General features: G+C 32.1%; 1 protein-coding gene across 1 annotated transcript; it reads right to left on the reverse strand.

Annotated features, from left to right (window-relative positions):
- Window positions 1–13325: 13325 nt before the first annotated feature.
- LOC143190216 (uncharacterized) lies at window positions 13326–15834 on the reverse strand. The gene is made up of 4 exons (XM_076394386.1): window positions 15204–15834; window positions 14649–14919; window positions 14424–14591; window positions 13326–14321 (listed from the first exon to the last, which is right to left on the reverse strand). Exons 1-4 carry the CDS (start codon window positions 15702–15704, stop codon window positions 13456–13458), a joined length of 1806 nt encoding a protein of 601 aa, XP_076250501.1. The 5' UTR covers window positions 15705–15834; the 3' UTR covers window positions 13326–13455.
- Window positions 15835–144179: the final 128345 nt, after the last annotated feature.

A 144179-nucleotide genomic window follows, 5' to 3' on the forward strand; every position in this document is an offset into this window, starting at 1 on the left:
CATGTATTATACATACAAACCTTCCTCTTGAATCACTCTATCTATTGAAAAAAACCGCATCAAAATTCGTTGCGTAGTTTTAAAGATTTAAGCGCACATAGGGATATAGGGACAGAAAAGGCGACTTTGTTTTATACTATGTAGTGAGGCAACTTCATGGTGGCGATCAGAATTCATGACATCAAATAACGTTAAGAATCGCTCTCATCTTCTCGAGTCCTAAAGTTAACCCGAATTGGTGAACTTGTGTTATTAGGTGCTTTATGTATTTTCCGCGATGAAAAGTAGATCTGCTACGTGAACCTTAAATATGTGCATTTTGTGGGATCAGTAAGGTATTGTATTAAGTGCTGCTGAACCAAACAAAACTATAATTTCAGAAACCATTGTCAAAAGATCAAATTGAACGACACACTGTTGCCAAAATGACCAGGAATGGCGACTAAAGTTATTCTTTTTAAAGCACTTGCATTTGCAAAAATGTAAGAGATAATAATTTTCGGTACTGGTTTTGCAAGACATTGAGTTACTATAGGCCAATAAAAACCGCATGCATGTATTTCATATTATATTGAATCAACTGATCAACAATTGTATCAACTGAAATTTGGGGGTGTTATAATTTGGTGATGTAATGACGATCTATCCATATTTTTTAAATGTCCATTTTAGAAAAAAAGTGAAATTATTTTTTTTCAATGTTGTACCGATTTATTCAAACTTTATGATGCACTATTGTGTGAGAAGAATATTTGGAAAATAATTTAAGTAGTAAATATGAAACCATTTACGAATCACTATTTTTTTCTTAAGAGTCCAGGTTAGAGTGATATATCCTCATACATCTCGAATTGGCTGCGATCCCGAAAAATACGTTAGCTAAACTATTTAATAACTGCTTAACTGTTTTAGGAATTTACAGGATATTAAATAGAAAAATATTAATAATGTACAAGAAAATCCGATGCTATTAATTAATGTTTGTGATCGATTTGTTTTCTCAAAATTGACAATAATGCTCCTATTTGATTTAACCAAGCTAGGCCAAATTAAGGCTTGAAATGAAGAAGGTAACAACGAATTTGCTCCATCATCTCATCTTTGAATCATTATTATAATCCTATATGAATACTCTCAGGTATTAAACAAATAAATTGAGAGCTCAGGGCTATACCCCTAAAACTAATCTCTGATAAAAATATACAATTAAAGGTTTTATATTTTGGTATAAAAACAGATTCATAAAAATTAACGCCACATTATATAAGTATTATTATAAGTTTACATTACAGAAGTCTAGTTCTCTTACGTGTTAATAAAATTCTTTATTCCCTATTAATATTTTTACCATGGATCACCTTTCAGTTGCACCAATATATTTTCTATTCTGAACTGACTACAGACTGAACTATTCTATTCTAACAAGATAATGTTATTCATTTCTTTTCAAAATTAGATAAAAACAATAGGTTGGTACACTAGGTACAATTTCAGTTTATCCCAAACCCTGATCAGTGATATATCTGACAATTTGATCAAAAACTTTTTGCCATTCCTTTGCTAATATAATAGTTCTATCACTGTGGAACATGCTTTAATGATTTTACAACCCTCTTGTGCTGGCCACATCGCATCAAAGTTTCCCAGCCAAATCTCAGTCAATTTGTCCAAATATAAAAATGTATGTGATTTAACATTATTCAAAATTGCATTCGTTTTTGACCCTAGACGGTGGAATTAATAGTTAATAAAAGTAGGAGCAGTTTATATTCAACTCTTAGATCATACAATTACTACATAGTATAAAACAAAGTCGCCTTTTCTGTCCCTATATCCCTATGTGCGCTTAAATCTTTAAAACTACGCAACGGATTTTGATGCGGTTTTTTTCAATAGATAGAGTGATTCAAGAGGAAGGTTTATATATATAATACATGCATAATATACTAAGGCAACATTGCTAATTTTAGAGGTTTCTAACGTGATGTCGTAAATTAACCTATTTTTTTAGGCTTATTTAGCAATTAGCAAAAACGCTGCCTAACCCTACGAGTTAGATCAAATTAATGTACTACAGTACTGTACACCATAAAAAGGTCTACAAAAAAGTCCCCGATGGTATATGTTTATCTTTTAGGGATAACCCACATTAACCATTTTTATTGTTTACTTTTTAGGTGAGAAAATGGCTTATTTACGAAGCTATTTTAAGCAATACGGCATTAATCCTTATCGAATTAAGTACCTTAAATACAGTGTGCAATTAATATAGATCAATATGGTTCCTTACAGCATGTAAATTAAACAAATATTTTCGGAGATATTACAAATTTAAAATTTGCGTTTAAAAATGTGTAATGTAATAAAAATTGTATGAATTTAGATATTCCAAAGATAGCAGGAAATCTTCATAGTAAGTATAGGGGAAGAGGAATTGTTTTACTCCAAATTTAATGCGTGCAGGCCAAGGGCAGTAATGAATGAACCAAAAATACTGGATCGATTTTAATCATGTTTTCATTGAGTGACATAGGCATATATATTTTATGCCCGTGCAAAGTCGGAGCGGGCCGCTATGTTTTTATATACAACGTTCATATTTTTTCTGTAGTGTATTTAATTTAGTATCAGCATTGCACCCGTGCGAAGCCGGGGCGGGTCGCTAGTGTTCGATAAATCTAAGTTGTCTTTTGTTTTTTCTAGATTCTAATAAAATCAAGGTAAAATAACTTCTGACAGAGAAAATATACAACATTACTTGTGTGTCCTGAATATTCTATAGTTCGTTAACTTTCAAACGCATGGCTTTGCTTAATAAGTATTACCAGAGGTATGCAACTTAAAGCCATACACACTAAAAATTAAATAGCTCACTCACACGTCATAAAATTTCTTCTGAGTTTATATTATAACATATGTAGCTCTTAGTTTGTTATTACGAGATATAGGATTTCCAGATGTGTTTCTCTCTCAAAAGTTCATCCAGAGAGACTCCAGAAGTACTAACTTTAGAAATCTTGTTATTTTTATGGTAGAAATAGTGTTGCATTGCATAAGACATGTTAATATTTATGATAACTATTTAATTGATCAAAATAAAGACTTCCGTTTTAACTAGACACAATGACTTTTACCACCACACATTGAGCTATCAAATGAGACAAAATGTACCCATGTGACATTTACCCTTTGTAGAAGAAAATGTTCCTCAGTAAAATTGAATAATAATGAACTTCCGCAATCAGAAAACAACATTAAATATCTGGGAATGCATTTCGATCGACGTTTAACAGGGAAAAAACATATAGTTTCAAAACGCAAGCAGCTTGGGCTTAAGATAAACCAAATGTCTTGGCGTAAATCTAAATTATCTTTAGTTAACAAGGTTTTGCTGTATAAATCAATACTTAGGCTCATTTTGGACCTATGGTATTGAACTGTAGGGTACTAATAGCAAATCTAAAATAGATAGCCTCCAGAGGTTCCAGAATAAAGTGTTGCGAGTCATCATCGATGCCCTATATTACCTGTCCAACTAACTGATTCAGCGCGATATCCCCATAGAACCCATAACGAGTGTGATTCGGAGTGTTAGTGCAAAGTACTCTGAAATGCTATTAGTGCATCCCAATGAAATCGCCAAATAGTTAAGTGGGCGCGATGACAGTGACAATAGACACATAGAGTGAGATTTATAGACACAAAGAGTGAGATTTAATAATCTCTAGAATAAGCAAGAATAGTTTTTAGAATAAGTTAGTATAGACTTTAAAATATGTCAGAATAGTAACTAGAATAAGATTTGGATTATAAGTTGTACACTAGATCACTTACTGGAGTGATCTACTACATGTCAGGATAGTTATATTATATAACTAAAATCATAAATAATACTTATTTCCCACGGGCAGATAGTTGACGTTCTAGGAGATTAATAAAAAAACCTTGAACTAAATATATAAAACTAATTCTATATTATATTAAATAAATAAATAGCAAAACAAATGTTATTAAAAGAGTTTACCTATAATTGATTGTTACTCCAATATAGATTTTTCGAATATTATTGTTCGGGTTTCAGAACATTCAAAATGGATATATATATTTCTTCACAAATATTTGAAAAAGGTCGTGTTCGGTGAGAATTTATAAAAGAACAAAAGGTTCAAATTAAATATACATAGGTCCATAAATTTCAATAAAAGGATATTTTATCAAAGATATCGAAAAGGTAGCGGCCGTAATATTTCTGTCGGACCCAACCTACCTTCTGAAAATAATATTCTTTATTTTTATAAGGGGAGAACATTTAAAAAGTAAATTATGTTATTCGTATATATGGTGAACAAACTCTTGCAAATAGGTTAAAAATATAGAATATATATTAACATGTCAAATAATATTTTCTTATTTTATCAACATTGAAATAGTTCTTTTTCGGTTTTGTCATTTCATATTTTTTTTATAAATGTTTATACATTTTATGTTAATGTATGTTTCTGTTAGTTAAGATTTATTTTCTTCATATAAATTTGAAGATAAAAATTTGATATGACGGTTTTCTTTTAGAATATGTTAAACAAGTTAAACTTAGTATAATTATTAGAGCCTTGTAAGTATCTATAATTTATAATATTATAAAAAAATAGATTTTTTGTAAGTATCAAAAATTAATATGCAAATGGAAATACAAAATTATCCTTGTAGAAATCTTAGATATGGCCTGTTCAAAGTTATTTTGTACATACATCATTTAATTTTGTGACATCAAAACGTCGCAATGTTGCCTCATCAACTCTGAGTTTTAGTCCAATTTGGCTTTGATATACAACACGATTCTAATCTAAATAAAATAATTGAACAAAAATATGATCAAATATAATTTATTTTAACATTATAGTGCAATTAAAAACTACAGTTAATTATACAGCCACAATAGTTTATAGGTTAGAGTTATAACCTCTTATCACTACTGCTTTCAAGAATCAGACAGTATTACGTCTCTTTTTAACTAGAATAAAATGAGAAGGAAAGTAATGTTTGATTTTTAAACGAATTTAAAATTTGTGGCAGGCAATACATTGAACATCTTGATGACGTATGTACAAAAAAACTTTGTTTACAGCCTAAAACAAAGTTTATTCTATTATAAGCATAAAAAATGCATACCCTAACTACTCATTATATATAATTTCGAACCTTCTGCATTAAACTGAAACTATTTCGTCACATCCCTTCTCCTTCCACTATCTCAATTTTCCCATTTAGATATCCACTGCACCCTTTATAGATATCACTGTATCAATTCTCTAAGAGAGAATATAGTCCCCCTCTCTTCTTCCGTCAAAGTTCTAGAAACTTCTCTTTACCTACTCTGGGATTTCACAGTGTTCTTAATAATGCACTTGGACAGCCAAGGATCCCTGTTTGAGTTACTGGGACATGACTCTATACTACCCTCATGGATAATGGCTAAACCCTTTGTGATACTCAAAGCCTTAACCCAAATTTCAACTGAATTTAAATAATGGCTCATCTCTACTGACTCCCGTAATTCCCTTGAATGTTTCCTGACCAGTCACTAGCCAAAAAAACCGAAGGCTATAAGTCCTCCGCATTTTTATCTGAAGGGCTAAAAGATTAGTCTATTGGGGATCACTTCTAAGAATGACCGGGAAACAAGAGCATAGTCAGCGTAGCTAAATCGGAAGCCTCCTCTTCCCTACTGGTCACGAGTATCAGTATCCACATTAATATTATCACCAGTGTTTTAAATTTCACTACTATAGCAATACCGTATAAGTTTCTAGTCACGAATTAACAACGTTCGTCAAAGCGACAAAAACATACTTACGTTATATTTCATCCTTTAAATATTGATCTAAATTGTCTAGTGACTCACCTGAAACAAAAAGAAAATATTATTTTTCAATTGTTAATTTTAAATTTAATATATTCATAGGTACGTTGAAAATCCATGTAAGCTGGATATGCCGTTTAGAATAAAATCAGACCTCGAATTCAGTTTTCCAGTTAATCCTGATAGTTATAAATTGGAAATTACTTATGTTAAAAATACCGGAATATCAGGAACTTTTTTAAGACCAAAATGGGGGTTTTTAAAATGACAGGTGGTATAGCTAGTAGAATAAATATGAAATATGTAAATGTTATACCGTAGCTATTGTACTATAGATCTTGTCAAGAAGGAAGAATATGCTGGCTGAGTACTAATGGAAAACAAGAAAATATACTAATGAATCACTAATCACTGAATAAATTATCTGCCCTAGCCATAAATATTAAAAGAATACATAGTTTGTGAGCAAATAAAACCGAACCTTCATTTATGTCCATTCTTTATTTATAGTCCTCAAGTTCAGACAGTGATAATAGACAGACACTTTGTAGAGCCTGTACCTGATTTTGAAAGCAAAGACTTAAGAAATGTTGTGTCTTTATTTTGTTTTATGAAGCACAAAATTATAAAAATATTATGCAAAAATATTCGTAGGTAACAAAGCTTTAAGAGCAAGAAAAAAACATAAAATTACTTACTTAAAGACATCATATGATTTTGAAATGCGATTGATGATAAAAAAAAATAAAAAGGAGAGATTATAAAAACAGTTCATCTGTTGTATAAACTGAAAATAAGTCTGGTTTTGTGAAAATAACTAGGATATATTTGTACTAGACCCACTGCTTAACAGTCCCCTGCAATAAATCTACTGATTGGCGAGTGACCAACTTAGAGACCATACCAAAAGATCATTCGGTCTTACCCAGCCTGGTTAATGGCTCGACTAGGATGTTATTATTCCTATCGGATTTTATTTTCTTGACATAAAGACAATCTTCAGCTGGAGTTCCACAGGATAGTGTCCACTACTATATATGCTCTATATTGCTGATATCCAAACAACAAAAGAAACAGTACTTTTACAGTACTCAGGCAATCACGATTATAAACAATTACAAACATATATTTACAGCCTTACCTCAACAAGATTTGCAGTCATTGTAATTTCAATTTTATTACATTTAGAATATTCATAAGCTCTGTGTGATTAATTTATTATATTAAATACTTCCCAAATTTGCTTTACCATACCGTACAGTTATATTTGGACCGTGTCTAATAATTGTATGGGTTAGTTGTGGCCCAATAGCTCTTTACTCTTTGGTATATTTAACATAACCTTCTACATAATAATGGGTTTATGGTAATATTCAATGTTATGAAGTCAATATGTCACATTATTTGGTGTACGCTGATCAATAATTAGGCAAAAATATTTTGTCAAGCTACTTGAATCATTGCTTAGTGAATTAACACTGGAACACACAAAACAAGAATTATCAATAAATGAAACTGGCACACTGGGGCGTTGATCAAGATTCATCTTTACTAAGTTTCTAATAAGAACTTTTCCAAGTGATACCCTGTATATATTTTGTTTAAATTCTAAGCCCTACACCTTAAAAAGACAAATATAATATTTCTTGGAGGTCTCCAACAATTCCTAATCTGAGTAGCATACAGAAAATCTTGTAAAAATACTGACTACCCTTACAATAGTCTTGATGAAACAACCGTATAACTAATCAAGTATTGTGCACCGAGTATATTTATTTTTCGCATTGAGAGCAAAAATTCTGAAAGTCTGAAAAAGGATTCATAGCGGACGGACAATGGTTATTGTGCAGTGACATAAAAGTCCGTGTAGCCAGCCATCCATACGGGCGCATTTCATCCATCCAGTAAATGTATATTTGTAGAGATTCGCTATATATTGCACTATAATTGAACGGAGAAGATTGAACTATAAATAGATAGATAGATAGTCCATTACTTACGAAATGAAATGCTCAGTGGATGATTATTACGGTATTCATCAGACATAAAAATTGTTCAGATTTTAGGTCATACCTAATATCAGAAATTCTTTTTTTTACTCTTTGTGATTCCACAATCTGCCCTATAGACAATAAGTATTTCTTATGTCTATATTATATTTACATGGCATGCAGAAAATCACTTCATTAAGCGATCTTCTGTATAAAATATTATCTTAATTAATTAGTCTTATTCTAAAGTTTATGTATGTCCAGTAATCAGATCAGGTGGTGTTAAACATTTTAGTCTACGCACTTCACTATCACGTCGTGTCATCTATCACTTTATTTTGGAACCGTTGAATGATGGATATATTAGATTTGTTAGCGGTACCCCATAGTTGGATTCCATATGAACAAATAGGCTTGAGTATAGACTCATACAGCAATACCTTGTTATTTAATGATAACTTGGATTTGCGCCCGATGAGCCAATACATTTGATATAATTTCAGACGAAGTTCTTTTCGTTTATAGAGAATGTGCTTCTTCCGGGTTAGGCGTCGATCTAAGTACAAACCAAGATATTTAACTTGCTCTGCTTGGAATATATGGAATTTAATTCGATAAGTTCATCGCCTTGATTTACAATAAAATGTCTATTAGTGATATACGACTTTAGTAACTGATAGTCCGGATGAGGAGAAATTTCTTTAGTTTAACCTGCAAGCCCGTATCCCATACTTTCTCAAAAGCCTGAGATATGTCTAGAAAAGCGGCCGAACAATATCTTTTGGCATTTAGGTCAGTGTTTGTTTTGTTTACAAGTCTGTGCACTTGTTCTATAGTCCCATGCTTGTTGCGAAACCCATATCAGAAATGTGTCAGATTTTCTATTATTCATATCGAAATTTTACAATCCGAAAACAGTTTTAGTCATAATACGTGCATCAATAATATTTCAAAGTGGTAGAAAATTTCGATAATATACATATGCATATTGTTTGATAATTATATGGTTATGTATTTACTGGTTTGTTAATTTGTCATATATACTTCTAAAGGTTTTATGAAATTCAGAAAGAAATAACAAAGCGTTCTTTATTTTATTGGTAAGAGAAGTAATGAAAAAGTTATAGCGCAGTGGCATCCAGTTTATGAATTTTCTTCCTTTATATAACAATTGAAAAGTCACCGGCCTGACAGATAGATGGCGCAATTAGAATTAAATCCGTAAGTTGTTTAGTTAGCCCTAACTCTGAAAAGATGCGTGTATAAATTTGACAGCCGTCGGATCATTAGTTTGTGAATTATGGCATTTTGAGTGAAGCAAATTTTGTCGTGAAAAAAAATTGATAAAATTGAATTTCTTATATCACTTGTTGATAAAATATTGCTTTTTGAAGTGCAAAAATACAGTTGAAGCAAAAACTTGGCTTGATGCCGAGTTTCCGGACAGGTCCTAGGAAAATCAAACATCAAGGATTGGTATGCTAAGTTTAGACGTGGTGAAATGAGCACCGAAGACGGTGAACGCAGTGGACGCCCAAAAGAGGTTGTTACTGACGAAAACATTTTAAAAATCCGCAAAATTATTTTCAATGACCGTAAATTGAAATTGAATGAAATAGCAGACACTCCAAAGATATCAACTGAACGTGTACATTATATCATTCACGAATATTTGGGCATGAGAAAGCTCTGTGCAACGTGGGTACCGCGCGAGCTCACTTTTACCAAAAACAACGACGAGTTGATAATTCGGAGCAGACATGAGATTCAAACAGATGATCAAGCATAATAATCCTGATTTTGCGTCGATATGTGATAATGGATGAAACATGGCTCCATCATTTCACTCCGAAATCCAAACGACAGTCATCCGAGTCGACTGCACACGATGAACCCGCTCCAAAGAGTGGGAAAACGCAACAGTCGGCTGTCAAAGTTATGGCGTCTGTATTTTGGGATGCGTATGGAATAATTTTCATTGACTACCTTGGAAAAGGAAGTACCATCAACAGCGATTATTACATAGCGTTATTGGACCGTTTGAAGGACGAAATTCCCGAAAAACTGCCGCATTTGAAGAAAAAGAAAGTGCTGCTCCACCAAGACAATGCACCGTGTCACAAGTCAGTGAAACCGATAGCAAAAATTCATGAATTGGGGTTCGAACTGCTTCCTCATCCACCGTATTCTCCAAATTTGGCCCCCAACGACTAGTTCCTGTTCTCAGATCTCAAAGGAATGCTCGCTGGGAAGAAATTTTCGTCGAATGAAGAGGTGATCGCCGAAACTGAGGCCTATTTTGAAGGAAAGGACAAATTGTACCACAAAAATGGCATCGAAAAGTTGGAGGGTCGCTATAATCAGTGTATCATATATTATGTTGAATAATAAGAACTAATTTTGCCAAAAAATGTGTTTTACTATGATAGGCCGGAGACTTTTCAATTGACCGGCTATTAAATCGCATTGGGTACATTTGACAGACTTTCCAATTCAATTCCATTTCCAATTTCACTGAATTCAACATGTGTATATTGGTTTCGACTTTTTAAAATTTGAGATTTTGACACCGAAGGCAAAGAGTATTTTATACAGTCAATAAAATGAAGGCGAAGATTTGAAGACACTACTCGATGAAACCATCAGTGTGGAATGCTATCGACTACAAATTGATGCGTTTGAATCAGCCAGTGTACGAAAAATGGCCGATATACGAAGAAAGACATAACAATGCAAACCGCTGAAATCAAATTTGGAACAACCCCAGGTGCCGTATTCTCCAGAGATTGCTCCCTCTGATTAGGCGAGTCATCGCCGGTCTGAGCATTTCAGCTATTACGAAGACACCAAAAGAAATGGATCAACATTTGGGTGGCTTCAAAAGATACATCGTTCTTCCGAGATGAAGTCCGTAAATTTGAATCCGTAATGGCTATCGATTGATAATATTTTGAAAAAAATACATTGTAACGATTTTTCACGATAATGTTCTAAATCTAATATCTAATAAAGCTAATATCTAACATTTGTTACAGTTTATACAGTATAGTGTTGTCAATATTAAGTAGCCAACAAAATTAATTTTATATGATATTGGATTACACTTTTTATTAAATATTTAACCTAAAAAATCAATATATCGGCATTAATTAAGTGAAACTGTGATCCGGTAAATAAAGACTTCCATGTTTTCTTACTTAACAGTATCGATTTGTTCGGTTTTTCCTTTCCGTCATGCATGATGTTGATGACTATGTGGAAATTTATCCGTGACGTGTCGATAAATCTACGTGACTAATCTGTATCAATCAATTATAGGGAAGTCTCTAATAATGGTCAATAACAACTGAATTCCTGGGGCAAGGATTTATCAGTCTGTCAGTTTAGATTTTCCTTTATCAAGATTAATTTCAACGGTTTGTCGTAAGGATGTATGTTGTCACTGTCTTTATATTTACACTAGCTGACCCGACAGACTTCGTCCTGTCAAAAAGATTTGTAATGTGGCAGTTTTTGTGCCTACGTATTTTAAAAAATTCTCCTGAACAGAACCATCACCCTGGTGATAGGGCGTTGTGAATAAAAAATAATTAAATAAAACATATATAAGGATTGAAAAGTAAGTAATCGCTTTATTGTTAATCATGTGAATCATAATTATTATTATTATTATCATTATATTGCTTTGTGGTATACGATGTTTTTTGTTTGATTACCTGGCGCATAGATAAACAAATCTGATGGTTTTCCAACACGGGAACAGGCAACATACAATTGACCATGTGAGAAACATGGGTTTTCTAGATTAATACCACAAACACTTAATGATTGCCCCTGGGACTTGTTTATAGTCATAGCAAAAGCAAGCCGTCAACATGTCTATAGGAAATTTGCCATTACCAATGTCAATGAGTTGTTTAGAGAATATGTTTCCAGACTCGACACGCATATTCTTGCTTAAATGAAGTACTTTAACATGTTTCCACAAATTGGAGGACTTTAGACATGCATTGAGTTCATCAGCTGGCGTTGATCGTGGAATCACTGGCAATGTTTGACGAAAATCTCCTGCTAATAAAATCATTGCACCACCAAATCGGTTATTATTGCTACGTAGATCTTTTAAGGTTCTGTCTAAAGCCTCCAAAGATTTTTTATGTGCCATCGTGCATTCATCCCAAACAATCAATTTACATTGCTGCAAAACCTTTGCCATTGCAGAGTTCTTCGAAACGTTGCAGGTTGGAGTTTCATTGCTTTGCATATTTAATGGCAATTTTAGTGCTGAATGGGCTGTTCGACCACCTTCAAGCAAAGTTGCTGCGATTCCCGACGAAGCGAGTGCAAGTGCAATTTTATTTTGTGAGCGAATTGTTGCTAATATTAATGAAATAAAAAAAGTTTTTCCTGTACCACCAGGTGCATCTAAGAAATAAATCCCTCCAGTTTCATCATTTGTTACTTTCATAAGAGTTTCAAATACATACTTCTGTTGTTCATTTAACAGTGGAAGATTTGTTTGAATTTATTCTTTCAAAGCGTTGAGATCATACAGTCTTTCTCGATGCAACTCTTGGATAAAAGCGTCATGCATTGGACGATTGGGCGCGGTCAGGCCTAATTGAATTAATAGTTTGTTTGACATTATCAAGCACATGTCCTCAATTGAAATCAATGCTTCATTGTAAATTTCTTCACTGATTTGTATATTTGGATTTCCCATTCTATTCCGTATTTGATACAAAATATCATCACACATATAATCTTTGTACTTCATCCACAAATCAATTGGGTTTGATGGGAAGCATGTAGATATGATTATAGAAAACAATGTTCGTATTTGATGAGTGTGTGATGATATTACAGCATCATTGAGAGTTTGATCCCAATGAGCGTCATTTTCAAGCAATTGCAAACGTTGACAGGCTTCTCTGTAGGATCCACACAATTCACCATCAACAGTTCGTAACTGTTGGAATGATGTTGGGCCACGTACATTGACTAATAGCAGTCGTAAATAAAAACATTCATCATTGCTTGGATGTACTGAATAAATCCGGCCAATCGCATCGGTGGAATATACATCTGTATATCCTGGAACTGGTTTTCCTTGTTTCCGTCGTATAAATCTCCTTGAGGATTGATTCCAGGTATAATATTTTGGCATTTCAGAATATAGCAATGTTTGTGCGAAATCATCGTTTTGGCATGTCTCAAAAAAACTGGTTAATGTAGTAGATGGTGGCTGAGCAGCTCTTTGTACTGCGTTCTGTGCTGTAAAATACACTCTTTGTCCATTTTCTAAATGCACAGCTAAGTGAACAACAGAAGGGTGTCTCTCGGGTGAATAGGAAAAGAAAATATTCGCCAAACTGCTTCATTACTACTGACATAGCGGCCCATTTGGTGTTGGGTAACTTCATCATTAGAATTCCCTGCACCAATTCCAATCACAGCCATATCACTCCCTTTGGTTACATATTTGCAAATGTATTTAATCGATTTCACTGAATGGCAAGATTCAACTTTGATGTGTGCTTTGAATGTCTTTGATAAAATGGGTGAATATGGAACAATCCAACGATTATCTATTTCAATATCTTGTTAATTTAATTTGACAATTGTTGATTTTCCATTGTCTGCTGTCGATCTGCGACGATACAATGGATAACCGTCATTACCAGTAATTGTTTCCGATATTAATGTCCGTGGATATCGTTTTGAACATTTACCATCCATCATACACGGTGAATTTTGATTAAGAGTTCCACAGGGACCATGTATCATGTTTTTGATAACTACCTCATGCAATCCAGGATCTACTTGTACATTAGGGATTTCAGCTGATATCACTGCATCAACTTCATTTGGCCTTATCTTTTCAACCAACCAAATCAAAATGTGTGCATGTGGCAATCCTCGTTTCTGCCACTCCACAGAATACATCCAGCAGCGTGTCTCACCAAACACATTATGTTTTACGATGAAATTCATTAAAGATTTCAACTTTTGTCTAAAGACTCTGGCTGTAATATCATGACGATCAATGGATGATTTCCCAGGTAATAACTCCTGCTTAATTTCTATCCATTGCGGATTGCATGTAAATGTGATGAACAAATCTGCTGTACCATAATGACGAACATACGACATGGCATCTTGAGCATATTCGTGCATATGCCGAGGGCTTCCGATGTATGTTGCTGGAAGAATAGTCATCCGACCGACATTCTGTGCATTTCCATCAGTATTAATCGCATCTCGAAGGTGAATATACTCTTCAGATCGGAGTTTGGTTTGATTCAACCTGATGAATGTTAATCTCTCCGTTTCAATTTTAACATACATGTCATCAACATATTTGTGATATAATCGCCGACATTTCAATATGTGATTATCTGCATTTTCCCGAATCATTAGGCGGTATGAATAATAGTTCATTGAACTGACTTTTTTGTTGGTTTCAGAACCTGTAAACAGATTTTGTTTTAATAACATTCAAATATAAAATTAAAATACATAATATAGTGACTGAGATATTATCGCCATAGCTAAACTAATATTTTAGTTACCTGTAATGGGATTTATCATTTTTATTGATAAATCGTAGCCATCTTCACCTTGCCAAAATATAATGGGATATTGCAGTGCATCATATGAGCGGTGTGTTTCCTTTATAGGTTGTAATTGAAAATTCCGACGATGTAAAACAATATCACGGGATTCCAAGTTTTCTCCAACTACAACGATAGCAACTTCATCAATAGTTGGTGCATTAAAACGTCTTGTATGTTGACCTGCAGGTGTTTTATCAGCTCTGATTACAATTTTGTGATTATCGGATGGCATCAGATCCAGGGCAGTTTTAAACAATATAATCAATTGATTGTGTTGATGAAATAAAGTTTGTAATTGTTCTACAATAGACCTTTTTACTAAATTGTTATGTGCACAACGCAGATCAATTTCTTGTGGTGAATTGCCCATAAAATAAATTTGCAGGAATTTGTTGTCGCTATCTGACACTGGTAACAGTGAACCTGCTCTGTGATATATTTGCCCTTGTATCTGTAAATAAAAAAAATATTATGGTGTGGTATAAATTAATGGATTGTCAATGATCAAACTTAAATAATATTTGATCTTAAAAAGTATATATTTAGTTTTAACTAATATCTATCAAATATAAAATATAATAAAAGTGTCACTGAAACTGAATCACCATATAATATGATGACTAAGTGATATATTTCGTAATTATTAAGAAATTGAAGATTAGTAACACATCTTAACTTTGGTGACAGAAAATTTTGTTCGCTAAAATAATTATGAGTAACTGCTATAATACATACCTTGAAAGTTGGCATAAAATTTTCCCGAACTGCATTTGTTGCCCCAAATGAAGTCATTTGAAAGCAATTGTTATATTGTTGAATATGTGTCAAAAAGTGTATAGAATCTGTTCCTATTCCTGAAACCAATGAGTACAATGGTTCTGGTGGTGGATCCAATTGTATCAATTTCACTTTACCATTTGCGCAACACAATCCATTGGCTTCGTTTTTGTATTTTAATGCCTTACAGTGTGAGCAAACCAAGTTCATAGAACCAATAACAACACATTGGTAGTTACTGTAGTCAATTGACACATCGTAACTGAAAGCAGCTGGATTCAAACTTGCGCGATTATTAGTTGAATGTCGCGCTCGCGCTTCACGCGTTTGTGATATCCGAATTCTTTCACGTTCATTTCCGTCGTCACGTTCTTGTGCAGTACGATTAGATCGGTAATTAGCTTGGTTTATAGCATTTCTGGTTCTTCTACCTAAATTGCTTCGTCTTATAGGAGGCATATCAAATATAAATTATTTTTTCACTAATCACGAACTAAACAAACACTAACTAACTAAACACTCTGCACAAAACACGATATACGAATTTGTTTCGTGTATCACTTGACAATTCATCTGTCATCTGTCAAAAGTCATCTGTAACAGACAACTTTTTTTTTTAAATTTGATATGACTTGAACTCAAATCCTTTTAAGCCGTACGAATTGTTTTATTTATTTAAAATTTGAATTAAATTTTAAACAAATAAAAAATTTTAAATAAATAAAACAATTCGTACGGATTAAAAGGATTTGAGTTCAAGTCATATCAAATTTAAAAAAAAAAGTTGTCTGTTACAGATGACTTTTGACAGATGACAGATGAATTGTCAACTGATACACGAAACAAATTCAAACAAAAAGGGCTATTTTTAGGGTTTTTCCAGCAATAATTCTAATTTTTCTCGCCGTAAAAACCATCCCTGAACTTCAACGAACATTTTAAAAAAAGATTTGGCCAAATTGGTCCAGGCGTTGTTGAGTTATGCGCTTAGGAACATATTTTGCGATTCATTTTTATATATAAGATGTGCTGACTAATGCTAATTTAAGCTATTCTTAAGGTTTTCTTCGGTTCTTGTCCTTAAGTTTTATTGGTAAATTCTGTCCTGTAAAATGAAATACCTATTTTTGTTAATATACCATTATTATTACATAGTTTTATTTGTATTATTAGCTCTTAAAATTGAAATATGTGCTTTTGGTCGGAATAATTTAGTTAGATGGAGTTATATCTAAAAAGTACGAGGAGTGAACAGAACTTTTTGAATTTGCAATTTTGATGAGCAGCAATCATTTTGCTTTTCTGCTTATCAATGAATAAAATTTCAATGAATTAAATAAACCATGAAGAGTTCAACCCGGGTTTTCATTGAATATAAAAACAAGGTTAAAGAAATAAAATGTAGGTAAATAAGATTTCATTATATTAGATTATATTTATGAGAGTATGTGAGTGATAAAACAAAAATATTAATCCATCCTTTATAGCAGGCGCTTATGTGCGTTTCTTCTAGGAGGGTCTACTGTTGATGACGAAGAACCTCGAACATTATTCATTAAATCTCGCTATTATTAGCGGTTGGCTGCAACTATTCCAATCTTGGACAATATTAGTCTCCTATTTTTCAGATGGCCTTTTGGGAGCTATTCCCTGTGTATTCTACATGTCGTACATGAATGTAACCATTGTAATCTACGTCTCTGAATTTGTTCTGCAATAATACACTGATCATCTCATCTCAAACGAAGGACATCATTTCTAATACAATCTCGGAGAGAAAAATGTAGAATATGTCTTAAGCGTCGCATTTAAAAGACCTCAAGCTTACAGATGTCAAATTGTAACAGTATGTAAGTCTTGAAGCCATACAGAAGGATTGGCAAGCTATGCGTTAAAACATATACCATTCAGGGATATCATAAACTATCTACTATCAATAGTACTGAAAGTGATATCAGTATACAAATATATTTAAACATATTTGCTGTATAGAGAGCAATAGCAAACATTTCTAAAACGAAATTGATAAATTATTTTAAAATAATTTTATAACTGTAAAAGCAACTTTTATTTGCTTATATTTTCTGGATATTTTTTGTCTTAAAACACAAAGACATGTACCATTCAGGGATATCATAAACTGTCTACTATCAATAGTACTGAAAGTGATATCAGTATACAAATATATTTAAACATATTTGCTGTATGATCCGGTAGCAATAATTTGATTTAAATTAAAAAGCAATAAAAAAAACTTTAAGGGGAAAACTGAGGGGTAAGTTATTCTTAAAAATTTATATAAATGCATTTTTATATATTTGCAATACAAGGTGGGTTCCAACGTATATATATTAAATTGTTCTAATACTCGGATATCGACAAGTCGAAATCCGTCACTGTTGCTGGATTCATGCATCGTTCTGTTTATGTTTCAAAAGGGCAACGACTTAATTACCACGTAAATGATATGTTTTAAATATATATTGGTTCGGGATTATGATTTGAATTAACATCTAATAAGCGTTAACTGAATAAAATAATTTAATATTTATATTTTTGTTACTAAAATTATTTATTAACTTTCATACTCTTACTTTCATAAGCATATTTGTTTCGAAGAAATCATAATGTAGAACCTTATTTTATAAAAATCCCATTCCGAATTATTAATTTAATTCTGTTATGTGATTGTAAATAGTTATCACTGACTTTTTTATATAACTTTTTAAAACAATTAAGAGGTTTTACATTATATTTATATAGTTCATATTTCTGTTATAATTAAAAACAAATTACACGACACGCTAATTTTCACCATTATAAAAAAAAGGAAAAGAAAACAGGAAACAAACATAATAACTATGCATTATAGGCACTTAATTTTTGTCTTAAAAAATTTGAAATGCTTTGAAAGAAGTCGTTGTTAAAAGAAATATATTGACAAACTTATTTATTATAAACAAAATCGATTTAACGAAGTTTCGGCAGAATTAATTCTTAGAATTTATAATAACATAAAATAAAATAGGATATATTTAGTAATAAAATATTATGGTACAGTTGGTGTAGTGTTACACAGTTACACAGTTGGTGTTGGTACAGTATAAATAATATATTTTGTATATTACATAGGCCTAATATATTACGGTAATAATGAATTGTACTACTGCAATAAGTGAACTAGTATATTAACTGTCAGTGCAGTTATATTTCAATGTTACCTGACATTATAAGTGTCTATCGTAATAACATATCCGTACATTTTATGTTTCATGTATATTTTTAATTTAATTCATTTTGAGGTCCGTTTTTAATTATTTAAGACGTTAAGATCATTTTATATTATTTTATTAAATATAATTTTTACTTTATGTCCTGGATTAAAAAATAACTTAGACCACAGACACTATTATATTTAATATATTAAATACTTAAATATCCAATATTTTTGACATAGTTTGGATCAATATTCCATACAAAATACAAGTATATATCTTCAATTTAAATCGGGATATCTCTATGAAATTCTATTATTAGATCACTGAAATGAACCAGTTAATAAATCTATCAAGCCATGATGTGCGCCATCGGCTACGTTACTTCAGTAATACGATGTAATAATTCAAGTTCACTGGCTAGGAAATTCTCCACATTATAGCAAATATTCAATATTAAATGAGGAGTGTTTGGTATGAATTACGAGAGTATGTTGACAAACTTTGACGTCAATTATTCCGTTATCACTAAATATTAAGTTATTTTAAAAATAAAATAGACTATGTTTTTGTATAATGGGTTGTTTTGATCTATGAACTTTGATCACTATTATAATAAAATAATTCTACTATAATATAAATTTTAATATTTCTGTACGAATCAAGTGATTTTTCACAAGCCTTTATTCAGTTAGTTGCCAGGATTAAACAACGCAATGTAATGTCATTCAGATAGGAATTGAATAATGTAATGCTTCACATTGAAGTTGTTTGTAAAGAACGAGAGTATGTGAACAACCGTTTTGTTCTGATTTAAAGCATACTATTCTTATTTGTGTTACCTGTTCTTTTGTCTACTTACTGCTTACATACAGGGCTTTTTAAATTATAAAGCTGCAGTAAAAATCTGCCAAAAATTGCAATATAGCATACAATTTACACAATGTGTGTATATAAATTGTTTTAATTTTGAAGAGAATTATTGCAAAACCATTTATATAATAGTCTTACTAAGCCATAACACTACTCAACGTTACATGCATTAAACTGATACAGTAAATAATACTAAATTTATATTGTTGAATATTCCAGTTTGGTATTAGCGAAGAACGAATGAAATGTTATGTAATACTTAATACCTACAGTGTACTGCATTTCAATGCAAATATTCGTAAAATGTATAAAGTATCTATTTAAATAGTAAAATATATCAAATCTTATTAATTTAGAGTCTAAATAAATTTAAGTATATTGAATATTTTGTTGTAATTAACTTTATAAAAACACTGAATAATGCAAAATTGGAGAATTATCTGAACAAGACTGACTATTTTTCGTCGCTACCTATTTTTTGGTAAAATAGTGTAGCGACCTTGAGGCATGTCGAATTTTACATAGTGGAATAACGGTCTACAAAATACCCAGAAATATAATCTCAGCACAATTCCAACTAGATAACGATAACGAATAGCTGGCAACCCCGAGACGTTTATCTGGGATGTTATTGAAGTGTATTTCCATTCAGCCACCATCGACTGCCCATGCCTCGTCTCCAGGTAACACCGCTGCCATCCGTTTTATCTATTTTGTATTTTTCACATTTTTATATTACTTCAATAAATAACAGTCCCATGATGTAAACACCACTGTTTCATTTCGTTTTACCTCTATTCACCGAGTCATATCAATTTACCCTAAAATAGTAATATTGAAGATTTGCAGTCTTTCCGAAAATACAATAACTAGAAATTTATAGAAAATTTTCTTTTTCCAACTAATTTCCCATGGCTTTATGTAATATAAAATTATGACAATTATTCTCGAGTTTGTTATATTTTAATTTCTGATATATTTCATGTGTTCTCTGTTTCTTGTCTTATGCTAGATGGAAGATAGAAGAAGATAAGAATTGCATAATTTCATTCGTCACATTGAAATTGTGCTTAAATAACGAGAGAATACGAACAATCGTTTTTGTTCTGATTTATAGTGTACTATTCTTGTTTAGTTTTTTAAAATACAACGGGTTAATAAAAATTTGCGAAAACTGCGATATAGCATAAAAATTATACGCTCTATATTTATAAATGGTTTTATTTTTAAAAACCAGCTTGGTTGGCGTAGTGGTAAAATATTTGTGACTGTCCTAGGCATAAGTGCAAAATCCGACGCGGAAAATTATCCCAGTCACGCCAGTAACCAGGTTGGGTAAAACTGAATGTCCTCTGGGATGATTTCTAAGTTGGTCATTCGCCAGTCCGAAGGCTTAATGCCGAGGACCGTAGTTCGTAGCCCACGTTAAACTGTAGCTCCGGTCCAGATAAACCCCTAGTTGGTAAAAGGAGACTGAGAAATACCGGAAAAAATATTTAAATTGATTATTGCAACACAATTTTCATAATAATCCTAATAAGCTTACGACTATAATTATACATATAAAACTGGTACAATAAATAATATCAAAATTATATTGTTTAATAATCCAGTATACAATTAATGAAATGCAAATTAAATGTTCTGTAATACTTAATATCTACATCGTATTGCATTTCAACACAAACATTCATAAAATTAATCAAGTATCTATATAAGCGGTAAAATATTTAAAATATAATTATTTTAGAGCATAAATAAATTTAAATATATTAAACATTTTGTTTATAGTAATGTAATTAACTTAATGAAAATGCTGAATATCGCAAAATTTTAAGTCAATGGAAGTAAAAATATATTAATGTTGAAGATATACAGTTTTCCAAAAATATAATTACTAGAAATTGAAATAAGGTTCTCTTGTTACAGCCCATTTCACATAACTGTATATAACCAATTTTTTAATATTCTTGAATGTGTTTTTATGTGCGTAATATCTTAATGTATAAAATTTTGTATAAAAATTTTATAAAATATCAAATATTCAAGTTTTAATTTTTTAGGTTGGCAAAAATTTATATCTGCTAAAGCACAGTTAGCGCAGTGGACACTAGTGAGCTGCAGAGAAAGATATTATATGTCTGTTGGAATTGTGCACTCCCTTTTCTTAATTCCGACTATGATGAATATGGACGCCAGATACGCTGTTACCAAGAGACAATAGCAATCACTCTTTGATAGCGTCTATGTAACAGGTCAATTGAAAAGTCCCCGGTTTGCCAGAGTAAAATAATTTTTTTAGCAAAATTAGTTGTTTTTTATTCAACATAATTCCCTTCAAGGGTGATACACTGGTTATAGCGACTCTCCAACTTTTCGATACCATTTTTGTAGTACGATTTGTTTTTTGCTCCAAAATGGGCCCCGGTTTCGGTTATCACCCCGGTTTCGGTTATTCATTCGACAAAAATTTCTTCGCAGCGAAAATTATTTTGAGGTCTGAGAACAAGAAATAGCCACTGGAGGCCAGATCTAGAGAATACGGTGGATCAGGAAGCAATTCAAAGCTCAATTCATGAATTTTTGCCATCGTTTTCACTGACTTGTGATACGGTGCATTGTCTTAGTGAAGCAGCATTTCCTTTTTCTTCAAATGTGGCAGTTTTTGGACGATTTCGTCCTTCAAATGGTCCAATAACGCTATGTAATAGTTGCTGTTGATGGTTCTTACTTTTTCAAGGTAGTTCATAAAAACTATTCCATCCATGCGCATTCCAAAATACAGAAGCCATAACCTTGCCAGCCGACAATTGCGTTTTCCCATGCTTTGGAGCGGGTTCATCGTGTGCAGTCCACGGATCCATCAAATGACTGTAGATTAGATTTCGGTTCGAAAAACTCTGGTTCATTACGCTTGATCATCTTCAAACACTGGTCCGAATCATCAACTCGTCGTTATTTCTGGTCAAAAGTGAGCTCGCGCGGTAACCACTTTGCACAAAATTTTCTCACACATTCAAAATCATTTTGTGGATTTTTTAAATGTTTTCGTTGGTAACAATCTCTTTTGGATGCCCACTGCGTTCACCGTCTTCGATGCTCATTTCACCACATCTAAACTTAGCACACCAATCTTTAATGGTTGATTTTCCTGGGGAAGTGTCCGGAAACTCGGCATCAGGCCGAGTTTTTACTTCAACTGTATTTTTTTCCTTTCAAAAAGCAATATGTTATCAAAACACGAAATTCTTGTTTATCCATTTTTTTCACAATAACAAAAGTTGCTTCACTCAAAATGCTATAATTCACAAACTAATGGTTCGACAGCTGTCAAATTTATTAACGCATCCCTTGAGGGTTAGGGCTAACTAAAAAACATATGGATTTAATTCTAGTAGCACCATCTATGTGTCAGGTAGGGAACTTTTCAATTGAACTTTTATTCTTCAAATTGTCAATAAACCATCATTGTAACATATAAATAACACATAATCGATAATAGTGATAACTGATGGCAATGAAAAATTATGCTAGGATGGCATGTGCAGACGGTACGAAGGTAAGGTAACGCACGACGTATCAGCATATACCCCAACACTAACAGTAGTGGTCGTGCAATGAGATCAAGGGAAGAAGACGTGCGAGATCCTGCCACTAAGGTTCCTGGTACTCGCCAGAGTCAAGTCCAGCTCCAGTTATGATGAACATGCAATGAGTATAAGGGAAAAACTCAGAGACAAATACAATAAATACGCTATCATCAAGAGCCGACACCACCTTTTGGTAGCGTTTATCTATACTTCAAATAATATTAATAACAACATATAATCAGTAATAGCGATAATTGATGGCAATTACTAAACTACGCATTACCAGTTTATACCGCAACACTAAAAATAAAGGACGTGCAATAAGAACAAGGGAGCCAACGCGCATGATTCTGCCTCTAACGTTAGTCGGCCTCGTTATAATTAAGCTAAATACTCAAATAGATAAATAAGCAACACTCTTGCTATTGTGCATTCATTTCACCAGCTCTAACTATGATGAACGTGTAGTGCATAAGCCAAAAGCCATGCGCCAGATACGCTGCCTCCAAGAGCTAGCACAAAACACTTGTTGGCTGGCGTATATGTATGCTCCAAGTTATCCATAGATCATAACTACACATCAGGGATTTTGGCCACTTTGGCGTTAGTTTCTGGTTTATTTAATAAAACTGTAACTTATATTTACAGCAACCATAAACTATTATTTTTAATTTACCGTAATTTAAGGACTATGGGCAAGATACGAAGAAACGGAAAATTTAGAAATTAGAGGAGTATTAAATAAATAACGGTAAATCGATAAATAAATAAATGAGTAGAGGATAACGAATAGAGATTAGCAAATAAAGAATAATAAATAGATAAAAATATATAGAGAATAATAACTGAAAAATAATATATATTGCCAAAAAATTAATATATGTTAAAGCACAGTTAGCACTGTAGACTCTAGTGAGCTGCAGAGAAAGATGTTTATATTTAACAATTCATATTAATAACTACTTCTATCATAAGTAAAAAGTTGGAAGTTTTACTATTATAAAATTACGTTGTGAAATCTGACGAGTAAACAAAATGAAGTTTACAGCAGCAGCGAGTCGATTTTCAAAGTTGCTGGAGTATGTAATAAGGGTGAACTTATCCATGTGGCAATATATTCTGAAAATGGGTCGAAATCAAACAGAACCTGGCGAGAAAACTGTAGGAAGCCTCGAAAATATTAAATTAATCAGCCCGTCCATCCCTTAAAAAGGAATGCTTATGTCACTAGAAGGATTTTGTTGGATTAGCGAATCCAATTGGAAATAATTCAATTAAAAAAGGAATGATTTTTGAAAAATTAGATTGCATAGGGGATTTTTTATTCAGGCGGTATTAGACAGACAGGAAAATATTTGACGTTATTCTCACAATTCTAGTCAACAAGTATTGAGAATTAATGTAAGAACAATCAAAGTATTGAAAACTGACGCTTACTACTCTGAATATCAACGGGACTCTGTTAGAGCCAGTGTAGGAGTTAACCCAGGGGATCAAATTGGGATCTATTGCCAAGGCTTATAAAAAATTTAAATAAAAAAAAATTAGATGATTCTCTTATCTAATCTGTATGAGTTGTATACTTGTTCGATACTGTTACAGTCTAACATCAATAAGCTTGAAGTCTTTTAACTGCGATGCTTAACCTTCTATGTACCAGGTGATTAAAAAACTTGACCCATACTAGGTGAGGTCTGGCACACCCCAGAGTGTAAAATGTCATAAAATTTGTTGGTCACGTTTAAAGAAAATCCGAAGGAGTGAAACAATTCTTCTCAGTTTTAATGATAATATTTAAATTAATATAAAACTATCTAAGTTTAAATTAATTATGTAATTATCACAATTGTTTTTATTTAGGAATCAACAAAGCATAAACTATAAATGAAACAGTAATTAAATATAATAGTCACTAATTTTGATTACGATAGCCGAGTTACATGTCAAATGTATTTTGTACATGTGTATTCAGGTTTTCTGTCCTTCTTTCTATAGCACTTAAGCATCTCTGCATCATGTTAGGCCTTTTTGCAGGCGGTTCTTTTATATTTTCAGAATAATATTGAAAATATTTACTGACACTGCTACCCAAGCCTTTTGGAAGCTATTAATTTTGTCTTCTTGTATAAAAATGGTCTTTCACTAAAAAAAAGTCCAATTCACAAATAAACTTTCCTATCAAATTTATTTTGTTTGTCTCTATCTTGTTACTAATTATAGGTATAATCATACTAATTATTCCTGCATGATTGAGTAATGCAAAAAATATTTTTATTGTTATTGTTACCGTTTGAAATTTCTGCCTAACGGTCAACTACATCAACACTACTTTTGTTTTGATTATAAAATATTATCAAGTTATATCAGATGGTTTTTTGCTTACTGCTCGTTGAAGAATCAATTTTTTTGTCATGATTCACTGCTTGTTTTGAAAACTGGCGAAATACAACATTTATTAGGGCGAAAATTAAGTTTGTGATTCTTTAATACATTTTCTGTAGTTTCGTAACTAGTAGAAAAGTTGTTTATGGTGACATTCCGAGATGACTATGATACACATTGCACTAATCGATCCACAGGATCATAAGTCTTGTCGCTTAAAGTAAAGGGACTATTTTCGGGCTGTTTTGCACAATCAATTTCCATATCTAAAGTGAAATTCTACCAAAGCATACATTTTTTAACACTGTACTTTGCTGGGTTTTAACGAATGTACTAGCAAGAGGCACATCGTTCACATCTTGATACTTTTTTTTTAATAAAGGTTCAAAAATGTTTCTTACTGAAGCTAAACTATCAGTCTCTATTCTCTCGCATCGTGTACTTGTACCATCGAATCTCAGGTTGAAAATCAACAAGTAAGAAAATGTATTTCTATTCATTGTATGGCGAAAAATGTCAATCTCCAGTGCCATCAGTGACCCATAAATCTAGTATAATTTGACGACTAAAGCACACCAAGCCTTATATAAAGAGTAATCCAAATAGTTATTTCATCTCGTGGTTTCAAGCGTATTTTCTCTTTGGTGCAATTAGTGCAATTCACATTCCCGCCAATCGTATCATCCGAAACAAATAAACCAATTCACTCAGGAGATGACTTCTTGTCTTTGGGCAATCGTCATCACACTTCACAAATACGTAATAATATTTGCAGCTCTGATAAGAATATAGTTGTTGGGTGGGTCTTTTTGTCTTTTTGTTGCTCCATATTTACTTATGAAGTGTTTGTTTGGTGCAGTACCGAAAGATGTATGTTGTCATCGCATTCCGACTCAAAACATAGCAATTCAAGATCTACTTCGATGTCTGTATTACTTTGGATGCTCAAGTGACCAAAATCAATGTCAGATTCGCATTTACTAACTATCAAATCATCTTCTTCGCCTAAAAGTGCTCTATATATCTCCGATTCCGTCAATTGCACCATAATTAGTAATAAAATAACCTCGCGAAGAAATGAAAACAAAACAAAAAATTTCAATTATGAGACATATGTGATACCCAGGCTACTAAGAACATCTACTACCAGGCTTTTTAAAATTTAAAATAGTTGTACATTTTTAGAGAATGGGGTGTGTCATACTCCATCATGTCATACTCCACCAAACCAAAGGTTAAGAAAAATTCCACTAAATTCTCTTCGGTATACAGTTCACAATCAGTGCATAATCGAGGAAGAAATTCAGAGACATCCTTTACGTACATGATAGCTTATTGGTTGAGAAGTAGACTCCTCTCAATCGAAGGGTACGAGTTGATGACGTTGGTGAAACAAAAGTCTACTAACGCGATGAAAGGGAAATAAGACCGTGGGGGAATGAGGCGACTTGGTTTTTTGATGGGAGGTCACGTTAACACTAATATTTTGTGAGACGAAGGTGTTAGCGTCTCATAACAGTTAAATATTCCGTGTTGACTTTTTGGAATGGAATGAATAATAGTAAACAATTCGGTAACAATATCTATACATCGGTACATATGTCTATACGTAATTTAAATTTTAAATTAATTTATTAACGCTTTCAATAATACTACAAATTAAATATTAAACATATTATTACTGTTTATTTGATCATATAACAATCAATGACATATAGACAATTTCAAGTTATGCAATATTAATACGGTATATGTTTAGTTAATTAACGCATAGATCGCCGTGACGAGATATCCTATCAATTTAGATATTCTAACCAATAACTGAATCAATATTTAGCCAGTTATAGTGAATGCGTTAAATTATTGTACTCTTGGACTGAGTGGCTGCTGACAACTTAAATACCTTTTTTGAAAGCCACTAGTGATGCAGGTAGTCTAGGAACTCATCAGCTGTCAGATATATGTCAATCTTTTTTATAATCACACGAAAAAAAATACAGTTAAGTCAAAACTTTGGCTTATAACTCTTACGTCGTATTTAAAATTTAAAAAAATCGATTTCAATTATTGGCTGATACCCTAAATATAAAGTGGTAGGTATTAACATGACGATCTTGACTAGTATCAAATAAAATCGTTCAATTATCAAATAAAAAAAGTAGTTAAATCAGTCGAACAAAAATAGCGACTGAAACAGTCGATAGTAAAAAGTAGTCAATTACTAAACAGTCGATAGTCAATTTCAGTCGATAGTTCCCAACACTAATATGAATTCAAAAATAATATATAAACAATCAAAATGGAAAAGCATTGTACCAAAGTGTGCGAATAAAAATATGTTATACCTATCGTATACATTCCTAATATACATAATTAATATATGCTATGATTTTAAAAATAAAACAACAAATCCTACAGCACCATTTCTTATTGTACGATAGACATTTTGATACAACTACATGATACTTTGTGCTTCATACTATGCAATTCCAAATATGATAATAATATTTTCCTATTAATAAGGCAAAACTATTTTGTTAATCTTGAAAGAATATGTGTGATTTTATTTAGAACGGGGACTTTTCAATCAATTTTTAACTTATGAGATTCGAGTTATTTGTTTTTTCTTTTTCTTTTTTCGGAGGGAAGCGAAGTGACATGGCGAGGAAAACTTTTATAAAGCCATTCCATTCCGTGTCTTATCAAGATGTCTACTATAGCCATAGCTAAGAGAAAGAAAAAGAAGTCTGAAATTGATTGCAATTTTGGGGGAGTAAAATACCTTTGTAAAAGATTTTCTTTCCTGAAAAGCTTTACGGCTTGAATTCATTTCATTATAGCTTTTTTCCAATGGGTTTCCGCATCTTTTTTCCTCCAGTTACTTTTAAAGCTTTCTTTGTTCGACAAGAATTTCAATATTACAGGAAAAATGTGGTTTGCAATTACTTGTCTTGTGTTTATATGGCTTACATTACTGTATTTATTTAATTTTAAAATATTTATGAATCATTATCCTAGAATATAACAGGTTAATAGAAAAGTCCCCGGCCTACTATAGTAAAACACATTTTTTGCCAAAATTAGTTTTTTTTTTCAACATAATTCCCTTCAGCATTCTTTTGAGATCTGAGAACAGGAAATAGTCGCTGGGGGACAGATCTGGAAAATACGGTGGAAGAGGAAGCAACTCGAAGCCCAATTCATGGATTTTTGCCATCGTTTTCACTGACTTGTGACACGGTGCATTGTCTTGGTGAAGCACCACTTTATTTTTCTTCAAATGCGGCCGTTTTTCAGCGATACCGTCCTTCAAACGGTCCAGAAATGCTATGCAATAGTCACTGTTGATGGTTCTTCATGTTTCAAGGTAGTCAATGTAAATTATTCTATGCGCATCCCAAAGTACATACGCCATAACCTTGCCAGCCCACTGTTGCGTTTTCCCAAGCATTCGAGAGGGTTCAACGTGTCGCAACAGCAGTCCACTCGGATGACTATCGGTTGGGCTTCGAAGTGAAATCATGGAGTCATGTTTCATCTATTGTCACATATCGAAGCAAAAACTCCGGTTTATTGCGCTTGATCATCTTCAAACAATGCTCCGAATCATCAACTCGCCGTTGTTTTTGGTCAAAAGTGAACTCGCGCGGCACCCACTTTGCACAGAGCTTTCTCGTACCCAAATATTCGTGAATGATATAATGTACACATTCAGTTGATATAGAGTGTCATTTTGTGGATTTTTGAAATGTTTTCGTCGGTAACAAGCTCTTTTGAGCTTGTCACTGCGTTCAACATCTTCGGTGGTCATTTCGCCACGTCTAAACTTAGCATACCAATCCTTGATAACTGATTTTCCTGGGGTAGTGTTCGGAAACTCGGCATCAAGCCAAGTTTTTGCTTCAACTGTATTTTTGCCGTTCAAAAAGCAATATTTTAACAACTCGTCAAATTCCTTTTTATCCATTTTTTCACAATAACACGCATCTTTTGAGGGTTAGGGCTACCTGAAAAATATATGGATTTAAATTTAGTAGCGCCATCTATGTGCTAGGCCGAGGAAAATTCCATTTCTTCTTCAGAATTTATAGATAACATTTTTTAAAATTGTGAAGTTGCTTATACATAAGTGTAATTATAAATAATCTTAAATTAGCTCATAATTTGTAATACAAGTTTTGTTGAGATATGGGAGAGAAAACAATATTGTAAAATAAACACAATTTATTTTCATGCTTTATACGAATATAAAAATGAATGAATCGGTGAATGGCTTTACTCAAGGGGCAAATATTTTTTTGCCGTGGCATCCATAAATGGCCCGTGGCATCCATAAATGGCCAGCAACTTGGGCAAGATGTACAGAAGCGAATTGTCAATACTTAGTAACTACCGTAATTAGCTCGGTAGTGACTTTCCGTTACACCTGGCTTTTCGAATAGAAATGATGAAACTATAAGTTTTCTCCCATCTGACAAGTAGTATTAAATTCTTTTGAATCTCGTGTCACTGTACAAAACTGTAGAAAACAAACTTTCTCTAGAATATAAGTATAAAAATATTGATTAAAAATATGCATGTTAAATAAATCGAAAGAAAACTTCCATAAGGCTTTCCTATCGCACAGCAAGATTATATACCGAATAAATCTCTAATCTGATTAACTTATCGGAAAGGTCAGCCTAAATCTATGGATTGCCCTATCAAAGGATTCATGCCTTCGCACACGTAAACGTGATTTACAGCTAACAAAATGGCACAAGTTAAAGCTATTATAAGCTCCCGGAAATTAAAGGTCGATCGTCCCGATAGCAAAAACTTGATGGCTAAAGCTGATAAACATATGTTTCAAGCGGTAGCAGAGCAGCTGGAAAGATATCTCTATGCATTTGTGTAATCCTGTAAATATTGGTACCTTCTATTCGTCCAAAGTCGTACGAATTAAAATATCATTAGAAGAGCGATGAAGCCCATTTTCTTCTCAATTAATTCAAACATCATTGCTTCCACTATCAACAACTGTGTAGTGTGGAAATGACATGCTGGGAACATCATTGGTCCCTATTTACTGAAAATGACCAAGGTGCTGCTACGATACCAAGACATCATTCGAATCTTTTTTGGCATATGAGAGCAAGGACTAGAGGAAATGTGGTTTCAGCAAGATGGGACCACAGCACACACAGCGCATTCAACAATTCAATTACTGAATGATGTTTTTCCAAAAAGACCAGACTTTTGCCTATGGGTTTTTTTCAAATCAAAAGATTATATGAATAATCTCCAAAGGATTTAACATCTTAATTTGTTACGAAATTGAAGAAATTCAGTCTCAGATGTTGCAGGATATCATGAAAAATGATTAAAAAGAGCCGAAAGGTGCATAGCAAATCGTGGTCACCATTAGCCGATATATTTTTTCAATAATAACAAAAAAAAGATCAAGTAACCTATTTCTGAAAACCAAACTTACCTATCTTTTCTTTGAGCAAAGTTACAGGCAATCAAAACGGTAGCGGGACTTTTGACGCTGTATAAAAATATAAAAAGAAAATAATCTTATTCATGACACTTCTGAGATAATACTCAGTGGTGTAGTAATTTAAATTTAATAATAAATATATTTCTGATGTTATATTGAAAACAATGTCAAAATAAATTTTATTGATATTAACAAAACTAATTACATTTTTGATTTTCGATTACAGGGCGATCACTAATACTTTTTAATATTCGTCGGTCTGTTAGTTAACGCTGGTGATATTTTAACATATTTTATATATGCTGTCATTTCGGTGGACAGAGTCGCTAGTGAAAAGTTAAACAACATCTGATATCACACAATCCACCGATAGCTTGTATGAACCGTCACAAAATAAATTGTATAATATACTGAAATATAACCAGCAAAACTTGGCATGTAAACTGAGCAATAGGTATACGTCGATTGTACATTCTTATTCTAATTAACATAATAATAAATGCTAACTGTTAGATGTTGGAGAGAAAACAACATTGTAAATTAAATACATTTTATTTTCTCTCGTATTTGTGTAAATTAATACCCAAAGACGAGTTTTTTATTTTAATTAATAATAAAAAATATATACACTTCAAGCTATTAATCAGTACGTTATGGTGAAAAGAATTATGAATTAGATGGAAACGATGGACTTACTAAATCGTATGCCTCGTTTTGGATAATACTGACATATAAAGATTCTATAGTTTTTCGCCATTCTACTGCTTCTGGTCTTCTGGTTCAATTCTCCTGTAATTCTTTCTTGTCAACTCTTCAGTAATTTTTTTGTCAACTCTTCGGTAATTCTTTCTTCTCAATTCTTGTAGTAATTATTTAGTAATTTTGATACATTTTCTTATCAATTATTTCTTCTCAATTCTGTCTAAATCTGATGTTCTTCGTTGCAAATCTTTAGTGAATTCTTCACTCACTACATTTTCTATCAAAAATCACTCTCACTGGCGACCCACCGTGTTTTATCGCTGAAGCTTCTCCTTTGGGTTTTTGGTGGTGATGGACAAGAAATATTACCAGAAATTCGATATCATGCGACACAATATATTGTCTTAAGTCATAATTCTTTTCCCATGTTATAAACATTACGAAAAACATTTAAATGGTCTAATAAATTAGGCCCATCGACTATACAAAAAGAAAAAATATTACAATATTCGTAGACTTAAATTTAAACGATTTTCTTGAATATAAATAACATACCTCTTTGAACCATTAGGTTCAAAAAAGTAATAACAATAAGAATCATAATAGTAAGAACATTTATAATTTTCCAAAACTTAAAGATACGCAATTTACTTAAGCATAACATATATAAATGTGATTACATCGCAACACTGACAACTATACATATATAATTATTCAGGTTTACAGAAGTATTAAAATATGTTCAAAGTAATTGCTCTTCAAGATAAAAAATATTTTGAATTTATAATGTCAGGAATCATCATCTTCATCAGTGTATAGCCTTTGTTCGAGGAAAGTATCATTCCGATATAGTTCCGAAAAAGGGGGTATTAAAACCTGTGTGGTTTTTAAGATTATGAGCACTTAAGTGCACGAAACTGTCAAAATTGAATTAAAAATGGTAGTTTTTGTTTTGGTATTAATCAACCGCGTTATGAGTGACTAATTGTTGAAAAAAACGATAAATCTCGTATACATACCCAGGAAGACTGAAATATAACATGTCGCAACATCCCTACTCCACTAAACATCAACTATTTTGGAATAATTTGTATAATATTGGATATTTAAAATAATTTAACTTTATACAAGGAATCGTCTGAGATTGCATCTTGCCCCTCGAGTATCACTTGTTCCATTTCCTGCAAAGTGTTTTAATGGTATAAATCTAGTTTCAAAATAGGCCTGTAAAAACACAGATCTATCAGAAAAATAGTAAAAACTCATCAACCAAGACGGCGTCCAAATTATTGACTAGGGTTTGAAAGTATACAAACTATTATTTACAGGTGTACCAATGTAACTTCCAGTCACATTTAGAATTCATATTTAAAATAACTGTCAGGAAATAAAGTAACAAAAATAAGGTTTTCTGCAACTCTGAGAACACCAATGCAAAACTATTAGATGTTACAGGAAATTGGAAACTGGCAAGTCGAAATGAGAAAAAGTTAAATTTGGAAAATCGATGGAGGGCCTGCGGGCTTCATTAGCAGTTTAGAAATTGGATTTCGTTTTCACCGAAAATTTACTTCAGGATAGTTTTAGACAGAGTTAGAGAACCATTTATATATAAATTGCAAAACAAGTAAAGAAGAAAGTAGAACCGTATATTTTATTAGCATTAAAATGACTACTGCTAAATAGTTTCTGTCAATTTTTTATTATATTTTGTATTGAATAAAATGCTGTATTTTATTCGAAATATTATTTATTAGAAAGAAAAAAACCGCCAATAATAATTTTTTTGACAAAATTAATATTTTTATTTAACATAATTCCCTTCAAGGGTGATACACTGATTATAGCGATCCCCTTTGCTTCAAAATAGGTCTCAGATTTGAGAACTCAATTTTGAAATAGTCGCTGGGGGCCATGTCTGAAGAATACGGTGGATGAGGAAACAATTCGAAGCCCAATTCATGGATTTTTGCCATCGTTTTCACTGACACGATGTCTGACATAAAGATGTGACACAAGGTCTTGGTGAAGCAGCACTTTCTTTTTCTTCAAATGCGTCAATTTTTTCGGCAATTTCGTCCTTCGAACGGTCCAATAACGGTATGTAATAGTCGCTGTTGATGGTCTTTATTCATTATATATATATATATATATATATATATATATATATATATATATATATATATATATATATATATATATATATATATATTATATATATATGGTTTAATTCTTTTGAGTCTGTGTCCTACTTTGGTGGTATTCTGCATGAGAATATTGAAGTTGCAATACTTCAATATTCTCATGAGAATGGCTGACTGTGGGGGTCTGAAGGTCTCGATGTAGGTCAGTCCTGTAGTATTTGTGTGCGCCCACAATACTTCTCAAGACTTTGTTCTGAAAAATTTGTATTTTGTTTATGTTACTCTTTGGAGAGCATTGCCATAATTGAACTCCATATGTCCATAAAGGTTTCAGTATTTGCCTATATAATAGCAATTTAGTAAGTACTGGTAATTGTGATTTTCTTCTAATTAGCGCATACATTTTCTCATATTGCAATTCCAGTTCTTTTCTTTTCTTCTTTATATGTTCCTTCCAGCGAAGTTTTGCATCAAGATTCATTCCGATATATTTGGCGTTATTGCGTTATTATTTTTGTTAATTTTTATATTCTAAGCTTGTGTCCAATTACTTATATTGTCACTTGCTTGTTGTAATTTTCGTGTGGCTTCTTCACTATTGCCTCCAACATAATCGCATTATTATCAGCAAATGTAGCCACCTCCTTTATTCTCCATTTGTAGTATATCGCAAGTGAAGAATAGATAAAGCATTGATCCCAGTAGATTTCCTTGTGGTACAGCTGCTTTAGCTTCTATTATTGTAGAGTAAGCTTCTTCTTGTTTAACTCTAAACATTCCGGCTGTAATGTACGATTTCAATAGTCCGGAGTGTTGTTTTGGTAACATTATCTGTAGATTATGAACAATGCCTTCATGCCAAACCTTATCGAAGGCTTGTGCTACATCTAAGAATAGGACTGAGCATACGTTTTTACTTTCGTAAGCCTTTTCAATATCATCTGTTATTCTGCGCACCTGGTCAATTAGTGAATGATTGTTAACAAACCCGAACTGGTGTGTTGGTGTTAGGTTTTTCTCTCTACTTAATTTAAATAAAACCACTCCTCTTTTATATTGATTTAATCGAAAATGAGGGAAAATAAAATGTACTTAATTTACAACTTTGTTTTCTCTCCTATATCTTAACACCACCCAAAACACAAAGTTTTCGCCATAAAATCTAAACAGCTCTTACAATTTTGTGCAAGTGTGTATAATAATTTCTGAAATATGAAAAATGGAATTCTTCATTAAAGTGAGCCCATTTAAGACCGCAATTTTTTTTTGCCTCAGTAAGACCTACCTGTACTGTATATTCTAAGGTATCCGGCGACTAAATGTGAATTATTGCTTATAATCTCTTTATAGTAAATTATAAAGCTCAGGTGCGCCGAGTACGTATCTTGCACGAAACAGTCTAAAGGGGAAATGTTAAATCTTCTTTGTTTCAAACTCCCAGCGGAGATTTACAAAAAGGTCCAACTGCTTTGAATAAGCGTTCGCAGCATATTCAAATGGCTTTTTCAGATTCGGAATTGCTTATTCTGCAGCAAATTTGGATTGACATATATTTATATACATAACAGTGAAATTACCTCGCATCTTTTTAAAGCGTATTTTTTTTAAAGGTTGGCAAGTTTATGTATGGAAATTAGGTCCATTTTACCATTCAAAAGCAACTTGGTACCATATGTTACAACTGATTTTCAACCACCTAGTAATTAATCATCTAGTAATATCTTCTACACTACATCCTCATGATGTTATTAATGTATGAAATAGTTAAGTTAATGTAAAGCAGTTTACTGTTTATTTAAATTTTATTGTTAACAACTTTGAGGCAAAATAATTCTTGTATTTAGCTTTTTGACAACATATATCGCAATGTTAATACCGTAGAGGAATTATTGGCCAAAGACTCAACAAATAACATCGACCAATCACAATATTGACCTAATATGGGTTCGGTCAACTTGGTTCTCTTTCCAAAACTGAAATTACAACTTCGAAGCATCAGTTTTTGTTTATGTATGTATTATATTAGACTAATAAATTACTTTTAAAGCATTTTTTAAAAATTAAAGCTTTATTGTGAAAAATCGGTACAATGTTGTATATTATTCAAAGTATTGTTCCGATATAGCCGCTATATTATGCCATCTTTCAGGCAATTTACGGATTCCATCTCGAACGAACAATGTATATTTTCAGGATATCACGAATCGACTTGATTTTATGGTATCTTAATAAGAAGTGAAGCGCTGTTCAGACATGTCATGACCTATATGTCGGAACAAGTAGTAATCAGAAGGAGCAAGGTCTGCAGAATACGGCGGCTCCCCAAATACAGAGCATTAGCTTGGAGTCATGGATATAGGGATTTGCTGTTGATGTTGATGCATGACAAGGTGATTCCCATGATTTTTCCCTTGTATTGTCGTAATGGATCTAATATTCATCACCAGTAACAATATAATATAACAAGCCTTTCCAATTTTGCCGATAAAGCAGCTTTTCACACATAACTAAACACCTTTCAAAATGTATTAACCTCAAATCATACCACACATATTATGCAAGCTTTTGAATGGGTCCCATGCTCTTCTAACGGTTAAAATGATTTCTTGTATCACTCCAAAAATGTCTGCATATTCCTCTTGCGTATTACCTGGGACATCATCGAGTAATGCGTTCAAATCCATATCTTCACTTTTTTTTTAATCGGCGTTACAACCAAAACATTTAAAAGATTAAAACCAGTAATCACATGTTGAAATCGATGAAGCATGACTGCCATTTTTTCTCCAATTTGAAGTCGAAAAATTGAACTTAAACGCGATTTACTCAGTACAAATTAAAAACATTTTAAAAACACTAAAAAATGTTTGGTTATATTTCGACAAAATAACACGCACTGAAAAGTGAAGCACACATAAAACCAACATTTTGAAACGGACTGTTTCGTACCTTATATGACGTCTAATTTCAATTGAGTTTAGTATCTTTGCTTTCGGGTAATTTACACTGACTGTAATTTCGTAGTGATAAATTTTAACGAAAACATTATTAAAATTAGTTAGAGCCTTTAAAATTCACTTATAAGCCTAATATTATAAATATTACGGCTAGATCTGAAATTACCTCGCGAAAATGAACTGAAATGAATATATTTAGATAAATGTTAAAAATTTCGTGATTTATTAATTAATAGGTCCATTGAAATGTCCCCGGCCTGACACTAGAATTAAATCCATATGTTTTTGGTTAGTCCTAACCCTAAAAAGATGCGTGTATAAATTTAACTGCTGTCGGATCATTAGTTTGTGAATTATAGCATTTTGAGTGAAGCAACTTTTGTTATTGTGAAAAAAAACTGATAAAAAGGAATTTCGCGTGTTGATAAAATATTGCTTTTTGAAGGGAAAAAATACAGTTGAAGCAAATACTTGGCTTGATGCCGAGTTTGCAGACAATGCCCCAGGAGAATCAACCATCAAGGATTGGTATGCTAAGTTTAGACGCGGTGAAATTAGCACCGAAGACGGTGAACGCAGTGAACGCCCAAAAGGGGTTGTTACCGACGAAAATGTTTTAAAACTGCACAAAATGATTATGAATATCCGTAAATTGAGACTGAATGAAATAACAGACACTCTAAAGATATTAACTGAACGTGTACATCATATCATTCACGAATATTTGGGTATGAGAAAGCTCTGTGCTAAGTGGTTGCGCCGCGCGAGCTCACTTTTGACCAAAAACAATGAGTTGATGATTCGGAGCAGTATTTGAAGACGATCAAGCGTAACAAACTCGAGTTTTTTCGTCGATATGTGACAATGGATGAAACATGGCTCCATCATTTCACTCCCAAGTCCAATCGACAGTCATCTGAGCGGACTGCACACGATGAACTCGCTCCAAAGCGTGGAAAAACAGCCAGCTGGCAATGGCGTCTGTATTTTGGGATGCGCATGGAATAAATTTTCATTCACTACCTTGAAAAAGGAAGGACTATCAGACCAGCGACTACTACATAACGTTGTTGGACCGTTTGAAGGACAAAATCGCCGAAAGGAACGATCGCTGGGAAAAAATTTTCCTTGAATGAAGAGGTGATCGACGAAACTGAGGCCTATTTTGCAGCAAAGGACAAATCGTACTACAAAAATGTTATCGAAAAGTTGGGAGTCGCTATAATCAGTGTATCACCCTTGAAGGGAATTATGTTGAATAAAAAAACTAATTTTGCCAAAAAATATGTTTTACTATGGTAGGCCGGGGACTTTTCTATTGACCTGTTAATTTCCTCTATATTTGGGAAATAATATGTTTTATCGCAGTATTATGTAATCTCTTCATCTACAATTTATCCTAATTTTGTCTGGTTATTTGATATAAAATAGTAAATAAGCTTTGGTGGCGTTTTTTCTTCTTAAATTAAACTAAGTGTATACATCCAACTAACACGATATAATTATTTTGAAGAACGTCCGTCCTGCTGACAGAAGACAAATCAACAGTTTTACTCCGAATCAATATTTATTATATTAGAGCGTAAACAAAGGGAAACTCACGATGAAAAACAAACTCTTGATGTAACACGAGAAAATTTAAGCGATTCAAGATAAAAGGGACGTGAAACCGTAAAATTTGTTCATTTAATTAACATAATGAAGTGGATATTATACGCCTGCCTTAAATAAGGGTGGCTCCAACAATACGAAACGTACAATGCCAAAAAGTAATGAAATTCTCTTTTCACTCTCAATTTATTTCTTATTTAATTCTTCATTGTGCGATATTGTGCTCATATATAAAAGGAAAAACAGTAATAAAATAATACCGCTTATTGTAATTACTAGTCATCGCTCTGTGGTCCAAATTCGGCGGCAATTTATTAATTTAATAATAGAGTAAAGGGAATAACTTAAGAAAGATATGTTACTAAAACTTGTTTTCACAGTATTTTTAATATAAAATCGAAAACGAATTTGATACATAACATTAATTAAAAATAATAATATTAAAACCGTCCGAATATTAAAACAAAACAAACAAAAATATATGCAAACTATCTCAAGAACTAACATTCACTAACTCTTTTTAAATGGCAATGTATAAATGGCATGTATGGTGCATTTAAGAAATGTATTTACAATGATTAAATAGACTATTGGTTTTTCAAAACTTATTGAGTTTCAAATTTTACATTTAGGATTTATAGGTTATATTATAGTACTAGATTTTGTCTTCTGTTTCAAAATTGACTGCCGGCATTTTTTGGTACGGCGCTGCCAACTTTTATTTAAAAATTACGCGTCCGTGGTTGACTTACCAACAACAGGTGTAACGAATAAGCTATCGTAAGAGTAGGAGCTGGCTGCTTGTCGGCCAGAGCGTAAAACATTTATTTATCTGTTTTGTCATTGATCTCTGCTTAATTGATTATATTCGTATTCGGCGTATTTCGTTTTATTACAGATAAATATTGGGCCTAAAAATTCTTCCTCTATATAAACTTTAACCGTGCGAAATCTCACCCATCCTGGTGCCCCCATTTTCGTCAAAAAGGAAGCAAATATTTTATCAAAAGGAGTGTGAAATTGCTTCGAATCAGATGTTGCGATATATGAGAGAGATGTTGAGGAATATGTCTACATGACTTTCATCAAGGTTTGTAGAATAAAAACAAGCAAATCGAGTAACCGATATTGATTTTCGTCAACCTCATACATCATCATGGATACGATTTGGGTATACTATAATTCCTTTAAATCAAAACAAGAAGCTACCACGACTAGTATCAATGTAGTTCTTTACACTCTGGCCTCGTCTAGTAAAGCATAAAAGTTGACTGTGGAGATTAGTATCTAGAGTTAAAATATAAACAATATCCTTAATTTTAAAACAATAATAGAGATGAATTAAATATTTGAATCTCCTGATAATATGTATACCTGTTGAGCTGGACATAATATAAATAAAGTATTACTCCCAGATTCCCAGATGCAATATATTTATGAAAGATACATAAAAATACTTATATGTTCTGATAGCCGATCCTGTTGGATAAGGACATAATTCAAAGATTCAGAATATGACTCAATAATAATACGTCGCACATTAATTTTATCACATTTCTAAAAGTTCGTCCTTCCATTTCAAATCGTGACTCCAAATACAGGGTAACCGATTTCCTATACTATATTTTAACATTTGAATAGTTATGTAGTTCGGGATCACTTGGTCTATAAGGTATATCTTCTAGCAGTTTCTGTAGGTTCTTCAGTAGGACTTTGATAATATTTTAAATAACTTTGTTTTGTAAATATTTGTAAGGGAACTTTTTTGTTCTAGATTCAATTTATTCATTTAATTGAATATGTTCATCTCTAGTTTGATAAAAACAAAACAAATGACGTTTTACAGAAACATCATTTCCATTAGAGCGCTACATAAATATGATTGAACATTAGAAAATAGAGCTTATATAACATACGTTAAAGAAATTCGCTAGTAAAAAACTCGAGAAGTGGAAAAGGCTTTATTAAATGCTCTTTAAAGATTTAATAAGCTGACATTCCGACCAAGCTAATGAACGAAAATAGTACCATAGGAGGTCCTACCATTTTTTATGATATATAATAGTATTACATTAAGTTACATATAATTAATCAGCTATTCAACTTACGATACTGATTACAGACAGAATATAGTTTAATTAAACTTACACTTTATTACAAAATTTATTTTAGTTTATTACAAAAAATTAAATTTAATTTCTGTTAAATTAATTAGAAAGTTATGACTATGGTATGTTATGAACATTATAATAATTACGAAACTGTGTGATAGAAAATTAAATTAGTTCATTGACTATCAGTGTAGCAAATCGATTATCATTAAATCGGTTATAATCAGGTTTATTACTATAAAGTAACCCGTTGTGCCTATAAATGCTAGAGTGTCCATTCCAGTGGACTATTTCATTAACGTTCTACCTGTAAATTTGATAATAAATTGATTTGATAACAAAATTTTGTCCTAGATATATTATTGTCTAACTATTAAACTCATACTATATATTTCAAGATAATTGATTGAGAAAAAAAGTGATTTGGGTTTCTTCCAGTCCCTTAAAGCCAGTTTATTCCGATGAGCTTTAGTCAACCACTTTCTTTATGACAAAATTATAACTAAAGAAAATTTAAATCAAGCAGTTTTTACAGGCCTTTACTGAGGTCAACTGTATACTGGAGAGAGAGTTTTATAGAGAATGGGTAAAACGGTAATCGAGCGGTTCCAGGTCGGGGCTATAAGGTGTTTATAACATAATTTCCCAGCTAATCTCTATTTTTGGCAACTCCATATGGGTATTGTCTAACGATGTCATAATTGTTGATCGCATATTTCATTGGCACTAGTTGCATATAATAGGGATTCTAATTGCTAATTTGGCCAGCTTCAAACAGGTTTTGGTATCCAGTTACTATATGTAATTTCTTTAAAAATCTTTTGCGGTCGATGTTCACTGGCGATGTCGTGACACGTTTTCAACCATTGTGCAGTCAGAGCCAATTTAATTCTTAATAAGCAATATGTTATATGTTGCATATATATTCTTCATTTGGCTATATATTTAATATATTTACCTTTGAGGTAAACTTGAAATCACAAAATCACTAAACAAGTTACTCAATAGTAACAAAAATAATATTAATTATTAAGATAATTACCTATCACATCTAGTACTGTTGAAAATATAATAACAGATACAATTTAAGTACATACTATCTACTAATGTCACTAGCGCATTGCTAATTTTTAATTAAAAGGAAAAGTGTAAATTTTCTGCCACATAAGTGACAAAACTTCCCTAGTTACATCTATTCAACATTTGTTAGAACATAAATTGCTAAAAAACCATATACCTTGGCGCAGAGTACCTCCAACCTAACAATTTTTCTAATAAAACTAAATAAAGCCGGTTCGGTTGGCGTAGTGGTAAAGGCGACAAGACATTACACCTACTGTTGTGATAATCGCGGGTTTGAATCCTGTTGGGGCATGGTCATAAATTTATGTTTGTGAATGTTTCATATTTGTGATTTTCCTTAGACAAGAGTGCAAAATTCGACAAGGAAAATGATCCCAATATCGCTAGCAACCAGGCTGGGTAAGACAGGATATCTTCTAAGTTGACCACTCGCTAGTCGGCAGTTAAACAGTAGGTCCAGTCCAGATAGACCCTCGTAGGTAAAGAGGAGACTTTAAAATGTAAAAGAAATAAATAATATAATAGACTGTTTTACACTCAAATTTTCCCTTTAGATATATATGATAAAGATTGACTTAAAAGTCGTCCGCCTGAGATAATCGGCGTTACTGAAGTTATATTGCGTTGGGATGCTTTATTGATTTCCTTCTAGTGATTGGTGCTTCTAAAACTATGCAGTCATGAGACCAAATATACCCTTAAAGGCTTTCAAATAGTGAACTGTGATAATATTTTACAATGTATATAAATACAATAATGAAATACTGTTTTAAATGATTCTTTGGATTTTAATGCATCTAACTGGAGTTTATCTGGACTGGACATATTGTATAAAGTGGCCTCAAAACCAAGGTTCTTAGTATTGATGCTGCTGGACAGTGACCAACTTAGAAACTATACTAAAAACATATATTTTTAGCCAGAGTGGTTACTGTCATCACTAGAACAAGAACACTGAGCTGTTAAGCCCCATTAGATATAGTTACGTGTGTGATATATTAAATATTACATTATACAAGCTATTGCAGAGATTATCTCAAATAACAAAATTTATCTGTAGTTTTTCAAAATACTTTGAATATTAAACTTACTTAAACAATTTTTTTAACAATAGCAGCATCAGTTACTAGTATACTATATAAATAATTGTATAGAAACCAAGAAGAATGAATAATTTGTTTGGTACAGTCAGATACAGAAACTATATAGATCCAGACTATCTATGTTACATGAACTGTATAAATATGTTAGTAGATATAGGATTAATAAATGTAAGGTTAATAAAATAAAAATGATCATTGCCTACTGAGAATGTTGTTATCTATTAGGAGTATTAATTATAATATATATATATATATATATATATATATATATATATATATATATATATATTTAATTTATCGGAATCCAATGAAATTTTCTATATCAAGCTATTTTTGTTGTAATTAATAGACAAAAAACATATTATAAATACGAACACGAAATTTCTTCTAGCAAAACTTACGTCGAGCAAAAGAAAATCTGAAAATTTTATTATACCGACAGCCTACAAGATTTGTAAGTACTCCCACAAGCGAAAGGAAGTTCATATTCGTAATTAATTAATTCAGTTAGAACTCCTGAAGCAATTTAAGAACACCCCGGATTCATCTCTCGACGTAAAATTAACGAATTTGTCGTACTCTTTATAATATTCCGAATTTCTGATTACTCAATCTAGCAATTTTTGTTTTTGAATAAATTTCGACTTAAAAGTAAATTTTATTGAGCTATGAAATATTAAGTTATTCATAAAGTATGATCTGAAAGGAATTTTAAACTGGTAAAGATTGGCTAATTGGTAAAACAATAAAGAATGAGTATTGTTGTGATCTTTGTGAACAAAATCATCAGCCTTCAGTTGGTCAAGTTGTAAGTTGTATGGTAATACAATTATTAACTACAATTTTTTAAACCAAAAATGTTTATATTAAAAAAAGCTGGGGATGTTAGAAATTGTGTCTTTGTTATATTCGTCTTTTCCTAATCCGTGATTTTAAGTCTAAATCAATATACTTCACTTAACGAAAATAAACATATAAACGCTTATTTCAATAGATCGGTATATAATGAAATTACATAGTCTATAAAAACTATGAAGAATTATACTTTTAATTTTTCCCATATGGCAGGTAATTTAGTTTAATATATTTCGAAAAATATCTCTATTCTATTCCATTACTGGTGCAGTTTATTTGTCAATCTATACATTAATTGCGGTGTATCCACAGAAACGTAAAATATTACACATATGTTTTAATATTACAAAATTTTCGGTACGTCAGAAAATAATATGCATATAAAAATACCACACAAACAAATTAAAAAATTGACATGTTTTTATCTCTTATTACATGTTTTTATCCGGTGTTATATCCCAGTATATTTTTATAGACTTTTATTTAAGTTTTTCGTAATGTTTCGTTACATTATTACTGTCGTATATTATTAAAAAGCCATAAATGTTTCTAAAATATAATCCGCGTCGTATAGATAAAAATAAGTTTAAGTTTTACGACCATACTATGCGATTTATTAGTTTACATTTAGTATTTTTATAACAAGTGTTTTGATGAAAATGTCAACAGCAAGACGATCTTATTTTTATCCTTTATTAATGTGTCTTAAAATACTTTATATATACTAAGCTGTAAGTTGGACATATATTTTTATTTGTACTGTAATAACAGTTTATAATCTATTAACTATCCAGTAATGTTCGCTTAATACTGTACTTAAAATACAGATTTAAGATTTTAAACCCAAACTTATTTTGAATTTGATGGATGTACTCCTACTGACGTAGTAGACAGCCTTGTAAAGTATAGCACAGTTTTCATGCATAAGTTTACTATATTAATTTAAAGGGTTTCTATCTCTACAATATCCATAAGTCGAATTTGCGGAGTTATAGTAGTTCGACGCTTTTGTGTTAACACAATCTCACCTCGTTTTCTTAGCAAAGCGTTTAATTACTTTCTTGGACATTGGTACCCTTAGGTCATTGTTAATATAGCCATTTGTAATTATCAGTGAATCTTTAACAATGCCGCGAGGAACTTTGATTTAACAAACTTGGATTATGTTGATATTGGATTTATTTGTGCAACCCCATAGATGCACACTGTAGGTTCACACTGGCTCCAAAATATGTTTGTTTGATAACAATTAACAATAAACAAGCAACCACCATAATCTTGAGCCTGACACAAAGTTCTGCTTGTTTCTTTTTATTATTCTCTTTCCACTAAAGTTCGTAGCTTTTCATTTTATTCCGCATTTCTTATTACACTCACTAATGTTATTGATAGTTGTTTGTAATCTATTTACAATAGTCTCAATGTTGTTACTTGTAGCTACTAGGGAAATATCACAAGTATATGTGGTCACTATTACTCCTTCATATTTATGGATATCACTAGTGTAAAGTAAATACAATCTTGGTCCAAGGACACTTCATAATAGCTCGATTCTCCGATTCCATTCTATGGATTTGGATGACGATAGATCTAAATCAGATGAATAAGGCAATTTAAAAATGACATGAGATAAATACTTCAATGAAAAAGTTGCAGAGAAACAATTAAGCGTCATTCAACAAAACCAAGAGTTATTTGAGATGACTAGAGCATGCATAACAAATAAATGACATTCCTTGTTGATAGTTTGGCCCGTTCGGTGGAATTCAAAATTCTTACTATTTTTTGATCCTATAGAATAAATATAACTTCCTAACACCCACTATTGCAGGTGTTTTGCCAGTTTATAAGATTAATATGTGTACTGAAAATAACAGCGTGGGAAATATCCATAACGAAAATAGGTCGCCGACCAAAATGACTGACTTATTACACGGGTGTTTACAAGCAAAAATACGCAGCAGGAAATAATCTGCCATTGAAGCATGCTCCTGAATGGATTGAATATTACTTACAGTTAGCCGAATAAATAATTTTTATTGTAAGAATATTAATTTATAGCTTAATTTCTAATAGAAATTATTTCATATCTTAATAAATTTATATTAAAGGATTTACATTCGATGGTGTTACTGTGTACTAAATCGCATCAGGCACATTAGTAACCAACTTCATGTTGAATCCACAATGAATAAATGGCCTTTGCGAGACGGTTTACTTTATTACCTCAAATGCAGCTGAAGGTAATAGAATGATGCGTGAAGCTTGCGGAAATCATGCTCTAACGATTTTAACATGTGAATACTGGTTTCGTCATTTTAAAAGTGGTAATTCTCATACGAAAATACAGAACGTTCTGGACAGCCAAAAAAATTTTAGGCATGAGGATTTGAAGGTATTACTCATTGACAATTCACGTAAAATATAAGAAGAATATACCGAATTATTGAGACTAACACAAAAGAGTATTCCCATTTGCTTCAATAAGATGAGAATGCTTCAAAAGCTTGGATATTTCGTGCCGTATGAACTGAAACCAACAGGAATTTAAAGGCGGATGGACATGTGTGAAATGCTGCTTCATCGGGAAAACTGGAAAGGTCTCTTACAGGGCATTTTTGTTGGTGATGCAAATTGGATACATCAGGATATTTCAAACCGAAATAATCATGAGGACTGCCTGGTCATGCATCAACAACAGCGGCAAAGCTGAATGTCCATTATCTCGAGCCCATGTTCTATGTGTGTTGGGATCAGTTTGAAGTGGTATACTGTGATCAGCTAAAATCTAACGAAATTATCAATTACTAATTCGTTTGAGCAAAAGATACATCGTTCTCAAAAATCTGTAAATTACCTGAAAGATTTGAATAGCAGCTATCGATGCACAATACCATCAATAACTGACTTGCAGGCCTATAGTTTTGATTTAAATATTTTGAAAATATTTATATAACATTTCAGTTACAGCAAGAGAATTATTAAAACTGTTACGTATCAAAACTATATATTAGTTTTCGTATGTTATTAGCAAGTAAGATTGCTTGTCAAGTTTTCTCTTTTTTTGTATAGTTCTGCATTCTCCTAATTCAAGTGTAAACATTTTCTTAGGTTATTGTTGCGAGTCTCAAGTTAAAACGCAACAGTTCTTTCAAAATATTTACAGGCAGAAAAAAATTAAAGCGCACACTAGTATAATAGAAACGATAGAAAGATTTATTGCCTACTAGACGAATCATTGTACTTCTAAGAGCATATTAATTATCAATAACATTTTCATATTTTTCGTCTTATAACATTTAATAGTTTTACTGTGGATATATGATAAGCGATATAATGTTCTTATAGTATCGATTATCAATATCTAGTAAGATAAAATAACGATATACTTGTCTGACATTCTTCATAGTACATTCTCTACTATCAGCGTTACATTAAATTCCTCCGGATTACTTATGTGTCCCCAGGAACAGCAGTGTCGATAGGGGTGATATATCGATCTTCCATTACGGTAATGTCTGGCGAATTTGCTGATATTTGTCGACCGGCATGTATTCCAAATTCCCACAAGGGTTGAATTTGTGCCGATACGATAACTTTTTCAATCACATTTCCCCATAGCATGTTCCACGAATTTTATACAGAGATTTACAATCCAGAAACCGCAAAAATTGCCATTTTTAAAAAAATATGTTATTTTTATGTTTTTTTTTTCTTAATTACTAACGAGGCTCTATCTGGACTGGACCTATTGGTTTAACGAGGACTCCGAACCACGGTCTTCGGAATTAAGCCTACCCACTGGCCATTGACCGACTTAGAGACCATCCCAGAAGACATCCGGTCTTAACCACCCTGATTACTGGCGTTACTGGGATGGTTATTCCTTGTTGGCCTTGTCATTTCACTGTTGCAATTTTCGTGTGATTTCTTTGCTGTTGTTGAGTTTTCTGGACCGCAAGGATCGCAATACCACTAGCAAACCTAGCCAACATGATAATTTCTATTTGTAGTAAATCACATGTGTAGAGTAGGTATTTAATTGGTTCTAATACACTTCTTTGTGGTACATCAGCTTAAACTTCTTTTATTGTAAAGTAGGCTGAATATTGTATTACGATCTGTCATGTCATGTTATACCTTATGAAAGGCTTGTGGCTACATTTAAGAATATAGCTTAACGTACCTTTTTATATTTATAAAAGCTTTCAATTACGTCTGTTATTTTATGCACCTAGTCAATTAATAAATCCAGACTGTTGTGTAGGTAGCACATATAAAGTCCTAGTTACTAATAGTTCAAATCGTTGGAATATGGCCTGACTAGAAAACGATTTCGAAATGTTGAAGAAATACAAAAATCTATCAATTAATGGATCCCTGTAAAATCAAAATCATTTTTTCGACATGGTGTTCATAGGTTGTCAGAAATATAGAAGAAAGTGGTAGAAAATAATTTAAAGTATTTTGATTAATATATATTGCACCAATTTTTCTCAATGAACGGTTTTTTAAAGTTCATACAGAGAAACAAGTATTGAGCAACTAATAAAGGCAATTTTTTCTACATATACATTCAAGTATAAAGATCTATACATATCAAAATACTTCTGCTATATTTATGTTTTAACGCTAGTTATATGCAAAATGAAGCCAGTACACCATGTCATAACTGTATGACCTTAAAATTACCTTCATATCGTGTATGAGCGGCCATGTTTAAATATATTTAACTTATTGTAAACAATTGCAAATCTAGGACTAAATATATTATGAAGTTGAGCTTAGCTTCGACTTTCGGTTGTTAAGAGTTAAAGGTAAATGTTTAACTATTAAAAGCTTGATGTATTTTATAAAATAAACAAATGGTCCAATTCCATATTGAAACTAAATATGTGTTGCATTTCACAAAATCTTTTAAAGGCTGTAAATACTTTTTTTAAAGCTGTATGGGATGACCCTCATATTTAAGAAAAAAAATTATACCAATCAAATTACAATTTACTGATCTAAATATTGAAGACCGTAAATATCATTTATTGCTTTGCTTTTTTTATGTTGGGATAAATATTTGGTCTGAAACATGACCTGATACCTACACCAATTTTAATAAAGCTATAAATATCGTTATGATGTGTGAACTGTGCTGCTCGTTTATATTCACAACATTTACTGCCACTTTTTATCCAAATACTGTGAGATGCAACACATTTTCATTACCGATCACCTGGCCAACAAGTAATTCAACCAACACGTTACAGTCACGGATATGAAAATTTACGATATGGTTATTTTCGGGATCTATAAATTTCTTAATTGGCAGAACATCAAATATTGCGGGGCCTGAATAAATAATAAAGTAAATTGGAAATTAGAATCGGCCTAGAATTTGTCAGAAATTTTGATGTTGTTGAAAAGTAGCCTCACGACCTTATATATATGAGAATCGATATTATTATTTATATGATTTACTTACTGAGCTATTTAGTCTAACCAAAAATAAGAAACAAAACTAGCAGTAAATGTTCATTATAGTGATAGTTTACAATAATACAGGAAAAAAGCCAAGTCGACCAAGCTGCAGTAGGAGAGCTAATTTCTCTAAGAGGGGGAGCGTGGATGAGAAGAAATATTACAATTAAGAATAAAATCTACATACTGCGATACTGATTTTAATATATTTGAATATTTAATGTTTTTTCATAAATAGCTACGACAAGTACAAATTTTCTTTAAAGTTGCTTATCGTGGTTCAGAAAACAGTCGATATATCTTGTCTGCATATTTCTTGAAATGAAGCAATAAAATATAAGTTCTTACAACCACGAATTAAAATTTTCGGACGAATTTCCGTGATAAGTTTTCCTTGTCGTTTTAACAACATTTACCCCTCACGGAGCTCACATTGATAGCCTAGGTTCGGGGAGTGACGCTCCGAGGCCCGAGTCTCTCTCTCAGGGAACCGTTGCTGTGGGTGGTGGACTACAGTTTACATCCTACGGCGGTGGTACGGGTGTAACGATCCCGGGATCTCAGTTATCCTCAGGGGGCTGTGGCCGCGAAGGGTTGACCAAGGTTGATGCGTCGTGGCCGTAGTGCTGGTGTGGCGACCCCGGGGCTCCAGTTGTGTGCTGTATTGGTAGCGTCCCCTATATGTTCCCCTAAAGTTTTTCTTTCCCAAATATGGGTATACATAAATTGGAGAATAGAGCTATGGTGCAGGGACTCGGAACCCCAGTACCGGTCCAGGGCGTGAGTGGCCGCGCTGGCCCCGCTTGACCGTTAGCTTTTAAATGCGCCGGTAGGTGATCAGGCCGGGATGCAGGCAACGACTACTGGCATCCAAAATATTGGTCTAAAGAGACTCAGGAGGGAGAATGAGTTAATGAATAAACATACGCAGAATGATTATGATAGATATTTTGTGATATCTTCAGAAAATAATCTGGAATGAATTTCATTGAATAATAGAATAATTTTCATTGACAACCTTGAGAAAGAAAGGACCACCAGCATCTGTTACATACCGTTATTGGACTGTTTGAAGGACGAAATCGCCGAAAAACGGCCGCATTTGAAGTAAAAGAAAGTGCTGCTTCACCAAGCCAATGCACCGTGCCATAAGTCAATGAAAACGATGGCAAAAATCCATGAATTGGGCTTCGAATTGCTTCCTCATCCATCGTATTCTCCAGATCTGACCCCCAGCGACTATTGCAGAATTATGTTGAATAAGAAAACTAATTTGGCCAAAAAATTGTGTTTTACTATGGTATGACGGGGACTTTTCAATTGACCTGTTATATTTAATGGCGAAGTTAGGTAAATGTAATTTTATATGTATTTTTTGTGTTATTTTTTATATCATATTCAAGTTTTCTTTCATTTAGAAGTACTATTTAGATTGAACGGAAAATATTGAAATAATATTTTTTATGCAAAAAAATCTTTACCTTTTTAATGAAAAATACATTTTTCGATGATAATTAGTTTTTTCGATGTAACACTTTCTGGACACACTATATATTAGAGTAAGCAACCGATTGTATTATAACGATTCATTAATAAATTGAAGCATTCTCAATAACATTATCCAAATGAGAATATCAGTTAATACACTCTGCACCTACAAAATATTTGATAATGTAAGCGCTTTAAATATTTGAAAACAACTATAGATTTTTTAAAGCCATTTATTTTAATTTTGTTTTTATCTCATCGATAAACGAGTTACAGTATACAACTTCCGTGCCAAAACCAATTAATATATCGCCGAAAATTAGTTTCCATCTTGAAAAGTGGTTAAATAATTAATTTTAGACGCTCTTAAAAGTTTCGAGCCTAAGTACTCTCTTGTTAATTATAATTCTTAATTAAAGTTCAACAATTATACTAAATTAGTTTGTGCAATAGACGCATAGTTCATATTAAACAAGCAGTTTTAATTTGTAGCTTTAGACATTGATTAGAAGATCATACAAATTAATCAAAGAAACCCGAAAGGGGTATACAAGCGGGGTAAGTTTTGACATTTTATTTATAACATGAAGTTTATAGTTTTTATTTTCTATGAATAAATATGCTTAGCTATGCTATTCACCCATATATCACCAACCAATTTATTTTTATTAACAAGTGTAATGAAGATTGTATAGGGTGAAAAAGTTTTGTCGCGATTTTATATTAAAATTAATATATTTGAATATTTAATATTTTTATCAGTAGCTATAATAGCAACAAATTTTCTTTTAAGTGATGTTTTTTATTTACAAACTAAAGCAATAAAATAAGTCACCTAGAGCTACAAATTATAATTTTCCTCGTCATATAACATTTGATTAGAATATATAAATTCTTAGGTTAAATTAATATCTAACAGTATCATAAATCTATCAAAATCATCATTAAACTCAACTAATCACTACATAGTATAAAACAAAGTCGCCTTTTCTGTCCCTATATCCCTATGTGCGCTTAAATCTTTAAAACTACGCAACGGATTTTGATGCGGTTTTTTTCAATAGATAGAGTGATTCAAGAGGAAGGTTTATATGTATAATACATGCATAATATACTAAGGCAACATTGCTAATTTTAGAGGTTTCTAACGTGATGTCGTAAATTAACCTATTTTTTAGGCTTATTTAGCAATTAGCAAAAACGCTGCCTAACCCTACGAGTTAGATCAAATTAATGCACTACAGTATTGTACACCATAAAAAGGTCTACAAAAAAGTCCGCGATGGTATATGTTTATCTTTTAAGGATAACCCACATTAACCATTTTTATTGTTTACTTTTTACGTGAGAAAATGGCTTATTTACGAAGCTATTTTAAGCAATACGGCATTAATCCTTATCGAATTAAGTACCTTAAATACAGTGTGCAATTAATATAGATCAATATGGTTCCTTACAGCATGTAAATTAAACAAATATTTTCGGAGATATTACAAATTTAAAATTTGCATTTAAAAATGTGTAATGTAATAAAAATTGTATGAATTTAGATATTCCAAAGATAGCAGGAAATCTTCATAGTAAGTATAGGGGAAGAGGAATTGTTTTACTCCAAATTTAATGCGTGCAGGCCAAGGGCAGTAATGAATGAACCAAAAATACTGGATCGATTTTAATCATGTTTTCATTGAGTGACATAGGCATATATATTTTATGCCCGTGCAAAGTCGGAGCGGGCCGCTATGTTTTTATATACAACGTTCATATTTTTTCTGTAGTGTATTTAATTTAGTATCAGCATTGCACCCGTGCCAAGCCGGGGCGGGTCGCTAGTCTAATACATATTGGCAAGATAACTTCAAAATTTTTTCCATAACGGCCTCAAGCAAAGTTTCAGTTAACAGGTTCAATGAGATTATTATTTAGCCAACATATAAAATGGCAAAAATTTATATTTAACCTCATTGTTCGATGATATAAAGTCATATTCGAAGTTTTTTAACATGCCTCACTGTTTTAGTATATCTTCTAAACATTTATATTGTCAGAAGGCAATAATAGGATACGAAATCCTAGATTAAATTGATGTATACCTTAATTAATTAAGATTCTGCATTATTACTATTATTATTAAGGTATATAGTATGAACAGAGAGATGCTCAAATTCTGGTTTAATAAGAATAAAAATAAGAATAATACTGGAACAATTGATATCCAAATAAAAATTTAACTATTAACTGTGTGAATAGCCCTATATTTTATAAACTTGTAAGATACAATTTAAACATATTTTTTTTTCAACAATACATTCTCTATGTAGTAAATTCAAAATAGCAATAATGCGAGTGTTAATATATGCCTGTCTAAAGTTGTAAATTCGATTTACAGTCACACAATATTATCCTTCTTATTTCATTCTATTTAAAAAGAGATAGAATGCTGTTAGAGAAGTTCAAACATATAACGGAATGAGCCTGCAAAAGTTGTCCGTTTGCCAAATGTCGGAAAATTCTTCAAAATATTATAATTACGGGTTATAAATCGGCACACGTTATTTTAACGATTTGTTTTAATAAATTTGACATCGCGGTTTTTAATGAAAATATTTTTTGCGCCTTGCAGCTGCACTGTATATTAGTAGGAACAGGGTCACTAAAATATCTCAAATAATAAAAAACAATATAATCTTATATTCGCCAAAAAGAAACCGTGCTTATGCGAAACAGGTGACGAATCAAGATCAATCTTGTTGTTTCAGAAATCAAATATACGAAATGTATAAAACAGTAAGTAGATTTTTCAATCGAAACATAATTAAATACAATTATTTCAGAGACAATTGTTAGTCTGGAAAGTATCCACAAAGATCCAAAAGATATACAGCTATTTGAGACTTGTAGAATATCCGTTCATACATTGTTGGATAATATAGGATTTAACTGCTGTAAAGATAAACCACGAAGGGATTTAATGGAACTTTCCTTCATGGAGTACAATTTTAAAAAATATATAACAAAATTCAGGAAGAATTATGTCAATTTATATATTTAAGAGACATGAATATTTCAGAATGGTACATTGGGTTGCTCAAGGCAAGATGATAATAAATATAGACAACAAAGGTTCATGGAAAAAGGTAAACATTGGAATAACTATCGATTAGGTTTTGTTAGTCATAACATTTAGTCATTGCAGACATATAGTTCTTCATGCGGGAAACAGGAATGGTTTTATTCCTGGTGCAGAATTAGTATTTCTCTAAGTCCAAGGGTGACTACCATGAAAAAATGAACCATAAATTGTCTTTGCAATAGGAGTTTGAAAATCAGCTTTCAAAGAACTTGGATGAACCATCAGTTATTGTTATGTACAATTCATCATATCTACCATATATATAGTATACTGGTGGAGAAAATCTTAACAAGTTCATCAACAAAGGCTGCAATTAAGGAAGTACATAAAATAAATTTCGAGGAAATCATGTTAAAGAATGAACTATTTCTAATTATTACTCGGTAAATATAAATGAATTGCATTTTATGTAATTTACTTTTTTACAATTAAGCCTGAGAAAATATACATAGTAGATCAGATTACTGAATGTTATGGCCACAGAGTATTACGTCTCCCTCCCTATCAGTGCATTTTTAATCCAATTGGGTTGATATGGGGTATTGCAAAGAATTATTAAAATAGATATTCAGGTCGAGGAGGATATTCAAACCAGAACTGTCTGGATTTATGCAAAAAGGCATTGTCGAAAATAACACCTTCGGTTTGTATGAGCTCGATCAAACACACTGAAGAATATATTGACAATTGGTAGAATATTGAGTAAGTTTTTAATAAATTGAAAATAAACAGCTTGGTTATAAATTTGACTAGTATTTTTAAAAGTGACTGTGATTGAATAAAACTTTATGAATTCAATGCTGACGGTTACCAAGACAGGGTGATGAAATGAAAGTAGCGAATTGTATTAGAGAGTGTGAAAGCTTTATGAGCATATGTGTTGTTGTTCATAATATACATGACCGTTTGGTTAAAATGTATGAGTAGAGAAATAGTGAGAATGCAGTGATTAAATATAGTTTTTTTTAAGAAAGATGTATACATATAGTAACAGGACAATCTAAAAAGACATATAGTAATATGGTAATGACTTTACAAGGGTACATTGCATCGAAAGAAACAAGACTAAGCGAAAAACATAAATATACTCTCTAATGAAATTTAAATACATTACTCAAATATACAAATGTTAATTAAGTGGATAAGGTCTTCGGGGGATACCACTACATACAAAAACGCGTGTAGAACTCTACCGATAGTAGTGTGGAAAAAAGCTCAATGTATATATAACTAGCGACCCGCCCCGGCTTCGCACGGGTGCAATGCTGATACTAAATTAAATACACTACAGAAAAAATATGAACGTTGTATATAAAAACATAGCGGCCCGCTCCGACTTTGCACGGGCATAAAATATATATGCCTATGTCACTCAATGAAAACATGATTAAAATCGATCCAGTATTTTTGGTTCATTCATTACTGCCCTTGGCCTGCACGCATTAAATTTGGAGTAAAACAATTCCTCTTCCCCTATACTTACTATGAAGATTTCCTGCTATCTTTGGAATATCTAAATTCATACAATTTTTATTACATTACACATTTTTAAACGCAAATTTTAAATTTGTAATATCTCCGAAAATATTTGTTTAATTTACATGCTGTAAGGAACCATATTGATCTAATCTATATTAATTGTACACTATTTAAGGATTAATGATTAGACGATAAGGATTAATGCCGTATTGCTTAAAATAGCTTCGTAAATAAGCCTTTTTGTCACGTAAAAAGTAAACAATAAAAATGGTTAATGTGGGTTATCCCTAAAAGATAAACATATACCATCGCGGACTTTTTTGTAGACCTTTTTATGGTGTACAATACTGTAGTACATTAATTTGATCTAACTCGTAGGGTTAGGCAGCGTTTTTGCTAATTGCTAAATAAGCCTAAAAAAATAGGTTAATTTACGACATCACGTTAGAAACCTCTAAAATTAGCAATGTTGCCTTAGTATATTATGCATGTATTATACATATAAACCTTCCTCTTGAATCACTCTATCCATTGAAAAAAACCGCATCAAAATCCGTTGCGTAGTTTTAAAGATTTAAGCGCACATAGGGATATAGGGACAGAAAAGGCGACTTTGTTTTATACTATGTAGTGATAATACAACTATAACCTATACATTATTATGTCTGCAAAATTAATTGTAGTTTTAAGTTCTTACATAATAAATGCATTTGATGTACCATAATGTTAAAATAAATTATATTTAATAGAATATTTGTTCAATTATTTTATTTATTTTGTTATATGTCAGAGCCTAAATGTACTAAAATTCAGAGTCGCTGCGGCAACATTGCGACGTTTCCCGTGTCACTGCTATATTGAATTTACTATAGATAAAATCGCCCTTGATTTAGTAATGTTTTTAGTGTTTATACCGTCTGGTCATAACGGGTTATATATTTTATTAGATTGCGAATATAGTAATCACAGACTTTTCCATCTATTTCCATACAAAGATACTAAAGAACTCTTAGTATTCTTTATTTTTAGGTTATTGATTGACATAACCTTCCTTAAATACATAATAATATTTTTAGTTTATGTTAACTAGTGGATGTGTAGTTATTGGCTTGGGAAGTAAACAGCTATAAAATCGCCATACAACCGCTGTAAAACAGTTGTAAAACTCGCTATTTTCAGTCTTATGTTAACAATTTAAAGCACATTTCGCGTAAGACAGCGTGGTAATTTCGAGACCGTTATTCATGCAGTTATAATTGAGAAATGGTCTAGTTTTTAACAACTAAATAAAATCTAAAATCACCCAACCTAATCTTAGTTTCAAAACAATGTTGTGTAAATTTGGATTCATAAATATGTTTATTCTGTACGCGTATTGAATATTACATTACACATACGTTACACGTTATATCATTTAAACCCCATTTTTTTTCGGGACATATCCTTCAATACTTACGAGAATTTTTTAAATTACTACTTTTATAGCAATTTAGTACAATTTACTACAATTATTTTAATCAAATTAGTTTTAAAATTGCAATAATATTTATTCTATGATAGACATTTTAGACGACTTAACATCTATGTCGCTGTTTTTAATGTACACTGAGTTTTATTTATAACTTCACTAAACTAAATCAAATGGTTTTACTCTATTTAATCCTCTGACTAAGTTATCATTATCTAAGAACTGGAGAACCTCAACATCGATGTATTGATGGAACCTTTGTTTATATCTTTGGGCATAGGCGTTGTCAAGAGTTACTATCCTCAGGTCCTTATGCAAATTGGCGCTACAAATGTACAATGAAACATCAACAGTACCTCGCAGTATCTTGTTCGGGAATCCTTGTATATCCAAGTATAAGTCTACACAGGTTTCAGGACTTGTTGGTAAAGCAAAAGCTTATTATATACTGACAGGGCTGAGATAGATTCCCAATAACCAGTATATATTTGTGTACTCTCGCCAAGGTATTTGGTCGTATTTCCATATGGGACTATTTGTTGATTAATATTTACTACCTTCTGCTTAATTCTTTTGTTGGTGAACTCAATATGCACTGATTTATTTTGATTCATCTACGAGTAAGAATTACCACTAGGTTTTTATTGATTTTATGTTATTATTCTTTCGAAACATCAGTTCAATAATGCCATAGATTTGTATGACACCGATCAATAATAGCTCATTTATGTATCAATATATAGAGATTATATTAAAAGGTTTTTTTCTAAATTAGGATAGATTATTTTAAATAGAGTTATTTTGTCATTTTTCTATATAGCATAAATGACGTAGCAAATTAATTTTTATTAATAATAACTGAATGATATCCAATAAAATGATGTATTCGCTAAACATTTTCAGCAAAATTGGTTTTAAAAATTTGTCAGTTAGAACCATTAGTTAGAAATCCATCACATGCCATATGTTACAGTGAGAATTCCACGCTAATTAAATATAAAATATTATGCGATTGAATGAGGAAAATTTATCATATGTTCATAAGAAACATTTATTTTATTGTTTTACAACTACTGGCTCTGTTATAATACTTCTGTCAAAGCTATATTTGGATGAAGTTCTGAAGTTAGAATGACATCATTTGGAAGAACAAAAATAGTTTAAAATGAGAATGGTCGCAATTTTGCTTCAACATCAGGATTCAGCTGTCTCTACAACAGGACCACGCTCATGGGGGACAGAAAAAAATTGGTGCACTTCTGGGGGCGGTTTTGTTAAACCACAACCAATTGGTACAGTTGTCCAACGCCACATCCAATATACTACAAAACCAAAACCAATGCTAGGTCAAACATCAATGTATCGCCAAAATATCACAGCACGTTTATTTAAACATTAAAACCCTTAATAAACTTGATTACATATCACTCGGTATGAAAAATGATACTGAAACTGGATAATATATGTCGAGTCTTTAGTATAACAGGTCAATTGAAAGTCCCCGGCCTGATACATAGATGGCGCTACTAGAATTCATATTTTCAGTTAGCCCTAATCCTCAAAAGATGGGTGTATAAATTTGAGAGCTGGCAGATCATTAGTTTATGAATTATAGCATTTTGAGTGAAGCAACTTTTGTTATTGTAAAAAATAGACAAAAAGGAATTTCGCGTGTTGAAAATACACTTGAAGCAAAAACTTGGCTTGATGCCAAGTTATTATATTTTCTAGACACTGTGATTTTATTGTTTTATCCGAGTTTTGTATCTAAAACAATCAGAAAGCTTACTGTTAAGTATAACAATATTTTTGTTATGTTTTGTCTACGAATTTACATTTTATTAATGGTTCAACGCGAGTACCTCTAATATTCAACTTTTCACAATGGGTAAGGCTATGGACGCGTCTCCAAGAAAATGTAGAGAGATATAAACGTTTTTACTGCATTCCACAGATTACTAGAGAGAGATAGCAGCTATTTCTGGAGTTTTAAAGTCTGTTGTCAAATAAAATTGATACTAAAAAGCCTCTTGAGGCAAATCCTATTGGTAGAAAATGAAATCATCAGATTACAAAACCAAAACCAAAACCAATACCATGTTAAACATCAATGTATCGCCAACATATCACAGCACGTGTGTTCAAACATACATTAAAATCCTTAATAACCTCGTACCGATCGAAAAAACCACAAACATCCTCAAAAACCGTAAAAAGAGCGTTGCTCATACGACTACGACAATAAACGATGAGGATGTAAAGATTTCAGAGGATAGTGTGGGTGAAGAGAATCTAATAGGAAGGCGGCGTTCCAAAAAACACGCCTAATCGACAGCTTGACAAAGAAACGACTCCAATGGGGTAGACAACATTGAAATATGACTGTTGGCAATTCGAGTCGAGTAAATATAATTGTTTTGAAAAAAAAACACATGGTCAATAACAATTTTCTTATTAATTGTTATTAATTATTAATTCTATTAAACTACAGATGTGCCTTTCCGGCGAATCAATCTTCTTAATTTTAATTGACCAAAATTATTTTGTGTAACGATGCCCTGGTGAACGTTAATGTCATGATATCGTCTGGTATGTCAGCCAGAAGAATGGAACACCTCTACATTGTAGAAGAGACAATCAAACAAGACCAATACAAGAGAGTACTAGAAACCTGGTTACTACCACAGATCAATGAATGCTTCCTGACGAAAACTACATTTCTCTGTATGATTCGGCACTATACACTATATCACAAAGCTTCTGGTTTTTGTGATACAAAGCTTTTAGTACATATTTGGCGGAAACCAAATGGGCGGTTGCAAAAAAGCGAATACCATCAAGCAGAAGTTAATTGAAACTCTCATCGAAAACATGTATTGAGAGAAATTGTTTGCAATTGTTGCTCTTATTGTAGCAAAGGGTTTCAGGTTGCGGCATCACTAAATATATATGTATATATACCTTCTTATTTTTTGAGAGTAGAGTTTGTAGCTGTCATGATCCGAACAAGAGAACACATAAGAGAATTCCAACTAATCATTTGTTACAGAAATTCAATTAAACTAAAATCAATATTATCTCAAAATTGTCGCTAATAAGTTGGCCATCCACTATATATATATATTTGAAGGAATATCAAAATAAATCTATTTCAATTCTGGGATAAAGTCCGCTGTAGCAGGGTCGAAATATCATAATAGCTACACGAATCACGTACAGAGCGCAGGCATCGTGTAAAAGCTTTGCAGTATGCTCGGAATAAAGACACAGGCATTAGCTCCTACGTACACCTCAATTATTAAGAAAACCCGACATTCATTTCGTTAATTGCTTTAGTAGTATTTTCTCTGGAGGTTCAGAAATAATTTTATACGATCAAAAAAACAAATCGATACTTGACCATTAAACTGTAATTAAACAAAATGTTAATTAGTAATTGCTAATTTACTGTTATAAATACATAGAAAAATTGGTATAACAGTTATATTAATTATATTAGTGGACTCTTAGGTCTAAGGTCAGTAAAGAAAATTAGGTAAACTTCTCGGACAGAAAAAATAACTAAGACTAAATATTATAATAATTTATTCGACCACAATTTATAAAGTTGATCATGTTTCTCCCATAATAGAGTAAAAAGAATGACCTAAAAAGATATATTAATATTGCTTGTTTTGGCTATATTTTCGATATAAAATCAGAAATATATTTGATACATAAGATTAATTAGAGTAAAAAATCTCTGTATATTAAAATATATGCAGGAACTCAACATGTCAAGAACTAACACTCAAGAACTAACTTTTTAAAGGGTATTCAATTAAACATAATCTCCGTTAAGTTGATATGATATACTGTATCTTCAGAACCCTATCAGTACTACCAGTTTCTAAGCAAGAACAATTACTCTTAGCTCTCCTGAGTTCACCAGATATCATTTTAATTGAAATTCTTAAAATTGCCAGTGGATTTATTTATATTTATGTTATGAATCTGAAAAAGTTGCTTACAATTAATTGTTTACAAAAACTGAAATATCTTGTAAATAGAACACGCACAGTTAGGATGGAATTTTCACATATCTCGTGTTTTTCTTTCACAGCTAAATACCTTCTTATAAAACGGACACATTAATTTTTTGTCTAAAAATAATGTATAATGTAACTTTATATGATCATACTTCTTAATCGCTGAATCATAACTACCATAACTCATTAATATCACCATCCTATGACCTACCAATCATACCGGGATAACCATAAGTAATAAAAATATTAATATCTTAACTGGCTCACTTTCTGTTGTTAATATCGTTACAAATACAAAACATAAGAACTTGACTTTCTATTCAATATTGCTCTGGTTGCATTTTGCGGTACAGCGTCGCCAAATTAGAGCCACAACGTAAAATTACACGTCGGTAGTCGTGTATACAAAGGAGATTGTGAAAAATCTACTGCCTTACAATTGGAGCTAGCAGGGGGCAGCTGGTCGGCCAGATGCAATGCTAATAGAACCTAAAATATTCCTTTTGTGTGTGTCCCGATCTGACAGCTATTCCAGGTAGCTTGATCTTGCCGTATTTAGTATTAATGGTATTTACTTCTTTGCAGGCCATGCTACACAAAAATCTTAGGCCTAGAATTTCTTTCTACGCTTAAATTTTAATCGTACCAAATATCAATCCTCTCGGTACTTCCGTTTTTCTCAAAAAGGGAGGTAAAATTTTCGCTAAGCCGATTAATGCATAACAGATTAATTGAAAAGCCCCCGGCCTAACACTTACACCGACAACTGACACATGACAGATGGCGCTACTAGATTAAATCGATATGTTTTCTAGTTAGCCCTAACCCTCAAAAGACGCGTGTGTAAATTTGACCGCTGTCGGATCATTAGTTTGGGAAATACAGCATTTAAGTGAAGCAACTTTTGCTATTGTGAAAAAAAGGACAAAAAGGAATTTCGCGTGTTGGTAACATATTGCTTTTGAAGGGAAAAAATACAGTTGAAGCAAAAACTTGGCTTGATGCCGAGTTTCCGGACACGGCCCCAGGAAAATCAACCATCAAGGATTGGTATGCTAAGTTTAAATGTGGCGAAATGAACATCGAAGACGGTGAACGCAGTGGCTGCGAAAGATGTTGTTATGGACGAAAACATTTTTTAAAAATACACAAAATGATTTTGAGTGCCCGTAAATTGAAATTGAATGAAATAGCAGACAGTCTAAAGATATCAACTGAACGTGTACATCATATCATTCAAGAATATTTGGAAAAGCCCTGTGCAAAGTGGGTGGTGCGAGTTCAGTTTTGACCAAAAACAAGGACGAGTTGATGATTCGGAGCAGTGTTGATCGCACGAAGATAATCAAACGTAATAAACCCAAGATTTTGCGTCGATATGTGACAATAGATGAAACATGGCTCAATCATGTCACTCCGAAATCCAATTGACAGTCATCGGAGTGGACTGCACACGATGAACCCGCTCCAAAGCGTGCGAAAACGCAACAGTCGGCTGACAAGGTTATGGCGTCTGCATTTTGGGATGCGCATGGAAGAATTTTCATTGACTACCTTGATAAAGAAAGGACCATCAACAGCGACTATATACATAATGTTATTGGATCGTTAGAAGGACGAAAAACGGCCGCATTTGAAGAAAAAGAAAGTGCTGCTTCACAAAAACAATGCACTGTGTCATAAGTCAGTGAAAACGATGGCAAAAATACATGAATTGGGCTTCAAATTGTTTGCTCATCTAATGTATTCTCCATCTGACCCCCAGCGACTATTTCCTGTTCTCATATCTCAAAAGAATGCTCGCTGCGAAGAAATTTTCGTCGAATGAAGAGTTGATCGCCGAAACTGAGGCCTATCTTGAAGCAAAGGGTAAATCGTACTACAAAAATTGTATTTAAAAGTTGGAGGGTCACTATAATCAGTATATCACCCTTAAAGGTAGTTATGTTGAATAAAAAAACTAATTTTATCAAAAAATGTGTTTTACTATGGTAGGCTGGAGACCGGAGAAATTGACCTGTTCGATAGATGCGGTAAATTAATAAACATTGTGCTTATATAAGTTTCGAAATAATTCACTGGAATATGTAAAGTAAGGTGAAAATTCTGAAACCAACACAGTGGCTTTGAAGTCATTGATCAGGTCATTGAAAAATGAGATTTCGAGTACCAATTGCAACGCATTATCCTGCTTAAACACCCTCAGACGTAAATATGTTCAAACTTAAAGAAAGTATATAATCTTGAGAATATATCAAGTCAGACTCACACTTGCGATTAGGAATACTGATGTTGGAGAAACAGTAAACTAGGAAGTGTTATTAGTCAAAGGAAACAAAAAGCTTTTAACAGAAAATCGCAGTGTTTCAATATTAGACTAAGAACTTTTCACTTTATCCTCGTATAACAATTATAAAACAACAGGTACATTATTTTAAATTTGTTAATTGTCTAGTTGTATATTTTTTTAGTTTGCATTAAAAGTTATTTAGTATTTTATTGACTTACGTTTACCAAAAATAGCTGCCTTTTTAACCGAAGTGCTTACCTGAAACCAAAAAATAATAATTAACGCACTATTAAACAATCGTAAACCATAAAATTGCGTGTTCGCACAAAATATCAACAGCACATATAATATTTCATTTTTCTTATGGGGGGAAAATACCCTAAAACGTTATAGTGGCGGGCATATGGAGCTTTCGAGGGATTCACAAAAAGCTCTCCGGTGATATTTCGAGAATTTAACTGTTGGCTTTGTTATTTCTATATGAGTAAATTTATGAATGTAGCTTTCATAATATTATGTTATAAAAGAAATGGCGGAAGAAGATATATTAGGTCTGGGGAAAGATAGTGATGTTTTTCTTTGGATATTCAACTGGATTTGTTACTTAAATGAAATAGTCTCCATTACTATCAATAATAGTACTCACTATGCGGATACCTACGAATATATAAACAGGGAGAACTAATTTCAAATATGTTATTTTTCAGTTCATTATTCAATAATTCTTGGTGTAACTTGAGAATAACCTTATAAAAGAAGAAAAAAAGCATTTGTTAATCACGAAACACATACATATACATTAAAATGATTAGTTTTCTGTTTTGAAACTTCCAATTTACTCATTCTTCCCGGAGAATTAATTAAGTACGTGTGCCACCATTGCGAGGAACTCTGTCCTGTCACATTTTAACTGTCCCTCACATTTTATCTAACTGCATCAATTTAGAGATATTAACTATTTAGAGAAGATATGGGTGACATGATTGACAAGAAATGGTTTTCTTTTCTCAAAATCCCCCTAAATTTTACTTTTAAAACCCATTTCTTTGAAGAATCCTTGTACGTTTATGCTCATTTCGAATTTTTATTTTCGCATTTCATTTTTTACTAATATTTATTTAGTTGGATAGCACAAAATAGTTGGGGAGGCTCTAAGCCACAACATTAATTCACAATAACCAAATAATTATCGATAATATCTGATTATTTTTTTCGATGAACACATAATGCCATTGATGAAGAAGAGCTTCTATGGTTTCTGGTTTCTAGTTAAGCTCTTGCGATTATTGACGACTCATCCAAGAAATATATGGTCCAGCGTTACCATGCTGGAAGGCATTGTTGTCTGTTTCTTTTAACTGTCTGAGTCCTTTGATCACCTTAACGTAGTTTATGCATACCACAGGTTTTAGCAGCTTTTACGACGTCAATCCTACTTTTACAAACGCTTTTGGATCTTCGCAATATTTTTGCCCAAGATTTTAAAATGCTTCGGATAATCATACATTATTCATCTTTGTTAGCCCATTTGTATCCACTTTCAGCAGCATATCGTATATATTGGTGAACTATTGAAAGACAGTGCTAATTATCTAATGATCGACTAGCTTAGTCTAATGCTAAAGAAATTTTAACAACATCATTTGGTACTATTCAGCTCGTAAACAGTGTATCGTAGAGATACCAACGATTTTGACGATTGTAACTAATCATAATGGATGATGCGATTCCTTGACCCGCAATAATTTCTCAGGACGGAAGAGTTAATATGTTTTGAGTTAATCTTCACGTTGACTCCACGTACTAACCACGCTCTATAATTCTGTAGAGGTACTAAAAATACAAGGATGGAGAGTTTGGAGTATAGTTTGAAATTTTCTAAAAATACTATTAGAAAGACCTAGACTTATACTGCTTATTATTTCGAAAAGAAATTTGTTATTTTTAATTTAATTAAAGTTAGTTTGTTAGTTAATTTAATTAATTTTAAATTAGTCTTACTCCATACTCTAAATTATTATTAATATTAAGCGTTGTATAATTAAAATAGAGTTAAAAAAATAAATAAATAATAGAGTAAATAAATAGAATAAAATAATCATAATAATAGAATAAATAAATAAAAAAATAGAGTTCAAGTATTCTTTTGTCGGTATATAACTACAGTTAATTCATAGTAATAAGACCATTTTGATTAGAAACTAATATTAATGGTAAAATCGATTTTATCAATATTTAACATTGCTTGATGCCCATTAGGAATAAAATGGACAACGTAACATTGACACAAACAATAAAATATTTGTGGCAATTACTTTTTTTTATAGGCGCATTGATTTGTTTTCGGGCTTTATAAACATATGACGTCAAGAGAAAAACACCTACTCGTTCAGTATTTAACTGAAAATATAAAAAAATATTATCGGTGAAAAATATTGGATAGAAGGAACATGTTGTTTCAACAGTAAATATACTGATTTAATAAGATTACATTCATTTTATTAAGTTTATTTTCTGTTTCTCTTTTATCTAGCAATTAATTGTGAAATATTAGTTTATTTGTAACGTATAGTAGTGTTTGAAAGATTAATTTACAGTATCTTAAATTTATATTAGATTTAAAACTGCCTGTTTGATAAAAGTTCACTACCTTTGTATCCAAAAAACTAATGGCATACAAATTTTTTGGTATTTAGTTTTAAAGCAATTTTCAGTATATGGGCGAAGGCATCAATATTGTGAATCAGCTTTTTGGTTTTATGTTTGATGATGTAAATAACATTATTTAACAATTAACTGGACAATTTTTAATTTTATACGACGATAACTTGTGATAAAATTGGTGAGTGTTTGTTTCTTCAAACTTTTCGGTTAAAAAGTATATTCTTTACCAACTATAGTAAAATCAATAGTTTCAAAAGAACGACAAATATAACAGAAACCGAAATAGAAAAAACAAAGTGTATTATTATTATACGAAGGTACTAGATAATTTACAGTCAGCAGAAAATTAAATTTTATACATTATTCCTTTGAATAACACCTAATATGAGGTGGTTTAAATATGGTTAAAATAATTCAATACAATTTAACATCGCTAACATCAACTGTAAACTCTTAAAAATTAGTCCACAGTGCTCTTTAATTTCCTGCTTCAATCGCCTTAACTGGCAATAATAAGTCAATTGAAAAGTCTCCGGCCTGACACATATATGGCGCTACTAGAGTTAACTCCATATATTTTTAGTTAGTCCTAACCCTCGAAAGATGCGTGTGTAAATTTGACAGCTGTCGGACCATTAGGTTGTGAATTATAGCATTTTCACTAAAGCAACTTTTGTTATTGTGGAAAAAAATGGATAAAAATGAATTATGCGTGCTGATAAAATATTGCTTTTTGAAGGAAAGAAATACAGTTGAAGCAAAAACTTGACTTAATGCCGAGCTTCCGGACATTGTGGAGGTTCAAAATAGGTTTTTACCGACGAAAATATTTAAAAAATCCACAAATAATTTTGAATGACCGTAAATTGAAATTGAATGAAATAACAGACACTCTAAAGATATCAACTGAACGTGTACATCATATCATTCACGAATATTTGGGTATGAGAATGCTCTGTGCAAATTGGGTGCCGCGCGAGCTCACTTTTGACCAAAAACAATGACGAGTTGATGATTCGGAGCAGTGTTTGAAGATGATCAAGCGTAATAAACCTGAATTTTTTCGAAACGAAATTTTCTTCGAATGAAGAGATGATCGCAAATTAAAATTTTTGTCCTCAAATTTATTAAATTTCAGGTATTTTTGAAGGTTCTGGCTCATTTTTCAAAATCAAAATTGAACAAAAACAAACAAACCAATTCAGATACTAGGGTTAATTTTCAGGATTTGTTGCCATAAATATGAGACACAATATCCAATCAGCTGAAATGTAGTTACATCTAGAATTTATATATCTAGAAGCTCTGGATATATAGTGGGACTTAATTCACTAAATTTGGTAGACTTTTGGTCCCTCAACTAGGAAGTATTGATTACGATGTATTGATTGCTCTATGATCAAAAAACTATCAATATTTTTAAAACAATATATAAACGATGAATTTATACTTTTCTAGAAATTCACTCGTGCTCTGAAACCAACCCTAGTTGGATACCAAATATTTGTGACAACGTTTTTTCCAAATGGGGTCTTCGTAGCAGTTTTTAACTTTGAAATAATTATATCCAGACATCCGACAGAAATAAATCAGGAGGTTGTACACTAATATCATTTGATTTTTATATAAAATCGTTAAGAACATAGGCCTGCAAGAAATAAACTGTTTGGGTATCTTCAACTCATTTTTTTAGGCATATTGACAATCTGCAAACTTAAATAAATGTGGAAAAAAATTTAGGTCGTCAGGATTTTGCATCAGGCGAAATAAATGATGTCGTAATAAGTTTGAAACTTTCCAAACATGCAGTTAAATTAGTGCTCAAGGCTCCACCATTTGTCTCTTCTTCCTGGTTTAAATATCGTAAGAAATAATTTACTGCCTACCTGGCCCAGGAAAGCAAATAATTTGTTTATTGCACTAATATCGAAGATTTGACGAACGTATTAGGAATTCAATACGATCCTGCGTTTAGAGTTGTAAAATCGCCACCCCAAAAATGGAGATTCAGAAGGTGCTTCCATCGGGATTTAGATAGCTTGTTACTTACTCAAAATTTATCACAGGCAAGTTGCTCTTAAGGGGGTCATAGTTTTTGGGAAATTATAGAGACCCTAACTACAAAAAACCGTCAACAGAATTGTAAAAGCATATCCAGCTATAGTAGTCTTAATGAGTTTAAAACTAGCATTTCTTCTTTTCCAGCCCTTTATACTTTCCAGAACAAATAGGAGACAGGAGAGAACGAAGAGCAAGGTGAACGGCTTTACCAGGATATTAAATAGATAAAAAAATACCAATCAAAATGAATTTCAATGATATCAGACTACATTTGAACGCTTCAGGGCAGGGATGACGAAAAAATATCGATATGACGATATTTCGATATTTTTGACCAATTTTTTTTGGACCGATATATCGATATATTTCTAAGTTGATATTTTTCTATATTTTTTCAAAAAAATTAATTATATACCTTAAACATTATAAAAAACAATTAATATATTTTATAGGCGGTTTAAATTGGTACTTAACTGTAAGGGTTTATTAAAAATAGCAATATATTTAACGAAAAAATATTGATCTTTTATTTTCCCGATATATATATATATATATATATATATATATATATATATATATATATATATATATAATAATACACTTTGTTTCTTCTATTTCGGTTTCTATATCGATATTTTTCGAAGATCGATATTTTTCTCGGTGGCCAACACCTCTACAGTTCAGAGAAGTTTCCCACAAGCGAACATATACAAAGTGGAGGCTCACTGGGGAAAGGAACAGGGTTCAGTGCTTGCTAGATAAATTTAACATTTACGTAATTATGTTTATGTAACGATTACGCCGCAAAACTTAAACAACTCTAATGTTGCGTACGGACCGGGCCAAGTAGAGCCAACGAATAAAAAGTCGCCGCCCTTGAAAAATACGAATTCACGCCCAACAAGCGTTTGCTCGTAACAACAAATGCAGTATGTACGTTTCATCGAAGGCCAACGAATTTTCGGTATCCAACGCCGAATAGAATTCGTTGGCGTTCGTTGGCCCGGTCGGCAAGCGGCATTAATTTTTTTTTGTAGGCCTATGTAAAAAGCTCTGTTAAATATTTAGTTAGGCAGAAGAAATCCATAAATCAACTCTACAATTTTTAATACTGGTACATTATAAATAAACTCACCGCTTTTTAAAATCTTAGTATTCAGTTTTATAAGAAATAAAATATTATATTCAAATTTCTTTTTTGTTTCGAGGAATGATGTAGAGTTTGTATCCAGACCTTGTAGTAATCAAGAGTAGAATAGTGCCCAGTTCTTTTTTACAAAAGTAAAACATAAATTGTCTTGTACAAACAAAAGTAAAAGAGGCTAAAGTCCTTCCCGAGAAAAGGGCGAAAACTAAACAATGGAATCCTTTCAAAAACAATCCTTTTCTTCGGATACACAAAAACTCAATTAAATCCGGCCATACTCCGGACACCGGGAGAAAAAATGGAGAGAGAGAGAGAGAAAAAGAGGGAAAAACCCCACGATATATAAACACGAATTTCGAGTATTTATAATCCCGGCCTATCGATCGAAATCTGAAAATTACTTCTATTTCAGGAGCATGAAATCTCCGGTTTCAGCCCCGCCGCTTTCGAAGCCGGTCGAGTGAAAGTTGCATCCTGGTGGGGGGAAATATATGGCAGTCGATAAAGCGTTCACTGATGGCTTGTGTGAAAGGAACATATTTCAACAAGATGTTTAAAAATTACGACGCCGATAGATAGCCGTGGGCTGCTGTTGTTGCTCGATAGGAAAAAACAATTTCGTTGTAATATTTCAGAGTTATTTACTATCAACTTAACATCGATTTGTTTATATTGTCGATATAGTGTAGTTAAAGACTACAAAGTTACGTGAGTTTCACTTTAAATGTGCCTTCTATATAAATTAAAATTGTAGTAAATGTATGTAATTGAATAATTAATTGTTGTATTTGTTATTGTTCGTACAAAACATTAAATGAAGATTAGAGAAAACATTTTCTTTCATTTAAATTTCATAATCTTAGAGAGAAAACTCAAACTCTGTCACTAGAAAAAAGTTTCGTAATATCCAGATGGTGATGTGATCACCTTTCAAGTAATTTGAGTGTGCATTATAAAAACTCGTAAAGAAAATATTTTTTTGTGGAGGAATTTGGTTAAATCTTAAATGGATTTTACTACTTAGAAGCCTGGCATTATGTGACAAACCCCTGATGTGACATTTTGTTTATATATAATAAGTGAAAAAAAAATGTTCTCAAATCAAACTTACTAAATAACATTTAATGAAAACATTTAGCCAAAAAACCTATAACTACTTTAATCCACAAATATGTGATACACTTATCATTTATATTCTTAACACAGTAATTGTAACGTTTTATAATGAAAAATTACCTAATGCTTATAAAACGAAAATGTTTAAAATTTATAATTTTAAATAAAGTGATTGTAAAATAACTATGACGTAATTCATATGGCAGTATCTAGGAGTAAAATAAAGCAAATATCTTAAAGACCCACAAAAAATATAATAAATCTTGGCAGAGTAGATAAGTGTGCCACGAGTGAACAATGTAATATATTATCTCTATAAACTTTATCTCATCCTAGTCTACAAACTTACTCGTAACTAATTATAAATAAACATTTCGCTTTTAAACTTAATTGTTGAGGCATATATCTATGACAATATTTCTAATAAATCCAAACTTATTTGGTTAAGCAGCCTTACATTTAGTTTATATTTAATATATATAAAATATATGTTATTTCTTTAAATTTTTAAATTTCTTTAACCTCTTAAAATATATATATGCTACCCTAATAAGCATACATCAAAAATGCAATGCAGTTTGACACTATTCCAGAGTTTATTGGCTTTGCGATTGAAATATTCTTGTATATGTAATATACAAGTATCAATTCAATAAAAACCTCAAAACTTTTTGAGAGTAAAACAATGTCTCATTATTTTGCTTTCTGTACAGCCGCTTACACCTCCTAGAACGAATATGTATTATAATGACCTAATGTTGATGATAATTTAATTACGGAAAGGTAGAGAAAAGCTAAAAGCACTGTTCTCTACTTTGACACTCCGAAAATGGCAGTCGAAATAGAAACAAACATACTATAGACATGAAATGCTGATTGTAGTGACATCTAAATATTGGACGCCGCGAAACATTTCTCTAAAATTAACTATCAATTTAAATCTCAATTTTCTGTGTGATCACAATATGAAGAGATTTAATCAGAAGTCAGTCGACAATACATTGACACATTTTTTAACGTAATTAAGACACTCAATTTAACGTCACACAATTTACTGCCGTTAATAATAGCCATGACGAAATTGTGCAACAGTTCAAAACTAGCTGTTAAAAAAGTTGTGAAAAGCTTTATTGGAGCTGCCATGGAAAGTTTATAGACGAGATTTGAAGTACATGGGTGAATTTGGTTATAGCTAATGCTTAATAATTAAGAAACAATACAACTAATAAGAGGTCACACAATACAAATAGATTCTAAACCAGAACAAAGTTTGCCGCATCAGTTAGTTGAGGAAAGATTCCAAGGGTACAACAAAATGACAATACCGATGGCTCAAAATCTCGCAACGCGCCTTGCAGTGCATATGTGGTAGATAATCGAGCATTCCGTTTCAAGCTCCCTAAACAGGGATCAATATTGACCGCTGCACTCTTCGCGATATTCAAAGCTTTATCCTATATCACAGCAGAATCCTTCAAAGAATGGCTAATCCTTGCCGATTCTGGAAATGCTCACGAATGTTTCCTGGAACAGAAGTTCAACCGTCCCCTCTATTTGAATGGCTACAGGACAAGCTACTGTGGATTCCTTCTCATGTTGACATACCGGGAAATAAGCGCGCGGATAGTGCGGCAAAATTGGCAGTCACTTTTATACTCCCCATCACAAATATTTGTATCCATACTGACCATACCCCATTCGTTTCGTGCTTCCCCACGCGGTACAATGTCGCTGCCCCCAGGAGGCCAACCACAATAGACTCTTTGAGGTAAAAGTTGATTTTTTCTCCTCTCTTTGCGTTCCTTCCCATCGTAGCTCAGAATCTACTGAGATTGGGTCACTACATAATCATTAGCACTTTGGTACGGGTGCTCATGTGTGCTTTCTGGATAGTGCCTCTACTTCGAAATAGTTGTTCTTGTATTTATGTCCATTTTTATATCATATATACACTAATACACTGACAAAAAGACAACTACAATAAGCAAAAATAGATATATGTCCAAAATATCTACCTAAAAAATTTGTAGTTGATTTGTTGTAGAAATATAAGTTTGATAAAAAAGTAATTTAATTTCTTCTTAATACATATCTTTAAAACGGTATATCTATGGTAATAGATATTCAACAAAGCCATGCTAAAGTGCCCTTGATAAGTAATAGTTAATGAAATATTCTAGATATAAATTAGGTTTATTTATTTACAATTAGTAAAAGTTATTTAGTTACTATTAGACTAAGCAGTTCAGCTGTGTAGTTTTGAGTCTGATATTAGCTTTGGGCTAACACGATGTTGACTCAAAATTTTAAAAATAAAAATACATGTGGTGAAAATTGAAATAATAGAAAAAAATCAAGTTTTTGTTAAGCCTCATAATTGCTCCTAATTTAAAATCATTACATTTTCTAATATGAGCAAAAATTAAAATAATATTTTTGTTGAAGAAATGAATAACACATTTTTAACTACAAAAGACATTTGGTATCTAAATTAGTATAATATTAATTAAGAACGTAAATAAACGTTAAATAATTCATTATTTTAACCTCGACGTATCCCTTCTTTATTTGGCTCTGTTTGATTAATATTCATAATTGAAAGCTTATATTTAATGGAAAAAATGTTTGATTTGCATATTTTATTTCGGGTTTTCACAAACAGTATCCATTTAGTAAATTTTGTTTGTACAACTCTGGGCTAAATCATAAAATATTCACTTGCTGGATGTTGAAGATGTAACGTTCAAGCTTTAAGGGAGTCTCAGCATCAGCATCAAAGGATTTTAATATACTGACAGAGACACAGAGCTCGCATGTCTGGTAGGGGATATAGTAGTGCTGCAGCTTTGTCGACATAGGTTAGTAAGATAGTTTGAATATATTTTCGTGGCATAGCTACGTACTTGAGATGAATAATTAATATAACGAAATTCATATATGTATATATATATATATATATATATATATATATATATATATATATATATATATATATATATATATATATATATATTCTTTTACAAAGGATTTTGCCATAGTACAGAAATTTCTTAAAGTAAGCATTGATAAACTTAAGAGAATAGCAGGTCAACTCAAAAGTCCCCGGTCTGACACATAGATAGCGCTACTAGAATTAAATCCATATACTTTTAGTTAGCCTTAGCCTTCAAAAAATGCGGGTATAAATTTGACAGCTGTCGGATAATTAATTTGTGAATTATAATTTTGAGTGAAGCAACTTTTGTTATTATAACAAAATGGATAAAAAGGAATTTCGGGTGTTGATAAAATATAGCCTTTTGAAGGAAAAAATTACAGTTGAAGCAACAGCTTAGCTTGATGCCTTGAAATCAACCATCAAGTATTGGTATGCTAAGGTTAGACGTGGTGAAATGTGCACCGAAGCCGGTGAACGCAGTGGACGCCCAAAAGAGGTTGTTACCCATGAAAATATTTAAAAAAATCCACAATATGGTTTTGAATCATCGTAAATTGAAATTGAATTAAATAGAAGACACTCTAAAGATATCAACTGAACGTATATACCATATCATTCACGAATGTTTGGGTATGAGAAAGCTCTATGCAGTGTGGGTGCTGCGCAAGCCCATTTTTGACCAAAATCAACAACGAGTTGATGATTCGGAGCACTGTTTGAAGATGATCAAGCGTAATAAACCCGAGTTTTTGGGTAGATATGTGACAATGGATGAAATATGGCCCCATCAATTCACTTCGAAGTCCAATCGACATTCATCCAAGTGGACTGAACCCGCCCCAAAGCGTGGAAAAACGCAACATTCGGCTGGCAAGTTTATGGCGTCTATATTTTGGGATGCGTATGGAATAATTTTCATTGACTGCCTTGAAAAAGGAAGGACCATCAACAGCGACTATAACATTGCGTTATTGGACCGCTTTAAGGACAAAATAGCGAAAAAACGGCCAGTGAAAACGATGGCAAAAATCCATGAATTGGGTTTCGAGTTGCTTCCTCATCCACCGTATTCTCCAGATCTAGCCCCGGCGATTATTTCCTGCTCTCAGATCTCAAAAGAATGCCCGCTGAGAAGAAATTTTCGTCGAATGAAGGGGTGATGGACGAAACTGCGGCCTATTTTGAAGCAAATGACAAATCGTACTACAAAAATGGTATCGAAAAGTGTATGATCCTTGGAGGAAATTATGTTGAATAAAAAAAATTAATTTTGCCAAAGAAATGTGTTTTGCTATGGTAAATTTTCATTTTCAATTGATCTGTTCCATAGACAAATATTAAAACATATAAGGACTTACGAAATTCAATTAAGGAGATATGTGGTGAAAAACAATTTAAATATAACACAAGTTTTCTAGAACAAAGTCCCAAGAAGCCTAGTAAGTTCATCTAGATATTACAAGAATCGTTACTTACACTGGGACTTTCAGATACTGATTGTTATATTGCCATATTAAAATTGAAATATTGGAGTTATTAGATAACACCAGAACAGGATATAGACCCAAATATCAAAATATTTGATATTGTGTAGTGTAGTATAGTGATGGGCATTTAACATAAAAAACAGCAGTGTTAGACAGCAGCTATAGACATTATTAGGCCAGGAAGTAAATTAGGTCCACTTAGATGGATCTCGTTAGATATAAACCTAAACTTAAGCTACTGTGAAGACAAATTGTAGGGTATTCAACAACGACTAGTAGCAATTTAATAAAAAATATAATAAAAGGTTTAGTAAAGATTTTAAAAACTATCAAGGAATTATTTTCTTGTCGAGAAAAGCCAGCAACATTTTGATTGATAAGAAATATAGGGATTTTGGTTTATGTTGATAATAAACTAAAATACGATAAAAACGACAAAAAATCTTCATATATTTCCAAATTCTTTTAGGATAATTCTATTAAATATTATTAATTGATATTAACAATCAAACATATCTTTGTTGTGTTGTACCGCTGCCGTGTATAGTTCGACTGGGATGCTCAATACATACATCATACGCTGGGGCCTGTAATTTCCATTTGATTTATTATTGGAGCAATGAACTTTCATAACCAACAAGATTAATTGATCATAAAACGGGAAATTTGTAAACATAGAAATTCAAACAAATCATGCTAATCGGTTATTCGGCTTTTGCAATTACGCGCAGAATATTGGATTGTTTCCGCCATTATTGAAAAAAATTGGTGTACATTTAATGTTGGGCTGTTTTATTATTATTACGGCCGAATTTTATTATTGCGGCTAAAAATGGATATATATTTGGGGAATTCTTTTTATAATTAAATTACTGGATGGAACAAAACAAATGTTTCATTATATTTGTTTTAGTGTTTATTAAATTTTTAATAGGGTTTTTATATTTAATTGTTTTTAGAATGTAGTAACGCTATTTTGAGTTACTGCTGCTAGGTATTGTTTATTCATGAATAACGTTATTAATAAATACATCCCGAGCGTAACTAATATAGCAACAGCTTTGATTCATCCAATACTCTCATTGAAGAGTGGTACATTCAGTTCATAACTCCACTAATATATTTTCTACAGGGGGTGGATAAAATAATATGAAAATCTGATATATAAACAACTAGCGACCCGCCCCGGCTTCGCACGGGTGCAATGCTGATACTAAATTAAATACACTACAGAAAAAATATGAACGTTGTATATAAAAACATAGCGGCCCGCTCCGACTTTGCACGGGCATAAAATATATATCTCAATGAAAACATGATTAAAATCGATCACAGTATTTTGGGTTCATTCATTACTGCCCTTGGCCTGCACGCATTAAATTTGGAGTAAAACAATTCCTCTTCCCCTATACTTACTATGAAGATTTCCTGCTATCTTTGGAATATCTAAATTCATACAATTTTTATTACATTACACATTTTTAAACGCAAATTTTAAATTTGTAATATCTCCGAAAATATTTGTTTAATTTACATGCTGTAAGGAACCATATTGATCTATATTAATTGCACACTGTATTTAAGGTACTTAATTCGATAAGGATTAATGCCGTATTGCTTAAAATAGCTTCGTAAATAAGCCATTCTCTCACGTAAAAAGTAAACAATAAAAATGGTTAATGTGGGTTATCCCTAAAAGATAAACATATACCATCGCGGACTTTTTTGTAGACCTTTTTATGGTGTACAATACTGTAGTACATTAATTTGATCTAACTCGTAGGGTTAGGCAGCATTTTTGCTAATTGCTAAATAAGCCTAAAAAATAGGTTAATTTACGACATCACGTTAGAAACCTCTAAAAGTTGCAATGTTGCCTTAGTATATTATGCATGTATTATACATATAAACCTTCCTCTTGAATCACTCTATCTATTGGAAAAAACCGCATCAAAATCCGTTGCGTAGTTTTAAAGATTTAAGCGCACATAGGGATATAGGGACAGAAAAGGCGACTTTGTTTTATACTATGTAGTTATATGCATTTATTAAAAAGTAGTTCAGCCTCCATTTGCTATTAAAACAGGTAAAGTTCTTGACAGAATAGATTAATTGAGTGTCTACGTTCGGCAATTGCTTCAATGATGTTGGAAATGGAAATCACTCTCTGGCTTTTTTGAGTTTTATCCGATAACGGTTCTATTATAAACTACATAGAATACTCTATAAGATTCATTCACTTTCACGTATTTTATTCGGTAATGTGGATTAAGAAATCACGATCGTAGGATTTTTTAGACTCTCCAAACATAAGCCAGCCATTTTGTATATAAATTAGGTAGACGATGATTCATCCGGCCATACCATATTGCAATCATTAAAGTTCGGGTTTTATTATCGTTACACCATTTCTTTCGCAGATTAAACTTGCTTTTCGTTATAAAAGTTAAAGTGGAGGCTTCGCCTCAGTTCTTGTTTAAACATTATTAAACATTAGCAACAATTATGACTCCCTGTTTGAGAAAACCTGGAATACCGAGGCACGAATTTTGACAAGTCTAAAGTGTATATGGAGGATGAATTTTGAAGCCTAAAATTTTTGTATAATATACCTTACATATAAGTAAATTGCCATAAAAGAAAATACGTTCAAGTCAGGCACCTGGGTTTAACCATCAGATCTATAATACATAATATATAAACAAATATTTTAGGCTCTATTTTCATTGGACCGATCCGCTGCCCGCTGTCAGCTCCAATTCTAATACAGTAGAATATTCACCATTTCTGTTGTGTGTAAATAGATTACGGACGTGTAATTTTATGTTGGTTTATGACCTAAATTTGGCAGCGCTTTACCGCAAAAAGCCTTACAATTTGTATTTGTAACGATATTAACATGGAAAGTTAAGATATTATTAAATTGTTTTATTTAATTTATAATACTCTTCTTTAAGATTTTCTTTAAGATTACATGCGATTTTTTCCGTATTATTAGAACTGTTAAAGAGTTATGGCAGTTATTGTTCAACGATTGCGAAAATATGATGATATAAAATTAAATATTAAATTATTTTTAGAGATAATACTTCAATACACTAATGTCTTGCATAATCTAACTAAGCATAATCAGCTGCGAAAGAAAAACATAGCTGTTACTGTAATTAATGCTATATTATATATATATATATATATATATATATTATATATATATATATATATATATATATATATATATATATTATATATATATGTTTTTGTTAATTAATTTCACCCACTGAAATATAACTTACAAAATTTGGTACGTAAACTGAGCATTCAGTTAAGGTATTTATATTATATGTCTATCTTCTGTCGTCTGTATAATAAATCAGCAATGACTCATTCGTTTAAGTAAAACCTCCTTCTCTGAAACAACATTCTGTAACTACTACTACTGTAATTAAAACTACTGTAACCTTAATTCTGATCCCTAGATGTCATACAATTTCTACATATGTATTTAATTCTAAAACTCTGTATTTCTTATTATTATTTGAGAGCAAGATACTGGGATATCCTTAACTGTGAAGGAGTAAGAATAGGTATAGTCACTAATGATATGATACTTGCCTTCTACTGCCAACTATACTATTGAGTGGATGATACATAAAGTTAAATAAGTGGAAGTAGTTTTGTAGCAAATTAATTATATTTTAAGCAAGATTAAGAATGCATAGAACCGAATGGCCGTTAAAAAGACATTAACATAACAATTTTAAATCATGCAATTTCTTTAGTCCAAAAAAGGGTAAGTAATTATCGGCACACCGAGTAAATGTACATTATCAAAATCACCAATATATAAAAAACAAAAAGCCTCGTTTAAGTTACCTCCAAGACAATGGGTACCTATGTTGGTAATCATATTCATCATCATATCAGATGCATAAAAAGATGGCAGGATCTTAAAACTCGAGGGAGGTATCTAAGTAAATGCTGATTATTTGGCTGTTACAAAACTAACACAAAACCGAAGGGAATGTGAAATAGAATATATTAAAAGATGATGTCTGTGAGTAGGCTCTTATGTGTGTACTTTTATTAGTTCATTGTCATGTGATTTTGAAGCTGTACCAACGGGTTCAATACCAAACTTATTGAATAATCTCCGTATTATTTTTTGTCATATTTTGGAGTTTCCTTTATATCAACTATAATTTATTTTGACTGGATCCAGGGCGTAACAGTGCTTTCGGCGTTGAGTGAATAATTCCAGAAAACATCCAGTATTATCCAACCCAGTTACTAGCGTGATTTTGATAATTTCCCTTGTCAGATTTTGGACTCCTGTCTTTTGGACAATCACAAACATAAATGTACGACCACGACCCAGCACCAATCAAGTGGGCTACATATTATTTAGTTTAGTGTTAAGCTATTTTAATATTCAATTGGTTTATCTTTGTTCGGCTAATTAAGTCATCTAAGTAACACATCGAGTTGATTAACTAAATTGAATATCTTTAATTTATAATGTAATTATATTATACTATTTCTTTAATTAACGTTTCTAATTTCTGTTTCTCGAATATGTATCCAGTATTCATAAACATTTCTACCGCATTTATATAATCTAATTATTTCGTTAATTACTACGATACAGTAATTCATTAATTAATTTTGTTTTCATAATTTCCTAGGTCAACAACATAAAACTGACGCCAAATCAGCCAATTTGTTCGCCACAAAGAGGCCAATCGCCGCGAGCGTACATTCGTAAACAAATTACTTAATTTAGCAGTCGTACGTTGGCAATTTTAGATCTGAGCGTTTACCGAACGCGAAAATCTTCTCATCATTCAATTTAAAAATCAGACAATTGAAGCCGTTGCTTTAATATATGTTTCTTTTGTTCTAGTGATGTTTTTAAACTATTTTTAATACGTTTGTTGATATATCGCTAGAATACAGAAGAAATCCTGAGTATTATTTCCTTAGAAATTAGAAAAAATATTGTCCACCTTTTATTATTAATATTTGCCATCGTTCTGGTGCAATGAATGCTTATTATAAACCCAGAGTGTATAAGTTGTTATAAGAAAATGTAGCATTTGAACAGAATATACTTTTTTTTAATTTAAAAGGCACAATGAACATATATTAAAAGTAATTACTATTAACTACTTTTAAATATGGTCTAGTTTTCATCAATCATCAACTCCACCAATCACCAACTAATATTGGAGTTAGCGTTTGATTGAAGTACTCGCACTTGTGTACTTCACATAGTTTTATTATATCGCACAATTTATGCCAATAATTAAACTATGTGGATTCAATGGGTTTTTGCATTTACAACCTAAACAATTCTATTTTGTTAAGCTCACGCAATCACACTTGGTGTTTTTTCGCAAGATGTCTGTTTCTTTCACTGAACATTGGTACCCTTAGATCTATGTGGATGGTTGTGCTAACAATATTAATGTTGGATTTCGTTGTGCAAATACATAGATGCACATCTTACTTTTAAAATACTAATTCCAATAGATCTTAACGTCCAATGTCAAGCCCAAATATTTTACAATGCAGTACAGTACGGGTTTACTATAGAGCCAATGACTGCCACACTAGGAATTAAGTAATTTTATTGGTCATTCCTTAGTACATTCTATACATACGTTATTACATTAGTACAACTATTTGAACTATTTTGTTACCACAATATTGTTGCTTATAGTGAGTAACCACCAAATATAACTATGTACTTCTATTAAATGTTACAGCTACAGTTCGGCATATGTGTGATGTCATATACAGGTATCAATCGTTTCGCCCTATATATACGTATGAATAGTATACAATCTATACAATATACAACTCACAAGTAAATTGCCAAGTGAAGAAGCACCAAATCTAAGTGAAGTAAACTAACCCAAGTAGATAATGCTATTAAGAATTCAAGAGCATGTGTGTTACTCAAGTACAAAGTGTTCCTCTAAGATAAGGTTTTTTAGATCCTATTATAACAAATAATATATTGCTATTGTCGACACAAAGATTACAATATTAATTTGGCACAATGCTAGATATTTCTAAAATAAAAATGAAATGAAATGAAAATGATTAGGAAATAATTTACAACCAATTAATATAGATGATATAAGCATTTTTGTGAAAATTCAAATTCTACATTACATATAGGCAGTACTTATGGAAGATTAAACTAATTAAGAGTCACTCTTTCATACATATAATCTCAACAACATCAAAAAGCCGACTTTTGATAAATTTCAATTGTTTACCTTGATGAATCCTTGTCCCATATTACAAAAACATCACATAAATAATGAAAATATAATATAAACGCACATGTCCAACGATATATAAAGATAGGTATATAAGAAAGATATATAAAGATATAAGGTTAGTGTTTTTTTCAGAATACCTTTGTGCTAGTTTATTACTACAAACAAATATTTTAGTGTTTCTGCCCGTCATTGTGCCCACTATCTTCAAATTATTTTTGTTATTTAAAAGCGAATTTGCCTTTTTGTACAATGAAATTGTGTTGATTTAATCTGTGTGAAAACTAGTACTAACTCCAGAAATAAATATAAAACTATCATTAATTTTATCAAAAAATTTTCGGTAAAGATGGGATGGTGTTAAGTGAAAGGAAAATGAAATTAAAGTACATAAAACATTTTTAATGACCAATTTAATTGGCAGTATTATCGTTGTTCTCCCGAGATTTGCCATGAAGCTTCTGTGGTAGGTTGAACTTTATCCAGCTGTTCCGTTGTAACATTGCGTAATCCATATTAAATTAATTAAAGCACCCAGAAAATGAGAGCTTAAAGAATAAGTTGGCCGGTGTTAAAACAACCCATTCTATAAGGTTTTAATCTACAAAGAATTTGCATTTGGAATATACTATTTTATAACTGAACATAAAGCGCAGATATTTTCTTTCCTATCAGGTCTATAAATTAATTTTAAAGGATTTATAAGAGACGATGTTACTACGTGATTCAATGAGAGGTTTCGCTTCAGTATGAGTCATTACGTCGAAGCAAGACTAAAAAATATTGCGTTGAAGATATCTCAATATGTACTAACTAAATCGCATTTGTGAGGAGTCTTACTATTTTACGTCTATTTAGGAAAAAGGCGGGTGAAAGATCTGTGTGCTGTATGAAGCTTATAGCAACTATGCTCCATCGATTTCAACATGTGAATGGTGTAGTATTAAATTAGGATTAGAATTAAAAGAGGATATTTTGATACCGAAGACAAAGAGTATTCCGGAGCGCCAAAAAATAAGAGGATTTGAAGGTATTTCTTGCTGAATCCATTAATAGGGATCACTAGCGACTATAATGAAGCATTTGAATCGAGAACTGCGCAAAAAATGGCCGCTATATGAGCAAAGACACAACAATATTATTATTTAGCATGATAACGCAGGACCGATGAAAAAAATCAAGGAAACCTTGGAAATGGGAAGTGGTTCCCCATCCCCCATATCATACAGACCCCGCTCCTTCTGACTGTTACTTGTCCAGACAAATGAGCCGTCACCTGCCTAAACAGCGTTTTGCTTCTTATGAAGATGGGTCGATTCGTGTATAGCCCCAAAAAAACAGCATTCTTTCGGGATAGAATCCGTAAAATTGAATAAAATATGAGAAAATCAGCGTCTATTGATGCACAGTATTTTGAGTAAAATATATTGTGCCGACTTACCAAATAAATATGTTCTTAATTTGAAAAATGTAAATCAAAATCTGTTCACAAATAAATCAAAAATTAACTGGAATATCCGAAAAGGCTACGGATTCGAAAATACACTATTCACGTAATTTCGTCCGTTGAATTCAAAAACTGCTATTAAAAATATATTGCAAATGATATATTTTATGCATTGTACTTTTTGAATTTTTGGGAAATGACATTATTGATATTGTCGTGGATTTCACAAAATATATGTTTGTAACTGATGCAATATATCTTGTTTTGGAGTCTTTTAAAAAGTAAATATTGTTATATTACATGTCATGAAAATGTATAATTTTTCATTTTTCATAAAATAACGTTAACGATTTTGGTGACAAGGCAGCCTACTACCTTTTATGGCTTGGTGGTAGGTGTTTGGATAGAGAGTCTTAACCGAATAACTTAATTTTTAGTGCATTATCGCAGAGAATTATGTAGAACTCGCCTAATGCAGCATCAAAAAATATCAAGTTTAGAGACTCCAGTCTGTAACAGTGTGTGACACTGTCAGAGCCATACAGAAGGACTAGCAAGAAAGGACTTCGAAACACGTGGATTTGGTCTTCATTATAATATTTCCTTCCCTCGACAATATTAGAAAAGCAACAGCTTCTGTAAATTAGTTCCCTTATTACTTTAGAAGTAGGTGTAGCTTTCCTGTCTTGTATTTCTTATCCTAAGTACTACGCACTGGCTCTAAATGGATGCAATTGAGACTGACAATAGCAATCTGTGAACCAACCTAGCCTTTTCTAATATTTTCACTAATAACGCTATATCGCAAGGACCTATACCCCTGTAAAACGAATAATGTCGTAAGGAATGTATTCAGCATATTTTCCTTCAGAGAATATATGGCCAATTATCCCAATTATCACCTATTAAAACAAGATGATACATAGAACAATCTATCTTAACTCTTAATTTCAACAGTTCTTACATCTACATCTATAATAAATAATACTTGTCCATTTAATATTATTGAGTTATTCAATATATAAGGCCCTGTTCATGAAATTTACTAATTTTATTGCTTTATTTGAATACATTTGCTGCCTAAGCCCACGAGACACTTTTAGAAACTTAAGATAATGATGCTCCGCCATATCTTAATTATTGATTTTCATTTTAGCGAGTTAAAAGTAGCAATTTTGATGTCAGTGATAAAAAAACATATTGGGAGGACCAAAACTAGTTTGAAGATAATAAATTGTAAGACTTGTTGAACGAAGATCCGGTTGAAATTGTCAAAGGGTTTTCACAAAGCTTGAGCAACTACCGATGAATCAATAGTTTCCAGATATCCGAAAGGAGGTAAAATGGTTATCACACGAATTGCGGTTACATAACTTGCCAGGCAAGATTTTTCTGTGGCAAACTGATTTGCCAATAAATTCCGTTTTAACATCAAAAAATCATCACGTAATACTAGAAAGATTATATCCAGTAAAACCTTAAGTACACAATAAATTGACAAAAATATTAATTATAAATAAAATCGATAGTAGGCCATTTACTAATCAACCAATATACTCTGCGAAAAAATTATATAGCCCAAGCTCTACGAATTTCTGTAATAAAATCCACAGTAATTTGCAAGTATATATCCACTATTAAACTGGATATATAACACTAATTCGGACAATCCGAATCTGTCTGCGAATAAAGTTGGAATCTATGATACTATCTGAGTTACAGGCGGCATGAGTAACGAGCCTAATAAAAAAGATATTGTCTTCGATTCGTCATTAGCCTAAGAAGGGATTTGCTTCAAAATCGTTCAAAGACCCAATAAATATTTCATGAATTTAATCGTAATCGATATATGTCAACGGTAGCTACGATTGGCTTTACGGATATATACATATATATACATATAAGACAAAGGGTGGATAAAAAAAAAGAAAATAAAGCAGTAGGGTCGAGTTTAATATCATTTGTTTTATTAGCTTTAGTGGAAAAAATATATTGTGAATGCTTAGTAATAAAAAATTGAGAATTACTTTTATTTGCTACTTCAAAGCATTGTTCAGAAATATTTTATTATATTTAAAATATTGCTTTTCGTCAATTAATAAGCTTGTCCAGGTCATAAATCATCTGCCGTAAGAAATATAGTGGAAATGGAAGTGGTGAATATAGCTGCAAGGACTCTTCATTCAGCTCAGAATAGTTATGAACACACTCAGACTAGTAACTTAAATGCGTTTTTGAATTGTAATTCCATCATCGTAGAACTTATGAGATTTCTGGGCGTAAAATTAAACACACTATTTTTCAAAATTATCTTTTCAAGTCAGCTCTTCAGTCTGACGATTTCAAACTTCAACCAAGATATTTTCCACACATTGCTTTCACACATGGACTATTTTTTCATCCAAATATTATAATATTAACCAATTCCTGGAGACCAACTAAAAATCCCACTAGACTTAACCGGTAATTAGTATAACTAATAGCAACTAAGATTTATTAAGTTATATTCAATAAACTTAATACCTATTAATTAATTAATTAATACCTATATTACTCCAATGTTTCCTTTAACGTTATTCTAACTCTATGTAAAGTTACTCTATGTAAAGTTATTCAAGTTCCAAAATTCAACGGTTGAAAGCATCAAGTAAATATAAAAAGTGGCGGAGATATCATGACAATAAGTCAGACATTGTCTAGCAATTTTGATTTTTATTCATTATCGATAAATATAGCTAATATATAATATAGACAATGTCGTGTGCTTTATTTGTTTCTTTCATTTCCTATAGAAAATATTTTTTAAATACTAAGGAATTCGTTTGTTGCTAGTTCATATTTGTTTCATTCAGATTCGGGATGATATAGGTATACGTAAGTAGGCATTTATAATAATTATGTCACAAAGTTAAATAGCAAAAAAAAATTGTTTGAAAATTAACTACCAATACAAGAATTAGTGTGGAGCTATTAATGATTGCACTCCAATCTAGATACTTTTACATCTTTTGAATTCTGTTATATAGTAACTCTAGATCAAAACCCTCTCCAACCAAAAATACTACAAAAATATTTAACAGTTCATTTCCATAACTTCTGTGTCCGTAATAGCAAACCGAAAAGAAAAAACGACTTTTATAAATCCCCGGAACATAAAAAGAGCCGGAATATGAACAAAGACACAAAAATTATATTCCTCAGTATAACAACGCTCAATCACATTTTGCGAAACCCGCGAAAACATAGTTGGAAGCATTAAAATAGCAAGTGCTAGTCCACCTTCCGTAATATCCAGACCATTTTCCTTCTGATTACTCCTTGTTTCGATAAATGCATTCGTAGATAACCCATAAAAACATCGTTCCTTCGAAATGGAATCTCCAATTTATCTGAACGATGGGAAAAAGAAGCGGTTATCCATGGATAATACTTTAAATAAAACACGTTGCACCGATTTTTCGAAAATTCTTTAAAACTAACTTATAGGCTAATGTAATACTGATTGACGGTGATGATATAGAACTTCGAAAATAGTTATTGTGAAAAAAAATTGATAAAAAGGAATTTCGCGTGTTGATAAAATATTGTTTTTGAAGGGAAAAAATACAGTTGAAGCAAAAACTTGGCTTGATGCCGCATTTCCGGATACTACCCCAGGAAAATCGATCATCAAGGTATTGGTATGCTAAATTTAGACGTGGTGGAATGAGCATCGGAGACGGTGAGCGCAGTGGACGCCCAAAAGAGGTTGTTAGTGACGAAAACATTTAAAAAATCCACAAAATGATTTTGAATGAGTGCAAATTGAAATTGAATGAAATAGCAGACACTTTAAAGATATCAACTGAATGTGTACATAATATCATTCACAAATATTTGGTTATAAGAAAGCTCTGTGCAAAGTGGGTCCGCACAAGCTCACTTTTGATTAAAAACAACGACGAGTTGATGATTCGTAAGACTTGACGAGTTGTAGATGACCAAGGGTAATAAACCCGAGTTTCTGCATCGATATGTGACAATGGTTGAAACATGGCTCCATCACTTCACTCCGAAGTCCAATCGACAGTCATCCGAGTGGACTGCACATGACGAACCCGCTCCAAAGCGTGGGAAAACGGGCTGGCAAGGTCATGGCGTCTGTATTTTGGGATGCGCATGGAATAATTTTCATCGACTACCTTGAAAAAGAAAGGGCCATCAACAGCAATATACATAGCGTTATTGGACCGTTTGAAGGGCGAAATCGCCGAAAAACGGCCGCATTTGAAGAGAAAGAAAGTGCTGCTTCACCAAGTGTCACAGGTCAGTGAAAACGATGGCAAAAATCTATGAATTGGGCTTCGAATTGCTTCCTCATCCACCATATTCTCCAGATCTGGCCCCAGCGACTATCTCCTGTTCTCAGATCTCAAAAAAATGCTCGCTGGGAAGAAATTTTCGTCCAATGAAGAAGGGATCGCCGAAACTGAGGCTTATTTTGAAGCAAAGGGAAAAATCGTACTACAGAAATGGTATCGAAAGGTTGGAGGGTATAATCAGTGTACCCTTGACGGGAATTATGTTGATTAAAAAAACAATCCAAAAAAATGTATTTTACTACGGTAGGCCGGGGACTTTGCAATTGACCTGTTATATTCGACAACCAATTTAGCACTTTCCTCTATCCTTATACTAGAATAATTCAGGACATTTACAGTAATTTTCTACACTATATTTCTTTGATGTAATAGCTTTCAAGAAAGACTACTCGATTATCATGCGAACATAATATAAACAAAACTTGATTAATTATTAGTTTATTGTTTTCAGTCAAATGAATAATAAATTTGAAGCAACATCCATTAGTGGAATTTAATATTGCAATACCCAACTATCGTATGCTTGATTCGAGATTACCTATATTACTTCAATAGAGTGTATATTAATTATGTAGACAACAGCAGTGTTATCAATATAATACAAAATTTATTAATGAAAAATAAAGTAAAGCGTTTTCAATTGAAGCCTTGAACAGAAATAAACCATAGTGGATTTTTAACAATATACTATAACATTTATTTTTTAACGAATTTCTTACTCGTTTTTGTCTAATATCTTTGGCAACTGAAGGTAGTGTGTCTACAGATCGATTTTCATCATTTTTGAAAGGTACAGGATAGACAAAAATTATATACATTGTAGTACAATTAACTTCAGTTTCCGCAATTGTTGGTGAATTATTATATAGTTATAGAATTATATATAGAAGACAAAGTAACAGGTCAATTGAAAAATGCCTGGTCTGACACATACTTGGCGCATTTACATTAGAATTAAATCCATATGTGTTTAGTTAGCCCTAACCCTTCAAAAGATGCGTGTATAAATTTGACAGCTGCCGGATCATTAGTTTGTGAATTATAGCATTTTGAGTGAAGGAACTTTTGTTATTGTGAAAAAAATGGATAAAAAGGAATTTTGCCTGTTGATAAAATAATGCGTTTTGAAGGGAAAAATTACAGTTGAAGCAAATACTTGGCTTGATGCCGAGTTTTCGGACACTGCTCTAGGAAAACGATTGGTATGCTAAGTTAAGACATGGTGGAATGAGCACCGAAGACGGTGAACGCAGTGGACGCCCAAAAGAGGTTGTTACCGACAAAAATATTTAAAAAATCCACAAAATGATTTTGAATGACCGTAAACCGAAATTGATAAAATAGTAGAGTCTTTAAAGATATCAAATAAACGTGTCATCATATCATTCACGAATATTTGGGTATGAGAAAGTTCTATGCAAAGTGGATGCCGCGTGAGCTCAATTTTGACCAAAAACAACGACGAATTTATAGGTCGGAGCAATGTTTGAAGATGATCAAGCATAATAAACCTAATTTTTTTGCATCGATATGCGACAATGGATGAAACATGGCTCCTTCATTTCACTCTGAAGTCCAATCGACATTCATCCGAGAGGACTGTACATGATGAATCCGCTCCAAAGCGTGGGAAAACGGGCTGGCAAGGTTATGGCGTCTGTATTTTGGGATGCGCATGGAATAATTTTCATCGACTACCTTGAAAAAGAAAGGGCCATCAACAGCGACTATTACATAGTGTTATTGGAAGGATTAAATCGCCAATAAGGGGCCGCATTTGAAAAAAAAATAAAGTGCTGCTTTACAAAGACAATGCACCGTGTCACAAGTCAGTGAAAACGATGGTAAAAATCGACAAATTGGCATTTGAATTGCTTCCTAATCCATCGCATTCTCCAGATCTGGCCCGCAGCAAATATTTCCTGTTCTCAGATCTCAAAAGAATGCTCGATGGGAAGAAATTTTCGTCGAATGAAGAGGTGATCGCCGAAACTGAGGCTTATTTTGAAGAAAAGGACAAATCGTACTACACAAATAGTATCTAAAAGGAAATGGTATTGGAGGGTCGCTATAATCAGTGTATAACCCTTGAAGTGAATTATGTTGAATAAAAAAAATAATTTTGCCAAAAAATCTGTTTTATTATGGTAGGCCGGGGATTTTTGAATTGACCTGTTAGGAAGCTGTAGATGAACTAAAATAAATTAAAAATGAGCTATCTGTGAGAGTGAGATCGAAAAGTGGAATAAATAAGCAGAGAATGATAGAATTTTTATTTAAACATTTAGGTAAAGCAATAATATTTCAAATCAGCCTGGTGTATTTATTGTTCTTGCAATACATATTTTATATTATAAATATTTTTAGATGATAAAGACTAAATGAATGCATAAATGATATAACGAAAATATTCAGCAATTAAAATGAAACTAACTACATAATTAGTATAGATGGCATATGATAAATAATAAGACACATTTTATTGTGTGAGCTTGATAAATTATTTCGATTATTTACTTTATAGACCTAAATTTGGAAAAACCAATAGTAAATTTAATGATTGTAAATACATTTCTTTAATATACATTTCTAAATTGTATAAAATATATAACCTAATTGTGTTCGTTATTGTTTTAACGTACATTCTAATATCAAATATCAATTTCAATTTTTTTATGCATATATTTTCTATTTTAACACATAAATATATGTTACTTCATTTATTAATATTCATTTATATGTTCAGAACATAAAAGCAACGAAATATCATGGATATCTACATTTTATCTCTGAAGTTTTTGCAGATCTTAAAATAATATTACTTATAATGTTCAGTGGTAATTTAAACTCGCCAATACTTTGTTGATTATCGAAATTAGATGTAATTAGATGCCTTTTAAAAATGGTTAGTGAGTATTTGTTCTTGAGCTATTTATTTCAATATGTTTTAATATACAGACATTTATTATTTTAATTAATGTTACATATCAAGTACATTTCTGATCTTATGTTGAAAATATTGTGAAAGCAAGCTTCAAAAACATATAACTTTAAATTTTCCCTCTAATCTGTTATAAGAGAAATATGATTAACTTAATAAATTGTGATCGAAATTCGACCATAAGGCAATTATTACTTCGAAATAAACCTGTTTATAATTACACTTTCTCAAAAATTATCAAATTTAAGATATATTATGTGTATAAACGTAAGAAAACATGTCATTCCTATACTAATTTGGACCTGTCATTTTGGCAAGGTTGACTATACATCGTTTAAGTGGTTAAATTTAATCAATTTGTACTGTAATACGTACAGGGATAAATAATTAGATGTAGTACATTGTGTACACTGAGATTTGCGACTTAACAAGCTCCCCACGTATTTGAGGAGGTTGAATGAACTTTATCTCTGGTTTCTGCCCTTCCTGTTTGTCAAATACTATCCATTTCAAAAACGTTTATAGTGTAGAAACTATTTGGTAGACATGCTATTATATATATTTTATTCTCAAATATTATATTATTTTAGTAGAATTCTTAAACAGCAAGATAGACATTAATTAATGAACTATTTTTATTGACGTTTTAAAAATCCTTTCCAGGATTCTTAGGTCTTGAGTGCAAAGAAAATTCTCAAATTTGATATCTTCAAAATTGAACAATGTATTTGATAAAAATTTACGCACAAAATAAAGTGAAATAAATAATTAAATTTCATCGAAGCAGAATAAATTTTGTTTCCGTTGAAAAGGTTTCAAAATAAAAAAAAAACCTCTCTATACCGTTAATTTGACGGCAAATATTTGTGCCAGTCCATGACCAAGAAATTGCTTTTATATATTATCAGTTCTGAACTGACACGTTTATTATATCCTGTATTTTCAAAAATTGATTAAAGTAAAACTTGGGTAATGAAAACGCGCTAGCGTTAAATTATTTAATTTACTATAAATTGAAACCGAATTTAAAATATCTGGTCGTTATATAAAACATATTCAATAATTATTTTCAACTTCAAAATAAGCGAATATATCGAATATATATATATATATATATATATATATATATATATATATATATATATATGTATACATATAATTATTATTCGAAAATATTCGCTTATTTTGAAGTGAAGTTTATTGAAAATTGTGATCACATGAGGAAATGTCTGGTAGATTGAACGAAACCCACAAGGGTCACTAAGTACATTGTTACAAGTTATTGCCGATTAACCTACAATTAGTTTTTACAATAATTTAATTCTTGGTATATATCTAGAAGGACCTATAATAATATTTTTGTATTAATATCGCTAGATTTCTATTAAACACACCTTACCACACTATACTACACCATCTAGTAGACCGTATATTATGTAGATATGAGTTCATGTACTGTTCTAGTGTTTTTCAAGAGTTGCAATACTTCCTTATTGATATTAGAATGGAGTCCCCCCTCATGTCCCCTTGCGATCTATGAAGGTCTCTACAAAACTTCTCAGAACTTCGTTCTAGAAAACCTGTATTGCATTTATATTATCTATTGCGGAACATCCTCATAATTGAATTCCTTGTGTCCATAAAAAGCTCTTTAATAGCTTGTAAAATAGCAATTTATGATGTACCGATAATTGTATTTTCTTCGAATTAACAAATACATTTTGCTATATTAAAACTACAGTTCTTTCATTTCCTTCAAGCAACGTTTTGCAACGATTCATTCCGAGATGCTTAGCTTCTTTATTCTATAGTAGACCTCTTCTTGTTTGACTCTAGACTTTCTAGCTACAATGTCATACTTTAATAAGTCAGTGTGTTGTTTCAGGAACACTTTGTGTATCTTATGAACAAGGCCGCCGTGGCATATCTCACCGAAAGCTAATTTTAAGAATTAAGCTGAATTTACCATTTTACCTTCATGGGCTTTTTCATCTATTATTCTATTCACCTCGTCAATTATTGAATACATGTTATCAAAACTATGGGTATGAAGTTTTTCTTTCTACAATCGGTTTTACTTTTACCAACAGGAGCTTTTAAAATACCTTAGATGTGACTGGTGCTATTCAAATTGGTCTATAGCCATCTTCCGAACATCTAAGTGACGTTTTAGTTGAAATGCTGCATTGATCTATATGGTGAGTTTTTTAATGCCCTTTATTAGTAAGTTTCATGAGTTAAATACACTTAATGATCATTAAACCATTCATCAACTTTGAAAATATTTCAGCGAGTTTTCTTCAACAGCATTGAAGGTATGAGTGACGAAACTGATATTAATATGTTGGAATTGACAAAAATCGTGTTCTGACTTGTCAGTCGCACTACTATTTGTGTCAAGCAGGATAAAGAGAACCACAGAAGCATTCGAACTACTACCATATCATACAAGTGTAAAATGAAATAAGAAGCAACAACTCAGTCACGAAGGTAACCAGACTGGTTAAGACTAGATGATTTCTGATCTCTAAACTAGGCTTAATACTGAGAACTGTAGTGCAGAGACCACACTAAATTATGTAGGTTCTATAGTCTATCAATTGTTGGAAATATGTCATGATGTCATGTGTTCCATGTGTCAGGTCACTACTGAGCAATATATATGCGTCGCATACTTACACCGAAGCAGTGTTGCATGACAAAATATACTCTGTTACACAGTACATAGTTACATAGTATTATATTGTATACTCCCTGTATATTTCCATTTTTACAGCTAATTGTTGTACCGCCAAGATATGTAAGCCTGTGTCTAATTTACGTTATAATAGCAGAAAACAGTCAATATATACCAGAACACCCATTATTTTATTATTGTAGCTCTTAATTATAACTATCCACTATACTTAATGAGTAACGTAAAATTTTAACAATAACAAACTTTTTGTGGCAAAATCTTTAATACCTTAGATAACTACAGTTTGGAAACAATTTATAACTTAAGTTGGTTATCGAACAGAGGGAAATCCACACATATAAGCATTTTATTTTTATAGTTCCACAGTGTCCAGTTTCCAAGTTTTCCTTTTCACATCAGCACTTATTGAGTTTTATTTAAGAAATTGTTTGTTTAACTTTTTTGTTAGATCGTCGAAATGTTTAGAATGAGTTTTGTATTTGTAGCATTTTAAGGTTTATTTTAAATTTAAGTTTTAAGTAATTTTCATTATAACATGACTTTATGCTATAGCTGCGGTTTAAGGTTTAAATTCTATTCATTGCATATGTTAACTTATATTTATTTTTTGCCATGAGGTAAAAAAATTGATCTAAATCAAAAACAACCCAGGTATTAAAATTATTAAAGAGCATTCTCTAGTTATTATATTCTGAGAAATTCCATTTAGTCCAAATTATATTTGCCATTCATTTCTGCTTATCGATATGAATTAGAGTAGATTGGATTTATATACATTAAAAAAATAATAAAAATATGATACCGAAATTCAATATTTTCAATTTTATAAAATCCATTATATATTTCTATCCTAATTTGCTAAGGTTTAAAAATAAAACAAAGTACTTATTTTGCAATAGACATCTATATCACTGTTTTGAATATGCTCTGAATTTTACTTATGTTTTGACTGAACTATATTAATTAGTTTTACTCTGCTTAATATTCCGAATAAGCCATCAATATCTCGGAGCTAGAGAACCTCAAAATTGCTGGGGATTCTGTTCATTACATTGGACATAGCCCTAAATAAGGTTATTGATGGTTTCTACCTTCAGGTTCTTATGCAGAATTATCACGAAGCACTAACAATGCATCGCAGTACACTGTTTTAGATTCCTTGCGCGATAATTATGTTGTTTTGGATAGTACAACCCCAGAGTTGTGCAGTATGAGTCCACACTGGCTTCGAGACTTGTTAGTAAAGCTTGTAAAAAGCTTGTTATATACTGACATATCTACCCAATAACCATTATGTTTTTCTATATTTCAGAATGAGTACTTCGCAGTTTTTCGCTACCGGAATTTAACATCAAGGGTTATACCAAGATATTTTGCTGTATTTCCATACGGAACTACTGGATGATATGTATATACTGGCTTGTGCTTGTGCTTGATGCTTTTGTGGCCGAAATCAATATGCAATCAACTATTTTGATGCGCCATTTTTATGTCCAGCATTGTATTTCGGCAATATTTGTCTAACATTTCGGTCGATTCTGTATTGCTATCTCCAGTGGCTAGGATTGCCATCTGAAAATGAGACAACATTTTCATTGAATGTAGGCAATTTCCCAGTGTACAGCAGATAAAGGATTGGCTATAATATATTTGTTTATGTGCATACCTGCTTGTATTTTTCTCTAATCAGAATAGACATCTTCTTTTTTACTCTAAAGTGTCGATCAATTATCTCTTACAATTATCAATGATCGGACAATTATCACTCACAAATATGGAAGGTGGCTGAAGTAGTTATGACTCCCTCACCAGAAAAGCCACATAATGACACTGCCTCATACCGGCCAATATCACTCTTGGCGACAAAAGCGACATGTCCAAATTATGTTTCCAAGAAAATGTTTCATTGAAAAGGATAAAACCAATCGGGAAACAACATTGCACAATAGATCGATTTCACATAACCACCAATGATATAGAAATATCACTAGATAAAATTTGGCAATATTCAAAACTTTTTAACATTTTATCTGTTTTAAATAGATTTAATCTATTTAAAGAATAATTAACTGACAATATCACTGAATAATATTTATAATAACACTGCATATTAAAATTATGTGTTATGAATTACCTATTCAATTGTTAGAAAAAGATTATCTATTGATGTGGTTGTCTACCACGTCACGTTTCCTAGTAATAGTGTGAATATTATTTACTCTTAAAAGCTGTATTATTCCACAATAACAGCTGATATCCTTCCATAAATACTGTATATTGCTTGGATTACACGGAGGTTTCACGAAATATTGTTATTTTTTCTGTTGGTGGGACAGTAGAAACCACTATGAAGTTAAAGATTGGACAAAACGAACTGATTCTGTTTGTTTGTGATAAACCAAACCATAAATATGAACCTCTTATTCCACAAGAAAATGCGGTTCTTCCAACCTTACATACAAAAACTTGTTTTAATAAAAATTGTCGAGGTCATGGATAAAAATGGTAAAGGATTTTTGTATTTGAAAACTGTTGTCTCTAAATTAAGTGATACTAAATTAGAAGAAGGCATATTTGTTGACCCATAGACAAGAAAACTTATAAAGAAACAATGAATTAGGTGGATCTAAAGAAAGTAATTATTGGAATTTTAAGCAATCTTAAAACTGCAAGTACCGTATTTTTAGTGAATGACTTATTACAGAAATCTAAAGCGATGGGATACAGAATGTCATTATAAAAGATAAAATTCTTTCATCCCAATTTTGATTTCTTCCCCTAATCCTGGAATGGTGAGCGATTAACAAGGTGAACGCCTTCAGCAGGATATAAAATAGATAGAAGAACCTTATCAAGTAAGATGGAATGTCAAAATATTAGTAGATTACTACTGGTTTTTAATGAAAGAGGATTCTACTCTTCACAAGAAGAAAAATTAATATTTCGTAATTATCTTTACCTACACTTAAACCTGATCTATCTCAAATCATAGTCGAATTGTAAAGATATATTACTATTTTTTTATAAAATTAATAATATGATTAAATAAATATGGTTAAAAATATTCATACTGTCTTTATTTACTTATAGTACTTTAATATTTCATAACGTTAAAATTCAAATTAACAAAAAATCCGTATAAGTTTTTGTATCCAGCAAGTTCAATTTAACAACAATAACTAATTCTTGATCCTGACATTTTTTACGCAAGAAATCTGACAACAACGTGGCAACAGCCCCAGTTTTCTAAAATTGTCCATATAAACCTGCAGACGTAACTTTCAGTGTTTGTGTAATGAAGAAACAAACTAAACCATTTTACTAGCGTGACCTAAATTCTACCTGGGGAGCATGTATTGCCATTGCACTTAAAAAGCAATTTTAAAGGAACGGTCCATTACAATTTGTCGAAGTAAAAATAACTTTAATTTCTGTCAGAGTTTTAGCAGTTCTCGGTGGTAAGGACATTATTTACGGTAGAGTTTAGACAATTTAAACATATCTCAAAATACGATAGTGCCGTTCCAAAATAAAAATAAAAAATATTTAGAACTACAAATTAGATATGTTTGGTTGGTAATTTTAACACTGACTTTAAGCCGATCACCAGGTAGTAATTAAAATAATATTGTAAATGGATAAATAGGTTTAGGTAGGTATTAAGCTAAATTGTGTGTATATAGTAGAATAAAAACTACGTGTAGTAGATAGATTATCTTGTTGTGTATCCTGTTATCTTTATTTAGTTATTACAATGATTATCATATATATATATATATATATATATATATATATATATATATATATATATATATATATATATATATATATATATATATATCTAAGTTTGATTATGTTGTTAAGTTGAAGTCGGTCCAATTCTTTTGTTGAACATATTTTGTTTTACTCTTTTTAGTGTTTTAGTGTATATATATATATATATATATATATATATATATATATATATATATATATATTAGTGTTATATATATACTCAATAAATTATGCAGTTATTTTTTTAAGTATGACAAGGTGTAGGTAAGCTAAAGGTACAGCCCGTACGGGGAAAACAGGAATAAAGAAACAATTATTGAAAATAAGGAACGCGTCAGGCCACGGGGTCCTCTACCCAGCCTAGGTGATTTGACAAATGTTCTAACCAAAATAGCACAACAAAAAATTGTTGCTACCGCATGGAATCGAACTACTACGTATGAGTGTGAACATTCTCACCATTACATCATAGAAGCAGTTGCTTACAGCGTTACTAGGACTTCTCATATGATAAGGTTAGTGCTTAAAAAGTAAGCAAATTAAATGGATTTTGCACAGAACGACTTTCGATTTTACGTCACATCAGTTCGGTAATAATATTATACACACACAAATATTTCATTGTTTTATATAAAAAAATATGTGAAAACTTTGTGCGTGCCTTTGAAATTTGAGATTTTCCTTCGATTTCCCCGGATTCCACCATTAAATCCTAACTTGGTTCAAATGGGACCACGTCGGAGTGCACTCTTTCGAATAAAAAAAGAATTTTGAAAATCGGCCCATAACTGACGGAAAAATCGGTGAACATATATTAAATATATATGTACAGTCGAACATAGAACCTCCTCTTTTTTTGAGGTCGGTTCAAACAGAGAATTGTAGGGAGTAACTTGTTGTAAAACGTATGTGATGTCCTTTATAAATAAACAATTGTTTATCGTTGGGTCACATTATATATTATATAAAAATAAAATTATATTATATACTAGCTGACCCGGCAGACTCGTACTGCCTCAGCGATAAATAAAAGACCTAATAATCCGCAATTAATAAAAAAAATGCTCAGTATGAATGAATCTTTATTATTATTTTCGATTAATTACACATGATGTCTCATACTTAAAAAACAGAGTTTTCCTGAAATACTGGCTATTTATAAGGTTTCAATTAGATATCTACAGACACACACAGTTATGATACAGTTTGTTAATCAATTTAAAGCTTTCTGATAAACTAAATTTTTGTTTTGTTTTATGGTGCGTAAATAAACAAAGTTGACGGTCTTCCGACGCGCGAACACGCACACCTATAATTGTCCATGTGCGAAACAGGGAAACTCCAAGTAGATTCCGAAAACTTCCAACGACTAGCCTTGAGATTTATGTATGGTCATTGCAAAGGCCAGACGTACTAGAATGTACGTAAGACGTACGCGGGATCAAGACATCCTCTCCTTTGTATTTTCGATTTATGATTGTTGACTCAATGACGTTATTCATCATCTTTTTCACAGCCAGTCTTATTCCATTGCACAGTCGGGGTTGATTAATGTTACGCAGCATGATAATAACAGTGAATTTAAAAACGCCGTGGGATAGTTGACTACATCGTCCTGATTTATAATGGTGTCGACTGATTTGAACGAAACCAATCCCGGAAGAAAATTCTGAATGGCATTGAGATCCTCGACAATCTCAAATCCTCGACTTTTTTCCTCTTGACCATTTCCTAAATGGACTGCCAAATGGACTACTGTAGGGTGTCTTTCATGGATCGCAAACGAAAAGATACTCGAAATTGCTTCGTTGCTAGTTACATGGCGACCCATTTTGTACTGTGACATTTCGTCATTTGCATTGGTTACAGCGAAGACGGCCATATACGCTATCTTTGTTAACATATTTATATTCCACATTGAGGTGAGTCAAAAGCTTTGGATAATATTGGCGAGTATGACTGGATCCAACGATTGTCTACATCAACATTTTGTCCACTTACCTTCACAACTACCGATCACCCATTGTCCACAACTGATCGCCGACGATACATACAATGGGTATCCAACATTTCCCGTTATGGTTTCAACAATCATTATCATTTATCAATTATCAAGGTCTCTTGGGTATCGCTTCGAACACTTGCCGTTAACCCTACAGAGTGAATTGTAGTTCAAAACTCCGCAAGGTCCATGTGTCATATGTTTGGTAACTACTGATTGCAATTTTGGACCAACTATGGGACAGTGGGCATGAAATTGCCCTGTATAATATGTGTAGCGCCAAATGATGTCATCTGGAAATAGCTGTTATATTTCTAAATATTGGCTAAGAAGTGCTTAGAATCATTAATTGTGGCAATTTTAATTTGCCTCCAGCCATAACATAGTCCAGTAAATTCAGGACTGTATTTTAACGCCTTGCAATATTTACAAATTATTGTCATTTTCCCATGTGGTGTTACCGATTTTTCGGCATAACAATCTATTGCCACTTCATAGTGGAATGCAGCTCGTTCCAGGATCACAGGAGCACTGTGTCTGCGGAATCGCTCAATTTCATTATCTCGTCCTTGCTGTTGTTGCGTTTGATGTGTACGAACTAGTTGCATTATAAGTCCTCTCTGGTCATCAGTGCGGTTAGCACGTAAGGTAGCTCTTCGCACATTTAATTGACTGCGACGACCTAAGTCAGGTCATCTTCTCCTCGGCATCGTAAATTCGTAAAAGTTCTCGCGCACTTAGTAGTAACTATATATATAGATAAATGAACCATAAAAATTACATGACAACTCCATCCTCAAAACGTCCACTTCAAACATCATTAAACCTATTCACAAAGAAAACACTCCACTCATTTTAATTTGGGAAATTCCTTTTCAAGCCAGCTGGAAGAGACCTGCACACCCTTGGATCCGATATTGCCTAGCCCGTTCGTTAAAAATCCTCATGCTACTTAACATTGATTAAAACCAGCTAATTTATTTGTATTTGTTAAGTGAGTATATATTTACAGCGGGGATATATAAAAAGAAAATTGATTATGACAGAAAAGTTGCTCGTTACAAAAGCTACTTACAAGTTTAAACTTTTTACTTTCAAAGTCTTAAAGTATTTTAAAGAATATACTTTTGTTCCCAGGTAAAAGTTTAACACCGACAAAAATTACCTTTTCAAATCATTAATATATAATTAAAAACGACTTCATTTTCATTATTGTATGTATATCTAAGAAATAAATAATATTTGTTTAATTTTGAATGAACTTAGATCGTATACTAAATAATCAACGGTGTGCAAACTATAGGTTAAAAGAACTACAACAGTCGATTGTAATGATGATTTAATGTATGTGTGAATGAGTGGTCGAAGAATCGACGAAGGGATAAACTTTTAATGGCGGTTTCCTTATTTTATAAGCTATAGTGGTTAGGAAAGTAATAGTAATAAGTTAAGGAATAAGCGTTAATTGTGAACATAAAAATGATATGAACAAATTTCTTAATTTTAATTCCAAAACAATAATAAAGATATATTTTAAATTTGTGCGTCGTGTCATGTCATGTCATATAGCTGGTGCCTCTTTGGTTCGGTGTAATATAAATGAAGTAATAATTCTTGATTCAAAACTTGGAATTCAAAGTATTTACCTCTTTTGTTCAGGGAGAATGACCTGGGAACAGATACTGATGGATAAGGAAATAATTCAATGTTCAGGGTTCAATAATAGAAGACCGAACACCACTGCTGCACATTTCTAACATTCGTTCCTCCATTTTAAATCACGATACCAAATACGACCGATATCTTGTAGTTACAGATTCATCATTTGTATAGTCAATAATCGATCAATGTTGTAGGATAACATTAACTATATTTTATAAAAGCTTCCATATATACTTCATAATGATTCTATGGGTTATATCACCTAACAGCTTCCCTAGGCTTTCAGGGTGAAAGACAATATTTTGAATCAGCTTGTTTTCATTGTTGATCCCATTTCTTGCTCTTAATTGAATATATCATTTAATAAAGATATTGTAAATGAACTTGCTTGTATTAGAATCTGCTTCTTTATTTCCGAAAAATACTTGGTTTACTTAATTCAGTAACTATTGTTGAAGTTTAGGGAAAATGGCTGAGAAGTTTTAATGCGTCGACTGTATAGACGAGACCTTCACCTGTCCGACTACCATTTGTACAATACAAGCCGCTAGCCATAAATTTATAGTAGCTGGTATAACAGACATTTTCAAAACTCTTAGATATCTCATGGTGCTTAAAGTTCACTTCTTGTACAACCATCTTGACTGGTTTTCCTGAAAACTTTAGTGAAAAACTAGGGAAAAGGAGAAATTTTTATCATGACATAAAATAGATGAAGAAACAGTACGAAGAACGATAGAATATTATTCTAACCATTATATTTGTTATTGTCGATCGCTTAATATAGAACCAAAAAATATATTAATTGCATTATATTGAAAAAAAATATGTAGGAAGATTTCCATATCAAAAAGGGAGAAAACACAAAACAATGAATATCTAATATTCGCCTCTTAATAATTTAATAATAGTGGAAGTATTTAACCTATTAAAAGGAACTATGTTTAATTTTTATATATCCAATATTCCCTATTTTTGAAACCATATTGTATGGTAAAAGTTATGAATGATAAAACTAGTGACATCAAATTCCCAAGACTGCATAAAATAAAAGTTTTATATACAAGCATGTTGTGATTTATATATTTGTATTATGTATTGATAAGATTCAGAATCAAAATAGCCAATGTGGCAAAGCAACTAATTTAACACGTTATAAAAATAGAGTACAGAATGGCCTCAGTGATAGTGAGATACAGTAGATTTAGTATGAATAAATAATCTCCAACCATATTTTATCTTGTTGACCATTAATTATTGACCATAAGAGGAAATTAAGAAATCCGATAACAAATAATAAGAAGGTAGCAAAGAATTGTCGAGATGAGGTCGTAGATGATGTATTAATAAGAATTGATACGCTACAAAAATCTACAAGAATCTTTAACAGGTGGAATATCACACTGAGGCTAACGAGTAAAGATATTTAATGTTAACGAATAAAAGCAAAACGAAACTCATGGTGATGACCAGAAGTAATAAATACTCAAATTTAGGATGTAAATATAGAACAAGTAAATTCATTGTAGTATCACAATATAGAAATTACAAGCAATGAATGCCAGGAGATAAAAATGAATGAAACCATCAATTTTTACATCGCTGCAAATCGTAAATGTATCAATGAAAAGGATATATCAAGCAAAACTGTACAAAGTAATTTACAGACCAATCCTAACTTTCAGTTGCGATAGACAGGTATCGTCAAAAATATTTTAAAGTAAGATACAAGCAGCAAAAATCAAATTTAACGAAATGAAAAGAAATGTACAGAATAGGAAGTAAAGAAATTAAAAAAGACCTCAACATTGAATCAGTGCAAGAATATATAGAAATAAGACTACCCAGTAGGTGGAATTCTTACAGTGCATGCAAGATGTATGACATAATAAAGAGAATATGTTAAGCAAGGAGAGACAGGTGAAAAATCAGAAGGAATTAGCGCACAGAATATGAATTTAACTGCTGAAACTACGAGGAGTGGATAAAAGAAATACTTCAGACAAAAAGAAATACATTGGAAGGAATATATAAACGGAGAAAAAGAGAAGTGGTACGAAACGGGTAAAGTTCTAAAAAATAAACATTATAGATGCAAAGATGAGAAGAAAAAATTTCATACAATATATGAACGATTCAATGATAATATATGAAGTAAATTGTTCTTCATCGATGCATTAGATATATAAAATCCATGACTCGAATTCAAATGTCTCTAATAAATCCTGCTTTATTGAAATTAGAAAGAAAGCGAAAGACTTTGGTTGATATACTAAGACGTTACGAAGCATAAAGATATTTTGTTGAGCACGAAAATATCACCTCGAAAATATATTAGCATATTTTTAATATATTAAAACACTAGCGACCCGCCCCGGCTTCGCACGGGTGCAATGCTGATACTAAATTAAATACACTACAGAAAAAATATGAACGTTGTATATAAAAACATAGCGGCCCGCTCCGACTTTGTACGGGCATAAAATATATATGCCTATGTCACTCAATGAAAACATGATTAAAATCGATACAGTATTTTTGGTTCATTCATTACTGCCCTTGGCCTGCACGCATTAAATTTGGAGTACAACAATTCCTCTTCCCCTATACTTACTATGAAGATTTCCTGCTATCTTTAGAATATCTAAATTCATACAATTTTTATTACATTACACATTTTTAAACGCAAATTTTAAATTTGTAATATCTCCGAAAATATTTGTTTAATTTACATGCTGTAAGGAACCATATTGATCTATATTAATTGCACACTGTATTTAAGGTACTTAATTCGATAAGGATTAATGCCGTATTGCTTAAAATAGCTTCGTAAATAAGCCATTTTCTCACGTAAAAAGTAAACAATAAAAATGGTTAATGTGGGTTATCCCTAAAAGATAAACATATACCATCGCGGACTTTTTTGTAGACCTTTTTATGGTGTACAATACTGTAGTACATTAATTTGATCTAACTCGTAGGGTTAGGCAGCGTTTTTGCTAATTGCTAAATAAGCCTAAAAAAATAGGTTAATTTACGACATCACGTTAGAAACCTCTAAAATTAGCAATGTTGCCTTAGTATATTATGCATGTATTATACATATAAACCTTCCTCTTGAATCACTCTATCTATTGAAAAAACCGCATCAAAATCCGTTGCGTAGTTTTAAAGATTTAAGCGCACATAGGGATATAGGGACAGAAAAGGCGACTTTGTTTTATACTATGTAGTGATTTGTAGGAATAAAATGGACACAAAATTAAAGATATGCATTATCGTATTTTATGAAATACTTCAGTATTTTTAGAGGAAAAAAAAACGTCACACAGTTTATAGTTAACGATCCGATATTACGGTAGCGTCATTACCTCTAATATGACCCAGTGATGCAATAAACAATCATAAACTCGTATTTGGAAATATTACGCCTGCAGTAAAATTTTATGCGAGCTAAAATAAAAAAAAGTTTATGTCTAGAACATAATATTTTAATATTAAAATGCAGCATAAAAATGTATCCGATGTGAGAATATTTGTTCTTTGTTAAAAATAAATAATATGATATATTAGCAGTATACACTGGAAACCATGAATATTTTCGAAATTTTAAAGCTATATTAAGACAAAAGTGTTGCTGATCAGGACTATCCACCATTCTGGCATTGTTCAATCTTCGTCTTCTTTGAGGCCCGTTATATCATCGATTTTTGATATCTTCAAGAGAACTAAACTGTTGTTCAGCTACCATTAACTGGAAGAAATAATGGGAGTAGTATCCGGAGAAAATGGCGGGTGGGGTTAGATGTATCATTTTAGAATATCAAGAGAGGTTTTTGTATCTTCAGCGCATGCAGATGAACATGTAAAAATACTGATGGATATTTGGCTACGTCGCGGATATGGAAACAAGACCGCAGTATCCAAACGATTTTATGTGTTACAAAGACTTCTGTGTCTTCTTCAATGTCTCTAGGCTTCTTAATACAAATGGTAGCCAAGGTCTCTCTTGTCAAATATTTACCAAGGCTCTTAGTACCTAATGTTGAGCTTGGTAATGATCCTTGTCCAGCAACTTTTCCAATTTCACATATTCAAACTCCCCTACGCGGGCATGGACTGCTCTTCACCTTCCACAAAGCCGATTTGAAACTCTGGATCCATTTCAGCGTATCCACAGTATTTTCTTAAAGTGTTAAAGCAATAAGAGAAAATATTTGGGACACAGATAAAATCTGTGATAAAACTTTTTTCTTTCTCGGCTTCTTTAACACACAACCCTTAAGAAAACTTTTTTTCAAAAACGAATGTACCTATTTGATTGATTAAATTCTAAAGTCGTGAAGTCTTGTTCTAAAAGAGCGTATCCCATTGATGCGAAAAGTTGATATTTGAACGGGACAACATCTGGAGAGTACGGCAAGTGCGATAATATGTCCTATCCGTATATCGTACTGTAAAATTACTTTACCTTTTGTGTGCTGTCATTTCACCAGGTCTCAACAAATCGTCATACACCACGCCACACTGTCCAGATTAAACATAGAGCAGCGTTTTTCGACTATAACGATTTAAACTTGGAGTCGATCCGTCGGCTTCAATAGGTGATAACCATGATATAGGATTTTCAAAATAAATCCACTTTTCATGACCAATCACTATTCGAGGCAGAAATGCCTTGGAATCGTACCTTTGAAGCAGCATTTCGCGTTTTATGGATTTTAGCCAATGCTTCATTCCCATTGCCCATTTCCCCATTCCACATTTTCCTAGTCTTGCACTTCGTAATCATCATTTTGACTTTTCGAAACCACCTCTCATTGGTATTAAGGACAGAGCATGTAAGCACAGTCAGTTTCTACTAGCAAGGGATACTTTTCGGTAGTTTTTTTTAATTAAATTATAAAAGTAATGCGTATCGCAAATGCACGCTTTCAGGCCCGAAACTTTCCAAGAGGCATAAATATGTAGTGTAATGGAGTTACTTTCGCAAAATATAATATGTAGAGCTTTGAATTTTGAAATATGTTGTCGGTAGAATAGAATCATATATGTAAAATCATAACCACTGCATGCTTAAGCCTAACGATATTTGTATAGAAAAAGCGGTAATAACTTTCAGTATACCTGGTATTAAACATTATGACAATCTTATAGTGATGCTGCAGGGATTGATCTTGATGTCAATTGCATATATATAATAGCCTAGAAGGCTTTTTGCATAATTAGTTTTTAAGATTTATTGAATTTAAACGGATGTTAATTAAGAAGCACCCAGATATATACCAGATAATACTTGTTCATGTAGCTTGACTTGATCAGCCCACAATATTGAAATGCAAGTTCAAAAAGAGAAAGAAAGGAAAGGTTGTAAAAAATTAAAGAATATAATATGAATAATCCATATTGTAAAATTTTTTCTCAATAAGTATCTTATTTAAAGTAAATAATAATCATAATAAATACAGCCGGCTTGGTGGCGCAGTGGTAAAGGCGATAAGACGGTCCTCCTACTATTGCGATAGCCGCGGGTTTGAATCCTGCTGGGACATAGTCGTAAATTTATGTTTGTGATTGTTTAATAATTGTGGTTGTCCTAGGCAGGAGTGTAAAATCCGACAAGGCAAATGATCCCAGTCATGCCAGTAACCAGGCTGGGTAAGACCGGATGTCTTCTGGGATGATTTCGAAAGTTGGTCACTCGCCAGTCGGTAGGCTTAATGCTGAGGACCGTGGTTCGGAGCCCACGTTAAACGGTAGGTCCAGTACAGATAAAGTCCCCTTGTTGGTAAAGGGGACTTTAAAATATATAAAAAAAATAAATACATGCATCTAATAATTACGCATAGCAAATAAAAATATATTTAAATTTATGAAAAAGTCAAATCACGTTATCCACGACTACATTATGCCGTAAATATAAATTCAAAATGTTATTAGTTTTATTGCTGCCATTAGAAATATTTTATGAAAATCTACAATCCCCGTTTTTATTTAAATATTCCGTTTATATAACGGCATATTATAAAAGGTAAAAAGGTCGCAGCATTTAAAATTAATTTCAGGGAATAATACGGCAATCTCGAATGCCCATCTTCGTTATTATTTTGAAGCGTTAAAACGTTTATTATCTCGCAGGATTTGATTCTGTTTAAGGCAGTGTTTTGATTTAACAATAATTTCGCAAAGACGCCTCATAAATGTTTTTAATAAAGAGAAGTGTAAAAACAAAATATATATTAGGATATTTAACAAGTATAAAATCTTTTGATGATTGTACACTTGGGATTATTAAATAAATTGGTTAATATATTATTTTAATATATTTTTAAATTATAGAAACACTTCTTCGATGAGGTCACTGTCAAGTGCCTGTCTTTAGATTGCTGTTTATTATTAACTAGCGACCCGCCCCGGCTTCGCACGGGTGCAATGCTGATACTAAATTAAATACACTACAGAAAAAATATGAACGTTGTATATAAAAACATAGCGGCCCGCTCCGACTTTGCACGGGCATAAAATATATATGCCTATGTCACTCAATGAAAACATGATTAAAATCGATCCGGTATTTTTGGTTCATTCATTACTGCCCTTGGCCTGCACGCATTAAATTTGGAGTAAAACAATTCCTCTTCCCCTATACTTACTATGAAGATTTCCTGCTATCTTTGGAATATCTAATTTCATACAATTTTTATTACATTACACATTTTTAAACGCAAATTTTAAATTTGTAATATCTCCGAAAATATTTGTTTAATTTACATGCTGTAAGGAACCATATTGATCTATATTAATTGCACAGTGTATTTAAGGTACTCAATTCGATAAGGATTAATGCCGTATTGCTTAAAATAGCTTCGTAAATAAGCCATTTTCTCACGTAAAAAGTAAACAATAAAAATGGTTAATGTGGGTTATCCCTAAAAGATGAACATATACCATCGCGGACTTTTTTGTAGACCTATTTATGGTGTACAATACTGTAGTACATTAATTTGATCTAACTCGTAGGGTTAGGCAGCGTTTTTGCTAATTGCTAAATAAGCCTAGAAAAATAGGTTAATTTACGACATCACGTTAGAAACCTCTAAAATTAGCAATGTTGCCTTAGTATATTATGCATGTATTATACATATAAACCTTCCTCTTGAATCACTCTATCTATTGAAAAAAACCGCATCAAAATCCGTTGCGTAGTTTTAAAGATTTAAGCGCACATAGGGATATAGGAACAGAAAAGGCGACTTTGTTTTATACTATGTAGTGATTTGTAGAAAGATGTAATATGTGACATTGTGAAATAATAAATTACGATTATACATTTCATGACGTGAACGTCATACATTATTAGTTAAGTAATATATTCATAACATTAACATTCAGAGATAGTAGAGCCGGCTTGGTGGCGCAGTGGTAAATGCGATGGGACGGTCTTCCTACTGTTGCGATAGCCATGGGTTCGAATTCTGCTGGGGCATGGTCGTAAATTTATATTTTTTATTAGGCAAGAGTGTAAAATCCGACAAGGATAATGCTCCCAGTCACGCCAGTAACCAGGCTTTGTAAGACCGCATGTCTTCTGAGATGATTTCTAAAGTTGGTCACTCGCCAGTCGGTAGGCTTAATGCTGAGGACTGCGACTCAGAGTCCACGTTAAACTGTAAGTCCAGTCTAGATAAACCCATAGTTGGTAAAAGAAGGTCTTAAAATATATTAAAAAAAGGAATAACAGAAAATAACACAATGTTTTGCAGCTGTATTGGAAAATAAAACGATAGAAATAATAACGTCAGTTATAAAAGGTTTTTAAAACTACATAATTTATAGGTGATAGAAGTAGTGAAAACTCAATATGTATAAGAAGTCTATAAATTCATTTTAGAGGGTCTACAACAGATGATGTTACTGTGTATTAAATCGCATTAGGTGTATTTGTAACCAACTCCATGTTGAAGCTTCGTTGACAAACTTTTGTCGTCGAAGCATGACCAAAACAAATTTTCGGTGTATTGAAAAAGTCCGAAGTTCTATCGAGAAAATCGCATTTGTGGTACGCTTTACTTTATTATTTCAATCTGAAAAAAAGCGGCTGAAGGTCATCGAATGACGTCTGAAGCTTATGACAACAATGCTCTATCAACTTTAACATATAAATACTGATTTCGGAGTTTAAAAAGTAGTGATTTTAATACCGAAGGCAAAGAGCGTTGTGAATAACCAAAAATTGTGAAGAAGCCGGTTTGAGGGCATTACTCTATGATGTTATCTAAAACACAAGAAGACTATTGGAAGATTTGTTGGAAGTAACACAAAAAACTATTACCAATCCCTTGTAGAACCAATAGATATTGAAAGGCATTCATGTCTGAAATGGCGTTTCACGGCAAAATCGTAAATTTTTTTTGCATTGTATTGTTAGTGGTGATGAGAATTATATCGGTCATGCATCAGCATCAAAGGGAAAAATGAATATTGTGGTTGTAATAAAATTTGTAATATTAAAAAAAAAGAGTCAAGAATCAAAAGACAGCTTTATTATCTATTAATTATACCTATTCATTGATTGATTGATTGATTGATTAATTATTTCCACTATAACACCTGTAACCCCACCAAACAATATGAATAAACAAATACAACATGGATAAAGTTTGTAAAGACGTAAGATAGATCTCTTAACAATTCAGAGTGACTCAATATCCACCTCTAGTTAATCTGCAATTATCACTACATAGTATAAAACAAAGTCGCCTTTTCTGTCCCTATATCCCTATGTGCGCTTAAATCTTTAAAACTACGCAACGGATTTTGATGCGGTTTTTTTCAATAGATAGAGTGATTCAAGAGGAAGGTTTATGTGTATAATACATGCATAATATACTAAGGCAACATTGCTAATTTTAGAGGTTTCTAACGTGATGTCGTAAATTAACCTATTTTTTTAGGCTTATTTAGCAATTAGCAAAAACGCTGCCTAACCCTACGAGTTAGATCAAATTAATGTACTACAGTATTATACACCATAAAAAGGTCTACAAAAAAGTCCGCGATGGTATATGTTTATCTTTTAGGGATAACCCACATTAACCATTTTTATTGTTTACTTTTTACGTGAGAAAATGGCTTATTTACGAAGCTATTTTAAGCAATACGGCATTAATCCTTATCGAATTAAGTACCTTAAATACAGTGTGCATTTAATATAGATCAATATGGTTCCTTACAGCATGTAAATTAAACAAATATTTTCGGAGATATTACAAATTTAAAATTTGCGTTTAAAAATGTGTAATGTAATAAAAATTGTATGAATTTAGATATTCCAAAGATAGCAGGAAAACTTCATAGTAAGTATAGGGGAAGAGGAACTGTTTTACTCCAAATTTAATGCGTGCAGGCCAAGGGCAGTAATGAATGAACCAAAAATACTGGATCGATTTTAATCATGTTTTCATTGAGTGACATAGGCATATATATTTTATGCCCGTGCAAAGTCGGAGCGGGCCGCTATGTTTTTATATACATACGTATCATATTTTTTCTGTAGTGTATTTAATTTAGTATCAGCATTGAACCCGTGCGAAGCCGTGGCGGGTCGCTAGTATATAATATTTCATCTGCTCATCATTTAAAGTTGTATCTTAATATTACTTAACACAAATCTAAGAAGTAATGCTACCAAAGTATAAAATTTATTACTAATTCATAGTTTACGTTTTTTTTAAATTGTTACGGACTGTTTGCTGCTAATTTTCTCGTTTAAATAAGAAATAATTTTGTCACATTAACAAACTTGAAGAATAATTTATATTTTCCGGAACAATCAATCTGATATTTCCTGTAAAAATAGTCACGTGCCATTTTTCAACATGACAAGCCAGGAATAACCGAACATATTGTAAATTGAAGTAGGAAAACGACAACCTACAATATATTTGCGACTTTTACTGAACGTTCAAGAGAGTGGGTTTATAAGAATGTAAGTACGGCTCGGCCAGACAATGCAGTATTGATCTGAACAAATGGTAATAGGAATGCACAAGCTACTCATGGTTCAGCCCCTTGTTGCTGTTGAGTGATTTACTGCATTATATATAAATAATTACAAATGGAACTGATACTATTAAATAATAAGTTGTTGCAGTTTTATTGGAAGTATTTTAACATGTTCCAGCAGTATTCAATTTTAATACAAACACTGAATGCAGGTGAATGTAATGTATGTAATGTAATGAATGGTTCGGTCCCTTGTTGGTGTTGAGTGATTTACTGCATTATATATAAATAATTACAAATATAATGGTATTATTTGTAAATCATTAATGTAACATTACATAAATATTAATAAAAGACACCACCAAAATAATTACCATATATTATATTGGCCGTCATCTACACTATGAAATTTGACAGCTTAACCATTTGTTCTTGCTAGTATCTTTAAAAACACAAGGAAGAGCAATACAGAAAAACAACATTCTTGTTTACAGTGTATCATTGTATTAGAAGCAATATTAAATATTATTAAGATTTTTTTGATTAACTTTAAATTTATCTAAGGGTTCTTAAAAATTTAACAACTTCTAACACGATAATAAAAAAACGATTTATATTAATGTGCTTGTGTTCAACAGGAATAAAACAGAGCGCTGCAAAAATTTAATAATAGTAAGAAAATATTAGTAAAGAGATGGCACCCTTATAATGAGAATAAAATATTGAGAATAAGACACGTTCTGCCCATATGATAGCTATTACTTCAAACGAGAAAAAGTAGAATAAATAAAGTAAAAACAATACGCTTTCCCTTAAGAATATAGGTAAATAAGTTATTATTGTCTACGAAGATTGCTATATTTATTTTTTTAACATATTTTAAAGTCTCCTGTTACCAACTATCGGTTTATCTGGACTGGACCTAGTATTTAACGTGGATTCCGAACCACGGTCCTCGGCATTAAGCCTACCGACTGGCGAGTGACCAACTTATAAATCATCCCAGAAGACATCCGGTCTTACCCAGTCTGGTTACTTGCGTGGCTGGAATAATTTCTTGTCGGATTTTACACTCCTGCCTAGGATAATCACAAATATTAAATAATCACAAACATAAACTTACTACCATGCCCCAGCAGGATTCGAACCCGCGGCTATCGTAATAGTAATAGGACCGTCCTGTTGCCTTTACCACTGCTCCACCAAACCGACTGCTATATTTATGATTTTAGTTCTATAGATCAAATTAATGAAAAAATTAATATTCTGTAATGGAATATACGGAAAAACAATAGAAAAGTATAGTAATTTCTTCAAATTTTTGCAGATCGGTAATCAAACCATCCAAAAGCTGGATGTAAGTTTCGGTATTTGTGGAAATCGTTTTCGAGCTTTACTTGTGTTTTCGTTAATCTGGACATCTAGGACCGACATTAATTCTTCGTTTCATCATTCCTTGGTTGTACTTGACGTAGCTGTGTAGAAACGTTTGCTTCTCTAAGATGCAGTATGTACAAACGACAAAATGTTACAATTCATGCTAAAATTTACATCTTTTGAAAGTTTAATTTAAGAATACAGTTATATATAGTATATATAGAGTGGCTTCGGATTTGGACATTATAGATCGTCTCTAACTCTGAGGTCTTCGAAACACTGGAGTCATTCGACTAAAATTTGACAATCAGTGCACAGATGAGGAATGATTACAGATTACTATGGTTTGAACATGTCTGACAAATAAGAAATGAAGCAATTCATCAAAGACCTATGAAGAAATCAACCTTTTGGGTGGAGGACTCAGCGAACAGGTTTTAGTAACTTATAGTATACGACACCAAGTTAATTACACCAAATACAGAGCTATTATAACATATGTAGATATTCGCCACTGCCATTTAGAGCCAATAGTCAGTCAAAAGTTATTGTTTCAAGACACGATAGCCAGTGCACAGTTGATGAAAATCTTTGACGTGTAGAATACAATGATTTTAAAATGTTTGTCAAATAAAACATGAACGAATTCCTCATAGACCTCTAAGATCTAAACGGCTTGTTGGGATGGAGACGCAGGATGAAAATCTTAGTAATCAAAATAACGGTGGATTAACATTGTCTATAGATTAACGATGCCGGGGATGATAGTAATTTTTTTATTACTCTTCGTGAGTCCACAATCTGCCCTATTAGCAATAAGTATTTCTTCTGTCTAGATTATATATACATGGCATGTAGAAAATCACTTCATTAAGCAATCTTGTGTATAAAATATTATCTTAATTAATTAGTCTTATTCTAAAGCTTATTCTAAAGTCTACATATGTCCAGTAATTAGATCAGGTGGTGTTAAACGTTTTAGTCTACGCACTTCACTATCACGTCGCATATTTAGCTAATTAGCGAGTACATTGGGATGCACTGACACTCTTTCGAAGTACTTCACACAAACACGTTGAATTACACTCGTTATAGGTTCTAGAGGAATATCGTGTTGTAGCACTTTAATTGAAATATAGTATGGAGCATCAACAATGGCACGCAACACCTTATTTTGGAACCGTTGAATGACGGATATATTAGATTTGCTAGCGGTACCCCATAGTTGGATTCCATATGTCCAAATGGGCTTGAGTATAGACTCATACAGCAATACCTTGTTATCTAATGATAACTTGGATTTGCGCCCAATGAGCCAATACATTTGATATAATTTTAGTCCCAGTTGTTTCCGTTTAGAGAGTATGTGCTTCTTCCAGGTTAGGCGTCGATCTAAATGCATACCAAGATATTTAACATGCTCTGCTTGGGGGAGTAGACGATGATTGATATTCACTGGTGGACATGTTCTTCTACGCAGGGTAAACGTTATATGCATGGATTTTGATTCATTGGCTTTAATGCGCCAGGATGATAGTAATAATAATTATTTTGCGAAAGGGAGGTTGTTATATGAAACAATGGAATGTTGAATTACCTAAAAAAATCTTGATTAAAATGCTACTAAATAATTCCAACGCTTTATATATTAGAAAAATATTCTAGAAAAGTAAAAATGAGACATATAAAAACCTAAATCATGTTTATGCTTGCACTGGGACCTTATGAATTAATATGAAGTCACTTTAGCATCTGGAGTAAATATAGAAAATTTGTTAATCTCCGTCCTAATTTATAATTTACTCTCATTCATTCTTGATAAGCTACGCCATTAAACCTTTCACGAAATTCCCGGAAGGGTTTCCAATTTTCTTCATTAGCGGCAACAGATCGTAACCGTCAATTCGATTCGGGCCACCTCTCTCTTCATGTAATCTAAACCGATTACAAAAATTCGTATTTTCCACAGATTTACGTCTTCTTTATTTGGAAGGATGTTTTTACCGGCCGAATTATTTAGACGCGTTTCTCTACAAAACGGTTTTGTTGATTAAATTTAAATTGTTAAACCGAAATGTGACCTGGATTATTTGCTAAGGAAAGGTGGAATTCCTTATTACTCTTGGGGTCAGTTTCAGAGAGAGAGTCGACATAAACATCAAAGGACAATAGAATAAGTAAGGTCTGGAAAGGTATAATATATTTCATTTATGTGCCGGGCTAGAGTTTACCACTTCGTTTAACGAACGTAATGATTCCGTAGAGTTTGTCCTGGCAAAAGACGGTTGTGTTTTATTTTATACATGTTTTTCTGGAACAATTTATTTATACAAACCCGGTTTTAACTTACCCAAAACGTTGGTTGCTATACTGAACAATATCTACACTATACTCCCTCCGATAAAATAGCCAATGCATGTCATAGATGACCTCCAATGTACAGCTGCCAAATCCAGTTTGTAAAAACGTAAAATTAGTTCCGAGCGGATTTTTCCTTCTCATTTTAATAATTAGCATTACTTTAGTTAAAAAGGGACAGAATGCTGCCTGATACGTCGAAACATCTAACTGAATCTATAAATTTCATATTGTGTCGGAACTGGTCGACACTGTTGTAATGTATATGTAAAATTATTCAAAACATTAATGATAATAATTAGACTTTATAAATCAGCAATTGTCTTGATAATTTTTTAACTGTTATTTAATATTTGTGATTACCTCGAATGAAAATATCAAAGCCATTAAGTGGTCAGAGTCAGGAACTGATTGCGTCTCTAAAGAGTTATTTCGAACAGGAACAAGATCACGAGTAGTGTTGGGAACATTCGGCTGAAATTGACTATCGACTGTTTAGTAATTAACTACTTTTCTACATCGATTGTTTTCAGTTGCTATTTTCGGTCCAACTGATTTTATTACTATTTACTATCGACTGTTACAGTAGTACTTTTAGTTACTAATTTTGGTTCTACTAGTTTCATTCGACTGATTTTTAACGTTCTGGATCTGTCGTCCTAGCCGCGACCTTGAGAAAAATTTATCTAATTTATGCTTACATACATTTGTATTTAATATATATAGTTTTATGATTTCTTTGGTAGTTTACTTGTAAATAACAATATATTGTACGATAGTATAGTGACATTTAGATATACGTTCCCCTACATCAAGAATTCTTACATCTTCGTCAGATATCACTAATCAAAAAAACAGTTGAACCGTGTATTGGACCGAGAACAGTCGAACCGTGATTTTTTATTAACTATCGACAGTTTCAACTATTTTCAGTCGATAGTTCTTAATGCTAATCATGAGGATTTCTCTTACCAGTAAATTACGTTAGGGAGGTGGGAACTGATACTATTAAATAATAAGTTCTTGCAGTTTTATTGGAAGTATTTTAACATGTTCCAGTAGTACTCAATTTTAATACAAACACTTAATGCAGGTGAATGTAAATAGAGCGCCACAATACAGAGCAGATAACGAATCAAGATTACCTTGATATTAGCGCTATTCGAAATCAAATGTATAATATGTATAGAAACAGAGCGTAATTATTTTGATATAAACATGATTTAACACAATTATCTCAGAGAAAACTGTCAGTCTGGAAAGTATCCATAGAGAACTACATGGTAGGCTCTTTGAGGCATGTAAGTCGTCCCTTCATACTAACATTGTATAAAACATATGATTTATATGGTTTAAAGGAAATCCACGAAGAGGTCTAATGAAACTTTAAGACATTGCTTTTAAAAGAATATCTTTGATAAAGGCATTTATTAAAATTAATGAAGATTTATTATTTCAATTATGTATCTGAACGAGACTGGAGATATTTCAAAATGAAACTTTTAACAATGATATATAAATACATATAGATAACATAAGTTGATGGAGAAAGGTAAAATTTAGAACAATATGTTATTAGGTTTTTAGTCATAATATTTTTAGCAATTAATTGCGGATTTATTATTCATGTTGGAAACAGGTATGGCTTTATTGCTGAAGCCCAGTGGTTGGTCACTTTATAAACATATATTAAATGCTGATGCTTTATGTAAATTACATTTTTTAGAGACAAGCCTGAAAAGAGATACACTATAGAAAGAAGCATTATCCACAACAACATCTTCGGTTTGGATATACTCCACCAAAGAGAAAAAGAAATTGACAAATGGTGGAATAAGAGTTCGACAGATTAGAATTTAAAAATTTGGTAATTAACTTCAAGGGTGATTCTGGGAGTGACAGACCAATGCTGATAATTACCAACACATAATAGAATAGAATATATAATAACTGAATAATGTCTATGATGGAAAATGTACAATAACACAAGAAACTAACGTAAAAAGGTAAAGTCTTTGTATAATGGAAGTAAAATACATTATTTAGATACGTACTTACTAATTAGGTAATTTAGGTATTAGGCCTATCCCATAGGTGATGTGCAAAAGAATTAAATATAAATATAATTAAAGAGCTTTAACCTTGTTGTGTAACTAACAGTATAGTTTCTATTATTCGTATTCTAATATTAAAATAAATTATACTTTATAACGTTATTTTTGCGTCGTTATTTTAATTATATTAGTATTTTGTTATTTCAGACTAAAAATAAACCAAAACTTAATTTTGATGCAGAAAAATTGCCACGCTGTTACGTCATACATTTTGATGACGTGTATTGCCTATTTTATTGGAAGGGCTATATTAATAAGCTATCCCAATATCGTCTGCACGATTACTCGAAATGTATCTATTTCTGCTCAGAACTATAGGCTTGAACCTTGCAAAAGTGTCGGTGTACAACCCCCCGTTATTTAGGAAACTCGTTTTACATTTCACTCGAATCATCATCGAATCTTCACGTTAAAATAGCAAATCCTGAAACGATTCTCTATATTAGTTGTAGCATTATGGCCATAAAAATAAATTGTATTAAATAAATCCAAAATGATTAAAAAATTAACATATGCAGGATAGGAAAGGAAAGCTTAAAGGACAAATATCAAAACGATATAACTTTTATATTAATGATGAGCTATCCAGTGCCTTTGAAATGTATTTTTTTCATATTTTCCCATATCAGGCTAAATTATTTTATACTACCAAAATATAAGAAGAATTATCGCAACAGTTTATATTTTTTTGCATTGCATTTTTATTTAACTAGTAAATATTGGCTATTATATATAGTTTTTATGTATAGTATTATAATAGTTTATTTGCCAATACTTACTGAACCTGTATATTGAATGACTCAACACAGTGACTTCCACAACAAATAATCTATCTACTGATTACTTACCTTTATGACATAACATTAATAAATATATAAAATATCACATAAACATTTAACTGTGGAGGAATGTTATAAATAATGATTCCCATTATTTGATAAACCACATACGAATACATATCTGGGGAAAATAACATTCAAAATGGGTTTCAGTTATATTTGCTTTTCATATTAAAGGAAAACACAAAACGAAACGACAGTGCTTTTGGGGTAGATGTAATCTCACCTAGGTATATCGAGTTCCAATTCACATTCTGAAGCTGGTCTGAAATATATATAAACATTAATATCTTATTTATATATATATATATATATATATATATATATATATATATATATATATATATATATATATATATATATATATATATATATATATATATATATACAGTATTTATCAAATAATTAAAAGCCATAAATAGTACAGATTGTGTGTAAATAAATTGTTAAATCTATATAAAACAAAATGAAATGCTGTCGATTAGCCTCGCTAAATATCGGCTAGACTAGTGTTGGGAACTATCGACTGAAATCGACTATCGACTGTTTAGTAATTAACTACTTTTTACTGTCGACTTCAGTTGCTATTTTTGGTTCCACTGATTTTACTACATTTACCATTGACAGTTTTCAATCGCTATTTTCCGTCTGACTCATTTTGTTATTATTTACTATCGACTGTTTCAGTCGTGTACCTTTGGTTACTATTTTTGGTTCTACAAGTTTCATTCGACTGATTTTTAATGTTCTGGCTCTGTCGTCCTAGCCGCGACCTTGACTAAAATTTACCCAATTTGTGTTTACATAGACTTATATGTAATATATACAGTTTTTTTTGGTAGTTTGCTTGCAAATAACAATACATTGTATACTAATCTAGCAGCATTTTGGAACGATATTTTTTCAAAATTGTTAATTAGTAAAAGATTAAAATTGTGAATGAAAATAGTAAAATAATTTTGACTGCTTTTATGGCAATAGTGGGTAATATTTCGATTACTCTCTCGATTTTTGTTAAAAAGTATTTCCGTTCGATAATAAATAGAGAATTTACTCTATTTAAAAAAGCTGTAGTAGTTATCTTGCATTAATTTTTAATTATGCTATGAATTAGTTTTTTTTTCTATGATTAGCTATATGTTTAATTTTTATAAGTATTTATGGTTATTGTAACATCTTTAGTTCTTAGCTTTTGTTTAAGTTCTATTGTATTGTCTATATTTATTATAGTATATTATTTGAAAATAGCAATTAACATATTAAAATGCGATAAAAAATTTGTGGGGTATTATTAAATTCCTTTTTATAGATCCACAGAACATTCAAATATAAAAGTTATTTTACTTCATTCATAATGAATTTATTAATTGCATGATAATAGTATTCAGTATTTCTTTTTCTTTTTTAAAGTTTGTACATGAAGGAATATGTACATCTCCGTCTCGCTTATATTACCATTGGAAAATATAAGCACATATAAAATTAACTGCTCCAAGCAGTTATCTCCATCTTTTCCTCTCTCACAATTTATACAGGAGAGGATTCGTACATCTTCGTCTGAAATCGCGAATTGAACAAAGCAGTGGAACCGTGCATTTGACTATTTTCGAATTTTATTTATTATTGTAATTACTATTTTCGGTTGCTAGTTTTTTGACTATTGACTGCTTCGAGTGTTTCCTGACTACCGATTGTTTGGACTGTTTTCACTCGATGGTTAGACCCAACGCTAGGCTAGACCGATTTGGCTAATTTTGGTTTTGATACATTAGCGAATGTCCAAAAAAGGCCTATGTGGCGAGAAAATGTGCAATAATTGGGAGGAAATTAATAAACACGACCATTTTGTTTCCCCATAAAAAGCGTCCTTGCTTAACTAATATGCAGTATTGAAAATATCATAAGTTATGTAAAACTAAATGCTTCTTATCGTAAAGCTATACTTTTCCTAGCAAAACCGGAATTCTTTAAAGATTTACTCAGCAGGTTTATTGTCAAAGAAACCAAAATCAACTTTTACACTTAAATATAAAAATGCATTCAATAACAAAAATAAGCTTTTTATCGTATTTTTTAACCAAAATGTAACAGTTTGGTTGGAGCTGCAATATTTTTTGCAATTTTTCCATATATGCTCAAGAGAAATTGTGATTAACGGTTATTCTCATACCTCTTATTACTTATATATCTAATTATTCGCAGTTTTCCATTATAACTCCGTTTTAAACAATGATTTATTGATCAAAATATATATCAGCACTTATGTATAATCACATGCTGAATAAAATATTTGTACCTAAAGATCTTTAAAGAGAGATTTCATTATTTTTGATACTTTGTGGCAATAGGCTGACTGTAATGAAGAACCATAAATAGTATATATTTGTATCTATATATATATATATATATATATATATATATATATATATATATATATATATATATATATATATATTTACTTTATTAGGATAAATTTACCCGACATATTAAGGTTTCACAAGCAAGCATAGTGGGTCCAATAATAGCTGACAACGATCAACAGATGAAAAGAATCTACTACTGCGGCAACGAAGCTCCGGTGCCTTACATAGAAGAACCAGTATCAATATTATTAATTATCAATGCCTGAGTAAAAATAAACATATTTACAAGGCAACTTGGGCTTAAATTAAGCCAAATGTATCAGCTTGTAAAATTTAAATCGAAATTTTGGCTATAAATATTATATAGATATTGCCATGGCTGAAATATTGAAATTCTTGTCAAAATAATGTCACTGTCGGTTGAGACACTAAGATAATTTAAGTATTCTTTTAGAATAAACAATTAAATGACAAGGGTTTAAGTGGAATAACAAGTCAGTGCTAAACGAATCAGCACGAATCAATTAAGTCTACACTTGGTCATATAAAATCTAACTATGGAGTTTTGTTAGCCAGTCTAATATAGCACCGGGACATACACCGGTTCCAAACAAAATATTGCGCACCATTGTCGATATCCCTTTAGAACCCATGGCGAGTGTAATTCAAAATATGTTTATTAAGTACTTTAAAAGACTAATATGAGCACCCCAATAAGCTCGCTAACAAGCTAAATGTGCGACGTGACAGTGAAGTGCCTAAACTAAAACGTTTAATAGCATTTGATATGGTGATTACAGGGCATATATAGATTTTGAAAAAACATTTAAAATAGTCCAAATAAGGTAACATTTTATACAAGAAGTGATTTTATACATGTCATAAAATCACCGTAAATATTTATAAAATATATGGATAATATTCTGATATCTAATGGACGTTAAAAACACCAATATATTAAATATAAAATATTATCCACATTATTATTAAAATAATAATATAATAGTTATATATAATATATAATATTATAATTAAATAATTAAATCTTTCTCTATCTTTGTAGTGCATATCCCACTCAATTTTATGAGAGTTCCAATCTAACAACATATTGTTTGCTTTTAATGATGACTGCTTCAGTAACTTGAGAATATTATTATTACTATTAATACGTTTTTCGGTGATGTTGAATGAATGTTATTTTTAAAAGATGTTTCCTATAGAAAAGATGAAAATATACATTACTTTTTCACATTCGTAATATATATCTATTGACACCTAAATTTTACATAATATATATGTACGTCCGCAACAACATTATGCCGCATAGTTAAACTAATTTTGTTTATACTGATTCTCATAGTACATTTCACTCTCTGCCCCACTTGATATATGGGATAAAATTATATTATGCGCGTTTTATTTTCGTATGTTACTCGGCGGAAAATACATGCCAGAATATGCGCGGGTCTTTGATATATTTATGCTGCATGAAGCGTTAGATCCATGCTATCCGCGCGACAATAAATTAAGGGGAATTTGTTAGAGCCGCTGCCTGCTGATGCTGGAGATGTTTTCGAATTTTGCCGATAATTTCACCGAAATCAGATTTCAGCATTCATTAAGATTCAGATATTTTATGTCGCTCCTGTAGAGTATATTTCAGCGTATTAGATGTTCTGTAACGAGAACGTTAAAATAAGGGACACTGCTATTATCACTACATAATATAAAACAAAGTCGCCTTTCCTGTCCCTATATCCCTATGATGATGGTTTTTTTCAATAGATATAGTGATTCAAGAGGAAGGTTTATATGTATAATACATGTATAATATACTAAGGCAACATTGCTAATTTTAGAGGTTTCTAACGTGATGTCGTAAATTAACCTATTTTTTTAGGCTTATTTAGCAATTAACAAAAACGCTGCCTAACCCTACGAGTTAGATCAAATTAATGTACTACAGTATTGTACACCATAAAAAGGTATACAAAAAAGTCCGCGATGGTATATGTTTATCTTTTAGGGATAACCCACATTAACCATTTTTATTTTTTACTTTTTACGTGAGAAAATGGCTTATTTACGAAGCTATTTTAAGCAATACGGCATTAATCCTTATCGAATTAAGTACCTTAAATACAGTGTGCAATTAATATAGATCAATATGGTTCCTTACAGCATGTAAATTAAACAAATATTTTCGAAGATATTACAAATTTAAAATTTGCGTTTAAAAATGTGTAATGTAATAAAAATTGTATGAATTTAGATATTCCAAAGATAGCAGGAAATCTTCATAGTAAGTATAGGGGAAGAGGAATTGTTTTACTCCAAATTTAATGCGTGCAGGCCAAGGGCAGTAATGAATGAACCAAAAATACTGGATCGATTTTAATCATGTTTTCATTGAGTGACATAGGCATATATATTTTATGCCCGTGCAAAGTCGGAGCGGGCCGCTATGTTTTTATATACAACGTTCATATTTTTTCTGTAGTGTATTTAATTTAGTGTCAGCATTGCACCCGTGCGAAGCCGGGGCGAGTCGCTAGTGTTGTATATATCTATTAATCAGTTTACATAGCGAGTCCTCTGGTAAACATTAAAAAGGATTGTGACCAGACAACATATAATTGTCTCGGCAAAAGTAACAGCAAAGCTCTTCAACACACACTTGAGTAATACTGTTTCATTAAAAACAGTACGGTGGGAGATATTGACTTATCAAATATTGATATATCGGGGTAAAGGTACTAATAATTTTTAAAAAATGCTTTAAATATATTTTAATGTCTCCTTTTACCATCTATGGTTTATCTGGACTAGACGTAAAGTTTAACGCGGTCTGCGAACCACCGTCCTCAGCATTAAGCCTACCGACTGACGAGTGACCAACTTTAGAAATAATCCCAGAAGACATCCGGTCTTACCCAGCTTGGTTACTGGCGTGACTGGAATCATTTTCCTTATCGGATTTTACACTGTTACTTAGAACAATTACAAACAAAAAGGACCGTCCTATCGCCTTTACCACTGCGCCACCAAGCTACTAATAGTTTTAATAAACCTTTAAAATGAAGTTCAAATTTCAAAGATTTGTTAAAAATAATTAAAACATTTTTTAATACATTTAAGAAATAAAAAATATATAAATATGTGTATAAATTTGATAGCTGTCGGATTATTAGTTTGTGAATTATAGAATTTTGAGTGAACCAACTTTTAAAATTGTGAAAAAGACGGATAAAAAGGAATTTCGCGTGTTGATAAAATATTGCTTTTTGAGGGAAAAATATACAGCTGAAGCAAAACGGTCGATGCTCCAGGAAAATCAACCATCAAGATTTAGTATGCAAAGTTAAGACGTGGTGAAATGAGCACCGAAGACGGTAAACACAGTGGAAGTCCAAAAGAGGTTGTTACCGACGAAAGTTAATGCTTAAGAATCCACAAAATGATTTTGAATGACCGTAAATTGAAATTGAATGAAATAGCAGACATTCTCAAGATCATTCACGAATATTTGGGTATGAGAAAGCTCTCTGCAAAGTGGGTTTCGCGAACTCACTTTTGACCTAAAACATCGACGAGTTGGTGATTTGGAGCAGTGTTTGAAGATGATCAAGCGTAATAAACCCGAGTTTTTGCATCGATACGTGACAATGGATGAAAAATGGCTCCATCATTTCACTCCGAAGTCCAATCGACAGTTATCCGAGTACTGCACACGATGAACCCGGTCCAAAGCGTGGAAAAACGCAAAAGTCGACTGGCAAGTTTACGGTGTCTGTATTTTGGGATACGCATGGAATAATTTTCATTGTCTACATTGAAAAAGGAAGGACCATCAACACCGATTACCGTTACAACTACATAGCGTTATTGGAACGATTGAAGGACGAAATGGCCGAAAAACGATCGCCTTTGAAGAAAAAGATGGCAAAAATCCATGAATTGCGCTTCGAATTACATCCTCATATACCGTGTTCTACAGATCTGGCCCCCAGCAACTATTTCCTGGTCTCAGATCTCAAAAGAATGCTCGCTGGGAAGAAATGCTCGTCGAATGAAGAGGTGATCGCCCTTGAAGGGAATTATGTTGAATAAAGAAAACTAATTTTGCAAAAAAAAATGGGTTTTACTATGGTGTTCATTTAATTTTGTTCATCTCCTCACGCATACTTCTTTTTGTTATGTATCTTTTTATCACGTATTTGAGGGCTGTTATTAGGCCATATATTCTGATGGGTTCTAGCAGAGTAATCCATCTATAATTATTGCATTCCCTCTTTAAAATTAATACATATGTTATGAAATCCACAGGTAGTGGCATGTCACTAACAGTTAAAACCGAATGCACCCAATACCACAAAATAATTTTCTTGTGCTACAGTTTCCAGCCTCTCATTGCTAGAGGTCTGAAGGATGTAATATTGCAGTTCAATCAAGAGCTTCTCACACTCATCGCACTTAATAGATTTACGATATTCTGATTATCACATGTTGAATTTTATATAGCATTTATAGATAAATGTCTTCGAAATATTGAGCAACATAATTTAAATTCAATTTTTTTTCTACAGCAATTAGATATTCATGTTCAAAACATATGTAACAATAATTATTTATGACCATAATATATATTATTATTCATATTTTGTAACCTCATTATTTAGTATTTCTCGTTCCTTCTGACAAAACAAACATAACATCTCTCATACCTTTAATACGTTATTACTACATATATGAATATGCATATTGAAGCAAAAAGGGATATGATGGAGAGTATTTGTTATTTTTACAATTTAATCTGCATAATAATTGTTTGCAAAGGACATCAAAATGCAGGATTAAAATGTGAAGTATGTAACACTTTGCATGACGTGTATCCAGTCTATATAACAAACATTTTTTAACGAATAAAGCCCATTTACTTTTAACCACCTTAACTTGATTTTCATTATGACTTATGCCATAAAGATAAAACGTTATCAGTATAAATAATTGTTGGGAAATATTTTTTAAATATTTTAAAGTACCTGGAAAATTTTTGATTTTAAAATAATATTAAATAAAATATATTTGAAAATCACTGAACTGAATTGTGAAAATGTATCGAGGGATAAATTATTGCGAAACCAATAATGCTCTTTCCATCACAGATATGGGAAAAGTTGTAAAAACTTATATATAGTAACAATTTATACTAAAATGATTAGAATATGCAAGCACCTAATATTAAAGATTTTATTAATTAGGATTATAGACTGGGCCTAATATTTTAAATTTTAAAGTGTGCAAATATTTAGTCATTCGTGTCACTGTCATATAGGGAAATATTGAATTGTTTTGGTTATACTTTCTACTACTAAAGCTTGCTATTTTCATAACTGATACATAACAGATAGCACTGATGCCCGTAAACTCCTTGGTACATATACTAAAACTACTCGACAACAGTGAACTTAAAGTCGTAAACCTGAAGTCGAAAGGACAAGAACACGTTGAACTAATATACTTATACGTGAAAATAGTGCCGTATCTTAAAACTAACTAAAGTGCCCTAGTGAGCACAAATACACCAAATCCTAATTAATTTTAAGCTTGATATCTTAAACATTTTTTATATATGTTTATATAACTATCTTAATAACTACAATATATGACTCTAAATGTACATTTATTTAATTATAACCCTGATATACATTTTAAATTATGCTTAATAGACAGAGATGAATTAAAATAATGATGTACAAAATAAATATACGATACAAACACAGACTGTATAAATAAAACAATAACAAATCAGATAAAATATAAATAAATACTATACATTAAAAACTAAAGTGTAAAACATATAACATGGTGTATAGATATAAAATTATGGACAGAATATGAAAATCGATTTCATGTAGATAATTGAAAAGTCTATTGATGTGATTTGTAGCATAGAGAGCTTCGAAATTTCTGGTTATGTAATATCTGTCTCGGACAGGTTCGTCCATCGATCTTAGAATTTCACATGATAGCAAAACGTGTCGAGCCATATTTACTAGTTCACAATGGTCACACAAAGGAGGAACATCGCCATTCATAAAATAGGAATAACTAGTGATAACCGACTATATTCGAACATTATCTATGTATTAGGGCTTGTTTATACCTTTACTAGACCATAAATTATTATGACCCTCCAGCAAGTCCCTTTTCAGTTGAAGAAAATTATTTATTTTGATTTTAGCTACTAGGTTTATTAGAGTTTTACATACTAGGAATATCTCTGCCACTTAGAATAGCTTCTTAGCTGCGGAGGAGATTGATACTCTTCTCTTCTATCTGATAATAACGTGGTATATGTTATAGATTGGAAAATAATAGTGTTTTTGAAAGATGCATATTCAATTTCTAGAATAGAGTTCAGCGAATCAGTACTAATCAACCAATAACCTCCAATACAATTTGCAGAGCCTTATCGATAACTGTTAATCCTGTCGAAAGGATGAATTATTATGAAACTTTCTATTATAGAGATTCCAATAAGTTTCTATTATAGAGAACCAACAAAGAGCTACGCCTACCGTGCACGAAACTTCATAGCTTGAATATAATGAAAGAAGATTACCAAACGGTCCCTTGACGTACCAAGGTTGATCATTTGTATAATCTTAAAGAGCTGGTCTTTAAAATATTGTGCTCTATATGGTGATGTAATGGGTCTGCCGTTAGATTTAGTTGACAGATTTAGTATTTTACCACTTGATGATATGGAGCAAAATATGTAAACTGCTCTAAGCAGTAACTTGAATCTTCTATATTTTAGCGTTTGAATGCCAGAAAGGCATAACAGACTAATATGGGCTAGATTTATATGGTCCAAAGGCCAGTTTCAGGCATGATAATTTGAACTTTCTCTGTATCAGATTTTATATGTGCTCCTTGAGAGTAAATCTCAAAATAGACTCCAGGACACTTTGCACTATGTTTAGCAAGAATTAAAAAACTAAATAAAACCAGAAAAAAATACTAGGTAGTTAAACACTAATAATTTTTGGTACTAACCCATACTTTTGGATCATATTCCAAAGGACATCTTAATAATACTCTAATATCTCTCTGAGATTCAATATATTAATTTGAAATAAAGGATATATTCCTCTACGCTATAAAATTCGAAGTTTTCTAAAAATAAAATGCTTATTCAAAAAATATGCATACTTTCCCTTATAGTACTGCTTGCATGATAAGTAAATTTATTTCTTTCCAAAAGTTGAGGAGTTCTCAGCACGTCGCCCGTTGATAAAAAACATCGGACAGAAAACAAAGTTAAAGCAAACAATAATGGCAAAAGTTTACCAAGGGAACTTTTATCTTACATAATAAAGAACTCTGCACCGTTGCGCCTTATCATAAAAGTTTCCGTAATAATGTCTTACCGGAAAAGCATTCATAAACATTACCTTTACATAACATAATTTGCATGTAATATATGTTGCGTTATTCCACTCTTATATCATTTTTACAATTATATTTCGGTTTTATACTTCTAATCCATAATATAGGTTCAACAATCTTTCGATATATTCTCAGTAAAACCATAATTTTCTCGATGTAGAACTTCTTAAATCTGTGTTATAAGGTAAATGTATCAAAGCAATTTTCCCAGCAAATATTTCAAAGACTCCCTTTTTTATTAATTAATTGTAGCTTTCTTATTTGATTAATTCTGTTTGATTTAATTTATTAGCACTAGGAAGTCATAAAAATCAGTAATGGTCCAGAATTTTCAGAACGAAAACGAGCTGACTAATCCAGATACTGACGTTCAGTTAAGCACTCATCAATGTCACATCATTTTCAATGAGCTTCTGCTGTATTTTTGCTTTTCGGAAGTAAAAAAAAATACGAAAATTAATTTCTGGAATCTCAAATGTCTAGAAGTTTTATATTTTTATTTATTGTAATAACAAACGAGTTAATATGCCCTTAAATGTCATATTCGACTGGGAAGGAAGAAAGAATGAAAAAGACTTGAGAGATAAGAAAACCACCCCCCTCAGTAGACAAGGGTTGAATGTGCTTTCATATATTGATTCATGTAATGCAAATTCATAATATATAGAAATTATATAAATATTACGATCAGTTTTCAATTTTAAAATGTTTGATGAATTAGAAATTTGAAAAACATAAGATAGAGAAACAATTCTTATTTAGGAAGTAAAGGTATTCGAAATAGTTCTAGAGACACAATGTACCCTTTGTGTTAGAACTACTTCTAAAGGTTTTCAATATTTTTCTGGGGTGAATCTCAAATTCGTCTCAGATATCTGAACTAAATGCAAGAACTTTATGCAAATATTGCAGATAATAATTATATTTTGTACATCATGAAGGAAAATAAAAGTTGGAAATATTAAACAATAAAACTAACAGTATTAGTGACAAAATGAGTTTGGAATACCTGTTGATTTAGTTTGGCTTGTTGATTCGATACATTTATACATTGAAAAGTGGAACATATAATATATAAAGGAATATAAAAAAAATAGTGAAGAAGTGAGTGCAATTTTATAATTTTTAGTTTATAGAATTTTTTCAGAGTTTCTTATTCAATCATATTCAACAAATTGATGACTTTGATTATAGTTATAGAGTAATAGAGATGTAATTCAATAATGGACTCTGGCGCAGCTTTGCTTTGCCCAATATCCGGACGGCGCTATAATTGTCCGTTCAAGTAACTGAATTGGTCAATTTAAATCCCCATTATAGGCACCTGTAAGAGAAATATTTTACTGGAAAGAAATTTGATTGGCTCATTAGTAATGTTTGGCACGTGACAGCCTTGACGTCATGTTTAATTGACCAATAAAATTTAAATAAAAAACAATGTTTATCTGAAATAAATTTATTAAATAAAATATAAATAAAAATATAATATATCTATTTATCTCTTTCGTCTTTTTTCTTTTTCATATTTTTTAATGCCATCAATTTAAAAGGATCTATCAGAGTTCGGTCTTATTGTTTTGTTATACTGAAAGCAAACTTTCAATCTTCCCATGTTAAAATTCTGTTCACCTGTTTTATTCAAAAGCATATAGCCCAACTTGTTATTACTTTTAATATTTTATCTGAAAGCTCATTACCGAATGTACAATTGAAGGGTTTTAAATTTACTTTTTTTTAAACATTTGACTAAAATGTTGTTGTATTGATTGCTTAATGAAGAAGATTTATTAACATCTACATGCCATGTATATATAATATAGACATAAGAAATACTTATTGCCGATAGGGCAGATTGTGGACTCACGAAGAGTAATAAAAAAAATTAAATAATTACACTTAATTTTCTTTAATCAAATGAACCCCTCAAGGCAGTTATTAAATTGATGACACTTATTCTAAAATTAAAAAAAATATATTTGATATTTATATATATGAAAAAACTTACCCCAACTTGCAACAACAAAACATACTATAAGGATCATACATTTTCTTTGATACTTAATCCAATCGGTTTGGGATTTTTAACATTATGAACCATGACAGTCAAATACTTCTTTGAATGAAAACAATTCTGCATTTCTTTACTATGTGTACATCCGTGTACTCAACACTTCCTAATTCATTTTACTTTTTGTACTACCGACTGTGAAAACACCGCTCAAAATAAATCAAAACAACAAACGTACCATAGAAACGAAGTGAGCCAATCAGATGCCCCCGGAGCTTATAGCGCAGCGATTAAGGCAAGTAATAAGTTAAAAGTAGCGACATCTAGATGTTGGACGTCGCGAAAGATTTCCCCAAAATTTCCTATGAAATTAAATCTCTATTTCTCTATGGTTATAGGCTACATATTTGCACTTAATGTACAATTTGAAATGATTCGTTTTCCTTATAATATCTACTGTAAATTGAAGATTGAAAAAGAATCTTTCAAGTATAATGAGCCCTATGATCTGTGATCTTTTTCACTCATAACTTTTGTTTATTATTCTCACAACAATTGTTGAGTAGTGCCATTTTACCAGTAGTCTTTTCCTTTAATCTAACTTATTATGAATTAGTGGTTCTTTCTTTAACTAAGAGCTTTTTTTGGAATTAAATCGATTTTGAGTTCAACGATTTTGATGCTGATGAAAAAGAACGGTCTGGAGGACCGGCTTTAATAAAACCAAGCGGCAACCATCCAATAGTGTTCACACAGCTTAACAATTAATGAATCAAAGTTTACATGTGGTGACAAAAAAAAACGAAAAAGGGAAAATGATTACCAAACGAATTGATTGAATATGCCTTTTTGAACCAGCTTAATAGCACAGTTTCATTAGTTTTTCAGGCAAAAGCAAGATTTTTCTGCGGCGTATTCTGACTAGTGATGGAAGATGGACCTATTATGATAATTCCAAGCTCCAAAAGAGGGATTTAGAGAAAATATACTGTATTATAAGCTTTTATAACCGATTGAGATATTTACTACAGATGTTTAGCGTCAACTTTATAAATTAATTGAGACATTATTAGAAAAAAAATTAGAAATTATTATTATTAAAAAGGTAAAGTTAAAAAAACATCAGTAGAGACCTTAAACCATATAATATTCCTTGAAGTTAAATATAAAGAAATAATTTAATTTGAACTAAATATAGAAGTGCGAAATAGTCTACGAAATGTCCGTTACATAATCTTAACATATCGACGATCGTGTTTATTACGAGTCTTAAGTGGTATATTTCGATACTAAAGTTATTTTCTTGAGGGCTATATATTTACTTTAATTGACAAGCCTGATCAGACCTAAGCAAGTCAGTTTTATAGGCTTCGGTTTGATTTATCTTGTTTGAAAGGTCCTCCGCTCATCCCGTTAAATAAAATATAAATGAAAGGAAATATATAAAAACATATGTTGGTATTTGAATGTGCCTATATTATATTTTTAACCGACTTCGAAAAAGGAGGAAGTTGTCCAGATGTGTATATATATATATATTTTAATGTATGTTCTCCGATTTCTCCGTTAATTGTGGGACGATTTTCAAAACTTGTTTTATTCGAAAGAGGTGAATTCCGAGGTGATCCCATTGGAACCAAGTCACGCCCTGATGGGGGATAGGGGGTAATCGAGGGAAACGTCCAGATTTCAAAGGCACGTACAAAGTTTTCACATATTTTCTATTTAATGTTTTTTTATTATTTAATTAATATATTGTTACTAGTCGTTTCCGTCTAACATACAACTTGTCTTTATAATAACTATATGGTTTGATATATATGGATCAGATGGTTTGACTCTTTTGAGTCTGTGTCCTGTTCTGGTGGTATCCAATAGTTGCATTTTCATTATTTCAATTTCAATTCGTATGAGAATGCAGTATCATGCCCCCTTGCAATTCTGTTAATTTGTTGACTGACTGTGGGCATCTGAAGGTCTCGATGTAGGTAATCAGTCCTATAGTATTTGGGTGCACGCACAATACCTCTCAGGACTTTGTTCTGAAAAATTTGTATTTAATTTATTTTACTCTTTGCAGAACATCCCCATAATTGGATTCCGTATGTCCATATACGTGTTAGTATTTGCTTATATAATAGAATTATATATAATATATTATGTACTGTTCTTCCAATTAGCCAGTAGTTAGCCATTTTCCTATATTTCAATGCCAGTTGTTTTCTATTCTTCTTTATATGTTCCTTCCAGCGAAGTTTTGCATCGAGATTCATTCCAAGATATTTAGCATTGTTGCTATATGGAATGAAAGTGTTATTTAATGTTATTGGTGCTTGTACGGTCTGTTTATAGGTGAACTGCACATTTACAGACTTACTTTCATCAATCTACTTAAAATAATCAGATATTTGCATATAAAGTTATTGCTGAGATAATGTGACGGAAAATCAGAAGTCGTTCACTGCAAGAGCCATTGCTCTTTAAACACTAACTATAGCATATAAGAGCTCGTAGAAGTATTGTAGACAACTGCCTCTATGGTGAAATGGTTAAAGCGTTTAACTCCCAACGGAGGTTGCGTGTTCGATTCCTGGCGAGAACAATAACTTTTTATTGTTATTTAGTTAAAAGGGTTAAAGTACCCGGGGCCTGAAGCGCTCTTTATTCTCAATCATTGTTTATTCCTATTTTTTCAGCGCTATTTGGTGTTTTTTCAGAAGAAATAGGTTATGTCATGTGATTGAAATGATCACGATTGTTCATGCAATGTATATGTGTCTACAGTAAGCATAAACTTGATCAGTTTCGTCAATATTAGAATATGTTCGTACACCCGTTCATTAAAATAAAGTAACTTATCTTCTAGTACTGCAGTAGCTAGCATTTGGTCTATAAATTAGTTTTCAAGGATTTTTTTAATTTAAAGCTTCATTGGGAAAAATTGGTACAATTTTTTTTTCAAAGTATTTTCCATCTGTTCCCGCTATATTTTTCCATCATTCTGGCAATTTACGAATTCCATTTCCAGAGAATGACATATCTCTTGAGGGTATCCACGAAAGGTTAAAATGATACCTGACCTTTAGATAGTGACAAAAATTCTATCATAATAAAAGTAATCTTAACAACATTAAATAATGTGATTACGGGATTTCTTCAACCATATCTTATTCATTATAATCGTGACAATTTAAAAGACGGTTGCATAGACAACAGTGAATGTTCTGCAATCTTTAATTTCTTCCTTAACACTCTACACTGCATAGGTTTCTTTTACGATAAACTTGTACACAAGGAATAAATTAATATTTGTTATGTTGTATGGCTGATCCCATCGTTCCATAAGGAAATGTTTCTTTTCATGTATTTATACTTACTGTAAAGCATTTATTTAACGTTATTAGTTTTTATTAAACGAAGATAGTGCTAATGAAGCATTTCGGTGGATTCAAAATACTTGACATAATTTTTTTCTGCAAAATTATAGTATGTTTCCAATACCACACCAATCAAAACTTGTTTTCCTTTATTACTAACTGCATTATGTACGTTTTATGATCATGCATTAAAAGATTTTAAGTTCTTAAAGTTTTTAAAATGATGGCCGATTAAAAACAAATGAATTAAATCATTAGGATGCAATAGTAGATTTAGTTTTATTTGTCCGTATAAATGACCGCAATGAAAATAATTATGATTGATCAGAAAATAAGTAGAATTAAGGTTACATGCTCGCTTAAAAGGTTACAATTCTCTGATAAATGCATAACGTTAAAGTGAATATATGAAGGTTAGATGATCGCATGCTTTAACCACCTGTTGAACATTGCATTACTGACATTTTGTACCTTTGTAAAGCACAAAATCTGGTATCACGATGTCTTGGTTCTTCTAAATACTACTTTCGTCGATCATACGATATCGTACATGCTGTTACATATTTTTTAAGTTCTGATTCTCTATCGCACACTTTGCACTCTTCATAGTCCCGTATTACAGTTTTAAGCAGCACATTGACCTGAATTTAGGTCTCAAAAATCTTGTAAATCGTATGACAATTCTGAATTTATACTTCTAGATATTGTCTTGTAAAATTTTACTTTAACAACAGGAGAAAGACGAATTAAAACATGTTTAGATGCTGAAACTTAGTGGACATATTATTAAGATTTGGATTGGTAGAAGAATGACCCTGCATATTAGTAGTCTCTATTTATCTGAGCAATGTTAAACCATTATAACTGCTATTGTTTCATGTACGATCTCTAGAAACACACTGGAGCAATACAATTTTTAAACCATACCAATTTATCTGTTACAATATCATGCACTTAGTCAAGCAGGACTTTCAATAAACCGTAATACATATACTTAAACTACAAGACTAACTTAACATTTGATAAAGAAACAAAAGCTTGGGTCTAAATATGACACTGCATTTTGATCGACGTTCGATATGGAAAACCATATAGTCACAAAACGCAAACAACTTGGACCTAAGCTAAACCAGGTATATTGGCTGATAGGGCGTAAATCTAAACTATCATTCGATAACACGGTTTTTCTGTATAAGTCAATATTTAGGCCTATTTCGACCTATGGTATTGAACTGTGCGGTACTATTAGCATATCTAACATAGCTATTCTCTAGAGGTTTCAGAAGCCCCATATTACGTCTCCAACAAGCTGATTCAGCGCGTTACCCCTTAGAACCCATAAATTGTTGGTATTTTCATAAGAAATGAAGAGCAGTTCACGACTCGAGAAAAAGTAATAATAAAATAGCAAGGTCTAGGTAATGCGGCAGATAGGCAGCATCCAGTATTGCTTTCAAATCCTCGTCTTCCATTTTTTTGACTATCTAAAACGCTTTTACTGCGCTCAACATGAAATTGGTTATACATAAATCAATTTATAGGCCTGAAGAAAACACGTGTTCCCACGTTGTGTGTCAAGCTGGGACACATAAAGAAACTCTCTAATTAATATTACGTGTAGCCAGCTCCGTTCGACAAGTGTAAAAGCGAATTATTTTTTAATATATTTTTTTAAATTAATCTCTAAAAAAAACAACAAAAAAGAAACACTTGTGATTGGAGGAGTTGGACATCGCAGAATCGACCATTGGAAAGTTTACGTTAACGGTAAAACATCGATCATATTTTAAGGATAATTTGATATTTTATTGGTGCGTTTCATGTTTCTGGGAAAATTGAGATACCGGTAAAGAAACTAAAAGAGCGAGGTTGTCACCTCTGCTCTATTGGGATCTGCCACCCTTGCAGACGCCCAGCACCAAAAACAGTTTCCATAATTGGCAACATGTTTAGTCTCCTCCTCAAACTGCAATTGTCAAATAACTTAACATGCCCAAGGGCTTTTCGAGCTTTATGAAAGTTCACTTGTGCGGCCGCGACCATTAGAGTAACTACGTTTTTCAATCGTATCGATTATACAGTGTTTTATGCTGCACAACCCGAGTTTTCAAAACGGTAAATTTTTCACAGAGTATTCCAGTTTTCTTTTTATTTTAAATCTATTCAATTACTTATTTATTTAGCTATTCGTTTATCCAATTATTTATCTATTCATTTAAATATTTATTTATCTATTCATTTAACTATTTATTTATCTATTCATTTCACTATTCATTTATCTATTCATCTATTCAATTATGTACTCATTTATTTATTCAGTTATCAATTTATTCTGAACATTCTAAATATATTTATTTAGTTATTATAGCTCATAATCACCACATATCAAAGGTAATAGTTTTATGGTTACAACTGTAAATATAAATTGTAGCTATCTTATAAACCAGAGGCTAATGCCATAGTGGCCAAAGTTTCGGATGTATACTTATGACCTAAGGATAATTTGAAGCATACATAAACGCCATCGAAAGTGTTTTCTACTGGCTCTTGATAGCAACGTATCTAGCGTGCGGTTTTTAGCTTTCTCGCTTGAGCGCATTGCACGTCCATCATAGCCGGAGCTGGAGAAGTGAGTGCACTAGTAATAGTATTGTTCATTTGTTTATTTACACTAAAAATTCAGCTTAATCCTAGCGAGGCATACAAACCTTAGTGACAGTAGATCTCGCACGTTTTCCCTTGATCACATTGCACGTCATTATTGTTAGTGTTAGGATATAAGCTGGTACGTCGCGCGCTATCCCTTCGTATCGTGTGCACTTCACTGACATACTTCATCCAAGCACAGATTATCAGTGCTATCAGATATCGCGATTGTCTTTCATAATTATTCTCTAACTAGCGACCCGCCCGGCTTCGCACGGGTGCAATGCTGATACTAAATTAAATACACTACAGAAAAAATATGAACGTTGTATATAAAAATATAGCGGCCCGATCCGACTTTGCACGGGCATAAAATATATATGCCTATGTCACTCAATGAAAACATGATTAAAATCGATCCAGTACTTTTGGTTCATTCATTACTGCCCTTGGCCTGCACGCATTAAATTTGGAGTAAAACAATTCCTCTTCACCTATACTTACTATGAAGATTTCCTGCTATCTTTGGAATATCTAAATTCATACAATTTTTATTACATTACACATTTTTAAACGCAAATTTTAAATTTGTAATATCTCCGAAAATATTTGTTTAATTTACATGCTGTAAGGAACCATATTGATCTATATTAATTGCACACTGTATTTAAGGTACTTAATTCGATAAGGATTAATGCCGTATTGCTTAAAATAGTTTCGTAAATAAGCCATTTTCTCACGTAAAAAGTAAACAATAAAAATGGTTAATGTGGGTTATCCCTAAAAGATAAACATATACCATCGCGGACTTTTTTGTAGACCTTTTTAAGTTGTACAATACTGTAGTACATTAATTTGATCTAACTCGTAGGGTTAGGCAGCGTTTTTGCTAATTGCTAAATAAGCCTTAAAAAATAGGTTAATTTACGACATCACGTTAGAAACCTCTAAAATTAGCAATGTTGCCTTAGTATATTATGCATGTATTATACATATAAACCTTCCTCTTGAATCACTCTATCTATTGGAAAAAACCGCATCAAAATCCGTTGCGTAGTTTTAAAGATTTAAGCGCACATAGGGATATAGGGACAGAAAAGGCGACTTTGTTTTATACTATGTAGTGATTACAGGTTTAGGCATTGAAAACTCAACAGACCGACGTTCAAATTCAATTACCAGTCAATTGGCCTTAATTGTTAGTATCATCACCGTTGTTAACCAACCTGACCGATAATTCCTTTGATAATTATACGGCTGATTTAAAGTTCTTTATATCTTACTCTTATTCTCGAAAATAGGTTGCTCAGGTACTTTTTTATCTATTTCAGAACTGTCGCTCGACTATTTCCTCAATAGACGTTTACCGCCTGTTTACTTTTAGTTTAATCGATTTATTGTTGTTAGTAAGTACTTTATATGATGTTTGCTTTTATTTTCTATATATTTTTTGGTAACTAAAATAAACAAATGTCCTTATTGTTACTAGTATATTGGTATTGAATGAGTAATACCTAAAATATATATTTACAAATGCCAGAACGACACAAAACAACCGGAACTACTACGAGAGCTATTAAAAATATTACACGTGTTCTCAACCTAATTAACAAGGTATCGTAATGAAATTTCGGTTCCGAATACCTGTGGAATGGTTGTATGCTTACAATGCAGACGCCTAACCGTACAATATCTGACGCTCGCCCGTCAATCACGACCGCCGAATCGCACGGTATCCTTCCTGATTACGCCTCGCCCCGGTTAACTGATTAATCTAATCAGACCAACACAAAGCATTTTTGTTCCGTTATCGATCGGTTGGCCGTGCTCCGATTTTTACACGGCCCGATGCGCATCTGTAATGGGCTGGAGGATGGAGATTCCAGAAGAAATTTTGCGGGGGAGGCTGTGCTGGATATTTATTAGAGAAGCGTATGAAATACACACACGTGAGATTTGGGGCGAGTAAATTATCTAATGGAGATTGGTATCAGTTTACTTGAATCCTGTATAGTTAAGAACTACAGAAGACGCTCAACGATTGGAAACACTTTGCGTTAATGTAAACACAAAATTCGTTCATATTATTTTTTTATAATTTTCACCCACAGAAGGAAGCAATTTTCCCACTCACTTATATCTCTGCAAATATCTCTATCAGATCACAATATAAATGTAAATAATTTTAAAGTTGGAAAACACAGGATAAATTTATTATTGCTTAAAATTGATTAAGTGCAATAAAACTAATAGTAACAGGTCAATTGAAAAGTCCCCGGCCTGACACATGACGGCGCTACCAGAAATAAATCAATATGTTTTTTTAGTTAGCTCTAACAGTCAAAAGGTGCATGTATAAATTAATTGGTATTGTAATAGCTTGTGAATTATAAGCATTTTGAGAGAAGCAACTTTTGTGAATGTAAAAATTTTCGCGTGTTGATAAAATATTGCTTTTTGAAGGGGAAAAATACAGTTGAAGCAAAACCTTAGCTTGATACCCAACTTCTGGACACTTCCCCAGGAAAATCAACCATCAAGGATTGGTATGCTAAGTTCAGACGTGATGAAATGATCACCGAAGAAGGTGAATGCAGTGGACGCCCAAAACAGGTTCTTACTGACGAAAACATAAAAAAATCCACAAATTTATTTTGAATGACCATAAATTGAAACTGAATGAAATAGCAGACATTCTAAATATATCAACTGAACTTGTACATCATATCGTTCACGAATATTTTGGTATGAGAAAGATCTCTGCAAAGTGGGTGCCGCGCTAGCCCACTTTTGATCAAAAACAACGACGATTTAATGATTCGGAGCATTGCTTGATGATGATCGAGCGTAAAAAACCCAAGTTTTTTTTGTTCTGGCCTAAAAACCAGGCGGAGGAATGCATGACGCATACCTGGTCGCGGATACTTGCCCTGGAGTGACAAGTTGGACCGGGTTATGTGGGACTGCCTTTAGGCTTACCAATACACTAAACCGAAACCGCCTCATAGTTGACCCCTGTGGATCACTACTGCTACTGCATTAAATTTGGGGATATGGCACCCGCTGATCGGGCAGCCGTTATTGGGCACGAGGGCCCGGCGATTCTATTGATTCGCGAACCTGAGTTAACACACAACTGGGTACTGTTGTATGGGGGCAAAAGTTATGACTGTAGCGACGGATGAGGTCGTTTCAGCCTGGAAAAGGGGGAGAGCTTAGCGGTGACGCGGTGCTAAGCTCCCAGCATGTCGACCAGCTCGCGAACAAGAGCGTTTTCAGAAGAACTTGAGCTGAGTTGTTGTTTGTGGAATGATTGAGATAAGAAGTGCTTGATTTCTGGAGTGTCAGTTTCCCTATGAATTTGATTATTTCTGACAAACCATGGAGCGTTTAATATTCTCCTGAGGAGCTTATTTTGGAAAACTTGAAGCCGTTTGACCTGGTTGGGTGTAACAAACTTGAAGTAGACATTAGATCCGTAGAGGAGTACGGACCGAATTAACATCTTGTAAAATAAGCATTTGATGGAGATGGGAAGTCTGCTAGAAGGGCAGATCAGAGAAGATAGCAGGTTTGCTATCCCCGAACCTTTTTGGATTGCTTTCTGGATTTGGGAATGCCAACCGAACCGCCGGTCGAAGTGAAGACCTAGGTACGTGACGTTATCCAGCCATGGAATTATTGCGGTGTCGATCTTAAGTTGCGAGACGCGCAGTGCGTAACGCTTCTTGTGGAAAATGATGGCCTGGGTTTTCAGGGGGTTGATTTGCAACCTCCAGAATTTGAACCACTTGACCGCATGATCGAGCTGCTTCTGTAAACGTTCATGAATTGTAACATCGAACCTGGCGGCCGTGAAGAAAGCAGTGTCGTCAGCGTAAAAGGCGACGTCAATATGCTCTTTTCTCGGCATATCTGAAATAAAGAGATTAAATAAGGCTGGGGCCAGTGGGGAACCTTGAGGTACGCCGGCATCGATTTGTTTACGACTGGAAAGTGACGCCTTGATCTTGACCTGGAAAGATCTGTCCGAGAGATAGGACTTGATGAGAGCGGTTAGATCTTCTGGGAGGCCTAGCCGCACGCACTTTGCGAACAATTAGTCGTGCCAGACCTTGTCGAAGGCTTTGGTTAGGTCCAGAAGAACTGCTCCAAGCTTTTTACGTTGGTCAAGAGCATGATGGATGTGTGCAGCCAGACGGGAAGCTTGATGGACGGATGAGTGGTGAGCGCGAAAGCCGAATTGTTCATCCGGAATGATGTTGTTTTCCTTTGTGAAAGAGTTGAGAGCGTAGAGTATTACCCTCTCGGCAAGCTTCGAAATGGCGCTAAGAAGGCTGATAGGCCTGTAATCAGATGGAGATTATTTTGCTCCTTTCTTGGGTATAACCGCTATATGTGCGTGTTTCCAAGACGCCGGGAAGTGTTGCAGTCTCATGATGGAGTTAATGATGTTTGCCAGTTTTGGGAGCTGCTTATGCGGGAGCTTTTTTAACTGGGTAATCGATATTCCATTGAAACCTGGAGATTTTACTCGCTCCAAAGCGTGAGAAAATGCAACAGTCAGCTGGTAAGGTTATAGCGTCTGTATTTTGAGATGTGCATGGTATAATTTTCATTGACTATCTTAAAAAAGGAAGGACCATCAACAGCGACTACTATATAGCGTTAATGGACCGTTTGAAGGACGAAATCGCCGAAAAAAACGGCCGTACTGAAAGAACAAGAAAGTGTTGCTTCACCAACACAATGCACCCTGTCAAAAATCCATAAATCTTCTTCGAATTGCTTCTTCATCCACCGTATTCCCCAGCGACTAGTTCCTGTTCTCAGACCTCAAAAGAATGCTCGCTGGGAAGAAATTTTCGTCGAATGAAGAGGTGATCGCCGAAACTGAGGCCTATTTTGAAGCAAAGAACAAATCGTAGTACAAAAATGGTATCGAAAAGTTGGAGGGTCGCTATAATCAGTGTATCACCCTTGAAGGGAATTATGTTGAACAAAAAACTAATTTTGCCAAAGAAATGTGTTTTACTATGGCAGAGCGGGGACTTTTCAATTGACCTGTTAAAGGTTCCTATTAATTAATATTGGTGAGATTAATTTAAAAATAATAGCAGATTTTCTACCTGAAGTTATAAGCCATCAGCCAAATATAAGAGGCAACAGGAATATTTCTGATATTATATAGATAAAGATAAATAAAGCAAATGTTTCAAGGCCATGTTCAATAAAAAAATATTTATTAGAGACAAATTTAACTAGGTTTATCAATTAGTGTAATAAAATATGTGGTAAAATCACATTTTATATATGTACCTTTTTCTATGTATCTCAATTAAGAATCTGGAGAGCTTTTCAAAGGAAACATAATACTCTTGAAGGAATTACAATCAATTTTTGACCCGTGGTGTACATTAAAATCTCAAGTTTTAATACAAATTCTTTAAATTCTAGTCAAAATTGAATTAAATATACTGATCTTTAGGTTAAAACTATTCGATGAAGCACTGAATGATAACTATCTTCAAATAATTAAAATTTAATGTTAATTTAATTTAATTTTTAATGTTACATTATGTTGTGATAAAAATAGAACATTTATTATATTAAATATTGATGTTTTACTGTTGTTGGTGTATTAAAATATCACGATTTCTTAATTTTCTAAATATGGCAAATGTTAGTTCAACATAGGGCGTTTTTACATCTGCCGACACGACACCGACAAGACGCGACACCGACACGGCACCGTATTTTGTTTTTGTCATTTTCATTAGTTTTGTCTCATATAGAAGATTTTGATTCGACTAATTCAATTAGTGTTACAATATCATATTTAAATCTAGACATTTTCCTCTTTTAGTGGAACGACTGTTTCCCGTCTACATGCCGTTGACGGCAACGACATGATACCGACATATCGGTGAGTGTGATCTTATTAACAGATTTAGTTGAAAAAAAGCATACATATATGAACTACTGAAACATTAGTGAAAAACTTCTGCGCCTAAAAAAAAGACGTAAAAAATACATGTCAAAAGGTCACGATAATCTGAAGTGGTGCTTGAATAGTATTGTGACGTTAGTGAAACAACAAATTCAAAAGCAAAGCCAATTTCTCCTACGAAATGTGACTTAAAATATTATTTTATTAGAAAGAATTTTTTGAATAAACTAAAATATGGCAAAATCTATCCTTCTGAAAAATAATACCTTTCTCTATAGTATTATTTTAATTATTAAAATAATTTAATCGATTTATTGTTGTTTGTAAGTACTTTATATGGTGTTTGTTTTTATTGTCTATATATTTTTTTGTAACCAAAGTAAAACTATAACTACTAAAATAATTAATATAAAAATTATGCCGATTAAAATAAAAATGTATTTTAGGAGGAATACTGTATATATTCTGTTGAATTAAATTTAGAAATATTTTATCTATTATATATGTTATATTGTAATTTACGTAAAATCATAATAAACTATATTATCAAAAATGTATGCGAAAAAGTCATGAAAGGTAAGGTTAAAAATTCTTAAATAATAAAAACTATTATAAGTTATATAAGTAACGTAATAAATAATGCAGTAACATAAAAATGTGTAAAATTTCCTACCTTTTTCATCAATTTATACACAATTGTGTCGTCGACTAAATGTCACACATTCACAAACACTAAATGTCTTTTTAGTACTGAATATAAGTTTAATATCGAACACATATTTTATCATTTAACCGCTTCGATTTATACCCGCGTACCTTCGGAATGCGCCATAAAAATTTTACCCGAGTATCTAACAGAATAGCGTTTTTTTGGCGACTTTCATGTTTACAATATTTTTTATGCTATTGTGTCCGGAAGAGCCTACTTATTTCCAACCCATCTATATTTTAGACCGGTTTACTGCGATTTGGTTTTAAATTATCACTCGGTACGTTTTAATTTCGGTAGTTTTAATTTTATTCGGTGTGTATTATACAGAAATATATTATTTATTATTATACAGAGATATAAAAAATTATTAATTTACATGATAAATAAAATATTTTTGGAGAATTTTTTTTATAATAGTAATATAGAAGTAATTTATAATTATATCTTTATAATATATAAGATATACATATAAATCACTAAAATATGCATCATAAGTATTATTGATATTAGAGGTAGAAGTTAATGGTTCATTTTAATACTCAATAGTTGTACAAAGTAAATCGGGAAAAATTGCGATTGAATATCATTGTAATTGGGGTGTTTTTAAAAGCTGTAAAACAAATGATCTAAGGACAAATAGTCCATAGGACCATAGAGGTTTAGAGTAAACACTCCAAGACTAATCTGCTTCAATAAGAATTTATTTATTAGCAGTAAATAATTATAAAGATGTTTGGTAAGGATTAATGAGGAAGAAAATTGGACTAATGGTTTTATAAGAAAAATCTCCTACGAGGATATATCTAGGCATTGATTTGAGCGACAAATAGAAGGGATTCTTGCATTTGTTGGTCATCTGTGGCAAAAATGGATAAAGTATATGTGGGCATCTGTTCCTTATACCAAGAAGTAGCTTGAGTACAACCTTGGTTAGGTTTCTCGAAGAGTATGGTGTAGGAGCAGTCCTCGCCATACAATTACAGCTCGTCAGGTGGAGAGACTGGATCAACATCTGATTAGGCCTTATTCGATTATTTTGTCGGACGTTCCTCACGGCGATCGGTCATAGTTCATTCGTAGTATGAAACGTGTTCGAACTTGTTGAGTTTAGTTTCCGTTCTGCACTTGTGGAGTGGGAAGCCCTGGCACGGAATACAGTGCTGGTCCACGTTGTTAGTTTCTAGTAGCGTTGGGAACTTTCGACTGAAATTGGTTATCGACTGTTTATTAATTGACTACTTTTTACTAGACTGTTTCGGTCGCTATTTTTGGTTCGACTGGTTTTATTTCTATTTACTATCGACTGTTTCAGTCGTGTACTTTTAGTTACTATTTTTGGTTCTACTAGTTACATTCCACTGATTTTTAACATTCTGGCTCTGTCATCCTAGCAGCGACCTTGACAAAAGTATATTGAATTTATGCTTACATAGATTTACATGTAATATATATAGTTTTAAGATTTTTTGATAGTTTGCTTGTAAATAACAATATATTCTATATTATTATAGCAGCATTTTGGATCGATAAAAATGGAAAGTGCTGTGCTGTGTAAAAAGATTAAATTTGGGAATTGAAAATAGCGAAATACTTTTGACGTTTTTATGGCAATAATAGATAATATTCTTTTTGATTGACTTTTTGGTTTGGATTTAACTATCTCGATTTTTATCAATATAATTAACGAAATAATCCGTTCAACAATAAATAAAGCATTTATCTTAAATAAAATAAAGGCTTTATTTATTAAACTTTAGTAGTTATTTCATTTTTGACTATGTCATGCATCAGTTTTTTTCTATGACCAAATATATGTTTAATTTTTATTTAGTATTTATGGTTATTGTACATCTTTAGTTTTTAGGTTTCGTTGATTCTATTGAATTGTCTATATTTATTATAATATTGAAAAATAGCAATTAACACATTAAAGTACAATAAAACACACAAATGCAAAATTGTGGGGTATTATTCCATTCCACAGAAAAATTGCATTCCTTTTTACAGATCCACGGAACATTTCAATATAAAACTAATTCTACTTCCTTTAAAATACAAATATTAATTGCATGTTAATAGTATTCATGAATTATTTTTCCTTTTCTTTTTTAAAGTTAGTATGTGAAGGAATATGTACATCTCCGTCTCGTTTATTCTACCGCTGGAAAATATAAGCACATACAAAATTAACTGCTCCAAGTATTTATCTCCGTCCTTTCCTATCTCACATTTTATACAGACAAGGATTCGTACATCTTCGTCTGATATCACGAATTGAAAAAAAAAACTCTCAAACCATTCATTAGTAATTAGTATTTTCAGTCGTTATTTTTTGACTATTGACAGTTTTGCCTGTTTTGCGACTATCGACTCTTTTCAGTCCATAGTTTCCAACGCTAGTTTTATAGAGTTTTATCTAAAGTTGGTGCAGGGTTAAAAATTATAACGTGTGTTGTCTAATTTAGATCATTTATTTAAATACATACTGATGCATCTTGATGCTTTTTCTTTATAAAATACCACGTGCCCATCCTTTATTCTCGCATACAATAAGTTCAACCAGAAAAGCACAACATTTATAGAAATAAAAGCGCAGCTGCAACTCTGTGTTAATTAATGGTACATTGAAAAGAAAATACCAAAATAATTCTAATAACACAATGTCTATCTAAGCGTACTAAATCGGTCAAAAAATTATTATATAACCTGTATTTTCCAGATATAGTTGCACTTGATTACCATTTATAAGGAGCAGAAGTTTAATTTCTAGGAAAATCCATCAATCCACGATTAGCATTGATACTTTCTATATATAGATAAAAACATTCGGACAGAAATATAGAACATAGACAGAAAGAAAGCTTGGAATCGTATTTTTATTTTACATAATTGTGAAGAAGCTTATATATTAGTGGCTTGCATGTATTTTGATCAGCGATAGCTATTGATGAAAAGGCATATAAATAACCTAACCAAACGGCTAAATTCATGGTCACATAATCTTTTCACATAAAATAAATCGATTTCCAATTATTCAGTATATGTATAAGCTAATTCTAAAGCGTTAAAAATTTTATCTATGATATGCATTACTTATTTACTAGAATTAGAAGACACCTGTTGAGGAAATGGACTGGACGACCTAAAACATATCGAAGGCGTTCTAAGATTGACACCGAGAGCTCAGCATTTGATGAATCATCTATGTCCAGGCGTTAATTGTGACAGAAAAGACGATATTTTTATGTGTTAATCTAAAAGAATCATGCCTATCGACATCTAAGCGGAATATTCATGATCATAAAGCCTTCCTGTGATCCTGCTGGTAGCAGCAGGGATTAATATATTAATATCTGTTAAAACTATATTAAAAAATTACTATGTATTGTTGCAAAAAAAAACCTGTAATGACGTATAAAGAACGCAAAGCCATTCTTTTGCAGGATAACACGTAACAAGTGTTGTGAAGCTCTAATGGAAAGCTCTGCCACTCTCAGCGCACTCATCGGACATAGTCTTCTGATCACCACTTGTTCAGATCAATAAAGCAGTTCCAAAATGCTGAAAAAGTATGAGAACGTCAATTCATCATGGCCATCGTCATCTACAGGTCATCGCTGTGTTATCTTACCAGCAATATGCGAAAAGGTTATAGAAAATGATGAATGACGCTTATATA

This window comes from Rhynchophorus ferrugineus, unplaced genomic scaffold (genome assembly GCF_030347505.1).
Source record: "Rhynchophorus ferrugineus isolate W39M unplaced genomic scaffold, kcgeb_rfMv2 rfM2, whole genome shotgun sequence".
Classification (NCBI taxonomy): Eukaryota; Metazoa; Arthropoda; class Insecta; order Coleoptera; family Curculionidae; genus Rhynchophorus; species Rhynchophorus ferrugineus.

Excerpts from the sequence above, each read along its gene's own strand:
- LOC143190216 (XM_076394386.1), bottom strand. The coding sequence starts at position 15,704 with ATGCCTCCTATAAGACGAAGCAATTTAGGTAGAAGAACCAGAAATGCT. Across the intron at positions 14,920-15,203 it reads ATTTTATGCCAACTTTCAAG|ATACAAGGGCAAATATATCA; the intron begins GTATGTATTATA and ends TTTTATTTACAG. Across the intron at positions 14,592-14,648 it reads AGCTGATAAAACACCTGCAG|TTGGAGAAAACTTGGAATCC; the intron begins GTCAACATACAA and ends CTATCGTTGTAG.